Genomic DNA, 137426 nt, shown 5'->3' with positions numbered 1-137426 from the left:
ACTTTTAACGGCATATTATGATGCAGAATTTTTAGATCTTTACCAAAATAAACACGTAGGCAGTGCAGAATTTGGGCTAAATATTTTGCAGGGCATATTTTGCAAAACTGTTGTCCGGTGTGAAAGTGTTGGGCCTTGTTTGCAATACACACTACTATTACAGGTAAACAAATGTATTTTTCAATTTGTGTTTCAAAAAGAGGAGGAGCAGCTAAGGGCTTATTCACACTAGCGTCTGGATGTAAGCTTAAGGCAAGGACCTCCAAAGTTGTATTTTCTGAAATACTACCTGTACCATGTGCCACATCAGAAAGGCAGCGGGAGATTAGAGAGGTAAACAAGTGGCTCAAGAGTTGGTGTAGGAAGGAGGGTTTTGAGTTTCTGGGCTGACTTAGCTTTGGGCAACAGGTTCTACCATAGAGACGGGCTGCATCTCAATGGGGAGGGTGCAGCTGTACTGGGGGAGAAGATGGCTAGAAGGTTGGAGGAGTCTTTAAACTGGGGACTCCTCGAACCTTGCCCTTCCCCCTTAAAATGGGGGGAAGGGCAACCAGAGAGAGAGAGAGAGAGAGAGAGTGAGGATGATAGTGTAGGTAGTAACCTAGGACTGAGTAATAGAAATGGGGGAAGGGGGGGGGGGGGAGCGGTGGGAAGGTTTAGTACAGTCAGAACTGGCAGAACCATAAATATGGATATACTTAATATAAAACTTCTAAACTACATAGTAACAGTATGTTAGGCTGAATGATGACAATGTCAATCTTGTTCAGTCTATTTCTGCCCCCCCCCTCCTTGTTGATGTAGAGGAAGGCAAAAAAGAGCAACGAAGCAGATGTCAATTTAGCTCATTTGGAGGAAAAAATTCCTTCCTGACTCCATAATGGCAGTCAGAATAATCCCTGGATTAACATTTGAATTCTACCTAACTCCAAGACCCGGATCAACAACCCTGCTGGTCATCTAATGTCTATAACCTGTAATATCATAACGCTCTAAAAAGACGTCTAGTCCCCTCTTAAACTCCTCTATCGATTTTGCCATCGCCACGTCCTCAGGTAGAAAGTTCCACAGTCTCACTGCTGTCACAGCAAAAAAAAACCTTCTGTGTTGGTGATGAAACCTGCATTCTTCTAGACGTAGAGAATGTCCTCTTGTTACCGTCACAGTCCTGGGTATAAACAGATTGAGGGAGAGATCCTCTTTTAACCCCTTGAGTGGCACGCCCGGAAATTTTCCGGGACGAGCTCCACTGCCCATAGCGATATAGCCCGGAAGATTTCCGGGCTATGTATTACTATGGGAGCTGCAGAGCACAATGCCACAAGCTGTAACATTGTGCTCTGCCTGCACAGTCCCACAGAGAACAAAACAAGGGCTTTGAAAAACCAGCAGAAGATATTGTCGCTATGCCGGCAACCTCCTGCTTCTAAGTCTCCTGCTTTGTTTATAGGTTGCCATAGAGACCATCGACTTGTCAGAAGCAAGCCGATGGTCTCTGTGGCAGGGAGAGCTCGTGCTTGGCTGTCAGAGGACAGTTAGATACTAGCTCTTACAGCAGAGATCAGAGAAAACCTCCGATCTCTGCTGTGTTAACCCTTTACATGCTGCAGTCTATGTAAAGACCTTCTATCAGGTCATTGATCAAGCTGTTGAACAGAATGGGGCTTAATACTAAACTCTATGGCACCCCACTAGCAACGGTGGTCCAATCAGAGTTTGAACCATTTATTACCACCCTCTGCTTTCTATCTCTGAGCCAGTTCTTTACCCAGATACACACGTTTTCGCCCAGGCTCTCTCGTTTTATATATCAGCCTATTATGTGGCACGGTGTCAAATACTTTAGAAAAATCCAGATATACAAGATTAATAGACTCTTCCAGGTTCAGCCTAGAACTTAATTCATTGTAGAAGCTGATCAGATTGATCTAACATGAGCAACCCCTAATGAACCCATGCTGATGAGGGGCTATACTGTTGTTTTCCTTGAGGTATTTTAGGATGGCGACTCTCAGAAACCCCTCGAATATTTTTCCAATAATTGAAGTGAGACTTACCGGCCTGTAATTACCAAGTTCTCTTTTAGACCCATTTTTGTATATTGGGACCACACTTGCAATGCGCCGATCTAGAGGTACAACCCCAGTCACAATGGTGTCGCTAAATATAAGAAATAGCGGTTTAGCTATTACATCATTTATTTCCCTTAGAACCCTTGGGTATATTCCATCAGGGCCCCGCGATTTATCGCTTTTAAGCCTTCTTAACCAGCACTGCGCTTCCTCCTGTGTTAGGCATACAATACTTAACACAGGGTTTATCTTATTCCCCTGCATCTCGTGTAGCATTTCTTTTTCATTCGTGAATACACTTGAGGAAAAACTATTTAATAGATTCGCCTTACCCCATTATCTTCTATGGTTTTTCCTGCATTATTTGTTAGTGGGCCAGTGCTCTCAGTGCAAATCCTTTTACCATTTATATAATTGAAGAATAGTTTAGGGTTATTTTTGCTCTCTTTAGCAATCAGTGTTTCTGCCTCCTCCTTGGCAACTTTGATCTTGTCCTTACATAATTAGTTTTTTTCCCTGTATGTTTTTAGCACTTCTTGACTGACTTTTTGTTTTAGTAATTAAAACGCTTTCTTTTTATTGCCTATTGTCCACCTTACAGTCTTGTTGAGCCACATTGGTTTCCTTCTACTTGTAGTTCTTTTATTTTTAAAGGGTATGAACTGCTCATATGAGGTAAGTAGGATGTTTGTAAACTTCTCCCATTTGTCATCTGTGCTGTTATTTTTGAGGACGTTGTCCCAACTTATGTTCCCAAGAGTATTTTTGAGCTGATCAAATTTTGCTTTACTGAAGCTAACTTTTTTTTGTCACTCCCTGATAAGGCTTCCTATTGAATAACAGCTGGATTTTAATTATATTGTGGTCACTATTTCCTAAGTGTCCCTCAATCTGCACCCCTATTATTCTGTCTGGTTTGTTAGTTAATAATAGGTCCAGAGTGGCCTTCCTTCTAGTTGGCTCTCGCATAAGTTGGGAAAGGTAGTTATCTTTAATTATTCTCAAAACTTATGACCTCTAATTTGTTCATTGGTGCCAATATGCACCATGACAGCGGGATCCTCACCAGCCTCTCCTAGTAATCTGTCAATCCGATCCATGATGCATCAAACTCAAGCACCAGAAAGACAACACACCATTCGACGATCCCGGTCTTTGTGGCATATTGCCCTGTCTGTCCCCCTTATAATTGAGTCTCTCATCACTATGACTTGTCCAGCGTGCCCTTCACTCCCCGTCCTCTCCTTACTGGGGCAGTCATCTCCCTGGCATTCAGAGGGCATGTCGTGCTGCAGCCATGCTGGCTCTGTAATGGCACCCCCCTCATGTGCCAACTTTGCATACTTGTTGGGGTGTGTCATTTCAGGACTAGCCTCCCTGGTTCTCTTTGCTCTACCCCTTCTAACTGTCACACAGCTAGCTGCCTGCTCCCCCCTGCTCTTCCGAACTACTGTCCATCCCCACCTCTACCCCAGGGAGTGCCTGCTCAGTGAGCAGCAAACTCCTTGTCATGTTGTCAATGGCTCTCAGTCACAGTTGCTTTGAGAGCCAGGAGGAGAGCAGAGGTGAGCCTGCAAGGGGGCAGGGGGAAAGCAGATGGAGGGAGTTTAGCTGCCATGCTGCTAAACTTCCTCCCACCTCCGGACACTGCCATGGGCTCTCATAGGAGCCCATGCAGCAGCCAACATATTCAGGCCCAAAAGATAGTTCCAGGACTATCTTTTGGGCCTGACGTAAAAATGCCTGGCCAGGCCAATATAGCTTTAATGTCTCAGGAATACGGCCATGTGATCTGATGCATTGGAATCCATTGTATCAGATCACAGCGTATATCGGCCGGCCGTGAAAATGTCCGGCCAATATACGCTCTTGGGAATAAAGCCCAATACTGATAAATGTAAAGTTATGTGCATGGGCAGGGAAATACATGTCACCCTTACACACTCAGGCCTTAGTCACACGGGCGTTTTTTTGCGCGATTTGCGGATCGCATGACGGATGCGCATCCGCAAATCGCGTGACCGATGCCGAAAAATCGCCCGAAAATCTGCTCCTAGCCGCGTTTCATTAGAAACGGGCTGGAGCTGTCCAGCGCATTGCATTCAATGGAGCCGGCAATACATGAATTCATGAATGGGTGTGAGTGAGACCTGCCTCTGATTGGCTCAGCGCTGAGCCAATCAGGGGCAGCTTTGAGTCACACCCCCTTCACTGCCAGGACAAGGTAAGTATATATATTTTTTTTATTTTAACACATTTCTGGATGAATTGCAGGGAAGGGCTTATATATTTAAGCCCTTCCCGACAATTCATCCAGCGCTGTCCGGCAGCCCATTGCTTTCAATGGAGCCGGCTGTATTGCCGGCTCCATTGAATTCAATGGGCAAACATCGTTCTTCTCTGCCACAGCTGTTACAGCTGTGGCAGAGAAGAATGATTGGTCTTCTATATGATCTCAATGGGGTCGGCGCTGCTGCCGCCGGCCCCATTGAGCGCATATAGAGAAGAGAACAGGAATAACAGATCGCAGATAGGTGCGATCTGCGATTTCTGTTCTATAATTTATCGGACGAGCGCATAAAAAGCGGTCATGTGTCCGATACCATTGCAAAGCAATGGTTTTAAAAAATCGCCGGACGCATGCGCATGCGCAAATCGCGCAAAATCGCCCGTCTGACTGAGGCCTCAGGGCCTGTGGTGTTCTCCTGCCAGGCAATGACTACCAGTCTGTTTGTAGATAAATATCCTCCCTCTGCAAGAGGAAGCTAGTATCCCTTCACTCTAGGGTTTGTTGGTCTTGCATACCTGTACATGGGTTAAGTGTTTGAACAGGTGCTTGTCCAGGATTTGTGTATGTGGCCAGACATTAGGTGTGGATAGCCCTGTTATGTGTATATCGTGTGAACAGCATCATGTTCTGTTTGTCTGTGCTGATGGCTAGACATGAGGAGTGAAATGTCCTGTTCTATGTAGTTGTTCTGTCTTGCATGCTAGCCATAGTGTGTTGGTGTGTGACTTGTGTTCTGTGTGCCAGTCTGTTCTGGTTCCATGTATTATCCATTCAAGGATAGTCAGGACTGAGGTTTCAGCGCGGGGCCGCCTTTATCGAGGCGATTGCTCCACTTATAGGTAGGGTCCTGCCATTCTCCCTGCAGCTTGGGGTCAGTTGTCTTGCTAGTGAAGGGACCATGAGATATGAGGACCGTTGATCACTAGGCTTGTGGCTTAAGTGATTTAGCCAATTCACGAACTAATCTCTCATATTAATTATAGCTATTCGATCTGTTATGTGTGCTGGTATGCAAGGTGAGTGTTTGTTTCCTGTTGGCAGTCCCCATCTCCGGTAATGTTCATGTAGTTCTGGTGTTCACTTGCGCACACGAACATAACAGTAGACTCAGGTTTGGATGGAGTCTATAAGAACATACTGACTCTAACTACAGCTTTAAAGTATTAAATATTTTATAACAGATGTAGCAAAAATTAACTGGACACTTAACATGTTGAACTGTGGCACAAAACTTTTCCATTCCCTTAAAATAGCTTTTCAATGGCTTTCATACTGTTACGATAAAAACTTGTTGCAATAAGATGCCAGTGTTGGGTTAAATTTTGCTATGTTGGTAATAAACCTGACATTTCCATTTTACTATAGCAGCTTTGTTACTAAATTATTATACATCAGCCATTTACGAGGAAGTTAAAGTTGGAATAGGAGTATGGAAAAATAGAGGAGTCGGAAGTGCTAATAGCTAGTTACATGTAGTTTTCATTTCTTCCCCTGTATTAGAAACTGGAATCTGTGATTGTTCTCAGCAAGAGAAACCAAGCAATCTTGTAGATATGATACTGTTTAATGGCTAACAAAATACATGATGTCATTGCAAGCTTTCGAACATCCTCAGAGTTCTGCTTCAGGCTTAAATGAAATAGATCCAAAGAGGCATTTATACATATACACACATACTTAAGACAAGGCACAGACATGGATGTGATTAATTTGCACTTAAAAGAATACTACAACAGAAATACAAACATCTTTAAATAGTCACCGATCAAGATGTGAAGGTTTTATGGTCCCTGAATAACTCTGTTAGGGGGTCAGCAGTGTTATCTGTGCTATAAATGTCTCATACTTCCCACTCACGCATGAACCATTTTGAGCAATTTAACCCTCTGTTGAAAGTGTCAAAAGTGTTCAAAAATATATATTCCCAAATTCTTCTGTGCCACTGTGATTTTAAATTGCCTTTCAGTATAATAACTTTTATATATTTTATGTCGTGTCCGTGACTGGAGAAGTGCCCCGCCACAGGTAATTCTGTCTTTAATTGTGTGGTGATCAGACCTCATCCTCGCTTTAAGTTTTTGTCCTGTTTCTCCATCTGCCATGAGCATGACCTCAAGTTCGTTACTTTATTAATCTTGTACTGAAGTCCAGAGCTGCATTTATAGTTCTGCTGGTTGCCATTGGTAACACTCAATACACATGTCAACTGACACTACAGCTACTGTAACAGCACATAATAACAGTCTGACAATCCCAAGAAAGCAATGTATCGCTACATTAATCACAGTGTCATGTAGCTCCTGTTCAGGCGTATCACTGCTGATACTTGTGGATTAGCCAAGATGCATACTTTGGATACTATGAAAGGTGTTGCGGTATGGGTAGAAAGTGGCTGCAGTGATTATGTCATATGCTTCCTGCTTCTATTTATACTCTTTCTTGGCACCGTACTGGATGCTTGATGGATTGATACAAGGAGTGTCTCACTGTGTAAGAATGACAGATTTCCTTTGAGGGAACAATAGGGCAGGTTTATCAATAGAGATGAGTCCTACCAATAAAACATTATTTTGAGTGATACCTGTGACATACATGTGTAAAATGTGTCAGGAACTAATGATGATTCGTTTGTTATCAACCTCCTCACATTCCATCAGCCATAACTTCTTATTGCTGCGGCATGCCGGTCTCAATGAAGAAGTGGTGCTGAGGTGACGTCACGACGGCAGCCTCAGCCCACATAACCATGCCTTCGACACATGCAATCTGTCATTTGGCGCTGGGTACCAATGAGTGTCTTCATCCAGACATTTGTGCTGCCTCCTTCTTGTCACTGCAGAAGGTCCTTGAGGTGTCGTCTGTTGGAATCCTCCCAGTGGGCTTGGTGTGTGATGCTCTCTTCTTTACAGCTCTGCTACAACATCTCCTGTGCTGTATGGACTGATTGGCTGACAGGAAGGTGTTTCCTCTTGCCAGCCAATCAGCCATAATGGAAGTGTATTAATTCCAGCCCCGCCTCTTTATAGGCGATGGTTATTTTTTTCTGAAATGTTTGGTAAGGCAGTAGATTCTTAAACACTAAGTACCTGCTGTGGTTATTTTATTCTGTGTGAGCTTATTTACATCTACCAAATACTCTGATATAAATATAAATATATATATATATATATATATATATCTTTCCATCTGCATTAAACATCTTCCTTATCCTCTATCTAGGCACAGGCTAGGCCCCCTATATTCCTAACGTGGGGCAATCACCCTGCTTCTAGGTCAGGTGGGCCCCCACCAGATTTGGTTATGAATAGCATTCCGATCCCCGTATTTCTGTTAATGTTATAAGCACTATCTTGTGTTCCCTGCATTTTTGTGATATGATATATGTCTATATTGATCCATTGTGGTTAGTAATTACGTCTTGGTCTGATGTGTTGGTGACCTTCATGAGCGACGTCATACTTGTACCCTGCACAAAGGAAACACTTTTAAGTCTATGTAGCTATTTTTTGTCCATCATTTCCGGGTAGCATTTCTTTTAATATATTGCATGTGAAATTTTTAGTATACAATTCAGTGTCACAACATACACAGAATATTGTATACAGTTTGGGGCACTTGTGTGTAAGGGTATCACTAAAGTAGAGTATGTGCAAAGGAGGGCAACCAAGGTAATTAAGGGAATGAGTGGATTGGAGCACCAAGACCGGTTACCAAACTTGAGGTTATTCAATTTGGGAAAAAAAAACTGTTTAGGGGAAAACTCTAATGTACAAATAGATGAATGAACAGTACCGACATTTGTGCAATGATCCTTTTTATACTGAGGTATATGATGACAGATGGATGTCCTCTATGTCTAGAAGGTTTCTCCATCGTTGTATATGAGGATTCTTTACTGTAAGAGCAATGAGACACTGGAACTCTCTGCCATATGATGTTGTGATCGTTGATTCATTCAACAAGTTCAAAAAGGGTCTTAATGTTTTTCTTGAAAGATACAAAATCATAGGTATGCCATAACAGGGATTATTACTAGATAGCCATGGAGGGCCTATACTAGTGTAAGGGGCAAAATACCACTGTGAGCATATATGTATATTCTGTTCTACTGTGGAAATATTCCTAACAAGACCTTCACCTGAATAACGCTGTTGATTGGCCAGAGCCTGAGCTTATAAAAACTGGACAGTTTCCCGCACTGATTTTTGATGCTGCAACCCCGGATCTAGCAAGAGGGACATGTGCTAAAGCAAGCGGGCAGGATGGAATGCCCAGCCAAACCCCGAATCTTTTCGCCCGATCAGCAGTTATTCGAAAAAAGCGATGCTCGATCGAGTAATTGCTCTAAACGAGCACGTTTGCTCATCTCTAGGCAGGACCTATCTTCCAACTTTTTTTTCGAACTCGCAGATAATTGCAAAGAGTTTGACTAGCCCCCAATAAAACAAACTGGTTAATACGCTAATATGCTCCATAGCAGTGAGCGTATTAGCGCATGTGCCGGTCTGTTTAAGCCCTTATTTTGTGTAAAGAGATTATGCCTTGAGCAACTTGCATATGCCTACTATAGGGCATGAAGTTGTTACTTATGAGATTTACCAGAGACTGTTTAAAATTGCCATAGGCGCATTAGAGGAGCCATCAAGTCAATTCTGAAATTAGTGTGTTACTATCATGGCCGGCATGAACTTTATATGACTGTGAGCACGTGAGGGTATGTACTTATTATCTCTGCTACTGTGCAATTTGTTTTCATAGTGATTAATTTCTCAGAGACTCCTGATCACTCCAGTATGATTTCTGAGAATCCTGATTGAATATCTCTTCTGGGTATTTAGACAACCTAGAAAAGTCAAACCACTGTTTAGGTAATGAAAAATCTGAGTAAATGAGCTTAGCAATAGGCATGTAATGGGTGTATATCATCTCTATGGTATGATCAATAGTGCCATCAACACCTAACAGAGCTGAGCAAATTTGTGCACTTGAGGAGTCCTGTTATGGCTGATGGTCATGGCCCATTGCATCCCCTACTTCATCCTGCCATCAGTCGTAGGCAGCACTGTGGTCTCATGTTCTCTGTGGCAGACACGGCATCTACTGGTAGGGTCCTGGTCATAGAGTAAGAATGGGCGGCTAGCCTGCCTCTTAAAGCTCTAGCGCATGCACACAACTTTTCTATCCCTGCTAGCAGGTGGCTGAGCAATTGGGCAGAGGTGTTATTTTGTCCTGTTTCTTGGTTTAGATCTGTTCTAACTCCTTCTGTTGCTTGCCCTGACCCTTGGCCTGATTCATTGTTATGCAAGGATTCCACATACCATGACCTCTGCTCTGTTCTACAACCACATCTGTGTCTGCTGTACCTACAGTAAGACAGTAAGGCAGAATAATGCTTAATCAGTGGGTATAAAACCCCTCCCGCCCTTGTTGATCCAGGGGGAGGTAAAGAAAAATCCAATGAGGCAGAAGCCAATTAGGACTTTTGGGAGAAAAAAATCCTTCCCAACTGCATAATGGCAGCTAGAATAAGTCCTGGATCAACGTGTGAAAATTCATACCTGACTCCAAGGCCCGGATCAACAACCCTGCTGGTTATTTAATGTCTATATCCTGTAATATCATAGCACTTTAGAAAGGCATCTAGTCCCCTCTTAAACTGCTCTATTGATTTTTCCATCACCACGTCCTCAGGCAGAGAGTTTCACAGTCTCACTGCTCTTACAGTAAAGAACACCCTTCTATGTTGGTGATAAAATCTTCTTTTCTCTAATCATAGAAGATGCCCTAAATTCATGAATGGGTGAGTGCTGACTCTGATTGATTGAGCGCAGGGACCAATCAGAGGCAGCTCTCAGCTGTCATTCAATAGCTGAGAGCTGCCTATGATTGGTCACAGTGCTCAGTCAATCAGAGGCAGCCCATTCAGCAGGCGGGGATTTTAAATCCACGCCTGCTGAATACTACTGAGAGCAGTACAGGGAGAAGAGTCGGCTGGACGCGGCTGAGCCCCGGCAGCTGCAGAGAGGTGAGTATAAATTTTTTTTTATGTTTACACATTTTTGGATTGTTTTCAGGGAAGGGCTTATATTTTAAGCCCTTCCCCGAAAATTACTACAGCGGTTGCCGGCAGCCCATTGCTTTTAATGGAGCTGGCAATTCAATGGGAGAACATTGCGCTCCTCTGTGACAGCTGTGACACAGCTGTGGCAGAGGATAGCGGGCAGCGCTCTTTTTGAGCAACAAAACACCTGTGTGACCGAGCCCTTTTGTGCGGATAAGCACTGCCAGCAGCGTTTCTTTCCACCGTACCGCCTGCTTAGGTCATGCAAATTTTTCAACACATCAGTTATGCGTTTAAAAATTCGCATGTACAAACGCCCGTGTGACTGAGCCCTCAAGTGAAACGTGAATTCTGGCAATGATTCAGAAAAAAGCCACCTCGTCACAATCAAATTTGTTGCCCATGTTAAATGCATGCCACCCCATGCACCTCAGAGGCCATAAAACTGTAAACGAGATATCCAACAATACACTGTAGCAGAAATTGAAACTTAGGCTGCCTGCAGATGGGCGGAAATTCTGCGGCGGGATTTCCCCTCAAGATTTTCACCGCTGGAAGCCTGCATAGGATTGCGTTAACAAACGCAATCCTATGCAGACGGCCGCGGTTTGGCCATGTGAAATCTCGCGCGGCAAACAAACTGCGGCATGTTCTCACCCATCACTCACCAGCCGCCGGCTCCGGTCTGCGCCAGCTGCCTAGCAGCCGGCACATGAAAGATCCGGAGCTGCGGGGTGTGGGTGAGTACGGGCTGCTCCCTGCAGGCGCTCGGGTCGGGTCCCGTGGCGAGAATTCTCGCTGCCGGATCCGACCCGGCTGTCTGCAGGCGGCCATACTGGTATTACATAAAAAAACATTAAACTTTCCTCTCTACAGTGATGTCTGGAATGTGTGCCTGTCTTTTATAGTTTGTTTGGAATTAAATCCCAAAGTCTGCTCCTCCTTTTTAAATAACCCTGTGTATCTAGAATATATATATATATATACATACACACACACATAAATATATATAAATATATATATATATATATATATATATATATACACCCCGTAGGTCTGGAAAATCTTCAGACCTTTTCACCTCTTTTTTTACAATTTGTTATGTTATGTCCTTGTGCAAATAAAGAACAAATGTACTTTCCCCTGTCATTCTGCATTTAATATCCCATAATGACCTTTAGCAGTGATTACAGCTTCCAGTCTTCTTGGGTATGATGCCTCAGGGTTTGCACACCTGGATTTGGGTTTTGTCATGTTGGATGGGGGCTGGCTGTGGACAGCCATTTTCAGGTCTCCAGAAATGCTTAGTTTCAAGTCAGGGCTCAAGAACATTCACAGATTTGTCCCTAAACCCCAACTGTGTTGTCTTGACTGTATACCTATGGTTATTGTCTTGTTGGAAGATAAACCTTTTGCCCAGTCTGAGGTCCTTTGTGCTCTGGATCATGTTTTCATTAAGAATATCTCTGAACTTCGCTCCCACCACCATGCTTCACTGTAGGGATGGTATTGGGCAGATGATGAGCGGCGCCTGGTTTACTCCAGACATAATGCTTAGAATTGAGGCCAAAATTCAATCTTGGTTTCATCAGACCAGATAATCTTGTTTCTCAAGTCTGAGAGTCCTTTAAGTGCTTTATGATAAACTCTTGGCAGGCTTTCATGTGTATTTTACTGAGAAGAGACTTCTTTCTGGCCACTCTAGATAGGTGGATTGGGTTCTTGGTCACCTCTCTTCCCAAAGCACTTCTCCCCCAATTACTTAGTTTGGTGGGTCTAAACGTCTTCTATTTAAGAATTATGGAGGTCACCGTGCTCTTGGGAGCTTTCAGTGCAGCAGAAATTGTACCCTTAAGGGCGCCCACCCACTGGCGTTTGCGATTTTCGTGCGTGAAAAACGCACGTTTTTCGCTGCGTTTTCGCGGCTTTTCCATTAATTTCCATTGACTTTCATGGGTGCATTAGGAGAAAAATAAGGACACATATGCAACTGACAGTTCCTATGTTAAAAAACGCAACGCAATGCAAAAAAAAAACGCCAGTGGACAGGAGTACATTCAATTCTAATTGCTCTTGAGAAAAAACGCAAAACGCAAAGAAAAAAAAATCGCCAGTGGGTGGGCGCCCTTATCCTGATCTGTGCCTCCACACAAGTTTGTTTCTGAGCTCAACAGGCAGTTCTTTCCTTATCATGGCTTGGTTTTGGTTCTGATATGCATTGTGAGCTGTAAGATCTTATTAAGACACTATTGTGTCTTTTAAAATTATGCCCAATTAACTAAATTTACCATAGGTAGACTCCAATCAAGATGTAGAAACATTTCAAACATGTTCAAGAGAAATGGGAAGCCCCAGAGGTTCATAGGTTCTTCATAGGTTCTTATTCAGTTATCATCTATAGGTTCTTTCCTCTGCTGTGCCACTCCCCTTCTTGCTAGGTGGTGCTTCCTGATGTAGGAAGCTCATCTTGCCTCAAAGATAAAGCTCCCCTGGAAAAATGGAAACCCTACTTATGGCATTGCTGCTGGTATGTTAAAAAAAGACGAGCCGGGAACCACAGAAGCATTGGCACTGAAACAGCATGAGATTTAATGTTAATCTGCAATACCCGAGCCAGACGCGCCAAATAAGGGAAGACCACGGGGGACTGTAAAATGGGTGTAACGGTTGGCTCTGTAATCTCTCCCAACAATGGCAGCAAGGTGCCTGCTCGGTCGCGCATACTTGACACGAGTCCTGGTAGCTTTTTGTAGTAAACGGGAAGTGCACGATTTACTGAAGCTTTTTAAGTAATTCACAGATTATAACAAAGGCAATCTTGAGCAGAGCAATTAATTCTACAGTATACAACACAGTGGCAAAACAGTTGTATTCTTGAATCTCTAGAGGTGGCACAGTAACAATTCCCACAGGCCTAGATATCTGTTGGGCTTACTGGAATGTTGGTGATGCAGTTTAAGATGAAGATTTTTCTGGTGGACCTTTTACCTATCCCTGGTTTTGATTTCATGGGTTTCGTGTATCTCACTGTTTAAGTGGACTGGGTCCCCGATTCTCTCCCCCTCACTGTTGTCAGGCTAGGGAGCCGATGGATCCTAGCTTCCCTGCTGGACAAAACGTGTGTTGAAGCTGCTCACTCTGCTGACCTCCTGCTACACGTCCTCCTCAGGTGACCTCCTAAGCAGACTCTCCTCCTAACTCCTCCTTCACTTGCTGTCTCCCTCCCACACTTTCTCTCCTCTCCTACCCTTCAGCATAGAAGCACACTGTGTAGTTTAACAATACATTACCAAAAATGTATTACCATTCCCAATTCCCTTCAAGTAAAGAACCTCGAGAAGTTTTAATTAACCACAGAAGTCATTTATATGTAACTATGTTACCATTCAGTCACCACTCTTACATAGGACCCCCCCCCCCCCAACTTTCACCCCTTTATTCTCTATTTACTTTTTGTTAAATAACTATATGGTTTAACACTCCCCCCCCCTTAACCCTTTTCTTACCCTCTGATATCTCCATCTCTGCAAGCTCATGGAGGCCTCCCTCTATGATGTCAGCCCCAGTATGGCCTTACTTTCTTAGTATTTTGCCCAGTGCCCTGGCTGTTTCACCACTGGTGACCACCATATGAACACCAGCCAACAGGGTAGCAACAGCCGGATAAAAATAACTGCAGAACACGGCACAGGAATCACTAATCTACTAGTCGGCCAGAGCTGTAAAATTAGTATTGTTTATTTCAATATTACCAGTTCAGACAGATAATATAATGTATGGGACATGGCAGGGTAGGGATTACATCTTCATTTCATGTACATTGTAGTGAAAATACACATTATACACACTTATTAGGACTATATTAGGTAACCATTAGCTTAATACGTGGTTTCCCAGACATAATTATCTAAATTGCTTTTATAGTTAAGCCTATGCTGAGTGATAAGTGTAAAGTATATAGTCAGTAATTCACGTAAACTGTAGCCAAACATATATTTAGACGGCATTAAAATTTGAGTTGAATGCAAAAAGGGAGTTCTCCACTCTCACGGGGATTATCTACGGTAATTCGTATCACTGTGTTGTTTGAAAAAAATTACAGATTAAAGTTCCTAAAGCCAACCAGCAGCTGGTGAAATGAAATGCATATGGCCAAGTACTACATGGGGTCAGTACCTTTCACTGAATCATGCAGCAGATCAGGTATGATTATGTAATGACCATGCTTGACAAAGCCCGTTTGGGGGCCAAAACGCGTTCCTGTATTCTTGGTACTTGATCTGCTCTGATCTGATTAAATACTTGAAAATCCTTTGGGGCCTAAAAGACACCATCCCAGTAGCGTGACCATTGGATTGCTGTGGCAAATCGTTGGTTTTAGCTTGGTTTTTAGACAAGCGATTGGCCAAAGCGATCATGCCACCCAGTTGTGAGCAGGGGACCAAATCTACATGGACCAAGCGGTGGGGAGAGTCAAAGGGGTCAGTATAGACTTTATCTTATTAACAATTTAGAAATACAATAAACTGATGGTGGTAAGTGCATGTACAGGCAGTAACATATTAATTAGTGTTACTGTCATAACTAACCCCTTAGATAGCTGCCATTTTTCAGGTTTTTGTTTTTTCATTCCCCCATTTCAAAAGCCATAGCTTTGTTTTTGAGTAGACACAGCCGTATGAGAGCTTGTTTTTTGTGGTCTGAGTTATATTTTTTAATTGCACTATTTAATTTACCATATAATGTATTGAACAATGTTTTTAAATTTTTAAGTGGAGTGAAGTAGAAAAAACAACAGTAATTACACCATTTTTTGGGGGGGTTTGTTTTTACAATGTTCATGGTGTGGCGTAAATGACGTGGTCCCTTTCTACCGTGCAGCAGTACAACTATGCCAATACCAAACTCATATGTTTGCTACTTTTAGAAGAAAAAAAAACTAAAAGAATTGCTTTTGGTCAACATATGCGGAGACCCACAACTTTTTCATTTTTCCACGGTTGGAGTTGTGTGAAGGCTTGTTGTTTTGCGGGGCAAGCTGTCATTTTTATTGCTACCATTTTCTAGTACATACAACTTTCTGATTACTTTTTATTCACTTTGTTTTGGAGGTGAAAAATACAGTTCTGGCATTGCAGATGATTTTTTATGGCATTCACTGCGCACAATAAATCTATATATGTAAAGACGAAAGCCTTCACTGACTGACTGACACCACTAATTCTAAAACTTCCCGATGTCGTAGAAACATGAAATTTGGCACAAACATAGATTATGTCCAAAATAGCAAAAGTTAATGGGTCCCAACTCGATTATTGAATTCTGAGCGCAAAAGAATTAGTGTCCAAATTTTACGTCCGTAATCTAATTCTCTCACTTCCCGGTGTCATAGAAACTTGAAATTTGGCACGAGCATAGATTATGTCATAAATAGGAAAAGCTAATGGGTCCCAACTCATTATTCAATTCTAAGCACAAAAGAATTAACAAAAAACTACCTTTTTAGTTTTAACGAGGAATTATTATTTCCTTTAAAAATTCAATTGTTTTTTAATTTGTTTTTCACAAATCTTTTTTATTTTATTTTTTATTTTATATAAAGGAAACGTCGCATGGTTACCTCTGCATGGTGTTTCCTGGGTAACGCAAAGAACCATGCAAAATGGTGAACATATTTTTTTCCTCAGTATCTCTAAAGTAACCCCGACTTCATAAGATTTTCCGTGTGAACACCAGATAAACGCCAGTACCAAAATAACTCTGGCGAAGCCGGGTATATCAGGTAATAGTGTATATTTTAATTAATATTTCCGACTTTTTCAGATGCGGAGATACCAATGACATTTTTCTTCATTGTTTATATTTTTACATAAAAATGTTTTGTTTTTTTAACTTTTACTTTCTTTTTAGAATTATTTTCCCTAAAAATGTTTAAATCCCCCCATGGTACGGATATTGAATTGTTTTTTGATGTGGAAATAATGCGGATTTTGGTGTGGATTTTCTGCAGTGGAATGTACTCTAACAGATCACATTTAAAAGGGAAAACATTTCTGTGGTTACTGTGCTTCAGTTTCCTGGTACCATATTAATTCTATATATTCACATCTTAAATCCACAGTTCTTATTCCCAAAGCAATTTGAGGATTTGAAGAATTCCAAACTTTTGAAAATAGGAAAACTAGACTTGGTTAAGTCTACTGTTGCATCAGGAGATCATCAATTTTTTTGGGGTGGGATTTCAACTGTAACCATTGGCAATTGTTAGAACAAAGTGGCAGTGGTGGTAGAACCCCACAGTGCTACTTTTGTCCCAAGTTGGCACTGTTCCACTTGCTTTGGTAGCCACATTATGGGTTAATTATTGTCAAAAAGTCAAGTCAAGCATAACTGAGAGAAGATGAAGTGGCATGGCATTGTTTAACCCCATTGTCACTTTATTCTAATTATCAGATCGGTAAACAGTGGTTGGGCTGCCACCAATCGATATTTTATGGAATATACTGGTCATCAATGTCTATGCTGAAACAACCTAGCATGGTGCGCCGCCCCAGCCATGCTCTGTTCATCTGTTCCCCAGTTATGACCTGTCAGTCCTTGCTTTATAGGCAGCCTCCCCTTAAGAAGGATGCCTAAGCAATTTGGTTCTTCCAGTTGTGTAAGTGTGTTGCAAGTGATTAGTGTGATTTCATTCTCCATTCCTGACCTTAACTTCGTTGTTGGACTTCTCCCTTTACTAGCTGCCTGCCCTGAGCTGGACTTTTTACCATACTGAAACTGTTCTGCCAGCCCTGACCTCTAGCCTGATCTATGTATTTTTGTGCGTATGCAATTCTCTTACGTTAAAAAAAGGGTGTCTTGGTATTTTTAACTTGTTTAGCAAGAAAATAAGAAAATCAAGATTAAAATTGAAAATTGAGAAGAAATTGAAAAAAATCGAGATGTTATTTTTCAGCCAAATCGCCCAGCCCTAGCTATAATAGAGTGAGCATTCAGCAGACAGACATTTTTCTGTTTCCATTGAAACAAAAGGATGCAAAATGTCTAGTAAATAGATTGTTCCCTCTTATTGGCTCTATTACACCTCTGGTCCAAGATGGCAACCTGTTTCTCTATGCTTTTGCACATTGGCTGTCTTGACTTCCATGTAGCTGTAGGGTGGGCCGTCAAAGTCAATTCCAATGGTGGACCCTAGTCTCCCCAGTCTGACCATGTGAATAGTTCTTTTCTTGACTTCACTACTGACAGTTTAATATATATGATTATGAATAAAAGCTGTAAAATGTTTGGTGTACTTATTTAAAGTTTGTAGGTTCTGCAATTTTGGGGTCTTTTTGCTGGAAGCCAGAGGATACCATCTATATTTAAACAACATGTTTAAAGCTTACAATTACCACTTCCACTTCTAAGGGGCCGTTCACACCAGCGTTTTCATTGCCACTTTACTGTTCCATTATGGGAACAGCAAAAATAAAAAGAAAATGTTTCCATGTTCAAGTCCACAGAAATGGATTGAAGTAGAAGGTCATCAGTTTAAATCTGCTTCTGAATTTTCCATCTCCATTCCGTTTTTTACACTTGATCAAAAGCGCTTTTTGTTTCCAGTTTTAGAAATGGAATACAGATGGATCCTTTTTAGAGATGAGCGAACGTACTCAGTAAGGCCGATTTCGCAATCGAGCACCGCGATTTTCGAGTACTTCACTACTCGGGTGAAAAGATTCGGGGGTCGCCGGGAGGCAGGGGGAGGCGTGGTGGAGCGGGGGGTAGCAGCGGGGAACAGGGGGGAGCCCTCTCTCTCTCCCTCTCTCCCCCACTCCCCCCCACAGCGCCCCCGAGTACTTTTCACACAAGTAGTGAAGTACTCGAAAATCGCAGTGCTCGATTGCGAAATCGGCCTTACCGAGTACGTTCGCTCATCTCTAATCCTTTTGTTTTGCATTGTACTCAATGGAAGGCGGATGGAACTTGAAGACAATCTCTTTTCATTTCCAGTTTTGTCTGTTTTTAGGGCGGTGGTGGTTTTTCAATGAATGTGGCTTGGTGGTTACCACTGTTGCTCTGTAGATTCAAATCTGCAGAGAAGGAAGAACAAGTATGGTGGCTCACTCATTCATGCTGTTGCCTTACAGTGCTAGAGTTGTAGGTTCAAATCTGACCAAGGGTGATGACTGTATGGAGTTTTTCAACATCATTACTCCCCTTGATGAGATTTGAACCAAAGGTGCCAGTATTACAAGGCAATAGTGGTAGCCACTGAGCCACATTCATTAAAGAGGCATCACCATGCTTAAAAAACGGATGAAAGCGGAAAGCTTAAAGATGTTTTTCACTTCTGTTTTTAATAAAATTGGATCACTAGAAAAAAACTTTATTGTGAACATAACCTGTTTATCAGAATGATACTTGATATCTTACTCTGACCCCTTTCGCTGGATGTTTTTCCTTGACCACACCATTTTTGGTATGCTCTCAATATCATTACATGCGAAAGCCCCACATGATTGGCAGCCTTTTAAATGCTGGCCTTGGCTAATCTAGCATTGATGAACAGGGGTCCATCTAAGCAATAGATGAAAATAGAGGACCACCAACTGGAGAGTGAGATCATGTCATCTATATCACTGACTTTAGACCCTCCGCAGAATATGGCCACATACTCTGCACACATACAGCACTATGCGATAACATAACAAAACACAATGCAGTATAGAATAGGGAAACAAACGACCCAAGCGAACTTCTTTCCTGCACTAAAATAAAAGGTTAACAGCAGGTAGATTAAAATGACCATCTGGACAAAATCTGTCCCAGGACAGGAGGTATAGAGAGTTTATTACCTGAAGTTGTTCTTCTCTGCCCATCCCTCTGATCCACTAATTTCGGGCCTTGTTTTTGGCCATCCAAGATGGCTGCAAAAAAATTCTAACTACCTAACGCACATTGAGCACTGCTCTCTGATTAGCCAGTGCTGATCACATGGGCACCTCTGGCCAATAAGAGAGCAGGGATAGTGTATACGTAGTCTTATGCTATCAATGCACTGTAGATCACATTATGGAAACTTCAAAATTCTAGAAGCATTACCAATAGAAGCTGCAGACGAGGAACATGATTTATAGATGAGCTGTTCCATTACTACATTTTTCACATTGTCACCTCTGACTGTTGTGTCTGTAAAGCAGCTTTGTAATTATTACTTGATAACCCAAGCAGTTTTTGTCATCACTGCATTCCTAACATATAGCATATGACGGACAAGCAGTTCATGGCTGTTTCTTAGGTAGGACATGAGTAGCCTCAGAGTTGTCATTGTTGCTCCCTGTGACTCCTCACCCACTTCTCCTCCCTGTCTCGTCTCATTTTAGACTTATATTTGGAAAGAGCCGCACCTATAATAAATCACCTGATAAAAGCCTGTAATCTGCAGTGTGATATGTTATCGCTACAAATTGAAAAATCCATATGTAAATTAGGCAGCAAAACAACATGATGGCATGCAAAAGGCGAGACTGAGACTTGCTCTATGTAAATGACACAGGAGGAAGTGCAATATTAAGTGTTTCTGTGGGAACAGTCATAGCCTGGTAGAGTTGCAAGGGACTTTCAGGATTATCGGTTCCAACCACCTGCTCAGTGCAGGATTCACTAAATCATCCCAGACAGATGTCTGTACAGGCTATGTTTGAAGACTTCCATTGAAGGAGAACTCACCACCTCCTGTGGTAACCTGTTCTGCTCATTGATCACCCTCACTGTCGGAACGTTTACTGTAATATCTAATCTGTATCTCTTCCCTTTCAGTTTCATCCCATTGCTTCTAGCCTTTCCTTGTGCAGATGAGAATACAGCTGATCCCTCTGCACTAGAGATGAGCGAACGTACTCGGTAAAGCACTACTCGTCCGAGTAATGTGCTTTATCCGAGTACCTCCCCGCTCGTCCTGAAAGATTCGGGGAGTGCCGCTGCTGACAGGTGAGTTGTGGGGGGAGCAGGGGAGAGCGGGCGGGAGAGAGGGAGAGAAAGATCTCCCCTCCGTTCCTCCCCGCTCTCCCCTGCAGCTCCCCGCTCCGCGGCGCTCCCCGAATCTTTCAGGACGAGCGGGGAGGTACTCGGATAAAGCACATTACTCGGACGAGTAGTGCTTTACCGAGTACGTTCGCTCATCTCTACTCTGCACTGTGACAGCCCTTCATATATTTGTAGACAGCTATTAAGGCCTCATGTCCACGGGGAAAAGAAGAATTAATATCCGCAGCGGATTTTAACTCTTCTCCCGTACGCGGATCCGCATCCCATAGGTATGCATTGACCACCCGCAGGTAGATAAATACCCGCAGATGGTCAATAAAAGTGAATTTAAAAAAATATGGAGCATGAAAAAAAATGGACATGCTCCATTTAGATGCGGGTCTCCCGCGGGGATGGCTCCCGCAGGTTTCTATTGAAGCCTATGGAAGCCGTCCGGATCCGCAGGAGACCTAAAATAAGAATAAACTTACCCGCAGCGGACCGTGCAGATCTTCTCTTCTTCGGCCCGGCGGATGTGCCTGGCGCATGCGAGCGGCACGCTGCCGACGTGCCGAGCACATCCGCCGGCCGAAGAAAGAAGATCCGGCCGCGAAGAAGAGAAGATCTGCACGGTCCGCTGCGGGTAAGTTTATTCTTATTTTCAGCGCTCATGTCCGCGCGGCAGGAGGGACCTGCTATGGATTCTCCATGGAGAATCTGTAGCGAGCCTGATTTTCCCCGTGGACATGAGGCCTAAGTCTCCTCTCAGCCTTCTATTTTGCAGGCTAAACATTCCCAGATCCTTTAACCGTTCCTCGTTTGCCGACCGCTCACCATCTTGGTAACTCCTCTCTGAACTTTGAGAAAACTTTCCGATAAATACAACACAATGATCACAGTAATAGGAACTCATATCACGCAGAAGGGTAACTTGTAGCTCCAAGGCTTCAGCCAGGGCCAGCCCTTGGGGCGTGCGACCTGTACGATAGCACAGAGCGCACGGCCCTACTGAGAAGCAGGGGGCACCAGAGCTGTGCCTAAATTGACAGTTGCACTGAACAGAAGTAATACACAGAGTAGGACTAACATCTGCAGCTTCAAGACCCCCCTTTATTTTGCTGCTGCCTGTGTTAAAAGAAAAATACTTTCTGCAGTCATTGCCACCAAATTCCTTTGCCACCTGTCCACCCCTTCCAGTCTGTTATTCCCTGCGGAGTCTTGAGCCACCTGCCCAACCTTGTTCACAAGCCCTGAAGCTGACTTTGGATGCTGTGTGTGGCAGCCTCACCTCGCAGCCAAGTACCCCTGTTCGGAGCAGAATGCGGGCTCCGCTAGTTGTGGCTCTACCTCCCTCATCCTCCTTGCCAGCACACTCCACTCTGCTCTCCTCACACCAAAGCAGCGAGGTGGTGAGTCCAGCAGTGGTTGATATAAGACCAGGCTGATATGGCAGATTATGTATATCAGCCCGTAGAGAAAGCACATAAACACCTACAGAGAGCTTGTTCTGCACCTCATTTTAAAAATGGGTTCCTGTGTCCACTGGTTATAAAAATATATATTGTATTACTGTCTGTTCACACGATGCAGAGTTTCTACAGAGGAAATTCCTCACCAAAATCTGCACAAAATTATGCGGCAAAACCACGCCAAAATCTGTACCATTGAATTTTGTAGTGGAATGTGTCAGAGATCCGCAGCAGACTTCAATGGAAAGGGTAAAATCTGCTGTGGATCTGCATTAAAAAAACACGTAAAACTCCTCATCAAATGGTGCACCAAAAATGTAAGGTGTGATCGTTCCCTCGTATGTTTCTTCTGCCCCCTCTAAAATGAGTAACTATAGAAGTATTCTCATCTGAGCTATGAAAAGCAGAAATGGGAAACTGTGGGGCTTTCCTGAACAACTTCCTTGGGTGTTACAAAAACAGTCAAGGCGGCAACCATGTGCTATTTCAGTAACTTCCATTGAAGTGAATTGGAGTATTGGTGCATTTACATGGCCGTATGTGTATTTTAGTACATGAATGCGCAGCATATTCATGGACCGAAGTACACTCATTCTCTTCATCTTTCTGCCTTTCGGTAGTCTTCTTACACAGATAAATACATAGAGTTTGTGATCTGAGCATGACTAGAAAGATATTCTGTGATTTGCAGCTTCTTGGTCACTACCATGTTTCCCCCAAAATAAGACCATGTCTTATATTCATTTTTGCCCCAAAAGAGGCACTAGGTTTTATTTTCGGGGATGTCTTATTATACTTACCTATCAGGCTCGGTCAGATTCCCTCCTGCTGCTCTCCAGAGCTCCGACATTCTAAGCTTCAGCATTGATTGGCCAATTCATAAATCCCGTCTCAACAACGTCATGGCTGTGATTGGTTTTTGAACTGCTGCTCAGCCAATCGATGCAGTGCTCAATGAACCAATCACAGCCATTACATTAGTTCATTGAATGCTGCATTGATTGGCTGAGCAGTGCTCCAAGAACCAATCATAGTCATCACTTCCTGGAGGTGGGATTTATGATTCCTGTAAACAGGAAGTCATCTTCTGTGGGCAGCCGAGGACTGCAAGAAGAGCTCTGGAGAGCAGCGGGAGGAACCTGGATCACACCTGCTGAAATGTATTCCTTTTTTTTATGTAATGCAGCTAGGGCTTATTTTCAGGGTGTGGCTTATATTTCAAGCCTCCTAGAAAATCAGGGTAGGGCTTATTTTCAGATCAAATCCTATTTTCGGGGAGGAAGGGTGTAAGAGAATTGTTTGCTGCAACACACGAAGAAGTAGCTGAGACTGCGAAGTGTGCTGAGACGTTGTGTGGCTTGGAAGGAGGCCAAGCAGGGCATGCAGAATCTGCCCCTGGGAGCAGCAGCATCCTTCTTGCTTTCGTTTTCACCTGTACTGTGGATGGTCCACACGGCAAGCCCTTGGACATGTGCAGAACAGATTTTTTCTTTAAACTCCTGCTTTTCCCTAGGCAATGACACAGAATCCGCGACCTTTCCACAATGTCAGTTGCGGAAGAGCCGTGGATCGGATGGTTTCCATTGACTTCAATGGAAGTTGTTCGCGCGCAATCCGTGGAAAAATGGAGCATGCTGTGATTTTTCCTCCGCTTGCGGAAACCACAATTGGTTTCCGTAAGTGTGCAGGAAGACTCAATTTCCCATAACATGCTATGGGCGGTATCTTGGTGCGGAAGCCAGCAGTGGATTCCGCAACAAATATCCACCTGTTAGAAGGAGGCTGAAGTCACAGGGGCCTGAGAGAGGAGTAGCAGGAGCTACTCAGCATTGAGTGAGGACTGGGAGACTACTTGAAGTTATAGTCGTGCCCCTATTTGCTTGAGGATCTACTGGTCTGGGTTCAAAGAGCTGCAGGAGTGAGAAACAAGAATTTTCAGAAGAACGTAGGGATTGTTGACTGGAGCTCCAGAATTCTTGGTAGCAGAACATTTTGTAAGTGAGGCTGGCCTCAGGAAACACCAGTGTGCACACCAGAGAATACAAGTTAGTTAACAAGCAGGTGTGATGCATACTACTAAAGACTTAAGTACTACATCCACGCATCTGAGGAATCAAAATTCTACTAGATAAGTCTGAACTGTGATTGGGGCTGGGTAGTATCAAGTCAAAACACAAAGGTGCATGTGAAGTTTAAGTAAACACTTTCAGACACCATGTTTATCAGTATCGAGGGCAGACACAAAGGTGCATGTGAAGTTTAAGTAAACACTTTCAGACACCGTGACTTGCATAGACCACAGTTTAATTATACAGACTAGTGTTCATATTCAAGTACGTTCTATCATATCATGAGGAACTGCTATAGTTTACATCCTAGACTTGACATTGAGAAGTTTTTTTATTTCTAACAAATGACTAAAAAAAACTATGTTATGCAATATAGCAGATAGTTCAAGAACCAAATGATTTGCATGGTACCCATGACAATTGCTAATTAGGAATAATGACCGACAATATTACATACCTGAAAAGTAGCAATGCGCATATTGTGAATTATACCATCCATGACCAGATAATGCAGCACCCATCCATTGTTTCAGGGAACTGGCAGTTTCTCCGTTCTAAAATTCTCCCTTCACTGCTTTGTTTAGTCGTATGTTTTCTTTGAGTTTGATATTCAGTTAGCCTTTGGGCTTTTCCTCTCTTGCTTGTTTATAAAGTGGTTTAGCTGAGTGGCTCCAGGAGGGGTATGGCTGATAGGAGGAGTCAATTCTTCCTTTGCTTAGTGTCTGCCCCCTAGTGGCAGGAGCTATACCGAAGGTCTTCACTGTGTCCCCCAAAGACTATCCGAGAAAAGGATTTTATAGTGAATAACAAAACATGCCGTTTCAATGAAAGTATATTACAAGAATGATGAGAAACGCACAGGCTATTAGAGGAGCAGACGTTGTCTGAAAAGTTAGTGTCACTTTAATTTCTCCTGTGGTGGACCTCATTGCCAAGGCCCATGCTTAGCACTGGGGGCTCCAGCAGTGGAACATTCTGTGATCAGCTTATTATTGGGTACCCTTCTAGCAAAAAAGGATTTCCAAAAAGATGAAGGTGTTCTGGGTGTTGTAGCACCGGTATGTAGGGGTATAATACATTTCTAAATGGGTGTATGCAGTCTCTAGGCCAAAGGTATTATTGACTATGAATACAGCCCTGTGTGAGAGAACATCGTGAATTACACTTCAAACTGTATATCTGTATGAACAATTTATTAAATTGTTCTCTCTTACTATTGCCTGGCCCTGTGGCTTACTGCCAAAAATATTAGGGTGGTTTCACACAGTGTTTTTTTTAGGAAAAACGCCATGCTATTTGTGACATTTTTCCCAGTGTTTTATTTTTTTTGCATTTTATTAGGCAAAATGCTTGCTCTTACTATTAATTAGTATTCTGTTACCATGGAAACATAGGTCTGCATAGGGGCTGTTTACATAAAACAGTAGAATTTTTCTGATTAAAACTATTTTCGAAGTAGTTTCATTTTTGCTTCTGCTGCATCCTAGCTGTCAAGATGTTCCTGTACTGATGATCATACGTTTTCTATACACATAATAGCCAATATAGTTGTGGTCAACAGCAGTTATTCTGTGTAGTATTATTATGGATTATATGAAGTATGTGTTAGAGTAGGAATTCACGAGACAACGAGGACCCTTGTCATGGGCTCGTGGGCTTAAGCATATTGGTCAAAATACAAACCAATACCTCGAACATATTGTAGCAATTCTATCTGTTTATGCATACAGGTATGCTAGGTAAGTGTTTTGGGTGTCTGTCAGTCGTTGTGTTATGTCTGCTCTCAAGTCTCGTTGGTAGTTCACTTTCCTTTATTGCATACCACTGTTTTGTGTGCAGTTGCGTGTGTATTTCAGGGTTACGGATCCAGGCGTCCTGCTTGGATATGACAGTATACACGCTGAAAAATTAAGTTTATGTTTTTAACTATGGGCACATAAAAGGTACTGTTGTACCTTGTTGACACTGGAAGCTAGGGGTGTGACAGCACTTAGCAGGAGGGAACACCCCTATCAGGCCCCCCAGCTTCTGATTGGGTAGTACTGTGGCAGGGAGGGCACTACTCCCGTGCAGCTTGCGGCCGCTGCTGAACCCGGGACCGCTGTCAGTCAGCTCCCCGCTGCCACCTTCACTCCCATCCCCCCTGTCGGCTGCTGTTGGCGGGAAGTGCTCTAAATGTGCTCTAGGCTCCGCTCCGCACCGCACTGCCAATCTGGGCTGTTGTTCCCACTGTACCTGGGAGCGCTGTCACTGAGGTCCCTGCTGCTCCCCCTGTCATACTCTCATCTACGCTACTGGTCCCCCTGCGGCCGGGACCGCTGTGAGTATGCCACACGCTCCTCTCCCCACCGCACAGGCATGTGTGCTGGGGTTACCCCTGGCGCCGCTGGAGTGGGCAGGACAAGAGCTGTCGCCCGAGATGATGGTAGGCTGCTGAGAACGGGTTGCCTGGTATGCAGGGTTAGGGCTAGGATTAGTTCAAGTGTTAGGCTTACATTACTAGGTGTAAACAGCCAATAATGTAAGCCTAACACTTAAACTAACCCTAACCCTCCATCGAAGGCAAACCTCAGTCCCCGCGCTGCTAGGACCTTGCACCAGGCAGCCAATCAGTAACTTCTGGATGTACAGTGGGCATATAGAGCCCATCACTTTGTCTCCACCCATACTTGTGGGGTAGACAAGATATACGAGTACCCACGTAAAAAACTGCAAAATTTGAGCTTCGGACCTGAGCTGTGCCTGCAGTACCAAACTGCAATACATACAGCATAGGTCATCAGTAGTATAAGTCCCATCTCTTGGGCAACCCCTTTAAGACCATTTTTACATCTGTACCAGAAGTTCTGTTCTATATTTCAATCTGGCTTGCTGCAGATGGTTTATGCAGGAAGCAAATAGCACTGGTCTTACTGCAGTGGTTAGGCTTTGTATTACGGGCAAAGTTCCCATTCACTTCAATGGGAACTTTGCCTGTAATACCAAACCTGTCCACTGCAGTAATAATGAAGCTACCTGCTTCCTGCAGAAATCAGCTCAGTTTACAAGCACACCACCTCAGCGAACAGATGATTTAGGGGTTCCCAGGCAGTAGACACCTACTGTTCTACTACTGATGAACTATCCTGCGGATAGGCCATTATTATTTTACAACTGGTTTACCCTTCAAGTGAATGGGATTGAGCTGCAATACAAAACATGGCCACTGGACAAGAGTGGCACTATTTCTGTGAAAAATGCAAATGCTTTTACCTAATCTCATAACCACCCCTTCAAATTCCTTTCATATCTTTCAACTTCATATGACGGAAAAGTTGAAAAATTGGGAAACCAAGAGTTTTATGATGCTATAAAATTCATATTGTGGTACAATGGGCACTTAGAAAAAAATGAAGGTTGAAAACAAGAATAGATCAGAAATAAGGGAGATGGAGAAGCCCTGGCTGTAGATTTTTATGACTAAAAATTAGATTTGGTATACCCTGCACCCCCTTTACATCACTTGTCATTGAATACCTATTGGTCCTTTTACAGATAATTGGGTGATATCAAGTGCCATTCAGATACATAGTGAGGTGTTAACATTTGAATGATATGTATTTATATGTAACAATAATTGCTACTTTTTCCGTAGTTTCGATTGCTTCACAGATTGCTTGTCTTTCCTTTTTTGTGCCTGTTCATGGTAGCCAAAGCCTGTTGACACATGAGGACTTCCCAACGACAGACAATAATTATTATGCCCATAAAACAATCAAACAATAATAAGAGAACAATTCTTGCTGGTAAAGCAATCCTTACACATGTTTACACAACAGTGATTACAATCTTTCAATCTACATTCCGAATTTTCGCATGATATTCGCACCAGGTAAAAGGCCTTTTTGGGTGGTACCAAGCGTCAATGGATAATATCGAGTGGTGCTCGTTAATAACGATGACATGAGCAAAAAGTCTGTGGTATGGGGGTGATCAATCGTTACTACCGTCTTTCATCCCCATACACAATGAAATTTGTGTGCAGCGCAGCTCCACGTTTAGATGAGGTCATGTGCTGTTGACCAGTAAGCATTTCTATGCTTGCACTTGATCAGCCAATGAATGAACATTTGCTAGTTCGTTAGCTAATCAGGAGCATATTCACATGGCCCGATGTTAGGCAAATGGATGTTCCTGTTCAAACACGAAGCCATGCAAAGAGGCCTTTAATCAAAGCCGGTGCCAATGGACTGGCATAATATCAGTGTGCCTGATAACAAGCTGGCATAACTTAAAGAATGTACTTAGGGCACTTGTGGGCTGCATTCCCACGAACATATATCGGCTCGGTTTTCACGCCGAACCGATATACGTCGTCCTCATCTGCAGGGGGGGGAGGATGGAAGAGCCAGGAGCAGGAACTGAGCTCCTGCCCCCTCTCTGCCTCCTCTCCGCCCCTCTGCACTATTTGCAATGAAAGGAGTCGGGACAGGGGCGGGGCTAAGTTCTGAGAATTAGCCCGCCCCCTTTCCGCCTCTCCCCATTGCAAATAGTGCAGAGGGGCGGAGAGGAGGCAGAGAGGGGGCGGGAGCTCAGTTCCTGCTCCTGACTCTTCCATCCTCCCCCCTGCAGATGAGGATGACGTATATCGGCTCGGCGTGAAAACTGAGCCGACATACGTTCGTGTGAATGCAGCCTTACACGGGCTGATCGTCGTTGTATTGCAAGAATCCGAACGGTAATCATTCAGTTTAAATATTGCCAGTGACTGAATGACAATATTGATCAAATAGATTGAGCTCACTTGTCTTTTTAGTCCATAGGAAGCTGAAACTAATACATGGAGGGCCAATCATGCAAACTGTAGTCTGTGCTAAAAAATTCCACCAAACCCAAGTGTTCTCATACTTTTTTTGTCTATCTGCCATCAGCTGTTGAGAAAAAATACCACCCCTGCATTTCCAGGGTAGTGCCAGATTGTCCATAAAAATAGGAACAGTCTTCTCTATACTGGACTGTGGGCAAATACCGTGTTTCCTCGAAAATAAGAGGCTGCCAGGGGTGCCACCGCTCCGCTGCTATTATTCTTGGATTCATTGTATTATGTCGCCATCGGAATATGCGGGTGGCGACATAATAAAATAAATACAAGAATACTAGCCGTAGAGCCGCGGCACCCCTGGCAGCCCCCCGATTGGGAAACACTGTAGCAAATTATAGGAAAATGTCCATTATTGAAGAATATTATATTACTAACAAGTGTGAGAGTGTAATGGCCAGGCATGCCTTTATATGTAAAGTGCAACATATAGACATGCCTCTTGAGATAAAGTATGATGGCCCATTATTCTCTAACAGGACTGTCAGTTGAAAGGCCAATTCTATAGTTGCTGGAATATTTACCTAGGCAGCTATGTTGTGCATAAGGGCGAGCACCCACTGGCGTTTGCGTTTTCCGCGGGAAAAAAACGCAGCGTTTTCGCCGCGTTCCCCGCGTTTTTTCCGCCCGTTTTCCGCGGCGTTTTTCGCGGCGTTTTCGCGGCGTTTTCGCGGCTTTTCCATTAATTTCCATGGAGAAAAATAAGGACACATATGCAACTGACAGCTCCTATGTTAAAAACGCAAACGCAACGCAAAAAAAACGCCAGTGGACAGGAACACATGTTATCTCTATGCCTGTGCAGGAAAAACGCAAAACGCAAAACGCAAAACGCAGGTAAAAAAACGCCAGTGGGTGCTCGCCCTAAGGCTGTAGTTGCTAGAATATGTATCCAGGCAACTACTGTAGAGGAAGCACTATTTACATATATGATAGACATGCATAGAATGTTGATGTAATCTTAATATATGGTGACTATGTTTAACAGTATTTGTCATGGCCATATGGATCAGTGTGTGAAGCCCAAAACCTAGTCACAGTGACGTGATGACACGATGAATGGGAGAGCACATGCACACAGCCATCTGAAAAGAGTCCCATTGTGTGCGCGAGGCAACTTTGCAGGGACACAGTGCAGGAATGGGGCACCCAGTGAGTATGAAACGCAGCTCCTTGGGCTCCCCATTCCCTTCCTTTTGAGTCCCGTGGGGTGGCTTGATAGACTGCCTGTCAGATTGCAGTATGATGTAATGCTGTAGCATTACATCATACTGCAGGAGCGATCGAAGCGAAGTAATAAAAGTGAAAAAAAAAATCTTTTTCCATATTTACAAAAAAAGAATTGAAATAATAAAACAAAAATACATATTTCATATCGCTGCGTACTAAGAAGTCAATAAAATGTAGGGATCCACCCAGCTAATTAGTAATAATAGCAATTAAAATACTACTGTAGGAGTGGCTGCATTCCTATAAATGGTAGCTGTACAATCCATGCTGGAGTCACAGAGGACAGTCACATAGTCTGAAATCCCAGTAGAGAGGCGACATGGCAGGTATGTGTTAGTCTGCTCTAATGGAAAAAAGTAAGCATTTTAGAAGACAGACAAAGGAATATAGAGATGAGAATTAGGTATCCTAGCGGAGCATGGCTTACTGTGGATAATAATGTATTGCTGGTAAAATGCTGGTTGTCCTGGTCAGAGAGGCTGTAAGTACTCTGTGGATAATGATGTGGCATGGGATCCAGTCATTTAGGTCTAATGGTCGAACCAGTGTCCATTGTAGTTTTAGTCTGCCAATGTACTGTATTTATGTTTCTTTGAAAGTGAGTTAGACTATCAATAGCTATTCGACTTTCCAAATGCCATATGTAGGTTATAAAGGATGGGTCCATTATTCAAGACCCCACTCTATGAGCCAGAATGAAGAGCTCCTTTGGTGGACCTGGGCAATTATTCTGAATAGCTACTTTTTCTCTGTCGCCGCCGAAATGTCTGGCCAAATGGGATGATATGTTTTTACCAGAAAGTTAGAGAAGGCCAACCCATGGTGATTAGCAGATCATTATATTGGCTTGGCTTCTAGCTAAGAAAGGCTGTTTATGAGACAACCCCTTTGACAAGAAGCACGCAATTTTTCAATGAAAAATAGTTCCTATTGTAAACACCATCACATAGTTGCCATTTATTAATTCTCTTATAAGAAAGACTACCAATAAGTAATCCAACTTATAGATCTGATCTGTTTAGTGTAACAAACTTAAAGGAGTTGTTTCAATATTTAAACTTATCCCCTATCTATAGGACAGAGCATAGCTGTTTGATTTGTCCGAATGATTCAATCTGAACACTGTGAGCCTCACTGATCGTGAGAACATGGGCTCATGTCCCCCATATGAATGGACCGATGGCCAAGCATACTGATCCATGCATTGCTATAAAACTGAGTGCAGTGCTTAGTAATATCCAGCAGTCCTGTAGATATGAATGGAGTGCAAGCGCACATGCTTGACCACTGCTTCATTCATGCAGAAGGACATGGAACCACTATTGTCATGATCGGTGGGGGTCCCAAGGCTTGGACTCCCATCAATCACTTATCTTCATTCGGTGGATAGGGGATAGGTTTAAATATTGGGAGAACGCCTTTAATTACTTTTTATTGTTGGCCATTTTGTTAAAAGGCTCTCTTAACAATTAATATTCCCAATAAATTGTAATCTATGGGGAAATCTAGCACTAAGTGTACAATATCCCTATAGCACCCCCACAGGGGGTATGAAGAATTACAAAGTTCCCATGAAAATAAATGAGATGACTGTGTTAGGCTCTGTTCATATTTCCGATGCAGCGTCTGATGTAACCAATTGAGTATAATGGGTTCCATTACATTCCTTCCAGGGGTTCCAATGTCCAGGATTTGTCACTTCTCCTGATGTCCGCTCATCAGTACTTGTATTTTGCATAACACAACAATTCTCAAGTATCTTTTCTTATAACTCAGCACCTTGCTGTACCTTGCTGATACTGTGTATCTCCTAGAAATGTATGACTTAATTGACACCTGGGTTTTACCAGTTGGGGTTGTCCATATACAATCTGACACTGTCCAATCAGTGTTTTGAAAACAGGGATGGTAACACCCTGCTGTCAGTTTATTCATAAGTTTTTTAAGCAAAATAATAGAGGAACAGGACAATATAGAAGTCTAAGAAAAGATTCTCCAGAGGAATTATTTTATGGGGATGTGGCAGAAGAACCATTGTAGGGGCATGCTTAAGCACAAGGGGTGCTAGATGTAAGGGAAATGGTCAGTAGAGAAGAGGTTTTCTCTGTTTTGGAGCTGGCTGATTATGCTTCACCTGAGAATGTGTGATACCCGTAGCTGTGGCTCCCATTCTGGTACAGAGACGGACTCCTGGCTGGAGAGAGACACAGACTGTGCAAAAAGGGCTGTGGAAGCCATACGGCAGTGTATGTAGTGTGTGACCAGGTAAGACCTCCAGGACACTAGCGTATTATGATCTGTGTGCTGTCTGTGTTAATCCATAGCCCTAATAGTCCCAATTTGGCTTGTGGGGCTATGCAGGTTGACAGTTTTCACACGAAAAAACTAATCGCATGCCCTTTCCCTGTTCATATCATGGACAAGAAATAGAACATGCTAATACATGACTATGCGTTCTGTCCATATAAATTGGAAAGCACACAGGGAGGTGTCCATGTGCTGTCCGATTTGAGTTGCAACTTGCACATACAGTAAATTTGCACCCAAATTAAGGGACAGATCCTGTGCAGATCTGTGGCTTGGAAGTTTTGGACTCTAGGCCTGACTGTTAGAAAGGGATGTTATATGTGTAGTAAGAGGGCAGATGGCCAGGTTTACATTTGCTATTTATGCACTGTGTTGATGTAAAGTGCTGTAGTAAAGTGTTTGCCGAATCCAGACTGGAAAAAAAACATTAGTGTTGAAGTTGTTGTGTGCCAACCGTCAGGCAAACTTAGCAAATTGACAAACCCCCAAGTGTCACCGAAGCACAAGTATTTACTAAAAGACATGTCAGGAGTGGTAAAAGATCATCTTTAAACCATATTTTATGAAAATTTCAAAATGACAAAGCAAGTATTGTCTTACTAATTTGTGGGAGTCCATCTTCCTCATTCTGAATTTATACATTTTGATGATTTTGCAAAACTTCTGCATTCAAATGTGTAATTTTTTTATGCAAATAATAACCATTATTATACTGTAAATATTATTACACTTGTATTCATTTTGTAAGACAAATAAGGTCTATTTTCTTCTCTGTAATTAACTTTACAGAAGCTGCAACTTAATGTTCACCACGCTATTGTCTGATTTTATTAGTATTTCTTAGTACTTGAGAGATCTAAAATATCCTAAAAAGAAATTAAATTGATAAATAGCATTTAATTTTTAAATTTATGAACTGGTTCAGCATAAAATCCATAATTCGACAGAAGAGCTGATAGCAGGAACTTCATGCTGTGTTCTCTGTGGGGAGTGCTGATAACAGTGTCTCAGCTCTCAGCCCTGTGGCAGAACAAAGGGAATGTATTCAGAGAACAGACCACCTGCTGTTATCTGAATATAGCTCCCCGCGGCTCAGACGCATTAATAAGCTACCAATTGGCATTAGTACCAATTAGTAGTTTATGCAAAATGATTGCTCAAATGCCATCTTTTGAGTGATCATCTTTGTGTGTAAAAGGGCCTTTAGTCAGATCTTAAAGGCTATGCACAGCTTAAATGCATGCATTTTGGGTTGACAATAATTTTTGCAATAAGGTGTAATTAAAAATCTTGCCGTGTTTGTCTTCTGCAGTTTCTACATATCCTGTACATAGATACTGCAATCGGAGGCTCGATAGGAGATCCACCAGTGTGCTGGACTGAAACTTGTTTTTCAGCTCATAGCTCTTTTGCTGAAGACAAACTGTGCAAAGGTTCTAATTAAACTCTCTTGCAAAAACGATTCTCAGTCCAAAATACATGCATTTAAGTGAAAATTGACCTAAAGGATGTCCATTGCCTTTGAAACCATGAAGGAATAATATGAGTAAATGTCTAATAAAGGCTGAAAGTAGGAAGTGCTTGGCATTACTGAGTGATGGTTTAATAAATGTACTACAAGTTTCAGGATTGATTCAACCCCTTCCTCAGTTTAAGAAAAAACTTTCTTCCTACACTGACAGCCCTTGACCAAGTTTCATGGTTTCATTGAAGTCTGTTTGGGTCACTATGATAGGTTTTCTATTGAATTGGTTCACCTTGTGTGTTGTGCTTCAGAATGAAAATCAGTTTGCAAGCCCCAATGGTGACAGGGTTCAATGAGAATAATTGTTACTGTGTATATCGGTGCTACATAACTAATTCATAGGTATCTGTGTTATATACAATATAACAGCATAGAACCATGTCTGTGCCAATATCAGCCATTCTAAAATTGTCTTAGGAGTTTGGAGTTATTTCCTTATTTCGAGGTTTTGTGATATATATATATATCACATAATATCCATAATATTACTCAAAGTATATAATACAAAAACATCAGTCATGTGAAGAAAAGTATATCTGAAATTACATTAACGTAGTAAAACGTTCTTAATGAACTTTAGATGCGCCTATGTTTTCAGCCCTGTGTTTACTACACAAATTTTCCATTTAGCTTTTATTACTTTGTAATTAATGATAATGATGAGACGCAGCTATATCAATTTAGACGTACTGATGTTTCATAGATATGTAGCAAGACTTTCTTGATTAAGATAAGAAAGAGTTGAGTATTGCTAAGGTGGACTGACCTAGATAGATTGACTAAACTGAAATTCTAGACATAGAAAAAGTCAATTAGTTTCTGGAGTAAATCCTGACAAAAGTAATCCTCCTGGACTGATAGTAGGCACCGTCAAAGAAGAGAGACAAGTCTATTTGACAATGACGTTTGTCTGGTATTTGAAAATGTAAAGCATTACCTTCATGCAGGGTGTGTGAACAGCGACCTACATGATTGTAATTAGAGATGAGCGAACGTACTTGGATAAGCACTACTCGTCCGAGTAATGTGCCTTATCCGAGTACCGCTGTACTCGTGCTGAAAGATTCGGGACGCGCTGCGGAGCGGGGAGCTGCAGGGGAGAGCGGGGAGGAACGGAGGGGAGATCTTTCTCTCCTTCTCTCCCGCCCGCTCTGCCCCGCTCCCCGCTGCGACTCACCTGTCAGCAGCGGAGCGCCCCGGATCTTTGAGCACGAGTACAGCGGTACTCGGATAAGGCACATTACTCGGACGAGTAGTGCTTATCCGAGTACGTTCGCTCATCTCTAATTGTAATATATTTATAGCTAGAGGGATGAATACAAACTCAAAACCAGACAGAGATCACCAAACAGACCAAACAAGAAACAAAGGAAAGGTAGAATAAGGGAAAATGGGAAATTTGATCCTAAACCACAGAAGTAGGGAAACCTTGCCTTAAAGCGGGGTAATAGTCCCGATAAGGACGGCCCCACACAGGAACCTAAGATAACCCTGATTCACCCATGGTGGAAATAGGGAAAGAGGCAAGGAACACTAGACAGAGTCAGAGCAGCTTCAGACACAGCAAACAACAAACAGGACATAGTTCAGACACGGGCATCTGCACACGTAAAGATGGAGAGGAAATTTAGACATAAACCAAACAGATCATAGTTCACACTGAACAGGCATCTGTACAAATACAGATGGAGGGGAAATACAGACATAAACTAAACAGGACATAGTTCAGACATGGGCATCCGCACACCCACGAATGTAAGGGTATTCCAACATCCTCACACCTAAGGAAGAAGGGATTCCAGCATAAACCCAACGCATGCATGCAGGTCACAGACCAGATGGATAGAGCAAGACACAAATGAAGAAAGATTTGCACAGCATGTATCCTGAGGGCTCCTTCAGAAGGAAATATGTGCAATTGCGAATGCCCCAGCTTCAACGCAATACATTTGCGCAATGAACACGGTATAGTTGCTCGTGTATCGGTGCATAGTACTGTACTTTTTAGGCGTGCAGAGCCTGTTTACATGTACGTGCGTCAGACCCCTGCCGTAATTTAAAAAGCTATTTCGCCTAATGAGGTCGAAATGTGTTCCTTTTTTGATAGAATTGTGCATTATATTTAGTGCGCATTTGTGCACCTTCCATAGACTTCTATTAGGCCCTTGGTGCGCAAATGTGCACAAAAATAGAGCATGTCCTACTTTTTTCCTTGCGCACTTAATGCGCATGCTAAAAAGAAGGATGAGGACTAATCCATTGAAAGCAATGGGTTCTATTCTCTGCGTATTGTGTGAATATATTTTGCACATGCAAATACGTCTGTCTAAGGGCTTCTTCAGATGACCGTGCTTTAGCCTGTTTTTGCGCGCAAGAATATCCCACGTGAAAACCGTGGAGAATACAAACTATTGATTTCAATGCGTTCATTCTCATCTCTCTTTTTGTACACGTGGTTCTCATGGGTAGAAGAAAATAGAACCTGATCTATTTTGTGTGCATTTGCACATCAAAGAACACCATAGAGGTCTATAGGAGATGTGAAAATGCACACATATGTACGAATGGGTATGTTAAAATTGCTGTGCATGCCCGCAAACACTGGCACCTCGTTTGGCTTAATGGGCATTTAAATCAGGGCGGTATACTTCCCCTGCCCATATGAATGAGCAGTGCTTGTACAAATACGCACAGTATTTGCGCAGGCAGGCATGCAAATACACTTGTTCTATGTAAAAAAACAAGCATATTTTGAAATACACCCAACTGAAGCCACCCTAAAGGATCCCTGACACCCGAGTTTAGTTAGGAGAAGAAAATGGGAATATAATGACCAGCTGTCAGGTTTGTGCGTCTGGGACCTGTGGTTCTACAGGTTTTCATGAGCACAGCTTCACAGGTAGGGGTTAATTGAGCTGGCTGGGTATGGTATTCTCTGCCAGCCAATCTCCTCTTGTCTGCTGCAGATAAATACCAGCAAACTCTTGTGAGAGTTTGCTGGTCATTTTAGTGCTTTACTCCATGTTGAGCCCACTCAGAGCTGGTGTGGTGCATTCTTGTCTGTAGTGTCCCTCTCTCCTCCCCTGAAGACAGTCTGGACACCCGCTGTCCCTCCCCTCCTTGCATTCTGCGGTGGATGCATTGTGCAGTGTGTGTTATGGTGACCACACAGGTGCAGGTGGCCTGCAGGTTGCTCCCTATCCCTGGGAAGGTGCGGACCCTAGAGGTCCGATGTCCTATGTGTGTGTCAGGTGGGTGATGCCTGACACTTTCCCTATATCAGCACTGTGGCTGACTTTCTATTCCCCTGTAGTAGCTATGATTTACCATCTTTATGCATGTAAGCTCTGCGTGGGGTGGGATTTCTGTTGTATGCCGTATGCAGTACCTGTTGTATGTTGGTGTGAACAGTGATGTGTGTGGTATATCTGTACTGGTGGCTAGACATGAGGTGTTAACTGTCCTGTTATGGGTTCAGTGTGTGTGAACAGAGTCATGTCCTGTGTGTTTTAGGTGCACTCTCCAGATCCATAATCAGGAATAGCCAGGTCCTAGAAGAAGAGAGTGGGGCTGACCTTATCAGGATGATTACCCTGCTTTTAGGCAGGGGTGTCCCACTTTCCCTGATTAGAAAGGGACAGGAGTCCTTCCATCATTGCCTAGAGAGGTGCAATTTGTGAGTGCAAATGTTCTGTGAGTATTTGCGGTTTTGAAAGGACACAATCCTACATCCGTTCTGAGGAGTGGCTCTTTAGTGCACCCAGCGGACGTAACACCAGCACTCTCTATAAAGAGGGGCTGGTATTTATGTGCACAGACCCCAGGTGATTGGCTGGCTGGTGCAATACACACACCCAGCCAGCCAAACCAACCACACCTACAGCCATGTGCTCCTGGAAGTTAATAGTGCTACCAGCTCCAGTAGCATGACGTGACATATACACTGTAGCATGCTCTAATACTGCATGTAACTACTACCGGTAACAGAGTGAACATCAGTTTATGGTAACAAACTGAATAGCTTTAGAAAATCAAAATCTAGTTTATTTGGAGAGGAAATCAGCGATATATTGAGAAAAAAAGATTGATACTGTACTCCAAGGTATAATGTATTATTTTTTCTCATCCCTATGGGTTGTATGTGTTTTCCTCAACCTCCAGTCCTTTACCAGAGGTCTGGGAGTATGAAGGTTCTGCAAAGAATCTTGGCTGTTCCTACTACTACACTCTTCTGGATAGTGTGCTCAGATGTTGTTTCTGGGATTTGTTGCCACCATTCCCCCAGCTTAGGAGTTACAGCCTCAAGTGCTCCAGCCATCACTGGAACCACTTTTGGCATTCACTTTCCAAATCCTGTCTAGTTCTTCTTTCTGGCCCTGGTAGTACTCCAGCTTCTCATATTCCTTCCTTATGATGTTGCTGTCATTTCTACCACGACATGTATCACCACCACTGTCTTCTAGTCCTTGTCAATTAACAAATTACCACGATGTCTGGTTGGTTGGCCAATGGCCAGTATTAATTTTTGCTCCAAAAGATTTTATTTTATTAAACGTATAGCTGCCTGGACACTATTTACATTGACTTTTTTATTAACTGTAACTAGGGCTTCATTTTTAAATAGGGCTTATAGTTCAAGCATCCTCAAAAGTCTTGAAAAATCATTCTGCATCCTCAGAAATCCCCCAAAAATAATGCTAGGGCTTATTTTCATGGTAGATCTTATTTTCAGGAAAAATGGGCATCTGGAAGTCCCACAGAATATTAGTCCTGTTATTCTCCACAACTTTGTGTGGAGTTTCCCATTTATATTTGGGAGGGTTCAGCTCATATGTTGTGCAGATGTTCCTGTACACAATACTCGTTACTTGGTTGTGCCATTCAGTGTGTGCTGTTCCGGTTTGAATTTTGCATCTTGCAACTATTTGTTGGACTGCTCTGAGGCCTCTCTGCACATTCTGCACCTTGGATCTTGTAGATCCCTGCTTCTATGTATCTTCTGCTTAGTGCCTGTTCTTGTACTGCCATGATCAGTGCCTTAGTGCTGTCTTTAAGTCCAACCTTCTCCAGCCACTGGTAGAATTTCCCAATGTCAACCACTTCAACTATCTGTCGATGGTGCATCCCATGCAGGAGCTTATCTTTCAATGGTCCTTCTTCCATTTGTTCTTCCTTCCATGTCTGCTACTGCAGCCTCAGTCATTCTCTCAGCAGTTGAACTTTGGGTGCCATCTTACTGATATACTCCTGGATGCTCAGAGTTTCATTTAGGGTGGTAGCTTTGACACCCATTAGACCTCGTCCACAATATTTCCATTTGGTGAACAGTCCTGACTTAGGGTGGAAACCTCCGTAATTGTGAGGAGCTTTCAGGTCTTCACATCGGCAGCCTCCATGTCTTCTTTTGGCCAACTCACTATAGCAGCAGGGTATCTGATGACTGGCAAGGCATACATGTTGATGGCATAGATCTTGTTCTTCCCATTCAGCTTGCATTTAGCCATAGAGTGACCAAACAATATTACTATGTTAGGATTTAACAATTTGGCAGAAACTGAATAATACCACCATGCTATGACCAAATGCTACCAGAAGAAGACTCAAATTGCACCAATCTGAAAAAGATCACATGATCTCCCTCTGACTGTTCTATACTCATAATAATAGAATTGGTACTGACCCACATTGATGACTTTACAGCACACAGTACCTGTTTATAACATATAGTGTTTAGTCAAAGATTTTGTGGGTCTGAATAAAATTCTGTACACGTTCATATAAAACAGACTGAGGCCTCATTCACATGAGCGTCTATGCCTCTACGCTGGCTGCATCGTGGGCAAACATTGTATTAATAAAGAATAGCCGCGATTGAGTCCCAAGCTTAATTAGCGTTTTCTCGTCCATTCACACGGGCGTATTATGGGACGAATACGTAGCAGCACAGAAATTCTTCAGTCGGCAGAAATCCTCGGAATTACTTCTAATAGCTTCAGTAGCGTAAAAAGCGTCAGCCGTCTTCTTTTCCGAGCATTGGACTCAGGTAAACCCCCCTCCCTAAGGCCTCATTCACACAAGCGTTTTTATGTGGCTATGTAGCGGCATAAATACGTCGGCCAAAAATCGCGGCCATGTGAAGCATTAGATTCCAATGCATTCATTCACATGAGCAATTTTTACGCACCATCAAAACAAGAAATCGGCAACCTCTTGAGGTCGCCGTTTTTTGCGCAGCCGTAAAAGATAGGTCTTGACCTATCTTTTGCTGAAAAATGCTGGAAGCTCCCATAGAACCTTATGGGAGGTTAAAAAAGAAGGGACAGGGAGGGAGTTTACCTGTGTCCAATGTTCAGAAAAGAAGACAGCTGCCACTATTTAAGCAATAGAAACTATTGGAAGTAATTCCGAGGATTTCTGCCGACCGCAGAATTTCCACGCTACTGCGTATTTTTCCCATGATACGCCCAAGTGAATGGATGAGAAAATGCTAATTAAGCTCGGAACTTGATTGTGGCTATTCTTCGCCGATGCGATTTGCAGCCGCAATGCGGCCAGCATAAAAATGGATTGCCCATGTGAATGAGGCCTAAACCTTTGGGCAAGAGACTTAGTAGCAACTAATTGTATCATGGGGTCTTTCTCTGAATATTAGTTTACAATAATGATAATTCCAACACGGAACTCTGCTGGAACATATTGTACATATAACATTGTATATTATCTTGCAGCTCTCCAACTGACCAACTATGACTTTCATGTGCGTGAGAATAAATCAGCTCACAACTGCGGTGCGTACATTGGTAATGACTTGGTTGTACGCAGAGCTCAAGAATTCCGCATATCAATGAGCTTCAATGCACCTGTAAGAGATGGAGATAGACTACAATTCACGGCTGCTCTTGCTACTTCATCAGGAGGTAAACTGTTACTTTATAAACATTGCTGATGCCACCATCCTAATGAGTAAATGTCATTTTTTTTAAAGAATAAACATCTTATTTGTTTGGTCATCATTCAAATATTATAACAAATGAGCAAATTACTTATATGACTTTGCATTATACTCTAGCTTAGGGCCCTAAGATGCCCGCAGATGCCCGACAGGTCGTCCCAGTGATGATAGTTCCTATGCTTTTACACAGGAATGATTATTACTAATGAATGAATGGGGTTCTTTACTGTAAGAGCAGTGAGACTATGGAACTCTCTGCCCGAGAACGTGATGATGATGAATTCTATAAAAGAGTTTAAGAGGGGCCTGGACACCTTTCTTGAGTATAACAATATTACATGTTATAGTCACTGATTACTTCAGAAGAGTCAGTGATCTGGGGATTATTCTGATTGCCAGATTGGAGTCAGGAAGAATTTTTTTTACTTAAATGAGGAAAATTAGCTTCTACTTCATTGGGTTTTTTTTTACCTCCTTCTGGATAAACATTTTGCCTTTTCCTGGATAGAAGGAGGATGCCTTATATAGCCACATGTAGGACTGTGGAAAGATTAGCCGGATGTGTGCTGGCCATTTAAGTATGAGACAGGCATATGCTTGCACCCCATGATGGGCACAGCCTAGAGACTGGGAGTTGACACGTATGCAGTATCTGCCACATAAAGGAATGTAATGTGACTGGCCAACAACTCTGGCAGCAGCAACAGGAGCAGGTAAGTCAAAATGGCGACCACGATGGTGCACCATGCCATGCTTCCTTTAATACAGCCAAAGAGTTAAAGGGAATTGGTCATCATGTGTAGCTACTACTAATAAGATGCAAGTTTCTTCAAACTATTGGACATATATGTACAGCCGATCTATTGCTGGAATCAATGTGACTGTCACTATCTTATGTTGCCCTCAAAGAGGAGAGCATAAAGATGGTGACAGTTTCCTTTCAAACTATGAAAATATGGTTGTCAACAATCACATATAAGAGGAGCTATGGAAGATGGATTAATTATTGAGCTCAGTGGGAGCTTTAAACATAGTATACAAAGAATAAGGGGGCCTGATAGAAGAGATTTTACCACTCAAAATCAAGAAATATAAAAGTAACCATCCATGTTTATTATGGCAGGTAATTCCCTTCTTGAGTACACTTTCTCCGATTCTTCAGTGGCTTGGGGTAACAGCTGGGCAGCCCAAAGAAGAGGAACTGGGTCATCCGATATTACTATGATTTTTAACACTCCAAGTGATGCTGTAATTGGACGCTATGTTTTGATTATGCTGACTAATGGAGGAATGAGACGCATTGGAGAGTTTTGGCTGATCTTCAACCCTTGGGCGGCAGGTAGGATGGGAATTATTTTGCACGTATACTACTGACAATTAAGCCTATTACTATTTAGCCTGTTACATCAGTGGAATTTAGGCCAACCTAATGTTTAGAAAGTCAACAAAGAACTGTCAAAAGCCTACAATATAAATGTTTGGCTAAGGTCCCTCCCCAATTCCTCTTCATACCTGCCGTTTGTGGTATATCTGTAACTGTCTGCTGCATCGTTGGTTTTTTTTAAGTGGCCCATCAATGCAGCACTAGCAGTCAGGGACATTGCTACAATCTAAAAAAATTAGGGGCAGAAATTCCAACACACATGCATTACCCACTCCTTCTAAAATAAAATATCCTATATATAAGAGACAGCACATCTATAGGGCAACGTTTATAAGAAAGCAAGCTCAGATACAGTGGCTCAGCTATAATGTACTTTAAAGTAATGTGGTCACCACATAATAGTCAGATACTGGTTCTACACAATGAGAGCATTTTCTCCAGTGATCACAGTGATTGGCATAATGTGTTTTCCTTTTATTCTCCCTATTGGCCCAGACCACCAAGAAGACTTTTTCACAACTTTTCTCTGTACACTCTTCTCATCTTGTTGCTACCTCTAACCCCCCTCTCAGTAACCCCTACATACTAATAGTGCTTCCCTTTGTGCCCCACTATAAGGTAGTAGTGACCATTTTCTGCCCCAACAAATTAATAATGTTCACTCTGTGTCTCTACAAGGTTATACTTCACCCTCTGTGCCCCCACAAAATAATGGTGCCCCTCTGAGCCCCCATAAAGTTCTAGTTCTCCCCTGTGTCCTTACAAAGCTATGGTGCCCTGTAGTGCCCTCACTTATTGTGTCCCCACAAATTAAGTAAGCCCACTTTTGTTCTGCCACAATTCTATGTGTCTGCACACCAGAGCTCAACTCCGGCCAGCAAGTAGCATGATTTTATTCATTAACGCTGCTCCCTGGGCTGCTTGACCCCAATCCCCAGGTTTCTGCTCTCCATCCAGAGAAGTCAGACTGCAAGACCCAGAAGTATTGTGAAACATCCAAGTCATCTTAGGCAAACTGGAGAGTGTTGCATTTTTTTGGACAGCAGCAGCTTCCTTTATAGTGCCCTTCTATGAACACCAGACATCTTCAGCGTCTTTCTAACAGTGGATACATAAACAGACGTTTTTGCAATTTGTAGAGTCTTCTGTAGGTCTTTTGCTGTTACCATTGGGTTCTTTCTCGCCTCTTTCAAGATTGCCTGTTATGCTCTTAGAGCTATTTTAGAAGGGCTCCAACTCCTAGCGAGAGTAGCAACTGGCCTGAATTTTTTCCATTTGTGGATAATTTATTTAACAATTTGTCTACAAAACTATTGATTAAGACCGGGATGTACATCAGTCCATGGAATGGTGTACTTATCTGTTTATTCTTGCTTTAAGTTTTCCTTCTCATGCCTTCACAAATCTTCATACTTGCTTGCAGGCTCTCCTACATTCAAGTATCTGGCTGTGGGTTGTGCCCGGCACTGATCAGCTGGTCTCTGTTAGGAACTTGCACAAGTTAAAGCTCTCACGTTCTTCTATTCTTTCGGAGGCTGTGTAGCATAACCACACCAATTCAATACTATGCAGTTACCTTTCTGTCCATCTGATCCTCTCTCATTAGCTGCTGGTTTATTCTCTCTCACTGCTGATAGAAGCAGAGAATTCACCTGGAGTGAATTATAGCCCTCTGTAATAGTAGCTTTCTCTGCTCTCTATCCTCCTGACCTGTCATACAGCCCTTCATAATGGTTCAGTGGAAAGGCAATGAATATGCATTCACAATGGGAGCAGGCTAGGGGATGAGCTGAGGAACAACCCTTCAATTTACTCTGACTGACAGAATTTGCTAACGATTTTAGTCCTCCAGTCTGCAGTGCCTTGGTAAACAGTACTGGCATAGAAACGAATCAATCAGAAGTATTTAAAGGGGTTTTCCATGGAGAATACTATTGATTACCTATTCTTAGGATAAGTTATCAATACTTGATCGGCTGGGGTCTGTCGCTCAGGAGCCCAACCGATTAGCTAAGTTGACACATGCTGTCAGCGTTGCAAATACACAGAGGTCAGAGCTGAAGCAACGGAAGTGCAGTGGCCGGTGCTTGTAACTGCAAACATGGCTCTCATTGAAATCAAGGCAAGCAGTGCCTGCAGTTACAAGCACCGGTCAATACACAGAGGTTGGCATGGAGACTTCCGCTGCGTCAGCTCTGACCTCTGTGTATTTGCGGCGCTAACAGCATGTACCCCCAACCGATCAACTATTGATGACCTATCCTGAGGATAGGTCATCAATAGTATTCTCCCTTGAAAATCCCTTTAATGAAAACCAATTACAAAAAGTCTTAATTTCCAAAAGCACTTTGTTTGAAACGAGTGCCACGGTATGCATGGCCTTTCAATTAAACTTGTTCCGATTTTTGTTGGTGTGCCATATCTTCTGTCTATTGCCATATCCATAGCCTGTCAACACAGTGTAGTAATCTGAGATATAAACACAGCACATTAGCCAATAAGGGTTTAGTTTCAATCCCCCTAACAATTTATATATGTGACATATTATGCCAGTACTCGTCATGGCTTTCACACTTTTAGAAACTGCATGGCAATTTAATGCCGGGTGAATATAAGAGCAGGTTCGGCTTGTTGTTCTAATGCACAATCTTAATTCCCTTTCAGGTGACAGTGTGTATCTAGCAGATCAAGCAGAAAGAGAGGAATATGTTCTTCAAGAATTTGGTATTATTGCTGGTGGTGAATATTCAAATCGAAGTGAAATCCCTTGGAACTACGGACAGGTAAATAACAGAGGGGCAGCAAGGGAAATGACCAAATTACTACTATGCTTTAGAGGACACTCTTTTGGCATATGTCTAGTGATGAGTCTATGGGCCTCTCAGACTAAAAGTTGCAAAGTACCACCTATGTATATTACACATGGGTGCACTTAGTTCATCTGCTGCATGCGGCAAACAATAAAATGTTGCCCTCCTCACCCTGTGGTCCCACAGCATTTTAGTGCTTCCTCTCTGTGTGTTACATCTGTACTGGACAGCTAACAGAAACCTGAGATCACCCAGTACTATGGCAGCCAGGACAGACGAAGTCAGCCTGCTTTATGGGTGGTTAGACACAGGAACAGAGATAAAACAGGCCCTAACGTCCACCTACCAATGGACAAAGGGGACAGGAAAGGCTTAGGTGTCTGCCCACCAACAGATGGGTAGAAAAAACAAGTAGAACCGGGCATCCAACAACTAACAGACGGGTGAATCAGACAAAGGACGGAAAACAGGCATAGACCAGACTGAAAAACTCCCAAAACATGTACCAAACATACCCACACGCATGAACAGATGGAATAGCTATCACATGTACGAGGTATTGATTCTTGAGTTGGCCAAGTCACTTAAGCCCGCGAGCCCACTTCAAGGGTCCTCGTTGTCTCGCGGGTCTCTACTCTAACGAGACAAGTTCCACAAGAAACCTGCCTGCAAGCAGAGCGATCGTCCTGATAAGGAGGGCCCCGCGCTGAAACCTATGGATCTAACTCACCCATGATGGTAAATTATCCACGCAGCACAGGAGCCAGTTTACACCACATGCCCGATACCAGCACAGACACACAGACCACATCATAGCTCACACCCACCGAACAAGCATGAATGCAAACACAAGAAAGAATGAGGAAACCAGCTCCCTCCAGCCAGAGGATGAGGGTGGTATATATGTGTAGCAGACCTGTGGTGTTTGGCTGGCTGGAAAACACCACGCCCAGCCAGCTCAATCATGCCATATCTGTGGAAATGTGCTCCTGCAGAGCCATAGTACTATAGGTCCCAGAAGAACAACCTAACACTGTGGTCCCACAACATTACAGTGCTACCCCTATGTGGCCTATCAACATTATACTGCTCCTCCTCTGTATCCACATAGCAATATAGTGTTCACATGAGTCTCAACTCTCCTGATGACAGATATTCCCTTGTATGTATAGAATGCACAACACAGACAAGCAGAGGAATAACTTGAAGTTCTTCATATGAGTATACACAATCACTTCCGTATGCTCTCACTTCCATCCTCTTTAAATTCACAGACGTACCTCTGTCTTTCTGGATTAGTACAAGAAAGGTAGGAACATCAACTTGGCAGTTAACATGCATACTAAGTGCTAGATATGCAAACATTCTGTCTTACCAACTGTAACCTTTCCAAACCATTCAATTGATAGTATTAAGGTAAAGTTATCCCCATCCATAACTAGCTGATTGTTGGGGGTCTGACCGCTGGGATCCCCACTGATCATTAGAATGCGGCACCCATTTTTCCCTGAGAGATTGGCAAACTGAATGGAGCAGGAGCCACTACTCCCATTCATTTCAATGGGGGCAGCCAAGTTCAAGTGTTCTGCAATCTATGGTACTCTCAATGAAATGAATTGGAGCACTGGAGATAGCCAAGCACTTGAACTTAGCCATTTTCAATACTTTTACCCAGTCTAACTGGTGATTGGTGGGGGTCACAACATCCGGACCCTTACCGATCAGCTAGTTTTCCCCTATCATGTAGCTTTACTTTACCAGAATACCTTTTTAAGGGCTTTTAGTTATTTTATTTAGTGAAGGTCAGAGATTCCAGTGTAATTTCTTAAGATTTGTACACGACAATCTAGCGCTTCTCTTAGGCAATAGCTGGATATATGAGTTAGACAGCTATTTTTGGAAAGACTAAACCCCCATTTGTAAGAAATGTATCACCATATATTGTCTGTATGTTCATAGACATTGATTAGCTATATGACTAAAGATGAATCATGCGGTCAGGACGTGTTGAGTATGAAGCTTGAGGCTTACGGTTTTGGTGAGAGGCCAGGACCCATTATGTTTATGAGATGCAGATAGTCACATGTAACAAAACAGGCTTTTAGTGCATAGCAGTCATTGTCCATGTGGTATGAATATTCATATAAGGTTGCTACATAAACATAGCCGCACGCACATACATTATAGCAAATTTTTAGGGTGCATGTAACCCCACCCCATGAATTACACAATTCCATCACTCTAATGTGAGCAGAACTCTGTAAGGCAATGTAATTGATTGCCTGTAAGTGACTGCGAATCACACTGGTGTCATTCGTGATTCGAATACAGTCATGGGAGCCTGGCCTATAAGCTAACTCAAACAAGACAAGATTGTGTACCTAAAATGTAACTGAAATGTTAATGAAAGTACGAAAAGATGTATTACATTGTATTACAAAGTTAAGTTTCATATCTGCTATGTGAAGATCCATCATTTAATTTTACTGCAAGGCATGGTATTACTTCTACTGCAATAACCACTCTTTAAATATACTTCTATTTAGTTTCAGCAAGACGTTCTGTATACCACCTTTGTCCTTTTGGATTCGACTGTCAGCTTCAGAAGAAACCCCCAAGAGGATGTAAGGCAGCGTAATAACCCTACACATATCTGCAGGGTCCTGAGTGCAATCGTAAGTGACTAAATCCAATAAAAAAAATGTGTTGTGTCTACATTCTGCACTGATATTAGTAATAATGATGATTGCCTTGTAATATTTGTATTATTTACTGTTTCATTTATGTATTTTAAAACCAGTTTAGTCTACCTGTATACTATTACCAAGTGATGTGTCATTCAAAGAGCTAATAGTGTAATATCGAGGTGATCGTGACTGTTTATGCTTTTGAAAGCTGCCGTCAATTCTAACAATGGCATTAAGACCCAATGTCCACAAGTCGATTTGAATTGCGGGCGATCCGCAGTTCAAGCCGCCTATAGGGAAATATCCACAGTGAAGAAAAAAGAAGAATTTAAATGACCCCTTGCAATAAGATCATGGGTTGACATGCAGTTGCCATGGCAGCCGGGGGCCTTCTGAAAGCCCCCAGGGTTGCCATTGCAGATTCCCTACCAAGCCATGCCTTTGGCGTGGCTTGATAGATTGCCTGTCAGATCACAGTATAATGTAATACTATGGTATTACATCATACTACAGGGGATAAAAAAAAGAAGGAAAAAGCAGTTTAAAAAAAAGGTTTATTATTAAGAAAAATTAAAGGTAATAAAAGGTTAAAACCCTTTTCTTATATTTTAAATGAAAAAAAAATCGCTGTGTCCTTAAAAGTCTGATCTATAAAAGTATCGCATTATTTACCCCTCATGATGAAAGTCGCCAAGAAAAAAATGTAATAACAAGCAACGAAAAATCATATTTACTCCAAAATGGTAACAATAGAAACTACAGGATATCCTACAAAAACGAGCCCATACACAACTATGTCGACCAAAAATTAAAAAAATGGCAGCAGAAAATAATTTTTTCCCCCAAAGGTATTATATATTTTTTTAAGTATTACAGCAAAAAAAAATATATACATTTGATATTGTAGTAATCGTACTGACCCACAAAATGAGGGCTCAGTCAAACGGGCGCATACAGGCGCCGATGCGCCAGTCTTCCTGCATGAAGAAGACAGCCGCACTGCAGGTGCAGACGACTCCCTGCAGCGCCGGAAGAAAGAATACATGACCGGCAATGGAGCCGGTCATGTGTTCTTTCTCCGCAACTGCAGTGCGGCCGTCTTATCCTGCATAGGCACCCGGATGCGCCTGTGTGACTGAGCCCTCTGGTTATCATATTATTTTTGCTGCAGTGTGTATGCTGTAGAAACAAGACCCTCAACAAGATGATGGAATTGTGTGTTTTTTTCCATTTTACTCTACTTACAATTTTTTTCAGTACATTATAGGGTACATTACATAGTACCATTGAAAAATACAACTCTTTCCACAAAAAATATATACTTTAGACGGACGGCTACGTTGATGAATAAAGAAATAAGAGTTATGCTTTACTAAAAGTGAGGAGAAAAAAAAATGAAAAAAAAAAAGGTCTGCGTCCTTAAGGGGTTAAAAAGTTTGTGTCCCTTGAAAAGTGTGGGACTCCCTGGTTAGAATAGACCCCCCCCCCACACAATTATATGCTAGCCCCAAAAAGTATGTGCACAAAAAAGATTCTTTGATGATCTGAAAATTAAAATTTTCCATGGACCAGAGCAGGACAAATTACCGTACTTCCCAATTGTGACAAAATCTTTACAAAAACATTCTATACAAATACATTTTTCAACATTGATTTATAAATAATTGTATATAACTGGTGCATGCTAAGAAGCAATGAACACACCCAAAATTTAGAAAATCAAAAGAAACAAAAAATACTAAAATGAAAAAAAAGTATGACACCATAAAAATAAACAGAAAAACTATTAAAAAACCATGACGCAACATGCAGAAGAGGCTCCGGGTCTCTTGCCCTGGGAAAATTACAATAATCGGTTTGTGTAAAAGCACCTTAAGGAAGAGCCAGGGTTTGCTTTGCGTGGTGATGTGTGAAGAAGGTTGAAGGAGGGTTGTTGAGTGGAGAGTGAGTCATGGTGAGCACGAGGATGATCCAAACTTACGGAGAAGAGGAAGTGATTGTGAGCAAGCGGAGAAGAATAAGAGATCAGTATATGTAAACTGACGCATACTCTAGGATGAGAGTTATTACAGCCAGTGTTGGTGTTTGCATGCTGATGTAGACACCGGGGAAAGACTGTCACCGCTAGGGAAAAGTGAGAATTGGTGAGACTGAGATTAAAAGGGAACCGGCAGGCCAGAATTGGAATTCAGTTTGAATGCTGACAGGCCCATTCAAACTTTGTATTGATGTTGCTGAAAGGGGACATTATCTTGTAAGCACAAGTGAGACACTGTAGAGACTTACTGTTATTTTTGAGCAAAGTTCAGCATAAAGTAAAGTTTATGTTGCAACTGAAAATGTGGCATCAGTGACAATCAATGCCTGCATCGAGAATGGTTCAAAATACCCTTTTGACGGAAGCTATTACACCAAGTATGTGGCTGTGATGATAAGCATGGTGCAATTGGGGCTACATGAGTACAAAGGCCAGTTCAGAGTGATACCGAGTCCACCATGGGGGTCAGTCAATGTTGTGAGCACCAAAATCCAGGGGTATAGAGTCAGAGTCTCCAAATAGAAAATAGGATCATTGTGTGTGAAAGCACCTCATCCTGGCAATAGTTAATTTGAACTTGCTGTGGGCAGAACGGGGAGAGGTACTATTCAACATTATTATGAGTTGTTCTTGGCTCTACTCCTACATCCATTACATATATTTAATATTAAGCCCCAGGAGAAAATGTTCAAATGATTTTCCAAGATTGCTCAATTGGCTGTTAAATTTGTTTACTGTGATTACATGGCGAACACACGGAGGCTTAGATATTAGCATGATATCGAGTCAAGATAAATTAGCATAAATTAAAACAGGAGTTGCTGTTACATGACATTTGTCTCTAGTTTAGTTTGCTTTTTAAAAAAGCAGAAGGTACCTAGAAACTGCTCTCTATTACTATATTTCCAATTCTAACCAGTTCAGCCCATATTCCGACTGCCTCGCCTTTGTTTAATTTTGTATCCTATTTGTAATTGCACCTTTTATTGGAGGTGGGGGGTGTTGTAGATGTTATAAGTTATGGCATGATACCACTATACAGTGACCATATAGTGATTCATTAATCTCCATGGATCTGTTGGAGAAAAGATGAATTTTGGCTATCCTTGGTAGTGGAGTTAAACAGAGCAGAAGCACGCATGGTTGGTTGCCGTTGCATTTGTACAGAACACAGGGATCCTGTCGTCATAGTTAGTGGGGGTTCGTGTGGTCGGACCCCCACGAATCAGACACTTACTGTTATCCTGTACATAGGAGATATGATAAGTAGAGATGAGCAAACATACTCGCTAAGGACAATTACTCGATCGAGCATTGTCCTTAGCGAGTACCTGCCCGCTCGGAAGAAAAGGTTCGGCTGCCGGCGCGGGTGAGAGGTGAGCTGCGGCAGTGAGCAGGGGGGAGCGGGGGGGGGGGGAGAAAGAGAGAGAGAGATCTCCCCTCTGTTCCTCCCCGCTCTTCCCCGCCGCTCCCCGCCCGCCGCCGGCAGCCGAACCTTTTCTTCCGAGCGGGCAGGTACTCGCTAAGGGCAATGCTCGATCGAGTAATTGCCCTTAGCGAGTATGCTCGCTCATGTCTAATGGTAAGTTTAAATATTGGGACAACCTGCTTAGAGCTTTCTCTTTAATTAGGCAAATTGTTTAGAAACTGCCACTATTTTTTTTACATAGTCCCTTGTTTGTCGGGAGCTGCAAAAAAAATTAGTAGTTTTGCAAAGCTATGTGTGAGTATAAAATGTAATTTTTCATCACTTAACACATCCTGCTCAGTATTTTCTTGGAGATATTAGGCAAATTATTAGCAGAACATAGCTAGAAAGTTAAAAAACTATTTCACAGTCAAAGAAAAAATAATGATATATGCAAACTTTGAAGAAAACGCTTGTGCTATGATCTTCTCACTAGAATGTAGACATAAGAGAATGGCTCAAATAATCACTAGTCTCTCCCACCGGCTGTGCCCCATGTCAAGGAAAAGCCAACCTCAACCTGGGGTCTTTCAAGCCAAATCACACTGCCGTTGGCTGAAGAGGTTGCCGTGCATATAGCACTCTGTGTTCTGAAAAAAATCAATAGGGTCATGAATTATATGGTCAAAAAGTAGGAGAAAAGACGCCATTTAATACCATTTCCCACCTATGGCCTTTCCTGGAGAAATCAGCTGACCATTGTTGGGATTAAGTTTAGAAAAAGGTTCCTGGATTGGTTCTCTACTTTGGTTCTCAGCTTGATTTCACTATCTGTATAATTGCACTACCCCATGTGTGTGTGATTGCTGTATCTAATTAGATGATAACTACACAATAACCCAAGCTGGTTTGGGCAGAGCTTTCCTCCTGTTGTATCTTGCCTACTAAATGTTACATGGATGTATTTGTTATTCTCACCTTATTTCCTATTCTAAGGTTAGTGCTATCTGCTAATATGAATGCCATTGAGGTGCAGTGTTGTCACATACAGAGGATGGCGCTAGTCTTCACCTGCTCAACAAATCTAATGTTCATTCCTTCTAGGCAAACAGTAAGGATGATAACGGTGTTGTGCAGGGAAGCTGGAGCGGAGATTATTCTGATGGCACCAACCCTACCGCTTGGTTGGGAAGCTATAATATACTGAAGGCTTGGAATCAGCAAAGGGCACCGGTTAAATATGGTCAATGCTGGGTATTTGCTGGTGTGCTCTGCACAGGTAATTACAATAAGGGAAAAATCAATGCTTGTTTAAATAATGAAAATTACACTTTGTAATCTATCACAGTTTTGAGTATTCTAAAGGCCATATATAGGAAGATGTCTCGCAGACCCAGACATATGCTTTATGTCCAACTAGAAAAGCTATATCTCTCCATACATTGTCCAATTCTTGATGCAACCACTGCATTGGAAAACAAGTATACTGTATATCTGTACATATCTGTCATTCTCAGCCTTAGTATCTTTATAGTCATCCAGTCGCCTACAGAGTTTTACTCCATGCCTCTGTCAATTAATCATGCTTACACTGGCTCTAGGGGTTGGTATAGGTAGTGGTTGACTAAAGGAGCTGAGAGTTGACAGCCATTATATATATATATATATATATATATATATATATATATATATATATATATATATATATATATATATATATATCTTAGATGTCTATCAACTGAGAGTTGACAGCCATTATATATATATATATACAGTATATATATATATTAATTAGATGTCTATCAACTAAGAGCTCCTTTGGCTAACCGCTACCTAAACCAACCCTTTCATGCACATGCATGCTAGCTTGGCTAAGCATGCATGTGTTCTGAATTGGCAGAGGGGAGTAAGACACTTCTGGCAGTAGCTTATCTCCCAGATAACAAAAAAATTGCGTAAGTTGAAATCCAAGTGCCTGATCCTTATCTCCCTTAGCATCTGCCATTGGAGAAGGGTCAGGAGGCCTCCATGCACATTAGATGGTCAGCCGGACATGCCAAAATTGTTGCCTCTGGCTGATATTAACCTGATGTGTCTGACCAGCTTTAGGGATTTCTTGAATATCTTTTTGATTAAAGAGACTTTTTGTAGAGTGATGAGGTGTAGTTGAATGTTGGCATGAGTTAGGAAGGAATTCGCCAGCTTCTTCTGATATATGGGTTTCACTCAAAATCAGTAGAGAATGTAGCCTGGGACATAAGAGAATAAAAAGCCAGTATTTGTATCAATAACAGGTCCTTGTTATTATTATTGTATCCCCTGAGATACCCACCCTAAGTAGTTATAATCTAGCTCTCTTTTCATATATTCTCTTCTCTTCAGTCAACAGAACACTTGGAATACCCTGTCGAGTGATTACAAACTACAACTCTGCCCATGACACAAATGGCAACATGACTATTGAGGAATACTATGATATACAGGGGAATGCAGTGGCAGAAAGTGATGACAGTATATGGTAAGTACCGTATTACTATGTGGAAAACCATTTCTTTACAGAGTGACAGACGATACCTTTACTTGCCAAGCTCCTTCCCAACTTTAGCAACAACATTTTGGGACTTTTGCAAATTTGTCAAACACTTGTTTGAAGGAAGAAACTCCTGTATACGTTAACTGCGGGACACACTGACCTCTAGTGGGACTGTAGTGATATAACTACATATTGTATGTTCCATATTTTATAAGGTGCAGTGTGATATTGTTGCCGGAAGTGGTGCGATGCAGGTTCTGGATGGCGTAGCTGCTAGAGGTGAGCGAGCACGCTCGTTTAAGGCTGATGCTCGATCAAGCATCGGCCTTGTGGACTAACTGATTACTAGACTGAGCACCATGAGAGTGATCTCTAAAGTTGGTCATACACACCTTGCAATAAGCACTATGTAGTGAAGAGAAAAAGCAGAAGTGTTACTTTTGCTATTTGACTAGGTGATCACGTGACTGCCGGGTGCCCTCTGCCACAGCAAAGCTGCAGGGTCCTAGCAGATCCTGATCAGCTCTGTTACCACAGAGAGATGCTTTCCCCTGTAATTAGGGAGAAGTTTGAAATTAAAAAAAAACAATGTGAATCACCCCATCGGTCTTATATGACGTCATGGGGGATCCACTGCTAATGCCAACCGAAACCGTCGCCATATGTGAAAAAAAAAGTTAAAAAATATCCCTATATGTCATGGGAAAACTTTGGATGCTAAAGAAAAAGAAATGGGGCCGTAAAACCACCGCATGGGTAAAATCCCTAAAAAAATGTCTTAGGGGTTAAGTCATATTCCACCACCATCAAGTTCTCTGCCTAGTAGCATCTGTGGTTATGCTAATGACTAGGTGAAATATTTTTTTATCTGCAGTATCCATACGGTATTCAGTCATTGCTATACTAACATTAATCATATTCAAAGGGGAGTAGCTAGCAAAATGTCTATTCCGAGATAATAAAACAAATGCTTCTTTTCTAGGAATTTCCATTGCTGGAATGAGGCCTGGTTTGTCCGGACTGATCTTGATCCCAAATATAATGGATGGCAAATCATTGATACAACTCCACAAGAGATGAGTGATGGTAAAACACTGAAACACTTACTGACCTAAGACCGTTTTCACACGGCTGAGAAAATCGCGCGAGATTTGTGTACGGCGAGATGCACAAATACGAACCCCATTCTTTTGAATGGGGTCATACACATGAGGGATTTTTTTCCCACTACACATAGCGATACGGGAAACAAATCGTGGCACCTCCTATCTTTGGGCATGCCCTTGCATCGCATCTCCCCCGAAGTGATGCAAGATGTTTTTTGATACAAAACTGTCCTCACATCCGTGGCAAAATCGAATGTTGGCGAGTGCGCTATTAGTCCGTGATTCACGGCCTGATGTCGCACTTAGGGAATATTCACACATAGTGGAAATGCTGCAGATTTTCCATAGCGGCAAAAATACCGGCAACATCTGCAACGTTGGTACGGATTTTGACCTCCCAATACTTCACACTGCTCTATGCAGACCTTAGAACGCACTAGCAACTGCTATTGAGCGCCTTCGAAGAAGATCTTGTGATGCGTTGGCCACTTCTGCATCACACGACTGGCGGCGCTGCTCAGTAGCAGTTGCTGGTTTGCACTGCGCTCTGGATACAGTAGCGTGAAGTATAGGGAGGTGGGAGGAGTGAAGCTCAGGCTGTAATTAGCTGCAGATCTGGGTTTTGATGTGGAAATGTGGATTGTGCAGCATTTCCGCTATGTGTGAACATGCTCATAAGGGATTTTGTCCAAGTAAAGTTCATTTTTATAAAACTCTAATTCATGTAGTTGTAAGAGATCGAAAACCACATGTACAGAGAACTACCAAATGGGGTGTATCTAGATCAGGGCTCCCTGGGCATGTGCCCAGATACCGGGTGTCAAGGGGTGTGCCAACAAGCCACTTTACGCATATTGGCCATGTATTTAAATACAGATATGAGGCAACTGATTGTACCTTTGCCCCAGGCCTCTTTTAGCCCTGGTAGATACAGTCCATCTGCAGACTTCACCACTCTCCCGACTTCTCCACAAGACTTTGGAGGCCTTCGCCGATAAGGTAAGTTTAGTGGTTGCACAAGGTACAGTTCCACCCAAGCCCTGGAGACTAGTACTCTAAATGGAGCACTACACCTGGGAGGCCTTGTTAGAGTTTTTTCATTGGGGCTCAGCAGCTACAAATTATAAATCTGGCCCCATTACATAGTATAGTGACATCACAAACTGCTTGCTTTCTGTTAACTTATAATTTAAAGTGCACATTAGTATCTATATATATAAGATCTACTTTTCCATTCATAGGCATGTACCAACTGGGCCCTGCATCTCAAATTGCAGTAAAAGAAGGGGATGTAGATAAGCCATATGACACTCGCTTTGTCTTTTCGGAAGTAAATGCAGATATAATTGAAATGATCATACAACCGAATAGAAGAACAACAAGAGGACAAACAAATAGTACAAAAGTTGGAATATACATCTGCACGAAGGCTGTGGGGCAAAACTTTTGCACAAACATCACAAGTGAATACAAGGATCCTGAAGGTACTCTTCTATAACTTTGCCGTATTAAGCAGTTTAAACAAGTCCATTGATGTAACAGAGTGCATGGTGGGAGTTGCAGCTTCCCAACAACCGGAGGGCCACAGGCTGAAGACCACTGATGTAGAGTGAGGTAGTACTATTAATAATGCTTCCTATATCTTCAGGTTCATCAGAAGAGAGGCAAACCTATAATAAAGCTCTGCGGCTGAGTGGTATGGGTACAGGATTTGTAGCATTCTCTGCAGACGGAAACCGTACATCAGCCCCAAGCCGTGCAGCTGAGGTTTCCGGTGACATATCAGTTTCTGGATCACCCATGATAGGAGATGACATCGAGGCAATCCTGACTCTCAAGAATTTAACACCGAAAAGCAAAAATGTCACAGTCAATATCACTGCAGCTGCCGTTGTATACAACAAGGCTGTGAGACGAAAGATCTTCACTGAATCTGTGAAAGTGAACCTCGGCTCAAATGAAGGTACTATCTTCCACTTTTTGATATTTTGAAGTTGTCTAAGTTAGAGGAGTTGTCTGCTCCATACAAGCCTTTGGAATATCTTAACTGTCCCTGGCAAATAAGATGATACAGGTGAAAAGTTTTGTTTATTATTACCGATCCCCCTAATGGAGGGAACCAGTAGCAAACAAAAATTTCTGTTGACTTAGAATGTCCGAGGTTTTCTAAACCAGACAACTTCTTTAATTTCGTATTTTCAAGTTTTGCTAATGTAATCAGTTATACCTACTAGGGGGTATGATCAAAGTTGGAATTTGTGGTAATGGTAACCTTGCCCCTGTGAGTCTTTTCAGAACACTCTCGCGCTCTTGTATATTAAAAACTAATGTACATGATTCCTTCAAATCACACTGCAAATTTACAAGTAATTAAAGCATCGAATTCCTGTAGACCCCATTTCACATGTATTTCTAACCAATCGGGGAATTCAAATTTGGCAAAATAACCAACTTTGGTTGGTGGCTGACATACCAGCATAGATAATTGTTGGAAAGCAAATACATAATTTTATCTTCCATCCCTCATATAGTACCAACACATTTTCCAGCATTATATACAAATTATAATTACTTATGTGAAATAAAGTTTATGCAAGCATTAGGGGAGAACATGCGTATTCGACTTGTGCCTAGGATCGTAGTACTGCAATGCAACAGTGCTGTTAGCCATAGAGCGACTAGGCTGCAAATAATACATTTCATTATATGGCGCAATGCATTAGATTGTGGTGCTCCTAGATGACGTCACATAATGTGTACCTTCATATTATGGCTCCAACGTGCATAGAAAACTTGAACAGACCAATTATCTCGATGCTTGTGCAGAATTAAATCATGTGTCCCTAAAATGAAACGTGGGACATTTCATTAAGCCAACCTTACTACGGTATTATACAACCCTTGGCATTGCTAGAAAATACTATTGTTCATTGTTTGAAATTTGTAATACTTATATAATACTTAATATGACTTTAAACAGTAGTATTATATGTAAAGCCCAAACGAGGTGTTTCATATACAAAATGCAATTACATAAAGATGCAGTAGATTTATTGTGCCTTTTTATGAATTCTGCTTTTAAAGTATATGTGCGGTATTGTACAGTATGCTTCTTATGCTATGTACAGATGAAGGCTCACATTTCAGATTTAAAAAAAACACTTAAGAAGACAAGACAATATGCCAATATGTCCATCTTGCATCCACAGAAGTCAAATGCAAAAAAAAAACAAAACAAAACAAAAAAACTAAACATGGATCTGTTGACTTCGGATAGGCTACTCTCATTCATAAATTGGATATGCTACAATTTTTTCACACACAGACCATCGGTCCATGTGGAAAAAAGGATGTGTGAATAGCCCTCTTGACTATTATGGGTCCGTGTGCTCTGCATGTAAGGTCCGTTGGACACACAGGAAGCATGGAGATGTGAATGAATTACACTCGTGTGAAGAAGCTCTTAGAGTCTTTATAACAGTAGTTGGCTCTTTGATAATGCCAAGAACTGAACCATAGTGGAATAACTCTTAACAGCCTCTATAGCAGTCTAGATCAATGTTATGGGAACCACACAGTCTTTCCCGCTTGTTGAGGATCAGGGTTGTGGTACACCAGGTGCCCTTTTCAGGATGTGTGACCCTTCTAGGCTGTTGAGTTTCTCTTTTATCCAAGTCAGCTCTACTTATGCTTGGTGACTCCGGAAACTGGCTGGGTATGGAAATTGCACAAGCTTTGGTGGCAAGTTCCTACAGACACTCTGCTGGGACCACTAGGCTCTCTTGGGTACCATTTTCCGGCTGCCTTGATGGCTACCCTTTCACAGACACCTCTTGCCTTGCATTACTCACCTGCACCCTCCTGCAACACACAACTGCATAAACCAGCACCATAAATGCAGTGTAACTCTTCTGGTTTAGCTTGGATATCTTTTGCAGCAGTTTGACTTCTTCTGGAGGAGTAGGGGACTCTTCTCTCTTCTCTAACCATTTGCTTACCTCTAAGAGTGGCATGAAACAGTCTTTATTTCTGCAGTCCAGGAACTATGCATTGATTGCTTTGGTGTCATGCCCTCAGGTTTTACTTAAGGCACTGGCAGATGATCTCATAAGGGATGCCCTACCATCTCCATTGCAGCTTTACAGCCCCTCCTGCAAATCTGTTATGCACAATGACCTGGTATCCTACTAGTAGTGGTAATCCCTTCAATTTACAGTTGGCCGTGAGATTGTAGAGAACTAACTGTTGTGCAACTCAAATATAGATCTATTACACACTTCTGACATGTTCCTCTGTGATGACCAGGGACAATGTCCTGCCCCATAATGGTCGATTCTAGTGTGTCACTCCCCAAACTAGTCTGGCAAACTAGTCTGAGGTGATGATGAAGATGATGTGCACTGTGCTACACTGTTTCCTAGTAAGTTTTTTTGCATTGCAAACCCCAATAAAAATCATAGAGACATAAGAGGCAAATATATGTTTTACTGGAGCACAAATTTGGTGGTAACATTAATCTATAACATAGAGGCACAAATGGTCTCTTTGCTGGTGGTGGCACTTTCTAAATGGTCTCCTTGCTGGTGGTGGCATTTTTCAAATGGTCTCTTTCCTAGTGGTGGCCGTTGTTGTTACTCCTGGTGTTGACTATTTCCCCCTTAGCTGTTATGCTGCTGCACTTGCCCGATGGATGAAATTACCTTTTGCTGACTCTCATTGTGGATACTAAATTCCTGCTTTCCACCCATCTTGGAAATCTCTTTCTGTCCTCGTGGTCACATTCCCAAGCAGTCTCCTGGGTATTTGGCCTTTAGGCCTGCTGCCCTGTCAGCTTCACTCTGGCCACTGTCCTTGCACTAGTGGATCTTTCTGCCATTTGTACTCCTAGGCATGGGTCATACAAGTTCTTAACTACTCTATTTAATGGCCCTCAAAGAATCCTGTACCCTTCGGCACTAAAAGACGCAGGTGCTGTTACTTAGCCCTTCAACTACGAGCCATTTTGGGGATTTTTATTTTTTCATCCTTGCCTTTCAAGAACTATAACTTTATTTTTTTCGTCCAAATAGCTGCATGAGGGATTGTTTCTTCTTTCTTGCAGGACACATTTTAATGGTATAATTTAATGTACCATATAATGTATTGGAAAACTTAAAAAAAAATGTAAGTGGGTTGAAATGGAAAAAAATGCAATTGCGCCATTTTCAGGGGGTTCTACTTTTGCAGCATTCTTGGTAAAATAACATGTTAACTTTATTGTATGCATCAGTAGCATTATGGTGATACTTTGTTTATAGATTTTTTTTTATTAAAGAGGGGTAATAAGGTGTACTTTTCAACTTTTTAATTTGATAATGCCGATACAACTCTTTAATCACATTGCTCTCCAGTCCCCTTTGCTGGAGTGTGATTATATTGGGGAAACATAGAAAAAGATAAAATTCTTTCATAAGCTTTGTGCTGCAAACTTTGATCCCAGGTGGGAACTACCACGACGAAGTTGGTGAAGTCGTCCATGATGAATAATAATTGCCTGTAACTCTGTAGGGGTTCTTCCACCATGAAATAGTCCATTCACACTAATTATAAGAAGTGGAAGGTCTAAATGTTGCCCATAAAGGCCTGTTAATCCCCACTTGTTGCTAGATCATAGTTGCTACCATATATATTCTACAGAGATCACAGGTAACTTTCTGTAATTCAAGATGATAATAGAATTTCTGTAGTGAGCTAAACGTCTTTGTTTGTCCTGTCACTCCTTGGTGGTTCGGCCAAACTGTGAGCCTGCTGCTTCTCCTTGCTTTGGGCAGCACCTTTTCCTAAACCATAGTAGGCCTCCAACACTTTGCAATCTCTTTCAATTCTTTATCAGTACCCACTGGATTGTGGGACAAGGCATCCATTACTATACTGTACTATGTACTTGAACTTGCTCAGCCTCATAAACCCTCCCCTCCCAGTCCCTCAATCTTCAGCTGGCATATGGTAGGTGAACACTTGTTTTTGCTGTCCTAAACTTGGGTCAGGACTGCTTCCAGTCCCTTCATGCTTACAAGTGTTTAACAGAAAGGACTTGTTGTAGTTAGCATAAACCAAAATGGGAACAGACATCAGCAACCTCTTCAATTCTTGGTAGGCTCAGTCTTTATTGGGACCTCAATTTATAACATTCTTCTTGGTTACTTCTGGCTTTCCCCCATTCAAGAGGGCATACAAAAAATGCAACTCCATAGCAAAGTCCTTGATAAGCCACTGGTAGTAATGAACTAGTTCCAAGACGGCCCGAATGTCTGCAGTAGTGCTCTGGATGGACCACTGTTGTACTGCTCTGACCTTTGTAACATGGGCTGGACTCCTTCTTTGGTCACCACATGCTCCAGGTACTTAATGTTTTCTCTAAACAAATGAAATTTGTTGGGCTTCAGCTACAACCCATGTACTTCCAGATGGGGCAACACTTAGGTTTTACTCTCTAAGTAGAGGGATGAGAAGACGATGATGTTATCCAGGTGATAACAAACATCCAAAATCAGCACCCTCAAATACAGCTCCATCGATTTCTGGAGGGACACAAGGACATTGGTGTGCCAAAAAGCTTGCATAGGAGCTCTAATAATCAATGTGAAGAATGTGGCAGTCTTCTCCTGATTTTTTTTATGAAAATGGGCACCAGCAAGTATTTGCTGGCCAGATCCAGTTTAGAGAAATATCTGATGCGGCTTAGCACCCTCAAAGAGTCTTGTATCTGGAGCAATGACTATGCATCCCACACAGTAAAAGTGCGAAGCCATCTGTAGTTCATGTAAAATAACAAGCTTCTATCTTGGGTGCATCTGGCCTTTCTACTGCCTGAGGCGAATAGTGAAACGGCGCCCCTTCTCCAAAGAAAAATTATTATAATCAAAGTACACACATGGACAAACTTACTGAGGTGGAGACCCTTGCATTTTGGCCAACCCTAGAGCAATTGTCTTCATCTCCCTTAAGCTCCTTGCTGAAGGCTTTGTACACAACGATGTAAGGATGGCGCTCTGCTCCTAGAACAATGCCCAACGAGCGCTTGGTTACCTATATTCTATTCTATACAACTATACAGTGCAGATTGGCATCTGAGACACTGACTCTGGAGCTTTGGTGCTGCCTGGTCAAGTTGTTGTCCAGTAGTTCAAAAGAGCAACAACTAATTGTCGTAAAGAAAAAAACCCTTCTCTCTGCTGCCGGTGATGACAGAAAGTACGTCTGGTTGCAGCACATGATTGCTGGAAGTCTGTAAGCAAAGACCAGTGGGGGCCACCAGAGCATCTGCGCTGGATCAGGGGGAGATTAAGAAGGCGAGTATTGTTTTTTTTTAATTATTTTTTTTAACTATCAAAGAACTTCTTTGAGTCTAAATTCACAGATGGCAGATTTCTCTTAATGGATTTTGGTGCGGATCGGCATCAAAATCTGCACCAATATTTGTGTCAAAATTCACATGCAATAAGCAAATTTCATCATTTTAAGGAGGTGAAATCTGCAATGAAAATCCAAAGCAAAAAAGGAGGATTTATATCTACACAACAGCTCGATTTATACTGGAGATTTATTTAAGCAACATGTGAATGGGATTTCTAAAAAATGTGACATCACCCGTAAATTGGTCTAGCATCGTGTTCTAGGCTTTAAGTCAAGCCAAAGTCAGGCTTGTTCTGGTAAAAGTGCCGGCTTTTGGTCCCAGCAACTTGACCACTTCTTTTAATTCACCGCAGTACGACTTAGTTCCTTCTAGCTAGACTTCTTTCAAGAGCTGCTCCACTGTGGTCTCTTGTGTTAACTTGATGTACTGGGATAGCAGCAATGCTCACATCTGTAGGCTCAGTCTGCCAGCGTGTTTCCTGCGCATCCTGGTCTTTTCTTCTAGAAAATACTTCTGCCATTAGTTCCCAGGCCGCTAACACCACTGTGACATTCACATCCTCCGTGGGTCAGAAGGGGTGTCTCCTGACCCCCGTCGCAGGCCTCTCACCAGCTAAGCCAGAAACTTGCTGCACACTTATGAGGGGCAAGCAACCCGAAACAGCTGTCTGTGTATGGAATCTGGCTTAGTTTCCTATTCCCAATCATTATTAAGACTTGTTAAAAAGTCTCATTGATTTGAAGGAATGCTGCCTTCCAATAGGTGGCGCTACAGTGGTATTAATTCCATCTTCCTTATTTGCATACACATCCTCCATAACACTTGTGCATTTCAAGCCACAGCAATCCTCTTATCAACCCCAAGATGTGAGCAATCAGTAAAGATCTGTGTGTCTGAAGGTCTTTTTGGACTAGTTGATTTCTCAGCCCATTCCATTTTCTTTTACATGGGCTTAGAATCAGCTTATGGGAACAAAAAATTGCTACTATGATCATTTGTCTCTTCCACTCAGCGAACACTTTCATGCAGAAACTGAACAAGTGGCCGACGAATGAGCCTTTCGTCATTGATTGGCTAAATTTTGGTTCTTTTACACAGTCCAACTGTTGGGCCAACAAGCATTAGAAGAACGTTCGGGCCTGATAATAGGTCCCCAGAAAAGTGCATGGAACAAGGTGAAAAGCAACAAGATCTGACCGGCTGAACACAACCAGTCACCTATAATATCTATGGAGGAAAGTGCCACAAGATTCACGGACCAAGATGCAATATTTGAACCTCCACCTTTTGGATTTTACTCCATTTACAGCTGCTGCCAGTCGACATTAAGGAATCAGAAAATACAACCTTTTTTGAAATTTTCACTTCCTTTGGCCACATGGCAGCTCAGATATTGTCTTATTAACATATGTGGAGTAACTTTATGTCATTGTATTGTTTTTGTAATTTAAACACATTGCAAGAATATTGGGTAGAATAAGCATTTCCAGTCTCTAGGCACCAATTAATCTTCTTGTTCTGTAATAGGCAGCAATGGGTGGGCAGTACCTGCTTGTATGTCCTGCATTCCGAGCAAACGGAAAAAAAAGTTTGGTAAGTGTTACTTTTTTTGCATCTGTTTGCATTATCAAATGTAATAAATTACATAGAAACAAAAATTTATATCACAACCCAAAAATCAAAAATGGAGGGAAATTTGCTGGATGCTGAAAATCAATCAATCAAATACTATTAATTCCTTCTCTACTTTGATGCATGTTCTGATCAATCTTTTCTCATGAGACCCTAAAAGGAAAATATCAAATAAATTATTATGCTGTTCAAAAGCATTTTATCACAGATTTTTTGTGATCAGCATTCAATTTATGCGTGTACGTATAGGGTGTACAGAGGGTGCGGTCGCACCTGGGCCCAGGAGCCCTAGTGGGCCCATAAAGTCTCTCTTCCCCATATTGCAAACCAGTACTATCAATGACGCTGTATAGGCGAGTACCCAGTTCCAGATTTTGCCTAGGGCCCAGCAGCTTCAAGTTACGCCTCTGGTTCAACCCGTGTAGATCAGATGACCTCTTTGGAGTACTTCATGGACTCTCATCCATGTCATTTTTTGACATTTCTATATGACTTCTATGAAGTTGACTATGGAAGGATTTTCCCTTTAATTACCTTTGATAGAATGTTTTTCTTGTGGAATTAACTTTTTTCTACAGTATGAAACTATAGTTACAAATAAGAACAATAGACACAATTACATAATAGGCAAAGGCTCCAATATACATTAGATAGCTGTCAAACCCTTGTTTGGCCCACTGATATCTTGTCTGATACCTCCATACATAAGCATTAGAGATGAGCGAGCATACTTGCTAAGGGCAAATGCTCGATTGAGCATTGCCCTTAGCGAGTACCTGCCCGCTCGGGAGCAAAGATTCGGCTGGCGGCGGCGGGCGGGGAGCGGCGGGGGAGAGCGGGGAGGAACGGAGGGGAGATCTCTCTCTCCCCCCCCCCCCGCTCCTCCCTGCTCATGGCAGCAACTCATCTGTCACCCGCGCCAGCAGCCGAACCTTTTCTTCCGAGCGGGGAGATACTCGCTAAGGACATGGCTCGCTCGAGCAATTGTCCTTAGCGAGTATAATCGCTCATCTCTAATAAGCATGCTTCGCCAAAAACACCATACACAGAGCATGCCTAGAACATTTTCTCATAGAAGTCTATGGCTCAACTCCTGTCCATTGTGTCTATGAACTACAGATGTAGTAGCTCCATCCTTGAAGGATAGCACACTACTCCTGCAGCACAGACCGCCTGTCACCTATAAGCTGCAATGCGCTAATTGCATAGCGAGGCCACTGCTATTCACTTTGAACGGTGGCTGCACTATGCAATTAAGGCCTCATGCACACAGGCGGATTTGAATTGTGGAATCCGTGGCGGGCGTCTGCCTCTGGTTTTTACAGCAAGTACCACCAATAGCATGCTATGGAAAAGGGATTCTTCATGCACACGAGTGGAAACCTATTGTGGTTTCCGCTCGCAGATGAAAAATCCCAGCGTGCTCCATTTTTGCGTGGATTCCACGCAGGCGGCTTCCATTGAACTGACATTGTGGAAAGGTAGCAGATTCAGCGTCATCGCTAAGTGATGATGCGGGAAAAGCAGGAGTTAAACAAAAAAAAAATCTGTATCGCGCATGTTCGGCGGTGAGCTGAGAGGGCCATTTACAGTACAGGGAAGCTGGAAAATGATAGGTACGCAGGGTCGCCATCCGTGGTCAGGGCCAGGTTCCGCATGCGGAATCCCACCCACCCGTATGCATGCAGCCTAACATAGTTGCGCCAAATTTTGGAGCGACTCATTAACTCAGTAGCTAACTTAGTTTAGTCAGTGCTGCTACATCGGTCTGAGACTGCTAGAAAGCATATCTCAAAATGCTGTTAACAACAGCTTAGGAAAATGGCTGCTTCCATAATCATGTACAGAAAATAGAAAAAAAAACTATAATCAGAAAATGAAAACATTAGAACAATCTGATATGTGTCCCTATCTGGGTTTAATTAGAATATATATATATATAATATTATATTAATATACTCTTTAATACAGATTTGCTTTATAGGAATTATCTGGTTAGAATTTTTTTTGACAGGTACAAAGGGATAAAAATAACAGAACCAGCAGTACTTACCCTACGTAAGTCCTGGGAACCCAGCACTGCCAGCCCCGTGGTCCTCTGAGCCTTTGTTTAGGAACGGCTACCACCTGACCACTGCAACCAATCAGAGGCCACAGGGGTCAGGCGCTGTTCTTCTGACATATCCGTTCAGATGCTGTGAGTCATGAGGTCAGGAGAACAGCACCCGACCTCTGCGATCTCTGATTGGCTTCATTCCAAAACAAAGAGTGGGATGATTGCGGGGCTGTAGTGCTGGGGCAGGATGGGATAGTAACATTGCTTTTATTATTTTAAGCCCCTTGTACCTGTCATTAAAACTTATGTTGTACCCAGAAAACCCATTTAACTCTTGGAGGATGCAATTACGTTTGGCCTTTGAATGCACGGTGATTTTTTCAGTTTTTGCATCACTTTTTAATAAAGGCTAGGTTTTTCAGAACAAGCTGTATTTTTTAATGACACCACTTTTGATTACATATAAGGTGTTTCAAAATTTGTATTATTTTTTTGTGTGGGGGAGTGGGAATGCACAAAAAACAGCAATTCTGCAACAGTTTTTTAAGTTTCCTTTTTACACCATTCTCATCATGCAGTATAAATGACAAGTAAACTTTATTCCGTGGCTCAGTGAAATTACGAAAAAAAACGAAGTAATGTATTTTTTATGTGGGATTTACTACTTTTGCACAATAAAAGCACTTAAAAAAAACATTTGTCTTTCTGTTGCTACAATCTGGGAACCATAACAGTTTTACTTTTTCATTGACTGAGCTGAGGACAAGTTGTGGGATGAGCTATAATTTTCATTGGTACCATTTTGGGGTACATACGACTTTTTGGTCACTTTTTATTATGTTTTTTTGGGAGAGGGATGAAAAAAAAGCAATTCTGGGATTGTACCTTATTTGCTTTTTTTATGGATTCCTCCATGTTGGATAAATAAGAAATTGGTTTATGTATTACGATAATAGCGATACTAATATTGTGAATTTCCTTTATTTTTTTCCCTATTTTTTATGTAATAAAGTATTTTGTAATTGGAAAAAGTTTTTTTTTGTTTTTTCAGTTTATTTTTTAAATCTTTTTAACATTTTATTTAACTTTCTGTTACACATTTTGGTTCCACTAGGGGACATAGCCATACAATTGCTTGATAGATTATATAATATACCGCAATACATCTGTATTGCAGTGTATTATGCCAGTCAGTGTAAAACTGACAGGCATGTAAGGCACTGCCCTTGGCAGGGCCTGCTAGTGGTATAAATAGGGCAGATCTGGGGGGAAGGTGGTCCTTCACTATAAACCCATCAGCACCCAATGATCGTTTCATGAGGGCACTGATGAGGTGACAGAGGGGGCCTCCAACATCTGTAAAACTGTTTGAATGATGTGGTTGCTAAGGGGTTAAACAGCCAGGAACAGACTTATCTCAGATCTCAACTATTGCACCAGAGTGTTAGCTGTAATATCTACCACCGTCATTCACTCTAAGCGATCATGTATTACCGCCACAGGAAGCTCCATCTAGTCTTAAAATACCCTACCCTAGCAGTGGCCATTGCAGGAGAAATAAAGCGCTACATGCCTGTCATTCAAATTAATGCCCATCTATATAATGCAAGAGTATTCCGGATCAGCCAGAACAGCTCACTGTTCTGGCACATAGATAGAGGGTTTGAGTGGGGGGCCCTTTCTGTGAAGTCTATATGCCATCACTGGGAATGTAGACTAGGACTAATGAAGTGATACCAGCCCTTAGAGGATCGATAAAGGGAACCTATCATTACCTTTGAGCCCCATAAACTTTGTTATGGGGCTCAAAGCTAAGGGAACAAGGGGGTCCAGGGAGATGTGTTTTATACTCACTGGGTAGCCCGGTTCCAGCTCTGTGTCCTCTCGAAGTTGCCGGCTGTTTGCCCATGCTCTCTCATTTATCTCTACGAGAGAGTGCATGCACACAGATTGCTGAAAAGAGTCACGCTTGGTGGACGTGGCAACTTCAAATGAGCACAGAGCTGGAATGGGGCGCCCGGTGACTATCAAGCACAGCTACCCGGACTCCCTGTTCCCTCATCTTTGAGCCCCATAATGTAGTTTATGTGGCTTAACGGTAATAACAAGTTACCTTTAATTATAAATACAAAGGTGTGACTTTAGGGACACAATATACTGTATTCCCTGGGACACCCACACATTTTGTTCATAGGGCTAGAAGTGAATGTGATATGTACACATAGCTCTCCATGGAAATATTTTATGTTTAAAGAAAACTGTATGGATGAGTTACAGCTATGGTACTTAAACTGACTTATTGATAATGACCTCCGAGCATACAGAGTGCAATGAGCATGGCGTATGATTTTTTTTCTCTGTTGGATCCATACGGAAAAAACCTGTATGTCTCCATATAAAGGCATAATCTGATAGGCTCGAGGCCTCATCCACCTCTATGGCTGTCCTACTATGGCTCTGTACAAAGCAGACCCGTAATACAGCCGTATGCACATGGTCTAAGGTTTTCCAAAGGGGAATTTAAATGCTAAGTCAACTTGCCGCCATATATAGGGAATGTAACATGATGTTAAAAATAATGAACTGTTAACAAACCTTGGTCTATGGAGACCATTCCATATGCATGCGGTACAGAAAAATATTAGTAAAACACTGCTTATTTTTATTTATATCTTTTACAGAAAATGAAATCCCTATAAAGATTACGTATTCCCAATATGAAAAGGTGTTAACTACAGATAATGCAATTAATGTGACGGCCGTATGTCAGATTCAGGACTCGGGTGATCTAGTTGTACAAAGTAATTTTGTCTTGAAGAAACCACCACTTAAAACTAAGGTAATGGCACCTGCTTTTAGAACTTAAAGGGGTTGTCCAGTTGTAAACTATTGAGGACTATCCCTAGGATAGACTGTCAACAGTAAATTGGTGGGGGTCCATTGTGAGGGACCCCCGCTGATCACCGAGCCAGTGTGTTTATGCACTGAGCTAATTTCTGCAGGAAGTAGACAACTCTATTCCCACTGCAGTGATCCAGCTCGGTATTGTAGGCTAAGTTCCCTAGAGTTGGAATGGAGCTGTCTGGTTCTTCCCATGAAGCAAGATGACCGGGTATGTTGAAATGCAATAGTCCGATTCCCCCCCTTCCCTGGTATCTGCCATCAGGGAAGAGTTGGAACAGCCCCATACATAGCAGATGGTTGGTTGCTCCAACCAAAATTGGTATGTTCAGCCAACATTAATCTAATGTGTATGGCCATCCTAAAGGGGTTCTCCAGAATTAGACAAATCTACTTTGTTTTCCAACAACAGAAACACTCTTGTCCATTGTCTGTATCTGGTATTGTAACTTCTTCCCAGGCAAATGAATGGGACTCAACTGCAATACTGGGGGAAAAGGCAGATCCTCTTTTAAATCTTGGAACCCCACCTCCTCAAAATTAAGAGATATTTGAGCTCCTTCATGCAATTTTGATGCAAAATCAGAAGTTGTGACAACATAGGGTCGAGGTACAGCAGTATATAGAAAAGAGAAAGTAAGCAAATAGAGGAAATGATGAAATGAAAGTTGCTGTCCAAGATTAGAAAAACATGGCTGATTTCTTCTGAACATAGCGCCACCCTTGTCTATAGGGTTGTGTGTAGAGATGAGCGAGCATACTCGGTTCGGGTGTTTTTGCACTCGAGCACCGCTTTTTCCAAGTAACTGACTACTCGGACGAAAGGATTCGGGGGGCACCGGGGGTGAGCGGGGGGTTGCAGAGGGGAGTGGGGGGGGGGGGGAGAGAGAGAACTCCTCCATCTTCCCCACTGCTACCCCCCACTCCACCACACCATCCCCCGCCCCCTGAATCTTTTCGTCTGAGTAGTCAGTTACTCGGAAAAAGCGGTGCTTAAGTGCAAAAACCCCTGAACCGAGTACGCTCGCTCATCTCTAGTTGTGTGTGGTATTGCAGCTCGGCTCCATTGAAGTGAATAGGAGCTGAGCTGCAATACCAGACACAACCCATAGACAACGGTGGCACTGTGTTTGGAAGAAAGCAGCTGTGCTTTCTAACCCTGGACAACTCATTTAATACTATAGGCAGGATTGGTCTAGTGTGAGACTAATCATGTTGAACCTAAGTTCTGATAGGGTCTAGATACAACAGGACTCATCAGGTTCAATAGAGCACACCGACACTTGCAGATCACTTGCAACTTGGGCCTAATTTCTTCTGATGGGCCCAGTATTCTGTAGTCCAACACTGCCTGTAAAAATAAAATGTTATTGATATATATTAAGAATGTGGCATAGACAAGACTTATAAACAGTTTCAGTAACATTCCTCGCTCTCCTCTTTCAGGCTCTAGGGCCATCTGTAGTGGGCAAACCAGTGACTGTACAGGTCGAATTTACTAATCCCCTACCTACTCCTATAAGAGACTGCGTGCTGACGGCAGAGGGTTGTGGCTTAACGCAAAATGAAGTAAAGAAAAGGTGGGTACTGTGCTAAGAGCGGTACTGCATTACCATGAAACCATGCTGACTAAATGTTTCAGGCTTTATAGGTTTAGTGATTATCTTTGGTGGTGCTTTATGTTACTATTTCTAATAGATCTATGAATTAAATAGGATGGATGAGATTAGAAAAAGGTCTGTTTTTTTTAACCCAGAACAGCACCACTTTCGTGCATGGGTTTTATCTGGTACTGCAGCTAAGGCACAGTCACTTTAATGCAATTTCAGACACAACCACGATCAAGAGTGGCACTGTTTGTGGAGAAAAAAAGCACATTTTTTTTCTACTCTCTTAAATCCCTTTTAAGACCAATTTTACACAAGTGTACTACGACCACATTTCTGCGTCCGTAATACAGATGTGGGTTCTCACCAGACTGTGGGGTTTACTGACCTAAACTGTCACCACCATAGGAATCTACGATGATGAGAGTTCTGATAAGTAAATCCCGCGGATGCGCATCTGTATTATAGACACGGAAATTTGGCTATAATATGCTTTTGTGAAACTCACCTAATACTAATAGATATTAATGTATTCACATATCACAATGACGCATACATTTTCATACTCATTGATGAATTGCTTGTTGGTAATATTCAGCATGACAAAGGGACTGTGGAGAAAGCTACCCCGATCTCATCCCTGATGGCGCATAGTAAAGCACATACACTGTGTGACATTGGGTTGATTGGCCCTAGAAGCCTATTTATTGAACTATAACTAAACATGACGTAACAGGCCTATTGAAAAAAAATTGTGATGAACATCAATTCCAGGGCCTCAGCCCATAATCAGCAGACTGTCTCCCCATTGCTTGACCCCAGAACCCATAAAATCCACAGAATCACCAACGTTTCACTTCAACCTTCAAATGATGACATACCCCCACCCTGCTGTGACAGCTCTTTGGAGATCGATCCCTGAACCTTCCAACAGAAAAAGAATGGGGTAGGAAGTGAGGGAAGAAAAACCACTAACCGCTAGCTCAATAATGAAGACCCCACCCTCACAACCTGCCTGAAATACCACCCGTAGGACCCTTTCGGATAACTCCTATTACCCCAACCAATGAAGGTGCTCTCCTGGCAAGGTTGGCCCAAGGATGAGCACAACTTCATATGCCCACTTCAAAGTGAGACGTAGCAAACCCAGGTTGGGAATTCTTAGAGAGCTTCAAGCCTTTTTGGTTTCCTGGTGGAGTTTTCCATAGAGCTCAGAACCAGACAGGCTCCACAAGTAGCATAAGCCAAATCAACTGGTGGATGCTGCTCTAAAAGGGGTGACACAACAGTAATGCCAAGCCAACTTTTAAATTAAATGCACTTTTATTTGTACACATTAAAAGATGGCCAACACTCTTCAACTCTGGAATGGAGTCTTCATCAGTTTGGTTTATGCTAATTGTGTAATTCTTAATTATACACACACGACGTGTTGCACTGCAGTCTTTTGCGGTATCATAGCACAAACTCACTTGCCATTTGCTGCCTGAAAGAAGACGGTGGATATTGAGTTGTCTTTATGTGATGATCATACAAATTGCAGCACTCGTTCTTTGCCATCATGATATCGTAGGCCCATGACTTTGCATGCACACATTGTGCTGTGGGATAGAGGTATTAGAGATCCCATCAAATACATCACCACTAATGTATGGAAATAACAGGCATGTGTAGCCAAAATGATTAATGTGCTGTGCTTATAAAATAATAAGAACAATTATTTTGTGTTCTTCCAGTATTGGTGTCCTGGAACCTGCCGAGACAATGAATGTCACTTTGGATATTGAACCTTCTGTGCCTGGAGACAAGAAGCTGGTGGTGAACTTCTCATCTGATAAGTTTATTGATGTCAAGGACTTCTTATCCATGCATGTGATTGAGGACTCTTAATAGTAGCTGCCTCTAGATGCTGTGTTCTCATATGTTATCCAGGGTCACGGCTTGCATCTTACAGCACAGTCACAATATAATATACCCATCAAAAGAGGTCATGTGAAGATCTGAAGTTCTACTTATCTACTATTTATATAGAGGCTATGGTTTTTCTAAATATTAATTTGCTGCTATAAACATTAAAATGTATTTGTTTTTGGGGTCATTGACGTCATTAACAATTCATTCTCAAACTGGAACCCAAAGAACCCCAGGGTCCTTCACGGTGATAGGTAATAAATGTGTAATGGCAGAGAAAACGAAGAATGGAGAGGTCAACAGTGCCACCTTGGCAAAAAGATTTGTAGCTGTATATAGTCAATTCCTCATTCTCACGGCACAGTTGCATGCACGTACGTTATACTGTGACGTATAGGTCTGTATTACTGGTTCATAGGCACTTTGTGCCACTACATGATGCCTCCATGATGTATATGTTGGAATATGCCATGTTTTTCTTACAGATTCTATATGAACCCATACTTAACACATCCATGTGCAGGCTGTAGGTGCTGTATTATGCATCCATTTAGAATGGATATGGCCATGTGCATGAAGGTTATAAGATTAATGTTCTACAACCACAAGTAAGCACCACTGATTAATATACACCTTTACCTACTGCATTTCACCGGTGTGACATTGGATCTTACACCCTGAACCTGCAAGAGCATCTAACCACCAGAGCATACAGTATGCAGCCATATCTTCTTCTGTGCACCACCTATACCGGCTTTACTACTTGGCAATACAGACTCTTAAATCTTGGCTATACTGTCCTGGCTTGCCGGCCCTTAGGGAATCAATTACAGTCTCGTTATCTTCTTTGCATATGCACAGTCTCTTTACAAATGATACACTTTCTTTGTACATATTCACAAGTTCTTTGGCTAATCCCAGTTATTTGCATCAATTAAATAGACCCTCATAAAGGCTTAAACAGACGAGCGGGTTTTACTAGGATTTTCACGGGGAAAATCCTACCTGCAAAACGCAGAGAATAGAACCCAATGGGTTCATACATTTTTGTTTTTGTGCCCACTGCTTTTTGCGGGTGCAAAAAAATTGGACTTGCTCTATCGAGTGCGTGTCTGCGCACTAAAATTCCCCATAGAGGTCTGTGGGAAGTTCGCAAACACACACATCTGCCCGCATGGGTATACGCTAAATGCTGCGCATACTCGTGATCACCTGCACCACATTAGGCTAATTATCCATTTAAAACATGGTGGGGTGATTCTCGGGTGAACAGCCAGTGCCTGCGGAAATACGTCCAGTATGTGTGCAGACACACAGGCAAAATACACTCCTTCACTACATACAAAAATTGCGTAGAAGTGAGTGTATTGCGATATATACTCGTCTGTTTAAGCCATAACTCTGTAGATACTTAACATGTCTCTCGATGGCATGTACTTATAGTCCTCATGGTGTAAGGCTGTCTCTCAGACTCAGCAATTCAGTGGGTCAATGACCGAAACTACTACAGCTGGACAGTTCAGACGGACCAAATACTTTGGTTCCAATCAGGAGGCTCCCTGTATTCTTTAGCAGCTGGCACGTACAAGTTGCACCCACCCCCGCAGTAGGTGGAGGGATTCTTTCTGGTTCAAAACCTTGCAAAGACCTTACACTTGTTTGCACACTCTTTGGCCTAAACAAGCACCACCTTGGTATGATGTATCCTACCATTTGTCCATTAGACACGCGCTCCGACCAGCATGATGATCTGGTCATGTATACTTTCCCATGGCCCCCATGTATAGAACTGAGACTACATATGTAACATCCACACAGGCCACAACAGAGACCTTTACCTATATAACTTACATAATACACATTACCAATGCACTTGATTTCAGACTGGATATAACTTATTTCCTTGAGCTTTATTATCTTAAATATATTGAAAAAAGACTTATTATTGCGTATTCTTTATGTTAAAAAAGTGATATATTGATGGTTACACATTAAAACATACCTGAGTTTTCAAAAACATTTTCGAAAACAGCCCGAAAACAGGTCGTCATTGGCTGCTTCATTGCTGCTGATATCATAAGCAAATCATATATATCAGTGCAGACTTCAGAGCACTGCTTGGGTCATATTAAACTTCTTTACATCTCAGGAGTCTTACTACTAGGAATAATGCTCCTGGGATCCTTTGGGTTAAGATGCAGCTTTCCTTGGGCCTGATAATGGCTTTCAGTGACGTGAACTATGACAACTCTCCTCTGGGCCCGGACTCTGTGGGGTATTTATTGGCTCTGGTGCCTGCGATTAGGCCTCTGCTCTGAATTGAGCCTTTACGTTCCCGCTTAAATCAGCGCCTCTAAGCTTTACCTCTTTTGGCTCTTCTACCGGACAAGGGCTTACAGTTTGCAGACAGGCCTTGGCTGCTATCCCACATCCGCTTCTCCATTTTCTTGCGGGACTGCATCCCAAACACCGCCTCAATCTGCTCACCGCTCTCCTCCATCTCCAAACGACTCTGCCGACAGCTTACTGACTAACTCAGCCTGACTTCTCTCTCTAAAGAACCCGACTTCTTCTCTCACTGTAAAATCCTGACTGAACTGAACTCTCTAACAGCCCCGAAGATGACTGTCTACAAATCTCCTACGCTACTCTCTCACTATCCCCTCAGACTGTCTACTGAAAACTCACTACGCACTCGACTGCTTTGCTTTGACTGGACTCACATCTGCAATGGCTGTCTACTCTGACTGTACACTTGACTGAACTGACATCTCTCTCTCGTCTCGTCGTATGACTAAAGCCGCATGCACACGGCAGAGCCAGGTTCTGCATGTGGAATCCCGCAGCAGAATTTAGCCCTCACCGCGGCTGGCAACCCTGCGTACCTTTCGCTGTCTTCTTTTTCTGTCCTGAGGATGGTCCGGACGGCTCGCAATTGGATATGGGCAGATCAAATTCTCCTTACCATCACTAGGTGATGACACAGGTGCCCACAGCCAAATTTGGAATTGACAGTCTGGATAGGCTGCGGGTCAGACGGCTTCCATTGACTTTAATCGAAGCCGTCTGTGCAGGGCCCCCACAAAAATGGAGCATGCTGCAGTTTTTCCTTTGCGAGCAGTTTCTGCTTGTGTGTGCAGGAAGAATAACTTTGCCATAGCATGCTATGGGCAGTATTTGCTGCGGAATTCGGGGGGAAGATGCCCGTCGCGGATTCCGCAATTCAAATCTGCCTGTGTACATGAGGCCTAACTGACACAAACTCCCTACGCACTTGAAATTGTCTTCCCGCACGGGCTCTCGCGCTGCTAAGCAAGCAGCGTGTCAATCACAGAAGGCTTCGCTCCTGTCACTCCACGGCTCGGCAATCTATCAGGATGCTTGGCTCATCTGGGCTGCTCTACCATTTCAAAGCTGTGTTCTGTCCAGGCTGAGGAAGAGGCTATGTCCCCGAAACGCGTTGTAATGGTTGTTTTATTGAATAATGAGGAGTCAGGTGCATAAAATTTGTCTCGAAAATCATTTCTGAAAGGGGCAGCACCAGAAACCCAGTTGTTCTGATTTCCTCCTTGTCTCCATTTTCTTAGTATATTTTACAGGCACCATTTCAGGTTTGCGAGGCATTGAGATACTAAGACATAAGAAAGACCTCTCAAACTACCCCATTTTGGAAACTGCACCGTTAAGGAATTCTTTAAGGGTATATTGAGTGATTTGACCCCACAGGTTTTGTAGAATTGAACTTGAAAATCAATATTATAATGCTCTGTTTTCATGGGGATTCTGCGCGGATGGCTTTCATTTAAGTTAATGGAAACCATTCGACCCCCAGCCTGTCTCCAATGAACATTGTGGGCAGGTCGCGGACTCCAAGCCATTGCCTAGCGATGGCATGGGAAAAAAATTTTGAAAAAAAAAAATCTGTACTCTGCATGCGCGACGGTGAGCCACCGGATCCATCCGTAGTACAGAAAAGACGGCTGAATGACAGCTCCGCGCGGACACGACAGTTCACAATGCTCAGCACTAACAGTCTCTTAATGGTGGATTTCCTTGCTCTCCTTCTGTTTCCAACAAGCAGCAGGTCATAGATCATAGCTCTGTACTCAGCGATGACCAGGAGGCTCCATACAACACAGTACTTTCGGCTGCACAGAACCCTTTCAGCACACAGTCCAGGGATACTACGCGGTACACAGACTCAGGTTGCTCCCCAACTTTTGCTCAAACGTCATGTACTGCTTGCACACTCCACTGCTGCGACCAACACAATATCCCGTGTGCCACACTAAGCCATTTGTATGTAAGGCAGGCATCAACCTGCGGAGCGAGACGAGCGCTACCATTTGTTCATCATACACACAGTAAAGGGTTGCAGAAACCTTAGAATGGTCACCGTGACTGGGATGAGACCACACACAATATTCATGGAAGTTATGACTATTGCATTAATCACATTAACCAGTTGGACAACAACCACTAGCAGTCGTGCAATAAATGTTACTGGTTTTACAATAATCATCAGCAACTATAGCAATTCCCCTAATAAACAGCAGCATCCTATTTCATATATCTAAATGAACACTGGCAGTTACAGCTATTGCCTAACTACACTAAGTTAACTTTTTCATCCCCTAACAGCCATGTCACACCTACAATGCCGTTTGAGGTTCCAAAACCAGAAATCCCCTGAAATGACTCTATTTTAGAAACTACACCCGTAAAGAAATTCATCACAGTCTGATAATTGGCAAATATAGGGTTATTTTTCATGTACACACAGGGCAGCTTATTCTCAAATGTCATCTGAAAAGTTAGGTACGCTTTAACATCTCATGACTCCACTGTGACAGCATCAAAAATAGCCACTAGATGGCATACGAGCTCAGAAATAAATGTACATAGAATGGCCTGCATGGTGCTGTAGACAGGCATTCAGGTACTAGAAATGAGAGAAAACACCTGTGGGTGTCGCAGGAAGTAAGATAAAAGTACCAGTTCCTGCCGCACTCAAGGGGAAGTTGGCTGATAGCCAGCGGAAGGGGCTGCTACAGGAGCTGCAAAGCCTGAGGTCCAGACTGGGCCCATCATAAGTCTGACAGGAAATGATTGCCCCCAAGATGTCCTTGCTGGTTTACGTGACAGGGACCCTGTGGGCAGTGAACCCTGGAATCATATTGTGTGCCAGTGCCTATGCAGTGTTTTGATACTGTGTAAAAGTGAGCTGTGTGCAATAAAGCAGGCAGAAGCCAGAATCTGAAGCAAATCCAGTTGTCCAGAATGTATCTGAGTGTGGCACAATCTGTCTCTGCTGTAGTAGAAAATGATGATTAATTAGCGTAAAATGTCTATTGATTTGTATAAACTGTATGTATTACACAGCTATAGTGATTTGCCTCTGCAGAGACTGATAGCAGCATCGTTCATCGTGATAATTGCTAGACAATGACGTGATGGGGGGGATGTGTGCTACATGTGTTGAGGATGCAGTCTCTCTAGGGTTAAATTACATAGGTATGCAGTTAACTGGAAATTACATGTTGGGCTCTTCTCAACTTTTGGAACAAAGGAAGAAGTCTTTGCCTGACCACATGGCAAGAGGACAAAGACCAGTTTGCACACAGAGCCTGGATGGGGGGAAGGGGAGGAGATTTTATATAGCTTACCAAAAAACAATAAGTATATACTATATAAGTCATATGTCATACGCTCATAAAGGGCAGGTATTATGTGTTTTAATAAAAGAGGCTCTGCCATTGTAACGGGCCAGAGCTGGTTAAGATTCCTTACTGATATGTGTGTCAGAGTGGCTTCTTAAACACGTGTGTACACACCATGCTATACAATCAGAATACCTCAAATCCTGCTGGAGAAATTTGGATCCAGAACACTGTGATGTGCGACTTTTTATCTCTCATGTTTCTCTATGGAGCCTTCTTTTTATCACATCGCAGCACAACAAACGCGTTGCGATGCGATTTTATCATTAGGAATTTCTATTATCTTTTGCGCTGAAAAAATTACGTGATCCTCGGCACCCCTGCATCCCAGATAGCAGGCAATATTGCAGGCGTAGCAAAGGAGAAGAAGTAGTAATTTATTTAATCCATATGTTGCGATGCGTTTCAGCTTAATAATAAGCCTTTCTCAAGCATAAAAACATTTAAAACCATAGAGAAACGAAAATATCTATGTGATATATTTTTAAGAAATTTACTAATATTGGGTACTGGATGTGATAAAGATACACTTAAATATATTACGAAACATATGTCTAGAACAGAAAATGATATAATGTACCGGATCTGCATGATATTAAGAAGAAAAATAACAACCTCGATAGAGATGCCCGTCAGGAGGCTGTCGATCCGGCCATCATAAACCATCATGAAATTAGAATTCCTAATAAAGAAAACACAAGGGGTACTCATAAACCCCCAAATAGACAGAGGCAAAATAGACCACAACAATATTCAAGGCAATATAATCTCTCACGATCCACATTGCCAGCTCAATATGGTTCCCCTAGGTGGGAGTATGGATATCCAACTAATTACCCCACTAATTATAGAAACGACCATTCTTGGTTCCCCAGGAGGAACACACCACCCTGGGGACAATATAGGGATAATTCACCTTTTGGGACACCATTTAGATCTAGAAACAATTATTACAAACCCTATATGGATGGGGACACGCCATTTTCCGAAGCAATTTCATGAGAGAAACCGATGGCAATATTATCCATCCAAATCAAGGAATGGAGGGCCACCTAATAGAAGAACAGATAATCAAATAACTGTTCACCCCTTCGCCCCAACAAACCAGGACTGAACCCCAGCCCCTAGGGATAACTCTATTTCTTGTGACAAAGCAACGCTTGTCCCCAAGAACACAATGCCCCCCCATGACTATAGTACAGTATACAAGGGATACTACTTTAAACAACCTACCTACCTCTAATGAGTCTAATTTGCCCCTAAGCTTCCCTAGGAACAAATTCACCATCAGTGATGATGTACCAGGGAGCCCTGCTGATCTAATTAATTTTTTTGCAAACTAAGTAACATGTAGCAGTTTCACAAAATTTCGATATAAATACTAAGAAGAATCCCCCTGATATAAGTGCAGTCAATTGTTCGACCATTTTGGACCCTGTTCAATCAATTGCCACCATAGATCTGCCAATGAATTCTACGAGGCCTTTTTTAGGGGGGGACGAATGCTCGACCATTATTGACCGAAGAAAGAAGCAACAACATCAGAATGACTCGAAGCTCCACTGCCTTCCAACTCAACAGAACAAAAGGACAAACCAAAACCAACTCGAGCAACCAAGGAGTGCGTACAAAGATTACTCAATTCTACAAGTACCAGAGGGGGCCACAACATGCAATGCTTTGATCTCTCCTGCAGTATGATGTAATGCCATAGGGTTACGTCATACTGTTATTGGGCAGGCATTCTATCAAGCCACCCAACGGTGATGGCTTGATAGACATTCTGCCAAGACAGCCCTGAGGCCTTTTTAGAAGGAAACTGGCTGCCATAACACGCACATGGCTCCCTGCGATCTCCTCCAGCAGCATTTAAATGGTCAATAGTTCCTCTCTGTCGCGAGGCGGGGCCGTGCTGTTGCCGTCTGCATTGTATGAAGGGAGGTCGCCCCGCAATCTCACTTCATACTTAACCCCAACCCCACAGGACTGTACGTCCCATAGCAGGAAGGGGTTAAAATAGGATACAATCAATTCATATGCCTAAAAATGTATGCAATTGTACAATGTGATCTAGTACCTATATGTTAAAGGGAACCTGTCACGTCCTTACAGCCTCAAAAACTAAGGTCTGGTGCTGTTAGGGGATGTGATAGGGAGCCGGGTGATGGATTTTGTATACTTACCTAGTGCATTACAGTGCATGCTGGGAATTAGGCCTCTCACACAAGAACGCAGTAAAGCTCTGTGACTTTACTTTTGTTTTTGGTCGCAACTCCCTGCGGCATGTTTTAGCGCACCCCATCATTGTGATAGGTGATGAGGTGCGCTAAATGGCCAAAGATAGACCATACAGCATTCGAGATTGCAGTGCTGGAAAGCGCCGGACAGCACCGCGATCGAATGCATGTCTACAAGGCCTCACTGATTTCGATGGGAGTGTTATACCGCATTTACTGCGGTGTTCAAAACGTTGCATTAATAACGGTAACAAAACGCCTGTGTGAGGGAGGCTGTAAACAAATATATAAATGAAAAATATAAAAATGATGTCCAAAATACTACAAAATCTCTGGAAGCCGAGGAAGCCCCGACGCAGAGCGCAATTTGATAAAAATAACCAATAAGGAAATTATTGGGGGTAAATGACAATGATAATATGAAGAATGGCCACTAGATGTCACCAGAGCTCATAAATGAAGGTTTTATATACACATTAGGATACTTTCGAAGTTTGCATAAAATATTTCATGCTAACCTGATGAAACGCGTTGTGTACATATATCAATGAATGAAATACATATTTATATACTTACATATATATTTATTTTCTTCATCTGAAGGAGACTTTGCAGACAATGCTGTAATGACAATTTGACCCTATCTCACCCATTTTGCATTGTCATTACCTGGCAGGTTAACCCATCAGTCAGGACCAACAGGTACTGTCGCATTATGTCGCCACCGGAAGCAAGAGGTGGAGACATAATTGAGCTGTGTTGACATGGAGGTGACGCCTCTAGCTTGTGATTGGCTTTTCCCGCTGCCCTTCATTGCCTGTTCCCTGCTGCTCTGGCAGTATCGGCGGCCTCCATCCAATTTGTTTCTCTTTCTGCGCTCCCTACCACCCATTACCCCTGACTCATGGATGTGTCCGCCAGAGTGGGCCAGCCACTGCACTCACACATGTCCCTGCCAGCAGAGTGCCACGTGTGCTCCTGTTTGCCCGATCAAGTGGTCCCACTTTTAGTGCCTTCCCCCGCTGCTGAGCTCTCACACACTTCCCTGCCACCCCACTGACATGTTGCCTCCCATCGCCGCGATCAGCCGGCCCCGCTGTCATTCTGTACCGCCAGAGTGCCCCCACCGCTGCGCTCACAAATGTCCCTGCCATGTGCTCTCTTGTTGGCTCAATCATGTGGTCCCGCTGTCAGTGGCTCCCCCCGCCGCTGCCATCTCACACACCTCCCACTGCACCAACAGCCTGCCTCGCTGTCACTCTGTGCTGTGTGTGTTAGTGCTGTGAGGATGTGTGTGTGTGTGCTCATGTCCCCCACTTTGCCAGAATCCTCCCTGCCGCTGCGCTGTAAACCCAAAGTGCCACACTGAGGGGCGTTGCATAGGCTACACTGTCACTATGCAGCCCTACTCATGTCTCCACCCCTAGCTTCCGGTGGCAACATAATACAACAGTACTGCGCTAACACTGGCTACCATCTAATACAACATGTTGGCAGCAGATTAATGAGTACAAAAATAGACTTGGAACAATCTTACTCTGTCTATCGGTCTGACAAGAGCTGTGTTAGACTTTGCTGGGTGGGATGTAACTACTGCCCCTGAATCAAACCCTTTGGTCCAATTCATAAGGAGCATATTTTCAGTCCATGTGCATCCTGAATCTACAACAGACTAGACGTAGACAGCGCACAGACCTATCATAGTTAATGTGTCAATGCACATATCAGTTTTTTCTCACGGAGACACAAAAAAGTTTGCACAAAAAACAAAAACGCACCATGCACTATTGTGGTCCGATCTGAGACTTGCTCATTCGAGTGAGAGGGCATTCTAAAAAATGGACAGCACACAGATACCATTCTTGCTGTCCTCCATTTCTTGTGGGTGCAATACTTAAACGCTTGTCTGAATGAGCCCTAAAATTGCTAGCAATCCATGACCCTATTACCTTTGAGGGTTTCCACCCTAAAAAGAGTAACCCCATCCAAGGCTGCCCCTACAGATTAGTCCTCCTAAAATACCTCTCACAAAATGGACCAATGGCCATAGTGCAGACAACTTTCAGAAGACCTCAGAAGATTTGTTATGGAGATGTGTTAAGGCTACAAATCCATTGCTGAAAACCTGGTTGTACAACAATCCACGGTAGACAAATGACCTATAATTGAAGTGGGAGGGGTAGCGTTTTTCCTTGTGACTCTGCAGCACCACCTATTAACTTTTAGGCAAGTTCCCTTCCAATAGGTGGCACTGCAGAGGCATTACACCATCTCTAATTTGCACTTGTTGCTAGTGTCCATAGGAGGGGGCATCCTGTCAAGATCTCTCCAAGAGCCCAGGAGACAATGCTGAAAAAGGTGAGAAAGAAACCAAGGGCACCAGTGTTACAAGGCTTTGCTTGGGCATGTGTGTATTGTATAAGTTTGTACCACTCAAAGAGAAAAAGAGTTTAGAGAACCTGAGAGGAACACAGACCTAAAGTTCTGCACCTGCAGCCTGACCTTTACAGGTCACCAGTGCCATTTTCCTGATGGGCACAATCTGTCTGCATTGATAACGGAGTGAGCGCCACAAACACCATCCTCGCTTTCCTTCTTGAACTGCCGTACCCGGCACCTGTGATTCTCCTCCACTCCTGCATAAGACTGTGTGGCTGTGCATGTATGTAGAAGGTATCTATCTCTCAGGAAAAGACTCTGCAAGTTTATTGGGTAGCAATCAGTTGACCAAATTTAATTGTGGTTGTGTCACTGAACTGTAAATATTTACTGAAGATTTACAGCCCAGTACAGACTAAGAATAGCGGGGCTCACCTAGCGCTATCGTGCTTGATCTTCGTCTGTTTCTCAATCAGTTGTGGGCCTTGTTTTGTAATAAGCTGCCATACCGGCCTTGTTGTTTCATTAAGGTTTGTCCAGCCACAATCATGAGGAACAGCGTAGTTTCAGTAGTCATACCCCTGCTCCGACAGCCACAGCTTCTACGGCTCCAGCCATGGCCTCACCAGCTGCACCCCTGGCAGTAGTTTCCCTGGTGGATAGGAATATATTGCATCTTCCACCTCGGTCAACCCCTTCATCAGCACAAGACCTACAGAAAACTCTGTAAAGTGCAAAACCCTCTGTTCATGTATCTACCATCACTGAACAAGAATAGTGTTCATGGAAGGACGCCATGAATGAAGCCGATGTGGTCCAAAAAAACATTGCGACTTAAATTTTGGGCACCATGATGCCAGGAGATCGGGATGGTGAAGCTGCAGCCTATGATTGCCCTTAGCGGTCACGTGACTTTTGTTGGATGTCTTTGCTGGGAATGCCGTCACAGGAGCCGCTTAGTTGTGTAGCTATGGGCCAAAAACAGGTGAGTATAGTCTCTATTGTTGTTTTATCCCATGTACAACCCTAAAAAAAATTTTCAGAATGACACAAGACCTTCAGTCCTTTCTTCTGGGGTATTTTCCACACAAAAATTTGTGACGGAAAATACACAGAATATACGCCAATGTGAACAGACCCATATAGCTACTCTTATCCAAAATATGACAATCAGCGTTGGATTTTATAGCATGGAGCTATTTATTCAACCACATATACATGCACTGTAGTAATAAGCCCTTTGAATCTACAGTACTAAAGAGGTAGAAATAAAAAAAACACAATGAGAATAAATCAGCCAAACTGCACAATCCAGTAAAAGTGGCCAGCTATGATATCTTCATGGTATACGGTGCAGATGACGGCAGCCATTGAGAACCTCAAGATGTTCTCATCGGATCTTCTTCATAATGGTCAGGATGCAGACAGTGACAATTCCTTGGGTTCCAGGCTGACGCCATGGAGTCAGGGAGCCACAGTAATGTTGTGATAACTTTTAATGTTCTTTATCTTGTCACAGGAGAAGGTGACGATCAGAGCTCTACTGCCGCTTTTGATGGGAGCGATTGAAAAGACGACCTCCGTTTTTTCTTCAGGCTTCAAAGGTGGCAGGCTGATAACAGAAAAAGGGAAAATAGCATTTAAGGTCCGTATTGCCACGATTTGCTATGTTTTGTAGCCCATGTTTCCCTATGGAGCCTTCCTTTCTGCTGCATCGCATCGCATCGCACAAAAACGCATTTTTTCATGTGGTGCAATGTAACTTTTACAGGAGGAAATTCTACTGTAAAATCCCTAAAATAAGCCCTAGCTTTATTACAAAAAAACCCCAACACAATACGTTTCCCCAACAGCTGCTGCGTCTCCACCTCGCTTCTCCTCTGCAGCTTCAGCAGACTAGCCTGTAGTTTTCAGTCAGTGATTTCTGGTTTGGAGGTTCAAAATTCCTGCCTCCAGGTGGCGCTGGCTCTGATTGGTTCTCGAGCACCGCGGCTCAGCCAATCACTGCAGCACTCGATGAACCAATCGCAGCCTTTTAATGCAATGACTGAAAACTGCAAGCAAGTCTGCCTGAGCTGCAGAGGAGACACGTGGCAGAGCTGACAGCGCCTGTTAGTTAATGTGCTGTGTTGTTCTTTTTTGTTGCAGATAGGCCTTATTTTGGGGGGTAGGGCTTATATTTCAAGCCCCCCAAAAACTAGACAAAGGAGCGCTAAAAGCCATGCGTCTTTGTAGCGCCACATGTGACTTTGTAGTGCCAGAAAATCACAATATCACTATGAGAAAATGCAGCAATATCGTACAGAACACAGATGCGATATCGCTGAGATTTTTTTTTCACGGCAATATTACTGTCACCTGTGTGGAAGAGGCCTAAGTGATATGTAACTTCCACAGCAATATCCACTGTGGAAATTCCACAGCATTTACAGTGTATGTGAGGCCACCCTAATAGGGTTTTTGTGAAAGTGCCAGGCCCCATGACAAGTCAATGGAGCAAGGCTGCCATAGCCAATACAGCCATTACCAAAGTGTATCGCATGCAGGTGTATAGAACGATACAAACAAAGAGAAGGCAGCACACACCCAAAGGCCGCGGCCCCTTCAAATAGTTGATCAGCAGGGGTGCCAAGCCAAAAGCCAGACACCCACAAATCATATATTTATGGCCTGTGATGACTCTATCTGACCCCCTCTACACATGCATGTGGGGCTCCATGCTGGCTTATCTCCCTAAGATTTGGAGACTCTTCTTGCACCCAACATCTGTTGTCAGGGAAGAGCTCGGATGTGCACACATTAAATGGTCGGCTGGTCTTGTGAAAATTAGCAGGTTCAGCCAATATACATCTAATGATTTCACCTTTAGGCCTTAGTCAGACGGGCGTTTTTAGCCGCGATTTGCGCATGCGTCCGGCGATTTTATAAAACCATTGCTTTGCAATGGTATCGGACACATGAGCGCTTTTTATGTGCTCGTCCGATAAATTATAGAACAAAAAAATCACAGATCGCACCTATCTGTGATCTGCGATTCCTGTTCTCTTCTGTATATGCGCTCAATGGGGCCGGCAGCAGCGCCGACCCCATTGAGAACATATAGAAGACAAATCATTCTTCTCTGCCACAGCTGTAACAGCTGTGGCAGAGAAGAACGATGTTCGCCCATTGAATTCAATGGAGCGGCAATACAGCCGCTCCATTGAAAGCAATGGGCTGCCGGCGTGCGCGGGGTGAATTGTCGGGAAGGGGTTAAATATATAAGCCCTTCCCTGCAATTCATCCTAAAATGTGTTAAAATAAAAAAAAATTGTATACTCACCTTTCCGCTGCAGCCGGAGTCCAGCCGCGGCCGCTGTCAGTTCTCCTGAACTGCTTCTTGGCACTATTCAGCCGGCGGGGCTTTAAAATCCCCGCCTGCTGAATGATCTGCCTCTGATTGGTCACAGCCCTGACCAATCAGAGGCTGAAAACACTCACACACCCAATCATGAATTCATGAATGGGTGAGTGACTGCTGCCTCTCAGCGCTGAGCCAATCAGGGGCAGGTCTGACTCACATCCATTCATGAATTCATGAATGGGTGTGAGTGAGGCATGCCTCTGATTGGCTCAGCGCTGAGCCAATCAGGGGGCAGGTCTGACTCACACCCCCTTCACACCCACTGCAGGACGGCCGCTCAGAGCTCCGGCTGCCTGGAGAAGGTGAGTATACAATTTTTTTTTTATTTTAACGCATTTTAGGATGAATTGCAGGGAAGGGCTTATATATTTAAGCCCTTACCGACAATTCATCCCGGGCTCGCCCGCAGCGCATTGCTTTCAATGGAGACGGCTGTATTGCCGTCTCCATTGAATGCAATGCGCTGGACAGCTCCGGCCCGTTTCTAATGAAACGCGGCTAGGAGCAGATTTTCGGGCGATTTGCGGGCGACTTGCGCGCACCGGTCACGCGATTTGCGGATGCGCATCCGTCATGCGATCCGCAAATCGCGCAAAAAAACGCCCGTCTGACTAAGGCCTTAGAGGTTATTTGGACGTGCGTATATTGCTGGATTTTCATGCCCAGCTCATATACGCTGCCCCTCCCACTCACCGACTCTCTGCTTCTCCCCCCCGAGCTGTTTGTAATGAGAGTGTCTGGGACTGGGGCGGAGGTAAGCTCCCATCCCCTCCACGCCCATTGTCTATAGCCAGCAATGGGAGTGGGCGGGACAGAGCGGAACTTAGCTTCGCCCCGCCCCCCGCCCCCTCCCATTGCAAACGCAGGAGTGGAGGAGAGAGGCAGAGAGCCGGTGAGTGGGAGGGAAGGGGGGACTGCTTAGATGGAAGCATATATTGTTCCGCTGTGAAAACGCCAGCCGATATACACTCGTGGGACTATTCCCTTAGGTTGTTTATTTTGTCTATTTTTATGAAGGAAAATCTGGAGATTTGTATAAGAAAATAGAAGCTCTGACCACTATAAATATATATTAAAAAAACTCAGCAGCGCATGATAACATGGTGTTAGTGAATGGAGGGTGGGCATTCAATTAAAGGTCCGTGTGAGGGTCAGGTGTTGTCTCCTCTACCCAAACAAGAGTCATCTTGGATGTTCTAGTCTTCTGGTAGACCCGTTTGCCCTGGATAGCGAGGATAGATTGGACTATTTTTACTTACACTTTTTTGATAACTCCATCAATAAGACCGCTTCCTTCAACCAGCAAGACACAAGAGTCCATTGTTTCAGATAAAGTATTGGTGATAATAACCTCAGCTTTGAATTCTTCCTTCATTTTACCTTCATCTGGACACTGCCACAAAGGAAAATACACAAAATCATAGGATAAAGAATGAGTGCACCAACAAAAAGCTCTGATACAGAACCAATTATTAATATTTAGCAAATTAAGGTTAGAAATTAAAGAAATTCCAATTAATGCCACAGTCTGAGACTGCGAATTACATTACTCAACCGGTCATGTGGATACCCAATTGGTTCCTGTGATGTTGGCAATTAGAGAAGGAGTTAGTATCTCAAGAGACAGCAGGGACACATGCATGCGCATGACTTATTCTACAGCATTGTAAAAAAAATGTAGAATAAACCCCTTAATGATCACTGTAAATAAGCATTTTAGTAAGCATTAAAGGTGGTTTCCAATAATGGATATGTATCACCAATCTACAGGATAGGTAATAAATAACTGATTAGTGAAGAATTATCACTAGGACCCCATGAATCCCTAGAATGGGCATCCCAAGTATTTCCCTCCTTCTAAATGCACAATGACGGAGAAGAAGAGTTTAAATGGAGTGACGGTCAAGCATGTGTGGTCTGGCTTCATACAATGTCTATGCAGCTGATGGAAACAGCCAAACACTGTACTTTCCGACACACATTACTTGGAGTACATCTGCATGCTTGAACATTCAACAGTTCTGACTGCAGTCATGTAAAGATGAGGAGCAGGGAGCTTGGTATCTCTGTTCTAGTTATTTATCGAGACCCTTCTAGAAAAGTGATAAATGTCCATTGTGGGAGACCCCTTTAAGAAGTTAAAATCCACAAGTTGGACAATACATACAGGTCGACTATTGACCAAAAACTGAGCGATTTTGACCAATAGTTGCCTTATGTAAAAGTCGGACCTGACAGGGTACTGAGTAAGAAATCGCTCACTAGTCAATTTGAAACAGAGCGACTAATGAGCGACTTCTTGCTCAATGTAAACAGGCAGTCATTCATCTATGAATGATCGCCTGTTCACTGTAAAGGGAAGCGGGCATCTAGAAGAGGTCTCTAGCATGCTCTGCCTCTATTCACTGAACAACTATCACTCCTGTGTGAAAAAACATGAGCGATAGCTATTGGGATAATTGTTGGGCCCTTAAGTGCCCGACAGTCGTCACGTGTAAAAAAAAGCCCTAAGCCTCCCTGAAAACACCATATCTTAAAGAAAACAAGACAATGGGTATATTTACTAAGCCTTGTATGACAAATTTCTAACATACAAAAGTGGTACAATATAGAGAAGGCATAATGATTTGCGACTTTTGGCCTCTTTTGGCAGCTTCGGATATTTTTCTACAAGTGGATAGGACTACACAACAGGGGGTGTGGTCTTGTGGGCCAATCAGTTGTACTATAAATTACGCCAAAAACGGTCATAAATCATAACAGAAACCTATGCAAGATCACAGCTGGATGTAGATTTTAGTATTATTTTCTGATTTATGTTTTTACTCCATTCTCTGTACATCATTATGGGATGGCCATCTTACTTGAGATTTGACTTCTATGAGAGACTGTTCTAGACATGCTATGTGACCTTTGCAAAGATCATTGTGCAAGGAGGGGGAGGAAGTGAGCTGTGATTATCTCCTATTGTAACAGGTTGACCTTGTGATAATAAGATGACTGCTGAAAAGTTCTCTCTATAGAACGGGAAGTGGCAAACTATTATTATGCTCAGTGTTCTGTGTGAAAACTGCAAGACTTCAGGATTTTTCAAAAATATAGATTGTAACATTGAAAGTTTGCAAAAATCACCAAAAGTTCTTCAGAAATATTTTACATAAAAATCTGATTTATACAATATGTCATTTTCTAATTGCATATTCTCTTCAAAAAGTATATTTCTATTGTTCGTTGTCCAAGAATCCTAATCAAACCCAATGTCATACTGTAGATCTGTAGTCAGATTGATTACCTTGATGGTTATATGAGGGTTTACCAACATGACATCCTTTTCAACCAAAAGGTGTTTCTCTTCTCCTATAACCTCGCATAAAGCTGTCAGGCGGATTAGATTGTCTTCATCCATATATTTTTTGTATTGAGCGTATGTTAAAGGGATTGAGATGTGTTTAACTTGGAAAAAATAAATAATAACATCAGTTATTGTCTGCTTATAGATATTCTATGCAACAGATTACATATATTACATTATATGACTTAAGCCCCATTTACATGCAACGATTATCGCTCAAAATTTGCTCAAATGATGGCATATGAATGATAATCATTGCGTCTAAACGCTACCATCATTTACTCTTTGGCTGAATGATGATTTTAAGGTGAGTTTAAAATCCATCGTTCATCCGGAGAGAGATAACAGGGACCGCACGCTGTGTTCTGCATGGGAGTCGGAGATTACATTGTATTCTGCAGACAGCCCGTGCCAGAACAATGGAGCTGTGTGCAGAGCTCAGACCATATCCTTGGCTCTGCAAACAGCTCCCTGAGGCTCTTTTACATGCGCATGAAGCTGATAAATTTTGAAAGTGTAATTGATAATTAAGAAGGTGTCTCTTAAAAGACAATCTATTTAATATGAGACTTCTGAGAACCCTCAAACAGCTGATTTTGCCTGTGTGGTCACTGATGTAGTGTTGCATAATTGTCCTTCAGATAAATTACCTTCTATACATAGATGGCCCAGGTATGTCGCAGCAAGTCCCATGGCTTGTTATCAGCTCTCAATTCTGACTTTTAGGGAGGGTTCCAACCAGTTGGTACCTTTTATGATCTCCTTACATTCAGAGTCAGTTTATGTCCTAAGGCCTCCACCACTATTCAAGGTGAAATTAGGGAGAGGGGCAACCATACATGTATGTGGCACTCTCTTTTGGCAGTAAATCCCTCAAGTATCTCCATATCTCCCATACACTTCAGTAGAAAGGGCCATATACAGGCACCTCCCCCATACAGTAAGTTGCTACCATAGGGGTTCAGTTTCGGTCCTTATCTCAGAAGTGGTGGTACAAACAAATTTTTGACCCATTGCTTTTCATCAATCTTAATACTGCCCTGGTCATTAGAAGACTTATGGTCAAAGGTTGTCTTGCTGGGACAACCCCTTTAGATTTATGTGCATGAACAGTGTTAGATTCTCTATGGCGAATATTTACTTCAACATTAGCGCTAAGCTGGTGAACTTCTTCATTACAAATTTTCAATCATACCTTCATTGGGATTCAGGGGCATTATCCTTGCATCAGCCCAGATCTCATGCTTGTGTTTCCCGGTGTACAAAATGCTGGAAGCCGTCATGTTCACAGTCACTTTAATGTTGTCAGATGTCATGTTCTGCAAGCTCAGTATCACATGTATATCTTGACCAAGACTGGGGACTTCGGGGAAACTAAACTCTCCAGACAAAATTGTGGCCGCTTCTGGTTTTTGTTCCCCTCTTTTACTAAAATAAAATAATTTTTCGTCAAGCTCCAGAAAAGGACTTTCTAGTATTATGTCCACTGCTTTCTCAAAGACTTGTCGTTCTTCCATTGAACCTGAAAGGCAAAAATGGCAATTGGTAATCTCTATCACTATAAAAAGAAACAAAATCCTATTAAAAAAAATGCAGCTGCATAACTTGAAGCTCCTAAGTCCTACGTACCATGTGCCATTACTTAGTGTTGAGTGAACAAAAACAGTCAAACCCTGTTTTAGGTTGAACTGTACTAAAAATTCGATTTAGAGCAAAACCGAACCTGGGGCAGTACATTTTGGCCAAACCCACTAAAATTTCCTCCTCCTCCTTACTGGTTAGCAAAGTTGCCTTGCAATGCCGGTGTCCTAGCCTCCTAGGTTCAAATACAATCAAGAACAACATTTCCTTACTTCGAACATGCTAACCACTGAGTCATTCTCCTCTTCTTCCTCTTCTTTTTCTCCTCCCTCCGCCAAAAAAAAGATATGGCTCATATGACAGTTTTAGGGGTTTGGGCGAAAGTTCGGTTCAAACGAACTTGAACCAAACTGAAATTCAGCAAACTTTTGCTCAACATTACCATTTATATTACTGTCTAAGTATCTCTTCCTTAAGGCCCCCTTTGGCAACAGAATCTGGCTGCAACAGCTACCTCTGAATTTCCTATAGCTATGTCCCAACTAATATGATTACAAACCAATAAAGATCTATTCCTTTTTCCTCTTTAGACTACTATATAGACTTCTCTTTAGGCCACACACAGTCTATAGTCTTTGTGCCATGATAAGCAAAGGTCAGTGGTGTGCATAGGAAAGAAGGGACCCTAGATTTTAGCAGCCAGAGGTCCACTCCCTTAAAGGGGTTGTCCCGCGAAAGCAAGTGGGGGTATACACTTCTGTATGGCCATATTAATGCACTTTGTAATATACATCGTGCATTAAATATGAGCCAAACAGAAGTTATTCACTTACCTGTTCCGTTGCTGGCGTCCTCGTCTCCATGGTGCCGTCTAATTTCAGCGTCTAATCTCCCGATTAGACGCGCTTGCGCAGTCCGGTCTTCTCCCTTCTGAATGGGGCCGCTCATGCCGGAGAGCTGCTCCTCGTAGCTCCGCCCCGTCACGTGTGCCGATTCCAGCCAATCAGGAGGATGGAATCGGCAATGGAACGCACAGAGCCCACGGTGCACCATGGGAGAAGACCTGCGGTCCACCGTGGTTGAAGATCCCGGCGGCCATCTTCGCAAGGTAAGTAAGAAGTCACCGGAGCGCGGGGATTCGGGTAAGTACTATCCGGTTTTTTTTTTAAACCCCTGCATCGGGTTTGTCTCGCGCCGAATGGGGGGGCTATTGAAAAAAAAAAAAACGTTTCGGCGCGGGACAACCCCTTTAAGATATTTCTCAACACCCTTGCAATACGCTTCACCTGGAGCGGAGTCCTGCTTAGGTACCAGCTATCCAGTGAAAAAGGGTCTGGGACCAAACAATGCTGGGCCTCCTCTTTCCATGGGCCAGATAGCAGCTGCATGATCTGCCTCTATGCTATATATGCCCTTGCAAGGGGCTCATAAATGTATTTAAAAACAAAGTTCTTGCATGGGGATCTCATCTTTCTCTGTTGAATCCTGGGTGAAATATTCTAAGATTAAATAGGAAATAGCTAGGTAAAAGTAAAGGTAAAGTTTCCTGGAGTAACCACCGAGTCATGACTAAATGCTAGGGTGATGTCACATTGTGAAGTTTTCTTGCAGACTGTTTTTGCGGGGTAGTTTGCCATTGTCTACCTCAGTCATCTTTCACTTCCCAGTAAGCTGGGTACTCATTTGACCGGCCTTAGAAGGAGGGAAGGCTGACTCAACCTTGAGCCGGCTACCTGAACCATGCAGGGATTGAACTCACAACCTTCAGGTCGTGAGTGAGAGCTTAGAACTGCATTCTGCTGTCTTAACAATCTGCACAACATAAGACACATAAATATGAAATAGCAGAATGCTAAAGGCTGTAAATTATAAATGTTCATGGTAACAAACTATATATTTTCATGGGCCAGTTTGACCAATTCATAATTTTACACTGTAGAAAAATAATTTTATTTAAACTTAATAATAGTTTTTAAATGTATATGGATAATCGGACCATATTAAACATAATTAAAAGGGTATTTCGGAAATCGGGCAAAATGTTTCAAATTTCCCTAATTCTTTCATTTATTGCTATTCTTCCATATGGCCATACAAATCATCAAACTGAACTCCAGTACCTTTTATTACCGACATTTGTTACAGCCAACTTCATATTCCCACATTGTTATTTAAAGTGACTGCAAAGAGTGCAAAAACTACATCTCCCACAATGCCCCAGTGCCAGTTACTGAGGAGTATGCATTCACAGCTGTACAAACTGTGCCATCAGTACAGAATTTGAAGGCACTGAGCATGTCTGACCAGTAATACAGCTGAGCATACAGGACGTAACCATTGGATACCAATGGAGAACTAACCAGTGGGAGACCACAGGTAAAGCAATATCTCTGCAACTTTATAAAAGATTATACAGTTACATATTGCAAAATTACATGCAATCGCCTTATGAATCACCGGACTATCCCTTTAAGCTCTAGCCAGCATAGAATTTTATAACATGAGGCTCCAGTAAAGTTTCCCACAAAGGACACTTACTTTACTACACAATGTAATCACAGTTCACAATCAACACAGATGACACTTCAGTAACTGCGCCCCAATAAGTTTTAAAACAATAGATCTCAGTGTCTTGCATGATGCAGCCACCAGGTGATAGTAAGGTAACATTAGATGGCGCCATCAAAAGCTTACTTTAATATTAGATGCCCAAGAAAAGATGAAAACCCAGCTTATAATTTAAAGTAACAGTGTATTTAAAATTTCTCTAAAGTGGTTGTCTACAATTTCTATAAATGAGCACGCTATGTTAATAATTGTATCAATTTACAAGTGTCTGATTGGCGGTGGTGGGGGAACGACTGTTGACATGAGGTCTTATGGCCATGTACAAAGATCTTTCTTACTATCTCTCCATTCTGGCTCATAGAGAAGATCCTAAATGTGGGATCCTCTATTTATGATGTCCATATGCTCTAATAGACCTAATGGACAGGGGTTACCTGTTTCTTACCTTCTGGGTATTTGTATAAATTGGTGACATCTACTCGGCGATCACTCCCGACAGCTTTTGTGCTGATACGTTTGCCAATGAAATTGGTATCATTAGAAATTTTTATCTTTTTGCCATTTCGGCTGGTCCAGCGTGTGAGATCGGCATTCACAGATGCAAACATGAAGGCTACATCATAATTGAAGTCAACATCACCTTCTTTTATAGCCACAAGAGGTGCAGGACCACAGCGATATATTCCTGAAGTCAACAGAAATTGCAAAAGAAATTAAAATCTCGATCATCATTGAATAATGGCCATACTATATATAAATGTAATTTCTGTATGCGGTCAAAATAGAATGTGGCTTAGTTCAAGCCAGGTTGTATGCTTTACCATTACTCTTCTCCAGTGGTGTTGCATCCATCACCTGCCATCCATTGTAAGCTGGATCCAAATCCTTACGTTTAAACCAAGCCTCATTCCACACATGGAAATTCCTGTGAATGCAAACATATTACATATAATATAAATATTTTAGGGCATACCTATACCTAGGTAATGGCATCCAGTTATTAAGCAATGATAAAAGAAAACCTTTTTCTACTCTCAAACTACATTTTTTACATAATCTCCAGCTGGACGAGAAAGTCTTGGCCAACAGTGCAAAAATGAAGTAATTACCAAAATTGTGTCACTGCTTCTCATACATTAGGGTGCATTCACACGAATGTATATCGGCTCGGTTTTGAATGAATAGCTAAGAGCTATCTGTCATTGGCTGAGCGCTCAGCCAATAGCTAAGCAGTAGCTGCTATTGGCTGAGTCCTCAGCCAATCCGCACAGCCCTTTAGGGAGGCGGGGATTTTTAAATCCCCGTCTGCTGAAAGAGCTCAGTAGCAGTGCTGGGGAGCCAGCCGGAGGACGCGGCTGACAGCAGGAGAGGTGAGTAACTTTTTTATTATTTTTTTAACCACTTTTTTATGATTATCGGGGAAGGGCTTATATTCCAAGCCCTTCTCCGATAATCATTCTGCAGGGCTTGTCAGAAACCACTGCTTTCAATGGGATCGGCAGCAGTGCCGATCCCATTGAAAGCAATGGGATAGCATGCCGCTGACTTCTGGCACAGCTGTGACAGAGGATTCCTTTATTCCCGCGGTCCCCGCGGGGATGAAGGAAACTCCTGCCACAGCTGTGGCAGAAGTCCGCGGCATTCTCCATATCTTTTCAATGGGGCTAGCGCTGCTGCCGCTGGCCCCATTGAAAAGACTGTCGCAGCGATATCGCAGCGATTTTCTCGCACTGCTCTGCGAGTGTTTTCACTTACTCTGGCAGCGCAGTGGAGAAAAAAACGCTAGTGGGTGGGAGCCCTAAGATTAATATACAACTATTATTCCTTTACAATCTGCTTCTATAAAGATAATCAAACATACCAGTTGTTAACTTCAATGAGCCATGTGAGTACTCATTCAGGAAATATAATATCTTCCTCTGAGACTTTTGGAAATGATGCCATAGTCCACCATTATGGTACATGAGAGTTAATTGGCTGGTTTAGGACTTGGAAGGAAATTGGTTGTCAAGTTGTTTGAGGTCAAGGTGGTCATAAAGTCTAAAAGTTAAAGTTGATATCCTATAAAAATCAATTATGTGTACTTACCATACCATATCTTGCATGGATTCATTCCTTAATCCACGGTGATCATAAAAAACATCGATATAAAGATTGCTATTTTTGTCTTGGGCTGAGTTGAAGTTGGTGATTACTCGGGTTGGAATTCCCAAGCATCGTAGCACTGGAATAAAAGGCATCATTGTAGAACATAGAGATAAAACAGAGCTAAATACTGATGTAGCAAATACTAATTTTATATGTAACACATTATGACTTAACAACCATGTACTGCAATGGCGTAAATCAAGATATCTTGACTAGTGTTGCTTGTTTTGAGCCTGGGGTTCTGCTTACCTCCTTAGGAGACGGAATTGAACAGCCCCACACGGACCCCATTGACCATAATGGGGTCTGATGCTCAGTTTCTGCTCAGCTGTTTGGCTTTTGAATGGAAGAAAAAGTGCTACAAGCAGCACTTTTTTTCTGGTATTTTGACCTAGATCTGCGATGGAACCGGTCTAAGTATTGCTCAGTTTATTATTTTACTACAGTGAGCGCTATTGAAGGGATGTTGTATGGTACACAAGATATCCGCTTTAACACTAACTTCTGACACTTTGTAATAAACATTTACATTTGTACCAAACACCTTTGCATGTACTTTCTTGCAAGTCTGCAGGTTAGCGTTGGGTATGGAGTAGAAGAGGCTGTCTGCAATGCAATACAACTCAAGGGAAGTCTAGGTGGGTCCGGTTGTAGGTCAATGATCTGTTCCAATGTCTACTGGTTACATCGATGACGTTTCCTGACCTAGCATTGAATACTGTTGTATGTGGCTATATTTACTGTTCATTTGTGACTGTCTCCTACACGAATACATGCAGCATTATGCATTAATCCCTCATAGAAACCCCTTCATATGCTTATTGTTTCTATGTCTTAAATTCTATGATGGCAGAGCTTGGCCACACAAAAATCCCTTCCGTACAGCAGGGTGTAACTGTGAAGCAAGTTCACAGTTCTAATGTTCCTTACCTGTACAGAGCAATCCTCCATACACCCAGCACTGGCCATATTTCACAGACTTGCATCCCTTGAAGTACCAATTCTTTAAAATAAGAGAACTTCCATTCCAAATTGTTGGGCAAACACCTCCTTTATAGATTCCACTCCAGTTCTCCACAAGCACTCCATCTTCATCTTTACTATTTAGCTTGAGGATAGAGCATATAAAATGTGAGGATATGAAATAGGGAAATTAGATGTCTAGTCCCATTGTGGACAGGGCATGATGTCCATAATCTAATAATCCAGAACCATATGGCAGTACTAATATTGATGTAGCTTGGCTTGAGAAAGTGTAATTTGGCTTTCTTTCACCTGGAACAAAGACTTAGTTGGGCCGCTCCTCCAGCACCTAAAATTTAACTTCTAATCCTTATTAAACTCCGCCTCGCCCTGTATTTAATTACCCCGGACAAATGTAATAGAGCTATCATTGCATCATGTACATGAAGAGCTAATTTCAACATCAATAAAAAAATTAAATTAAAAAAAATATATTCTTCACAGTAAGGGCTCATTCACCCAGGCGTATTTGCATACCGTATTACACGCATATTTTTTATGTGTGTAATAAATACGAAGTGCTGAAACCTCACTGATTTGCACTGTGGTATTCAGACATGCAGCTTTCACGCACAGGAAAAATTGCAGCATGTCCTATTTTGGTCCATAATAAATACCAAAGTAGCCTGTTAGGCCTTAGTCAGACGGGCGTTTTTTCGCGCGATTTGCGGATCGCATGACGGATGCGCATCCGCAAATCGCGTGACCGGTGCGCGCAAGTCGCTCGCAAATCGCCCGAAAATCTGCTCCTAGCCGCGTTTCATTAGAAATGGGCCGGAGCTGTCCAGCGCATTGCATTCAATGGAGACGGCAATAGAGTCGGCTCCATTTAAAGCAATGCGCTGCGGGCGAGCCCAGGATGAATTGTCGGGAAGGGCTTAAATATATAAGCCCTTCCCTGCAATGCATCCTAAGATGTGTTAAAATAAAAAAACATTGTATACTCACCTTCTCCCGGCAGCCGGAGCTCCGCGCGGCCGTCCTGCAGTGGGTGTGAAGGGGGTGTGAGTCAGACCTGCCCCCTGATTGGCTCAGCGCTGAGAGGCAGCAGTCACTCACCCATTCATGAGTTCATGAATGGGTGTGTGAGTGAAACCTGCCTCTGATTGGTCAGGGCTGTGACCAATCAGAGGCAGATCATTCAGCAGGCGGGGATTTTAAAGCCCCGCCGGCTGATTAGTGCCGAGAAGCAGTTCAGGAGAACTGACAGCGGCCACGGCTGGACTCCGGTTGCAGCGGAAAGGTGAGTATACAATTTTTTTTTTATTTTAACACATTTTAGGATGAATTGCAGGGAAGGGGTTATATATTTAACCCCTTCCCGACAATTCACCCCGCGCACGCCGGCAGCCCATTGCTTTCAATGGAGCAGCTGTATTGCCGGCTCCATTGAATTCAATGGGCAAACATCGTTCTTCTCTGCCACAGCTGTTACAGCTGTGGCAGAGAAGAATGATTTGTCTTCTATATGTTCTCAATGGGGTCGGCGCTGCTGCCGCCGGCCCCATTGAGCGCATATAGAGAAGAGAACAGGAATCGCAGATCGCAGATAGGTGCGACCTGCGATTTTTTGTTCTATAATTTATCGGACGAGCGCATAAAAAGCGCTCATGTGTCCAATACCATTGCAAAGCAATGGTTTTATAAAATCGCCGGACGCATGCGCATGCGCAAATCGTGGCTAAAAACGCCCGTCTGACTAAGGCCTTAAAGTCAATGAAATTGCGTAAATATGCAGTGAATATGCATGATACAAAACTATTCACTGTGCATTTTTGCATGAAATCAATGGGAACCTCTTGCGTTTCTGTGCATGTGAAATGTGCAATGAATGTACACTGAAAAAAAGCAAAGCACAGGAGATATGCACAGTTTCCATCTGTGAATGTGTAGCATATTTCATATACCGAACCTAGATACACCCGTGTGAGTGAGTCCTAAAGGTAAGTCCACATAGGACGGGTCCACAGCAAATGTTCTGCAGCGTATCAGCTAGAAAATCTGCAGCAGCAACACACCTGAGGGCTCCTTCAGATGAGTGTATCTTAGCACAATTTTGTGTGCATACGCAAAATGTAGAGAGTAGAACCCATTGAGCGGTTGGGCGGAGTGGGTTCCTTCTCATTTCTTTCTTTGTGTGTGTGGTTCTCACAGGTAAAAAAATAGGACCTGCTCTATTTTGTGCACAAAGAGGCCCATAGAGGTCTATGGGTGGTGCGCAAATGCGTACATATGAACGAGTGGGTATGTGGGAAAACTCGGCCAATACCGCACCCACCAGAACCTTATGTGACTTTATAGCTATTTAAATCAGGGCAGGGTGATACCCCCACCTATGGGAACTAGTGGAGCCTGTACAAATACACATAGCATTATGCGCAGGCACATGTGCAAAGTACACTCGTTCTCCGCGCAAAAAAGTTGCACAGAAGCAAGCGTATTTTGCAATACACTCATGTGACACTGGTAAGAGGCAATGCAAATGAAGTGAAGATTGAAGTGAAGGTGATACAGTAACACAGTTGGGTTTCAACTCACCGTTGCATTTAGCACTCTACACACATAGAGGGGGTCATTCCTCCGGGCAACATCTGAGGCTGGATCTTTTAGGTAGTTGATACTTCGATCCAAAATAGCAAAACAGATTTCCAGTATGCTCTTCTCAAACTACAAACATGAACATATAAAAACTGTAAAGAGGATTCCAGAACATTTCACATGGGGTCTATTGATATGTCTTTCCTGCCCAGGGAGTAGTTTTTACTTTCGGTTTTACAATAGGTTCGGTTTGGTTCTTATTTAGCATTTATCCATCTATTCCCCTACTGGACTGGCTTTGATTTTTTTCAATCAGATCATTTTAAGTGAAATTACAATGTTAATACAGTTAGCTCTTAATTCTTATATATTTATACATAACTTTATTCTATGGATTAATATGATTACTGTGATGCCAAATTTAATTATTTAAATGCCGCTATCAGAATTTATGGTGACATTAAACCAATTTAGTGACACGCCTGGAAAATCTCAAGGGCTTGCTGCACTAACCATGCAGTTAAACCCCAGAAGATTTTCGGGGACAGCTCTAGTGCTGAAATGCTGGCCAGGACACACAGTCATTGTGCCACTGTACATGTTTTCCACTTCAAATTACCTCAGGAAAATCTCCAGGGCTTGATACGCTGATATGGTAATAATAAACCTGCCACTAAATTGATTAAAGAGTTAACAGCTGTGATCCGCAGTGGCGCTGATCAGAGCTGTTGTTGGCTGTAAGAAACAACCAGTGCCCGCATTGTATGGAATGGGATCGACCCCTGATCCTCCTCTATAGAAAGCCCAAACCCCCAGAATGGGAATGTATGATCTGGAGAGTTAAGGGGCTAAAGACTAACTCTTCACCACCTTCGCACCATTTCCCTTGCAACTGCTGTGCATCCCAACAACATTTCTTCACTAGTTTACTGCTACCAACATTCAATATTGACCATCAGACCATCAGACCTAAATTGCCTCAAACTTAAACAATTTCGTTTTTGATATATCCATTTTCAAAAATGCAATCTCCCTTATCCTTGTGACAAAAATCTCCAACTGTCATGGGTGGCAGGCTGCATCGAACAGGTGGTAATCAATTTCCTTGCTTACAGAGCGAACATACTCTGCCGAACTTGATGCTCATTCGAGTATTAGCGTACTCGATGGTGCTCGTTACTCGAACGAGCATCAAGTCCTGTTCGACCCTGCCCCAGTTTTTGGCTCCTTCCCGCTGTGACGTGTCTGTTTTGGCCCCTCCCCGCCACGATGCAGCGCGTGTCATTGGCAAATTTTTTGTCTGGCAGGAGAGAGAGAGAGAGAGAAACGAACCTGGAAAAAAAGAAAATGCTCGGCACCTGGCGTCCCACATACAAAAATGCTTGAGTCTCCCATTGTAGTCAATGGGGTTCGTTACTCAAGTAGAGCTCTCGAATTTTACGAAAAGCTCGACTCGAAAAACGTGGACTCGAGCATTTGGGTGCTCGCTCATCTTTTCCTATTCTACCATATGGAATCTATATATTTAATGCACATACAGTATCCCCGAAGCAATGGAAGTACCTGATTGTAGTTCCAAGGTGTGGGAAGTATGTCAGTGTGAGATCCTGTAAATATTACTCCTTTTTCATTTAGGACATATTCTTGTAGCTTCTTATCATCTGCTAGAAAGACGTCGTCTTCTGAAATAAACAAGTCAAAAATGTGTTTAATAGAGTTAGACTTTGTCCAACATGCCCATGTTTGGCCAGTGTATGTATGTAAACTTCTATTTCAACCGTATTAAAAATGTGCAGGTCACAATTTACCTTGTGACCAGGGGTTGAAGAGCAAGTAGAATCCACCAATACCAGTAGGTTGTGGAGACGCTTCTTCCGTGCTGTCGGTTTTTTTAGAGACTCTAAGGATATAATATCCAATCACTGCATCGGGAGGACTATTTATGGTCACAGTCAACGCATTAGATTTACTCGATGTAAGAACTGAACTCCATGACGTCTGATTTGCATTCTCAAATAGTGTAAATATAGTTCTTGTTTTCTTTTCTTCTGATGGGGATGGACCTTGTATGGGAAGAACACAAGATATTTAGTGTTTTTCATTTACATGTAATGTCCACATTTTAATGAAGTTGTCAAGTTTAAAGTAGATGGAAATGAAACACCGACGCGAAGCTCAAAAACTCTTCCTTTGGGATGACAGCGGTTGCTGGTCTTACAGTTCAAGAGAAAACAAGTATATACAATATGTAGATTCTTGCAGTACAAAGCATTATTGCTATCCACACTTTTCTTCTTAAGCCTATGGTGGATATCATAACAGTTCACGTTATTACTTTAGACACTTTGGGCTTTTGGACTTTCCCTTTTTGTTCAAAGTGTCCATGATAATAGTACGATCACAGGGTGTCCTGCTATTGAGATTCACATTAATCATCTATAAACTGGGTGGGAGGCCACCAGCAAGTCTTCAGTTGTCCTGCAGTGCCACCACAAAAAAAGGAAGCATTACAAGCATTACAAAATCAATGGACTGCATATGTAAAATATGAACTTATCGGGTCCTCCTGAGCAAGAAATGTTCTTTCAAACTCATAGACGATGATCCCAAATGAGGAACTCCTCTCTATTAAAGGGGTAGTGTAAGAAATCAACAAAATGGCCATAGTAAGGAGCAGGTGAAAAACCTATCTTAGAGTGCAACTAGGACAGGTTGTTGAGACCAGAGAAGAGGTGGTAGGGGGCAGAACTGCAAAGGATATAGGGTTGTGGCTGGGGTTGAGTCTAAAACCCCATTGTTTGTTCCTACCAGTCTGACTGTAAGTGTTAGGCTCTGCCCCCTGACTTCAGCTTCACCCCCCTTATGGCAAAATTTACATGCAAAGATAATCTTTCAAATGATTGAAAGATTTTGCGATCTATTTGCATAAAGTGTTAATGTCCAGTAATTTCCATTAACACTTTATCATCTTCATTTGCATGTAAAAGGGTCTCAAGGAGGTGTTTGCAGAGCCGAGCATGTAATCAGACACACGCACAGGTGTGCGCCCAGCTGCACTGTTCCTTTGGGGCTTCCAGTAGAACACAATGTAATCTGACGACTCCCCATGGAGAACATAGCATACTGTCTACTGGAGATAAATGCAAACTGCTTTATCTCCAGTAGCTGAACAATGGATTTTAAGTTCATCTTATAAGTGAACAATGCCCGTGTTTACATGTAACGATTATTGTTCGAATTCGGTTGTTTAAACAAATTTTGAGGGATAATCGTTACATGTAAATGGGCCTTTACACTTAGGCCTTATCAACCCATCTTAATTACACTCTAGAGTAGGTTTCTCACAGGCTACAGATGGTGGCCATTTTGTTGATTTCTTAGACTAGCCCTTTGACTTATGATTACCTAACTCACAGAATATTTGACGTAGTACGTTCATGTAGGACGTATTTATGGCGCCCTATACAAATGCCTCTGGTACATTCAACCCGGACATTACTATTGTCCTCCAAGGGCAAGTTTAGACATACCGTGTTTTTTCACAATAAACTTGATAAACACAAACAAGTCAAAAAATGGTAACAGAAATATGGAAAGGGGAATGCTAATCCTAACTAAACTGGCATGATCGAAGATAGGGAACAAATGTAAAGCTGATGGAACAAACAACAAAAAGACAGAATTAGGAGAAGATAAATAAACCCGAAATATAAATAGGAAAAATCACAGGTATATTACTGACAGGTGACCGCTGACACATCAGACTCCTCAGGCAGGTGAATAACTGGCACCCATGAAGAGGAGGTGCTGGAATAACTACTCATTCAAATTGATAGTTGGTTAGGGGAGCCTGTAGACCAATCAGTTCATAAACAACAGGGAGATGTGTTTATATCGGCATCCAGCACTGAATGACAAGGTGCCTGCACCAATTTCACAGACACATAAGCCAGGAATGATGATATAAAGTCACCCTTGACCCATGTACTGGATGCGGCCAGCATGCCACAACAGTACCCACTCTCTGAGGAGGGGTCCCAGGACCCAGCTTAGAAGAATTTTTTTGGTAAAACCTCTTAACAAGATGGCCACATCCTCTCCTCCGGACTAAAACTCCACCAATGTACCAAATACTGTAACGAGTTCCTGTAGTGATATAAATCAATAATTCGACTGACTTCAAATAATAGACTACCTTCTACCATAATCGGAGGAGGTGGATATTTCCCATTAACCCATTGAGCAGGCAGTTGAACCAGATGACCTGGTGGTCCCTTCCAACTCTACAATTCTATGAGTCCCAGAGACCAGCCTATTTTGTGCCTTAAGGACCAAGGGATTTTCATCATCACATTGCAAAAGCCATAACTTGTTGACATAGCCATAGGAGGGCTTGTTTTCTTGAGATAAGCTATATTTTTTAATGGTACCATTCATGGTACATATGATGTGCTATATAACTTTTTCATTTTTTGGTGGAAGGTAGGGGGTGGGGGTTTGAAAAAAACGTGCAGAAATTACGCCAGTGTTCACCATTCAGAAAAAAAAAAACAGATCATTTTCTTAGGTGGATCAGTACGATTACTGTGATAACAATTTTATTAGATTTTTAATTTTTTTTTACTACTTTTTAACAATAAAAACATTTTAAAAGAAAAACAATTGAATCTGCATCACCACATTCTAAGACCCATGTTTTTTGGCAGCAGAGCTCTGTGAGGTCTTGTTTTTGGTGGGAAACGTTGTAGTTTTTTTTGGTACCCATTTGAGGTACAGGTGACTTTTGAGCTGCTTTTTATTGTATTTTTTGGGGGAGGCAAACAAAAGAAAAATAACAATTTGAGCATTGCTTTTTAAAACTATTTTTACAACATTCTCCATGTGAGATAAATAACAAGATATTTTCATTGTCTGGGTCATTATAAACATGGTAATACATATAATGTGTTGCTTTTTAAAAAAAAATATTTTATCCATTTAAAACTTTTTTTTTTTTTTTGGAGGAGGGATTCATATTTTTAAAACTGGATTTTTTTCTACCAAATTAAACTTTATAGAATTTTTATGCTATTTTTAGGTCCTGAAGGGCTCTTCAAGATGTGATTGTTGAATCACTAGAATAATACACTGCATTACTCATGTTTTGCATTCTACTAAGCCTATAACAGCAGCCTATTAGACTCTGCAGGAGGCGGGGTGTAATAGGCTGAGTGACAGGACAGACACGAAGGCCTTTGTCAGGTTTCTGTCTGCCATTGGGACCCATCGGTACTTTGCAATGAAATTATAGGTTGCTGATGCATGACAGAAGGAGCCCTCACCCCTTTTCATCTGCTTACGTGCTGCAATTGCTATTGGTTGTGTCATGTAAGGGGTTAAACTGTCAGAATCTGAGGTTTCTCTGATACTGTCTGTTAGAGCAGGAGCCTGGCTGTCAAGAGTCAGCCAAGCTATTGCCTTAGAAAGATGCATGTGCAGGTTTAAGGCCAATTAGTAAGGTAAGTAAAAAGGTGTATTGCAGTTTCTAACAAGTTAACAGGACTCTCATATTATGAGGGGGTCCCCAAAAGAAACAGGAATCTTCTTCTGGTGGGTGGAAAATCTAACTGTTAGATGTTGCTGATTTGGGCGTGGAATTTGACTGCATCTGGTGGCGTAATTCCATCCCATGTGAAAGGTACCTAAAGGATTTAATATCAGCCAGCATGCTTTATGAAGGTACGCCTGAGAAACATGTGAATGATGTGGCACTTCAAGTTGGAGAAGTCAATAGATGACTGACATTTGCCGAAGGAGAAGTTGGAGATGTGTTACACCCTATTTCTAATGTAATGAATGCAAAATGAGGAAGTCATTTAGGAACTGGATGAAGCTTTTGATTTAATGACTGTTGTTTAATAAGATAGATCATGGTCTAATATATTTTATAAGGAAACAGAGTTATTAAACGGGTTGTAAAGTTTAATAAATCCTTCCTTTTCATGTACATTATGAGAAGTTCAATTTACAGAGGGAGTATTATTAACCCATGTGAGGACTGCAGCCAAATGAGAGCAACATACAACCCCTGAAATGGATCGCCACCAGTAACGTCCTGTATACACCACATTACTTATAAGCTCCTGGCCCATCTGATCTGTATATGGCACGTTGACTGGGAATCAGTGATGCCTTAAATCATGTAATGCACTGTAGGGCAAGAGTACCATCCATCATGGGAATTGGAAGTGAATTACAATGTTACTGTGGACCACATGGGGCATAATTAGAATATTAACTCCTTAGTGACTGCCCATATGTCTTTTTATGGTGATTAGTAATAGGCTTTATTCTGATACTTGTGCCTTTTTACAGCACTGTATCAGAATACAAACCTGGGTCTCCCATGCTGGTAATAGCAGGGACTCGGCTGTTGGATGACAGCCCGGCACCTGCTCTAACAGCGACCAGAGAAACCACTAATTCCCGTTGTTTAACCCTTTACATGCCGTGATCATTGCAACCATGGCATTTAAAAGACTGATAGAGGGAGGATGTCCCTTTGTCATTCATCAGACCCAATTATGTATCTCTTAACCCTTTCCAATCCACTGTCTGCCATCTAAAGACATTCTGATTGAAGGCTGTACAGCTCCGATGTTGGAAGACGTCCGGCAGGGTATTCTTACTGTATATTACTGGCCACTCTGTTGTCGGAGGCCTCTCCAGCATGTCATGTATAATGGCAGAAAGAGAAAGCTCCCTAGGAAACCCTGAATCCCAAATTGGATTGCAAAGGGTTAATATAAAAAGTCTTCCATGACCATTGTCTCTTGGTCTTATGACTTATATAGTTGATAAGCTCCTTAAAGGGTTTTTCCAATTTGGATAAGCCTTGCTTATTAGAAGGGTCCCTTGACAATCATCTTGTGGGGTCCCGATGCGTTGCTACGGCACTCGGAGACTTGAAGATGGCCTCGGGGTCTGCCATCTACGATGGCCTAAGAAGCTTAAGTATAGTGGTGTATTATATCAAACGGTTGTGACATTCAAGTATAAAAAGTTTTTTATGAACTGTAAAAAAATAGACTAAAATGTATAAAAATAAAGAAACATGGTGAAAATAGCTAATTTTGTATATTTTCCCTAAAAAAAGTATTTTAGTGTACTAAAATAGCAAAACATAAAAAACCGTATAAACCTGATATCACTGGAATCATGCTTACCCAGAGAATAATGTTATACAGTACATTAAATGTATCCAGAAATTATACTATTAAAAAATACAATTTATCTTGAAAAACTTAAGTCTTCATATGGCTAGGTCAACAGAAAAATTAAAAAGTTATGGCTCTAGGAATGCGACAATGAAAAACAAATTAAAACTTGATCAGTAAGGGCATAAAATGGGCCCATCACTAAGAGGTTAACAAATAATCAAGCCAACCCCTTTAATTTTCCTTGTGTTTTTTGAAGGAAATTGAAATAGCAGGGGTTCTTCACAGATTACAGTTGATCACTGGGGGGCACAACAGGGGGACACTTGGATAAGCTTATTGTCAAAGGACCCTTCTAATAAGTAAGCTTCATAGGCTATGGTAGATGGCAGACCCAGAGGCCATCTTCAAGTCTCTGAGTGCCAAAGCAACTCATTGGGACCCCACAAGCTCATTGTCAAGGGACCCTTCTAATAAGTAGAGCTTATCCAAATTGGAAAACATCTTTAAGGAGCTTATTAACTTCATAAGTCATAAGACCAAGGGACAATGGTCATGGAAGACTTTTTACATCAAGAGATACATAATTAGACCGCTATACGGTACATATGGCTGCTTCCCAACTACCCATTGGGATGATGGCAATCAGGTATTATGCATGGCAAATATATGTATTCCACTAAAAGAAAACCTTTTGATAATGATGATAAACGTGTGTAATCCAATGTAACTTGTATCGTATTAATGCCTGCATTGAAGTAAGAATCCTGAGGCACAAAATCTAGAGCTCCCAACAGAGGTCCATTAATGATATTCATATATTACCAACCTGAAGAATGTGTACAGGGCAGACCTATATGCTTTAAAGCGCTGTAAAAATGTAAAGTGCCGTAAAAATGTAAAGTGCCCACTTGTTTATTGATGCATGCCATACAAATGACCTGTGTCAAGTGGCATGATGGCAGCTCTTAAGTGCCAGGTTACTAACACACACAACTCTTATAAAACTGGCAGTAATTCATTCTGTACGGTATATATTCCAAAACTATCATCATCAGTTTAAGGTAAGCTTGTTTTGAGAAGATGCAAGACAATGCAGAACCAGTTTTTTACCAGTTTCGGTAATGAATGTAAGATTCTCTCCAGATTGTAGAGGTCGGTTGCAATTCAAAGTGATGGTGAAAGGTTGAGCTCTCCTGAGGATGAGTGCGCTGTTGTCAAAGACATCTGTACGATGGTTAGTCTTGTTCGTAGAGAGATACCAATCACAACTGTTGACTTGTAAATCTGTAATAAATGAAAAATAACAAAAATAAATCAATAAACTAAAAGGAACCTAATAAATATTTTCTTATATACATATATATTAGATATCTAATTTATCTGTGTTTTTTACCTCTTAGGAAGCATTTAGATATCTTAGACTGCTTGCACACCTCTATTAGGGAATTCTGAATCACTAGAGAGGATGTCCTATGTTCAGGATACTGGCCAAAGGAGAGACTGGTTACAAAAAAAAAATCTCTCACTCTGGAGGACCTGTCCTATATTACACAGACAACTCATTGACATGAATGGGCAGTAATGTGTAATGCTTAGTTTCCCCTGCGGGAGTGCTGCAAAAATACTGAACACTTGCTGCCAGGTGTCCTCACAAATTATAGCTGCTTGATGGTGGTCACAGCATGGAGTCAATTCATAGGCTGTTTATTTTCAAGGGATCCTTTTAACAAAAACTGATGGTGCAAAGCGGAGAACCTCTTTAATCAGCAGCAACACTGATGGGAGGGTCCATTAGCTAAATAATGGTATTGGATATTTTTACCGATGAAAGCAAACAGCAACCTTTGAAGTGGTGGCAAATAGGCGGGTATTTGACACTGCAGCCTGGTATGAAAAACAACCTATTATTGTATATTTCATATATAAACACTGATTAGCAAGTCAACTATTCTATGTAAAAAGTAATTGCCCCTTAAATCCCTAAACTGGTTCAACCACCCTTAGACAACATTGCAACCAAATACTTCCTTTCATATTGCTCTGTAGAAGAGTGCAACCCATTCTCTTAATGTTAGCACTGTAGGTTATTACTGTTACACAACCTGCCATGGCGTCCCTATTGGGATCGAGCCAGAACTTTGACTAAACCAATCCAAAGCTTTAGCTTACACAAAGAACTAGACATTCTGCATAGAAATGTTCTACTATATTGCAGAAGTCATAGATCTTTCAGTTGTTCCTCCCTACACCATCACTTTGCCGGCATCACATAGAATGATATGATCTTCTTACTTTGGAATGCCGGGTGTTTTACACCATATATAATAGGACTTGTGTTGTCCACTTTATGACTCATCCATCTATAGACCATAATTAATGGCTTTGAGATCTTTCTAATGTCATTTTAATACTATGTAATTTTTGGACAACATGAGACTTTGCTTAACTACCTTCTACGAATCCAAATCCTGCTCAATGTCATGACCTGGATGGGTCTTTGAATGTTTTTCTGGCATATTTTATGACTTTATAGATGAGTCGTTGCTGAATGCTTTGAGTTGTTTTGGTAAGATCATCACTCCTGGGCACATGCTTCACTTTTCCAAGCTCCAGGGGTGGACATACTATATGTTAAACCTCTGCAGTTGTCCAGGGCCCAGTAGGTGGATGGACCAATTTTCCCCATTACTGCTTGGCGACATTTGATGTATCTGTATGTTAGATGTCTGTGGCGTTTGTATGCAGCAGGCGTCGGAGAGGAGCCTGCTCCATACGCGCCACTTGGTAGGTATATTTGATAGCTGAATCCGAGCTGCCACAGCCATGGTCAGAAATAACTCTGATCACAGCTATTATTCATTAAAATGCCACTGTTAATTTGGGCAGCAACATTTAAATACCCCGATGATCATTTAGATATCCCAAATGACCACCCTGCGATGAAAGTTGCTGTTCAGGTGCCATGGCAGCCCAGGGCATTGTGAAGGCCCCCAGGGCTGTCATACATTCCTGTATGTTAAGACGTGCCTGTAGCACGTCTTAATAGAATGTCTGCAGTGATACAGTATACTGCAATTCTTAAGTGTTGCAGAATATTGCAGAAGTGATTAAAAGTTCAAATTCTCTTAGAGGACTGAAATAAAAAAAGTGAAAATGGTTTTCTTAATAATTACAATAAAATAATAAATATTAAAAGTTCAATATTTCCCATATTTGTAATAAAAAATTAAACTAACTATTTTAAACAACATATTCATGAGTCAGTAACAGTCAAATCTATTAAAATAATGCATTATTTAGATGTCCCACTGAATGTTGCCAGAATTGTGCTCTTTTTTGGTCCTTTGAAAAATACAACTCGTCCTGCAAAAACGAGCTTTCAGATATCTACGTCGACAATAAAATTAAAAAGTTATAATTTTTTTTAAAAACGACTGTGTCCTCGGGGGGTTTAAAAGCTGCTTCATATTGCCAATTGTATTGCAAGGGACTGAGCTACCAGACTTACTAGTGGATTGTTGGAGAGATCTAAAGGGGTTGTAGAGGATTAGAAAAAAATGGCTGCTTTTTAAAAAAAAAAAAAATGTTGACACCCAGGATGTTTGTGGTATTGCAGCTTGATTCCATTGAAGTAAAAGGGACAGAACTGCAGTACCACACACAACCCATGGAACTGTGTGGTGCTGTTTTTGGAAGAAAGCAGCCGTATTCTTCTAGTTCTGGACACCCCCTTTAAGTGAGTGCTCTATGCTGAGCTGTTTGAGAGCAACTGGTCGATATAATGTTCTTGCACGGGCATATTGGAAAAGAGGAATGAGGGAATTTCTTTATATGACTGGAAGTGTGATGGCTGGTTTGTTTTATAGGTCCACTCTATATTTCAGCATTTTTCTATAATTGGTCTATAATTTGGACAGGTATATCATTCACACACTCATGTTGTCATCTGCAGATGACCGATGATTCGGTGTTAGGAAAGACTGTATTTCATCTATAATTTGGAGTCTTATTCATCACTAAATTAATGCACTAATTCGAGCCAGAGCAATTTGTGAAATGCTCCAATGTGCTTTAATGAGATGGCACGTTTCAGGCTGAGCTGTAGGAGCAGTCATGATAATAATACTGTAGCTGAAGTTTAATATCACAGGGTACCAAAAGTTCACAAGGGATAACAGACTCAATCCTTTTTTAATACTTTTGGTTGGAACTAGAGATGAGCAAGCACGCTCGGTAAGGTCAGTTACTCGAGCGAGCCTCGCTCCTCTCGAGTAACTGCCTTCTCTTCCGAGCGTGCTCGGGGGGCAGCGGGTCTCTCTTTCTCTCCCCCCTGCTACCCTCACCCGCGCCGCGTCCCTGAACACGCTCGGAGGGGAGGAGAAGGCAGTTACTGTGTGATTGCATGTTATGGGCAAAATACTATGCATGTAAGGGCGCAACAAGCCGTATGATGTTTCATTGGTAGCAAGTGTCTCCAAGCCAGGGAGAGAGCTTAGGTAAATTGATGTCTACGACGTTGTGCGTCTTGTAGAAAAAAACATGACAAGTTCTAAGCTGTAGTTAGGACAGTAACAGCAGTATGTAGTGATCAGGTTTCTACATGCAGAAGCCCACAGCAGAATCCGACCGTGTGCCCGCCCGGCATCCGCGCTTACCTGTATTTTTCTGTATTGCGGATGGTCTGAACAGCTTGATGTCGGACATGCCAGTACAGATTTTTTTTAAAAATCCCTGCTTTTCCCTCACCATCACTAGGCGATGATCCGGATTCTGCGGCCTTTCCGCAATATCAATTGCAGAAGGACCGTGGGTCGGACAGCTTTCATTGACTTCAATGGAAGCCATCCACATGGAGTCCGCTCAAAAATAGAACATGCTGCGATTTGTTTGCTGTGAGCAGAAATTGTAACCGCTGTCCGCTCGTGTGAGCGGACATGCGAATGTTCTATTCTTGCTAATGGATGCGGAATGCAGCAGATCATCTGTGCGAGTGATGATCGCGGATTTCGCATTCCAAATCCAACCCTGTGCAGCCGGCCGAACAGATTTGCATTGCGGAATCTGCAGTCGGCGTGCAAATTGCGGATCCGCAGCAAATACCATTCAGAACATGCTATTGAAAAGCACTTCTTCCTGCACACTCGCAGAATCAAATTGCAATTTCTGCGAGAAGAGGAAAAATCGCAGCGTGATCTATTTTAGTGCGGATCCCGCATAGACCGCTTCCATTGAAGTCAATGGAAGCTGTCCGACCCACGGCCCTTCCGGAATTGACATTAAGGAAAAGTTGCAGATTCCGCATAAACACCTAGCGACAGCGCGGGGAAAACAAACATTTAAAAAACATCCTGTACTGTGAATCTGCACAGCCATCCGCAGTCCAGATAAATAAGAAAAATGTGGAATCCGACCCGTTCGTGTGCCGGCGGCCTTACCTCTCCTGCAGAGTTGTCACACTCTAGCCCTAGAGAGGAGCATATGCAAGCAGGGCAGAACCTGATTTCTGCCTGAGCTGCTTTCCGCACTCCCTCCCTCTGTTCTTCGCCCCTGCCTTGCACAAGTTATTACAGACCTAATTAATCGAAATGTTTTAATAATGTTTAATTGACTGAGAAGACATTGGAAGATAATGAACAGCATTCCAGAGGGAGAGGACAATAAATTATGAAAACTTTGCACTGGGCACACGAATGTGTTAAAATTGTTCCAATGAAGTTGCTTTTAGGGGAGAGTACCAACACTGCCCCGTGCGAGGCTCAGCGCCGATATGTAGGGATCAGAGCCAGCTTTTATTAGAGACAACTATACAGGTCTCTGATAAACTTTTCCCCATATTCTGGCAATTATGTTGCTCTTCTGCTTCTCTCGATGGAGTTGCAGAATGGGGGTGGGATTCATAACTTCTTAAAAAACATTCTCTGGAAAACATTAATGCTATGTTATGCCTAATGCAGAGCCTGAAGGAACGGCACACAAGGATTATCTTTGTTTGTTTTTTGGATGCCTGAGTCCCACATCACTCCTCCAAGCCCTGCACTAGTTATAAGTCAGTGCTTCAGTTTTTCTTGGTGTGTCCATTTATCACAGTTGAGATCAGTTAATATCTGATGAATATGGCTGTCTATCTCTGGGATGTATGTTGTGTCCTTCTAGTGCACTCAACATAAAAAAAATACTCCCCTAGAAGGAGTTGTTGGAATGGAATGAACATTTCTAAGTGTGATTGTAACGGTGAGAGAAGTGATTACAATATCAGAGCAAAAGGTTAAGTTTTTGCGGAAAACTGAACACTTGTAGGGAGGTTCTAATACCCTGTTGTACCACCTCTAGCTTGGATACAAGATGTTACACAGGTGGGCATTGAAGCTCTAGTACCCTGTAGTACCACCTCATGCTTGGATACAAGATGTGATACGGGTGGCCATGGAGGCTCTAGTACCCTGTTGTACCGCCTCTAGCTTGGATGCAAGATGTGACACAGGTGGGCATTGAGGCTCTAGTACCCTGTTGTACCACCTCTAGCTTGGATAAAGGATGTGATACAGGCGGGCATGGAGACTCTAGTACTCTGTTGGGCCATCTCTAGCTTGAATAAAAGATGTGACATGGGCGGGCATGGAGGCTCTAGTACCCTGTTGTACCACATATAGCTTGGATACAAGATGTGACACAGGTGGGCATGGAGGCTCTAGTACCCTGTTGTACCACCTCTAGCGTGGATACAAGATGTGACACAGGTGGGCATTGAGGCTCTAGTACCCTGTAGTACCACCTCTTGCTTGGATACAAGATGTGATACGGGTGGTCATGGAGGCTCTAGTACCCTGTTGTACCGCCTCTAGCTTGGATACAAGATGTGACATGGGCGGACATAGAGGCTCTAGTACCCTGTTGTACCACCTCTAGCTTGGATACAAGATGTGATATGGGTGGGCATGGAGGCTCTAGTACCCTGTTGTACCACCTTAGCTTGAATACAAGATGTGACACAGGTGGGCATGGAGGCTCTAGTACCCTATTGTACCACCTCTAGCTTGGATACAAGATGTGATACGGGTGGGCATTGGGGCTCTAGTACCCTGTCAGGCCATCTCTAGCTTGGAAACAAGATGTGACATGGGCTGGCATAGAGGCTCTAGTACCCTGTTGTACCGCCTTTAGCTTGAATACAAGATGTGATATGGGCAGGTGATCACTTCATAAATCCCACCTCCTGGAAGCAATAGCTGTGAGTAGTTCTCGAGCGCTGCTCAGCCAATCAATGCAGCACTCGATGAATCAGTGCACTGGCTGTTATTGGTTGACCGAGAGCTGCAATGATTGGCTGAGCAGCGCTTAAGAACCAGTTACAGTCATCGCGTTGTGGAGATGGGATTTAAAAATTAGCCAATCAATGACGCAGCCCAGCCAATTCATAAATCCTGCCTCCACATCGCGATGTCTGTGATTGGCTCTCGAGCGCTGCTCAGCCAATCAATGCAGCACTCAGTCAACCAATCACAGCCATGGCATTTGTTTATCAAGTGCTGCATTGATTGGCTAAGCAGCACTCGAGAACTAATCACAGCCTTCACTTCTTGTAGGTGGGATATATGAATCCTGTTATCAAGAAGTGATCTTCTGTGGGTGGCCGAGGACTGCAGCAAGCACGCCAGAGTTCCAGAGATCAGAGGGAGAAATATGGACAGAGCCTGCTAGGTAAGTATAATAATACATCCCCTGAAAGTAAGACCTAGTGCCTCTTTGCGGGCAAAAATTAATATAAGACAGGTCTTATTTTCATGGAAACATGGTATTAATGAAAGGGCGACTTAAGGGGGTTGTGATAAGATGACACCCCCTGTTCAAATGCCCTATTAATGCATATAAACATCATAGAACGGGGTTCTTTGTTCTGGACTACCCTCTATGTCCCACAATGGAAAGCCACTCAGTAAGAGTGGCTCCTGTCCTGGCGGACCGTCTGCCCTCCCGGTATTATAGGATGGCCATTCATGTAAACGGCTGTCCTGCAATACTATATGTCCCCTGCAGGGAAAATGGCAAGCTGGCTGTGGCTTTCCCTAGTACAATCAGCTGCTGCTTGGGCGTGCTAAGCGTGGAAATTGTGGCAATCAGCTGATCACACCAAACCCTGTATTATCAAAGGGGTAAAAAAGTCCTATCTAGCCACCTACAGCCAATACTATAGAATAGTATAGTCAGCAACTGTAAAGGAGGTAGAACAAAAGATGTAAAGCTTTTCAGGTACTTACAGGGAATAACAGCATGTTGATATATTGCACGCAGACCAGATCTGACCTTAATGACATGTGTTTTTATCTTTTATGATCTGATCTATTTTTGCTTCCCGGGTACACTGTGTGTAATTCCTATAATATGTGATTGTTCTCTATTCCACCCACTGTGCACATCCTCATGCCAAATGATTGGTACACTTGGCAAACTTATTGAATTCTGTATTGTGCAACCTATTCATTTGTTGTGTAACAGGTTTATATAGTGTAGATGAAGTGTCAATTTGCTGCTCACTGCTTAGTGCACTTAATTGTTGCACTTCTTCATTTATAGCAGTGAGAAATCAGGGTCATATGTGACCTGTAAGCGGCGCCCCACTGTTGAATGACGTGGTTGAACAAATATAGTAGTTTTTATACATCTTAAAAAGAATCTGCCGGCTCTATGAGTCCAATAAACTAAGTGTATCAGTTCATCGGAGCGGAAATGTTGAGTCCCAGGATGTAACTCTTAGGCTGCCTATCCACAGGCAATGATAAGCTTGCGATACATCGCCCGTGGATCACCCTATGTAAAGCTTTCCATAGGATTACAGAGGATCATAGCGATTCTCCGCTCGTGGGATTTAAATCGCGGCATGCTGCGATTGCCGTGATTCTCCACGGTGACCCTATCTATTAGATAGGCTCTTCTTGGAGACCTGTCAGTGCTCCCCTTTCCTCCCCCACGGTGGAATATCAATAGTGATATCCCGCCTTGGCCGTGGACAGGGGGCGTTAGGGCTTAAACAGATGGACGTGGTTTTGTTCCTTAATGCGGTCGTGAAAATCATGGTCACATAACAGGATGAAACAAAATCATTGACTTTAATGGTTTTCTTTCCACTTTCGGGATTCTTGTGCGTTAATATTATGTCTGAGAAAAGATAGGACTTGCCCTATCTTTCTCGAACATAATATTAACTACATGCGAGAAAGATAGGACAGGACCTATCTTTCTGCTTTTTTTTTTTCAAACTTGCATGCACTAGTGGGGAGCTTGAATAGTCCAAAAATAAATGCCCCGTGTGTTTTTGCCCTTATACTTGCTCTGCTTGGAGTTTCCCTGTTGTCCTCTTGCAAAGCTGTGGCTTTATACAGACTGTGCACTACACAGGTGCGCTCATAGAGTGAGAGGACTAGTCCTGTCATACGATGTGCACGCCTACGTAGTCCACTATCTGTATGTAAGTTGTGGCTTTCAGAATGGACAGAGGAAGAATGCTCAAGAGGGTCCAGTTCCTACAGTATGAGCCCATATATCCATTGAAAGTAAATAATGAAGGTTCCAACAGACTTAGGCCAGTTTCACATCTGTGTTGGAACCTCCGGTCGGAGGTTCCATCACAGAGCCAGCTCACAATACCAAAGAAACGGTGCATGCACTGCTTTTTCTTCCGTCCAAAAGCCAAGCAGCTGGATAGAGAGTGGAAAGACCCTATTATAGTCAATCGGGTCCATCCGGCATTGTTTGGTTCCATTCAGAGATAGAACCGTTTGGCCACCGGGATTTCCTATTCCTGCTTCTTGGATGGAGCAGGAAGCGGAATTCCCAATGCAAGTGTGAAACCACTGTTAGAGCAAACAAAGGTCTTACAAGCTGTCTAGGAAAGTACGCTGAAAATTGTAACTCTTAATTATACTCCAAATAACTATTATTTTCTTGAACAGAATAGTGCGAGAGATAATAGATGAGTACATTTTCTACAAATCTAAAGAAACCATTTAGATTCAGCTCTTATTTCTTCATAGGACCTTTTGAAAATGAAATCAGCAACCTAAATGGTCAACGTGGATATCTGCTCTGCTTTTCCTCTACAGTAGGAGCAGTTGATGTGATCATCTGACTGGGTCTTCCACTGACATGGATGTGACCACATGCTGCTATTGGTGTTTGACCGACCTATTACACGACACAGCCAAATCCACAGCTTTGGAATTTCACACCAAAATCTGCAGGTCCAACTGAATTTTGGTGCAGATTTAACCGCAGCTTGAGGTGCGTCATGTGGCCTATTCTGTCCCATATGAAAGGTCTCTTACTGTGTTTGGACAGTGGTGAGTGAAGGCAGGACATATTTTTACAATTATTCAAAAATGCAGAAACATTGTTAATATATTGACTGTTTGAAAAACTGCTTTGATCCCCAACAATGCCGTAGACCGTCAAAATTCCAAAAGTATCCTTTTGGCATACTTTGGACCCTTATATAGAAGGTGTAAAAAATGTAAATACCCTTCAACATGAAAAATATCTGCATAAAAGCTTTATTACTAGATTTATATACACACAAAGGATGGCTAGAAGTCATGTTTGACTTCTACAATCACATCTCAAAGTGATCACCCATAACATCTAGACATTCTCAAATTTCCAATATCTCTTCAAAATAGTCTTGGTTGCTCGAAAGTCAAGCAAACCTCCATCATTACCTTTGAGCCTCCTGATGGCCACATGGTAGCTTTAGAAATTATGCAACTACTGACATCTTTAAAGACTACATAATACTAGATATTGCCATCATAATTCAATTCAGATTTTTAAAAAGGGCGTAGATAATCACTATTGAAGTGTGTACACATTTTTTGGAATACCCTATATATCCATTTATCTCCCATTTCTTAACTGTATCGAAAAAGTGTACTTGACTATGCTTTTTTAATACAACTAGATACAGCTAGAAACATTAGTTTGGTGGCACCCTTTCAACCTAATTGGTGGTGCTGTTGGCTACCTCTTGTACAACCAGGTCCTCCTCTGGGACCAGCATGGATAAAATTCAGAACATCATAGAGATTGTGATCCATAGGTGATAGATTATATGTTTTCATTATTGCCAACCTGAACAGCACAGCATCTATAGATCCTCTTTTTTTCTTTAAACATTTCCAATCCACTGTCTGACGTCTAAAGACATTCTGATTGAAGGCTGTATAGCTCTGATGTCAGAAGACGTCCGGCAGGGTATTCTTACTGTTGATTACTGGCCGCTCTGTTGTCGGGGGCCTCTCCAGCATGTCCCATACCGCAGTACTGGCTCTAGCCAGCAGACGGCGAAATTGTATAAAGGCAGAAAGAGAGAGCCCCCTAGGAAACCCTGAATCCAAAATTGGATTGCAAAGGGTTAATGCCCTCATTTGTACATCATTGACTCTCTAAGTCAATGACAATAATCAGAAAACACCAGAATATTCTTCTTTCATTAGTCACATAAGGACAGCACATCCAAAATAAGTCACCACCAGCACAGGAACAATGTTGGATATTTCAATGCTAGGGAAGCTAAATCAAATCTTTAGCAAATACAACCAAAAAAGCATTGAAGAAACGAAGAGAACATCCTGGTTTTAAAACATCATATACAACACCATATATAGTAAACTACATTGTGTGCTTGAAGGTTAAGCAGAATAGTTAACATATTAATATACATCTCCTTAACTCACTAGTGGTATCAATATCCTTCAGAAGTCTTAGTTAGTGCTTAGATTTTGGGTGTACAAAGTCATATATGAGTTGACTGCACTCGCAATACAAGGAGAACATAAATGAATCTCAGTCTACTCCTAATGCAATCCATGGTAGCGCACTCACCTGTCATGACTGCTGTGTGTTGCCTTCAGTGATTCAGACTATGTCCTCGGACTATGCAGTCATGAAATGACAACAACTACTATCCATGCTGTATTTATAACTGAAGCTCGCTGATCTCCTCCTACTATATTTAACTTAATTACAATTTAAATGAGCTGGGTGAGGTTCAATATACTTTCATTCAGCTTGTTCTTCCAAACTCTTAGTTACCTTTGCATTAAAAGATGTGAAAAGTGTAATTTGTATGGTAATGTTGTATTACATACCCCCCTATTCAATAACTAGAAGGCGTGGGTGGACATTTATTAATACTAGCGCACACTATGAGCAGATCTTCAATCTCTACTTCAGAGCAGCAACCCACTGTGGGAGATAAGCAATGTTATGTAAATGAGTCTTATTTGTCTTGACTCCCTAGCCCCACCAATTTTGTAGGGGACATTGGTATGTATAAAAAAGTGGCTTATAGAATTTTTGAAGCTGGAATTGAAAAATCGATCCCAATTAATATATTATCAATGTACAATGGGAAGCCATATCCTATTATTAACACTGTATTGAAAAAGCTGTGACGTTTAGATATGGGATGAACTTTCACTTCTTAGCAAACTGAGCCAAAGCACTAGGAAAGTCATGTCAAAAACTTGGCAAGTGTCCACTGGAAGCTCCTGGTTCCCAATGTAACATTGGTTGCAAATTCCGCTCTGCTATGTGTCTTTTATAATACTGGTAGCACAATGGCACAATGGCCTTTTGGACCACCTAATGGAAGACTGCCACCTGGGAACCCTATGTAGTTATGCTCTACCACTATATCATCCAACTGTCTAGCATATGAGATTTGGCCAAACAGTAGTCTAGGGACAGAACACTATGGCTTCCCATTCTAGCATAGCCTGTACACTTTAAGGTGTATTAATGACTCTACTGAGTTTAAAGGGGAAATCCACCCAAAAGTGATCTTCTACTATGTTACATGAGGCTTATTAGAATATTACAATGGTGGAGTCCATGTATTACCTCCTCCACCAATTTCCCATATTATGGAGCTATTTAATTTACAAGTAATGGATGTTAGTGTTGCTCATCTTGATTAGCCAGGCAAAAAAATTGTCCTGATTTTTGCAAAATTGAATTGAGTAGGTCCGAACCAATTTTTGCCTAACATCACATGGAAAAAGTTGAATTTTTCTATAATGCCTGTTGCAGAGTTCAACATGCAGCCAATCAGCAGCCAAGGTGCTTTGCTGATGTCACCAAATGGGTCCTCCATCTTGCATACGGCCAAGAGTTTCATCTAATGCCTGCATCACATGACCTAGCCATATATAAATTGGTACAGTGCAGCCAGAGGCCATTTTACGGTTGAGCACAGGACAGAGAAGCTGCATCACGGTTATATGCCTATATAACACGTGGTCTGTTGTTAGGGCCAGGTATTCTACCGAGGATATATTGCTACTGGCGTGAAAGCTTGTATAGTGGGGTTATATTGGAGGGATCGGAGAAAGAAACTGCAACATGTTTATATGCCTATATAACATGTGATCTGTTAATAGCGACAGATAATCTACAGAGGATATATTCCTGCTGGTGTGAAGGCTTGTGTACCAGCAGAGAACTGAAATTGAGTTCTGTTGGAGGGAGCAGATAAAGAAGCTGCATCACATTGATATGCCTATATGAAACGTGGTCTGTACATTGGGAGAGGGTATATTTCTGCTGCTGTCAACTTATATAGCAGCAAAGCAGACCATCAAACTCTACTTTGGTATGGGGACTATTGCAGTTCTCTGTTTGTGGCCTCACACGTCATTCAAAGTCGCCAGGCGGATTTTTTGTAGGCTTTGTGTAGCTAGCACTGGTTCTCTGCAAACTACAAAGTTAGCTGATAAGTTAAATAAAACTACGCTAAAAAGTAACCAAAAAATCTCTAAATAAAATAAATAATTACAAAAGAAACATGAAGAAAGCAAGGGTCGAGAGACGCGTTGGTTGGGGTAAAGGACAGGCCAAGTTGGCACTTCAAGCATCTCTCACTGAAGCGCAGCTCCATATTTAACAGGAGGCAAGCCAAGCCATTCTTTAGAAGTCGCTCTGCCCGTGTGTTAAATCCACAGCACAAAGAAGAGGTCGTATAGTGGATGACACAGCTGGGCCATGAGCATCACCCCTCTACTTCACCTTGTGTAAAATTCAGCACACACTCCAAAGCAGTCCCCGTGGATCAGTCTGAGGATCTGTTTGATCATTCAGTGTCATGGATGTCAACTGGGCAATCCAAACAACCAGAGGGAGAAGGCAAAAACACTGAACGCACTAATATCCAACCATTTTTTTCCTCTGAAGAGGAAGATAAAGGTGGGTCAGCGGGCATGGTCAGCCTTCCACCAGCAATGTGAACTCATAGGGATGTGGAAACAAAAACTGTTATTTCCTTACTGCTGCTTGTTCCTCAATTTGTAGGGAACCCTCTGTCCTCTCTCTAAAAAGTTGGTGATAATACTGTAGATGGATTTGGGTTGGTTACTGGTATAGCACTTCTTACTTTATTTCAATAATTTATACTTACCTATTGTACACGTGGACCTTGTATACCCTCTTCTATTTCATATGTTGGCGTGATCTACTTCTACTGTGTCATTGTTGGACGAAGACATGTCAGTATCCAGCATTTTTTAGTTTTTCTATCAACAGCAGTTATGCAAATAAGTGATGGAATAATCATCCACAGCACCACCTAATAGAAGGTAGCTACCATATGAGGCAATATCTACTCTTTCAACAAACTTTGTAACATCACTTCAGATGTACGCCAAACCAAAGTAGCCATGTACGTACAGCTGTTTTGGGGCTCTTACCCCATATCAGCACAGTAGGGTTTTGGAGGCAGTCAATATTACTCTAGAGGGGTAATATTTCTCCTTGGATGTAGGGAGATTAATAGGCCATGAAATACTACCCAAGGTAAAAGCTATAGAAATGAGCGATGGGCAGCCTTCCACCCTTACTGGAAGGTAGCTACTCTATGGTCCATATCTGACCTTATAACACACTTTGTGACATATTGAGCCATCTAGATGTAGCACTTTGGAGGATTATTTTTCCATCTCCCATTTGCATAGTTCTTTTTCCAGGCAGCATTACATGGCCTATAAGACTCCTACACCCTTGCACTTCTTTTCACAAGTACAAACAATATCGATAGAAGAATGAACTTTATTCTCATGGAAATCTTCAAGATTCCATACAAATTGGTGAAGTTTCCTTTCTTTAAAATGATATTTAAATCTATGGTGTTTTGTAGATGTGTTTCTTTAAATGAGCGTTCGAGATCTGATTTAACCGTGAGACAATCCCCTATTGTTCTTTTAATTTTTAACATCCTGTTACAAAAGTTGTTTTCCTTCCGTTGAGCCCTGCATCATGTGTAATGCCCTACTAGTTCTTTCATCCTCCCATCTGTGCATTAACTCAGGATTACGCAACAGGACTCAAGAGTAATTCTCAGCCCTCTGGGGAACATGCCTTGTTTAATAACATTTTCGGAGGACTGGACCTGCCACCAAGATATTACATGTAGCAATTAGTCAGATGTATATAAAAGTGGATTTCAAGAATGGTGTCAGTTTTTTTTGTACTAATTCTGTGTCCGAAAATACTTTCTTGGCCTAATCTGGCCACTTATCAGTGTTCAGTGTACTTGAGACACAGCTAATTGAGACCCTAATTTAAGAAAGACCAAATACATAGTACACAATCTGGGTTCATTTCCTCCATGCATAGCTAAAAAAATAGGACTTTGCTGGTTCTGCCACAATGACATAAGCCGATGTTCACATGGGGGAATCCACAGTGAATTTTTTTTGTGCAGATTCTCCCTCAAAATCTTCAGCACAAATCTATGGCTAAGGTTGGACTCCCATGGCCGTATGCACAAAAATGCACTCATTAGTCCAATGTATTTGCGCGTGAATGTCGCGTTTTTGCACATTTTACTGTCAGGGACCTTTTACATGGGGGCAGGACACACCAGTTCCAAGGCTGTGTATGAAAAATTTGGAAGCGCAATGCACAGTGAATACGACCCAGATGCGCAGCATGCCCTATTTTCCTGCACAGGGAAAGAGCACATATTGAACTAATAACACTAATTGACCATTTTAATTAATGGAAGCTGGGTTGTATGTTTTTTTGCTCAACCCGCCCGTGCACATGCAATGCCCATTGCGCAAATATACGGCACAAATTAATTATATTTAATTGTCCCTCTACTCCTGCAGCGCCAGTTTGCTCTTTCGGTCATTTGCTCTTCATCTTTCATGTGATCACTGCATCCAATCACTGGATGCAACAGTCACTTGCCATTTATGCCTATACGACTATTGAGGCCAGTGATTGGACGTAGTCATGTGAGCGGTGAAGAGAATGTGACCACTGCAGCAGCTTCCAGGAGGGGATCGCAGGAGCGCTTGGATGTTTAAAAGTTGAGTATAGTTATACTTGTTTTATGCCATTAGCTACCTCCTCGCTTTTTAAAAAATCTTGGAAAAACCATTTAAGGCCTTAGTCAGACGGGCGTTTTTTCGCGCGATTTGCGCATCGCATGTCGCATGCGCATGCGCAAATCGCGTGACCGGAGGCGAAAAATCGCGGGAAAAATCTGCACCTAGCCGCGTTAATCGTCGCAGCAAAACGCCCGTCTGACCGGAGAAAAATCGCCGTGCGCATCAAAATGCGCATGAAACTTCGTCTGACCGGCGAAAAAAATGATTTTGGTGCGCACATAAAACGCAGAACGCAGATAGGCGCGATCTGCGAATCGTCGTGTCCTATAATTTTTCGCATATGCGCATAAAAAGCGGACATGTGACTGATACCATAGCGAACCATTGGTTCTATATATGCGCAAATCGCGCGAAAAAACGCCCGTCTGACTAAGGCCTAAGGATGTATTTACACAAGTGAGTGCGACATCAATATCGCACTCTTAAGCAACTGCGATTTTAACTGCGAGTGTGATGCATTTTGTGAAAAAAATGCATTGCATCTCTGCGCATTCGATTCGCACATGCGTTTTTCACGACTGTTGTTTCAATACTAAAAATCCAAAAACGTACCGCACTAATATGCAAATCGCATTTACATGTAATTTTGTTCACGCAGACATAGGAATGAATGAGCGATACTGCCCAAGAAAATGCGACATGCTGCGATTTTTATATCTTAGAGTCTCTCGGTCTGACAGAAAAATTGCCCATGTGTATAAATATACAGAAAATAATAGATTATTTTCTTGCGCAACTTCCGTCCATATCGCAATCGGACGGAACTGGAGTGAGGAAATTACCTATGTAAATACGACCTCATGCAATAAACCATTGGCACAGAGGCGTGATGGTTGCTGGAACTTGGTCTTTGTACACCTACTTATATAGTTCACTTAGGCCTAGTGCCCACGGCCGTGACGCGCTCCGCAAGAGGAATTTCACAGCGGAGTCCATCACGGCGCCCCGAGAGAGACCCCATACTTACCTCCGGATCCACCGCCCAATGTCCCGCATGACGCTCCGGCGCACATGCGCAGTAGAGCGTATGATGTGCCAGCCGCATCATATGGCACGCCGGCCGCGTCATATGACACGCCCACAGCTTTACATGACGCACCGTCCGGAAGTGTTTTCACGTTATCATCCGCTGTGCTACACTGGAAGATAGCGTGACGGATGGATTCCATTGACTGCATTGGAAGCCATCCGCACGTACGCCCGCGGCAAATAGAACATGCCGCGGGTGATTGCGGGCGCTTTCATGGGGCGGAATTCCACGGTGGAATTCCGCACCGTGAGCATTGCGCTATTAGGTTCAATAGAACCTAAGAGCTGCAGGCCAATGTCGCCCGTGTGAATTAGGCCTACATTATCTTGTTTCTACTTATAAGGACGTGTTTTTCTTCTGTTATGCAGCTGTGATAAACGGGACAAAACAAAGTAATTGATTTCAGTGGTTTTGCTTTCACTATTGGCATTCTCGCCCGTCGATTGTACGGGTAAGAATAGATAGGACTTGCCTACGTGGAGGAAAAATAGGGCAGAACCTATCTTCCCGCCATTTTTTCCATACTCCTGTGCTATGACACAGAGTTTGAACAGCCAGCAAAGAGCCTTGTTCAGGCACAACTTCGCTCCATGCCAGTAAGTATAGTTGCGCATACGGTCGTCTAAAAATGCATCTGTAATATGGATCTGTATGATGTTCTATTGAGTAAATACTGATCCATATTTGCCCAATAGAAAGAATACAAATGCTGAGGCAAATACGCAAAGAATTGATCACCCTGCTTGTTTCAATAATGTACGTAAAAAATACGGCCATGTGCTTAGCCCTATCGATTCACATTAGCTCTGTATATGGTCTCCTCAACACGGACCTAATACGGAGCAAAGCGGTCCAATAATTACTTACAATGTCTGCATTCTTCTGGTCAATTTCACTTTTTTCTTAATGTCCAAACTTTGGAACAATAGTGTAGAAATGAAGATATCCCTTTCATTCACTTTGGTTGTTCCACTTTACGTGATGTTCTCCGTATTACACTATGTACCTGTTTATTCACACTTCCTGTTTTTTACTAGAAGATTTCCAAGCATAAAATCATCGTGAAGAGGCTCATACCAGCCACACTGGTACTTTACAAATAATAACTGCCTCTGAAATGTGCCTGATAGCAGTAGTAGTCATTAATGTGTGTGTTATTATCTTTATGCTTGCCGTGCCAACAGTAATACCAACGTGACAAAGCACCAATCTGATCAACTGTCTTGTGGATTTCCATGCACAACGATGAAAATGAAGTAGAGCAACCCAAAACAAAGAAAGGAGACCATGTGAACTGTAGGTTATATAGGGATATGTAGGTTTTGCTTTTAAAAGCAGAAAGTTTTTTTATTTTTCAGCCAACCTGAATGACCGTCACAACTTTAGGGTTGAACATGTGGAAAATAGATACCAGGCTGGATAGAAAGGTTGAGTATTAGGCACAACATATAAAAGTACACAATAATGTATTCGCTTAACTTCTGTGTTTATTGTATAACCAGCATATATATGCGCTTCGAGGCTGCCAAGCCTCTTCCTCAGTATCTGCTAGGGAATTGCGTGGTGGCAGTGGGCTCCACGTGGGGCTCCTGTCAGTGGTGCTTCCTGTGGATTTCCGTGGCTCCATGTGCTTGGCCTTGCCCCAATATTTCAAGTTGAATGAAGTACAGCATATCTATTTCATGGTGACCAGGACTTTTAAAAGGAAAAGGAAGACTCTACAATAATTGGACAACTATATTTCTTTGTGCTTGCAGAATTTGCAAAAGAATAGGTTTTAAATTTATTTGAAATGCCAGAGAATATACAAGTCCATCTAGCGGTAATATGAATATAAAAACATTTTTGACATAAAGACAAGGTGCCATTTCTCCTTTTCGCTGTCAACACATTAAGCAAAGTTAAACGTCCAACACATAGGCGAAGAAATATTGTTTATGCCAATTCCACCACTAATTTACATTAAAGCATCATCATCATTTACAACAGGTCAAAAAGTTACTTTTTCATAATGACTAGTTGACTCTTTGTGTACAGTAAGGATGTCTATCTGCTGAAAGATCTAACAAAAACTGCTCAGAATTTTGTCAGTTTATCTCATTTAAAACATTGCAGTCAATTAATGGCCAACAATCAGGGAAAATGGTCAAAATTGATGATTTCGGATTATTCCAAGTTGATGGACCGATTTAGTGTCATAAACCAATGAAAAGTGTCTGACGTGGAGCATGGCACTGATTACATGCAGATGTAGGAAGTTTTAACCCAGGGGTATCCAATCGTTTGGTGTCTCTGGGCCACATTGCAGGAAGAAACGTTTTCTTGGGCCACATATTAAATACACAAACACTAACCAAGTGCGTTGCAATTCTGCACGTGGAATTGGCCCATAGATAGGGATAAATTAGGATGCGTATCCATGGCAAAAACTATGGCAGAAATCCACAGATTTTGCCACAGTTTTATAGGCAGAATTCGCACATATGAAAATTCTGTCATGTGAATGTACTCTGAGAGCCCACACAAGCATATTTAGATATAATGCAGTAAAATATGCTCACATACATGCAAAAATGCTATGCACATTGCACAAATGTGTGCCTTAATACACTTACGCCCATGTGAAGTCGGCCTTACACATGTGAAAAAAAGCAGCATGTCCTATTTTTGTGCACACCATTATAGTCTATGGATGCGTACAATACACAGTGAATACACCTTACAATAATGGTTCAAATCAATTATTACCCAACTGAGACACAGAAACAGGCAGCACTGAACTGATTATTTCTAAATTAATGCAATAGGGGTGGCTGATCCGGCTAGTCTGCTAACTACTATCTGCACTGGACTGCCCGGTAATTAACTCACACAGACTCAAGGCCCGTGTTTACATGCAACGATTATAGCTCAAAATTCATTCAAACGGCCAAAAGTGAGCAATAATCGTTACATGTAAACATGGGCAGACGTACACTATTTGTTCGCTTGCCGTTTAATGCTTATTTCTAGACGGCTTAAAAATAGTCGTCAGGCAGTTCAAAATTTGGTTCATTTATATGGAAATTGTTCAGTCTTTTGAGTGGCTTGAGGACTTGAGGGGAGCAAACAAAGTACTCATTGTGCATACACAATGAGTACATTGATTACTCATGCCAGAAGAAGACCGTGAAATCCTGATGGCCAGATAATCCCTCGCATAAAAACAAGCCCATCTAAGCAAACAAGTAGTTCTACTTCTTCTAAAGTTTACTTAGCTAATGAGGGGAATAGAGATGATTTGAAGCCATTATCTGTTCGTCTAATTATATGCAAAAAAAGTCATCAATTCATTCAGTCTTTCAGCCGTTTAAGCAATAATTGTTGAGTGTAAATGGGGCTTCACTCACAGTACTGCTGCTGGGTACTGGGCACTGGCCTAGCTGTAGCCCAAGAGAGAATTAGAGAGGGGGCAGGAAGAGACGGCGCTAATAACAGTGTTGGTTGGCTCACAGCTTCCCTACTAAGAATGTCTAGACGCCTCCAGGCTGGTAGCGTGTCACATGATTAGCATGGACTACTGGGTGCTGAACCAATAAGGTGGTTTGCTGGATTAGACTTGGCCAGGTGCAGCTACACAGGGGTCAGAGCAGCAGCTTATGCTGCGACCTCGCGGTAGCACGGCAATGACAGTGGTCTCTGTCAGGAAAACCTCAGTGAAACCATGGTACATTCTCAAATATGTAATAGCAAAGATCAACGGCAAGCTAAGCAAGCAGAGAGAATGAGACGACAAAGAGACCTCCACGTTGGTCCGCCATGAGTAATTTGTATATTTGAAGTAGTTTACTCCTTTATATTATAACTATTATTTCTCATTCCACTGAATAACATTCCAGAGTATGCAAATTGATATGGATTGCAGATTCCATCCTGGGAACGACTTTCTACTAGTGTGAGCTGAACTACAGGACATGATTTAGGCCTGATGGGAGTGGGATTCTGCTCTCTCGTATAGTCAAATATACAATATGTTGCTATAATAAATCAAATGCTTACAATGCAATAAAACTACCTATTTTCTTGTTCTACCAACTAAAACCTTAGACTTTTATGACTTTTGTCTTGTAAATTAAAGCTTTCATTTGGAAGTTCTTCAGTCTTCATGTTCTCATATGTGTACAACAAGAGTATAATTAATGTCATGATGACAACTTTACTGTATATGTTACCAGCCGCCAACACAATGAGTTGCGGTTAATAAAATCATATAAAATAGGCCTATAAATGTTAAAGCGTTGGATCACCTCAGTTTGTACTATATATTCGGAAATTGCATACTATATATAACAATTTCCTATATTATTTCTAGCCGAGTCAGAAGTAGCCACGCGCTAACAAAACAATGAAGTTGTAAGCTTCACCATAGACAAGATCCGAATGACCTTACTATGGAATAGATTTACATGGCTTATCATGGAATCAATGACCACTTAAGAATGTAACCAAAGAATATCCAAACTAATGCAGAACTAAGCAGTTGTGTTCAGTACAGACATAGACTTATTGCTTGATGCCATAGAGACATGCAATACTATGTGTATGGTCATGAAGCACGAGGTTCATGAGGCAGTCATTTAGGTAATTAAATATTGTGAATCGTTGAATGTAAGTCTTTGGGTGTCATTATATGAATGCTAGCCTTTTGCTGACAATTGCTGGGCTGACGGGGCAATGAGCGCTATAATCTAAGGGGTTAATCCTACTGATATGCCTGGTTTTATAGTGTTAAAATCATATATCTTTTAAGGAATTTTATAGAGAAGTCACATGACTCTGGGAATATTCCCACTCTGGGAATATTCATAATTTCATTCTGGGCATGCTCAGATCATGGGAAGCATAGAAATCAGGACTAGGGGGAGACAGAATACAGACAGCTAGGAATCGGAGGAAAAGAACTGACAGCAGTCACTTTCCAGTACTGCAGTCTTGGTTTCTATGTTTTCCACACTCTGAGCATGCTTGGAATGCAATGATGAATATGTCCTCTGATTTTGTTGCTATGAGCTGAAAGGACATTTGGCCTCACCTCCTTCACATAATTCTGCAGTAGTGGTCATCTTGAAAAAATGGCATATGTGCCTAAACAGTACAAAAAGAGAAACTCGCATGCAGTAGGTGCAGCAGAGCAGAGCCCAATGCAGCCAGCCTGCTTATTAAAGTGTCAGAGGCCACTTAAAGGAGGACAATGGCCGACATAACAAGTCACCCAGTAGGAGCTGCACAGCGATGCAAGCCACAAATGTAACCAGAGCTGAGTGAAGCTGAGGGGGCCTTGACAACCGGGCTGAAGATGATGACATGTGTGCGCATAGGATGAGAGGGAGTCCAACCTTTCCCTGACCAGAGACAAAGTGCAGACAAAGAAAAGAATGAGCCACAGTGTGCTGAAAGTATTCCTAAGGACTGATTTGAGTGCACTTTTTTCCCTGGGTCTGTTTTGTATAAAACCCCTGGCCGGGGTGGGGGTCTTGAACTTTGGGGAACAACGCTAGAGGATTAATATTACCACACAGTGCTAAATATGGAGCCATTATAGTGCAAGGTGCAGCGTTCCAGCTTGAGGCCTCTCCGTTGTGGAAGAGTCCACGGGCATGTTCTCCTGATGACTGTCATGGGTGGCTCTATGATCTTCCCTGGCAATGGTAGCAAGGGCCTAGCTTGGTCATGTGCAGAGGCAAAATAGAACAGGCAAAATGTAGATGGTGGCAATAAATCTACACAATATTTTCATGTGAAGCCAGTACCTCTATTCCCATAGATAGTTAATCTATGGCAAATAATAGAGTCCACACACAAAGTTAACTTTCAAAACTGAAGGTACACAGTTTCTTTTACTTATGGAATCCAACCTTGATTTTCCCAGAATACAGCAAGATGACAGTTCAGACACAACACTTCTAGCAGGCTTCTTTCTGATTTATCTCCATTACACACACTCTCACACGTCCTTCTAGGAGGCACTTTTCCTTCCAGTTACTAGGTGTCTTTAGTCCAAGTTATCTGATTTGATGATCCCTGGGGATACTCTCCTGACAGCATTCTCCTCACCAATTCTTTCTCTTTCCCTTGGTGTTCAGCTACACTTCTCAGCAGGCACTATTTAAAGCTATTGCTTTCAGTTTCAGTTCGGTCTTTAGTATGTTTCATGGAGTACAAGACAAACCCACAGCTATGCGGTGGCAGAAGCACAAGTCAGCTTCAGTCACCCGCTGACGCGTCCTCCTCCTCCGACTACATCTCGGCACTCTGTCTCTCTCTCTCTAACTTCACCACCTTCTCCCTCCTCACGAGACTAAACACAACTCACATGTTAAAGGGGAGGGCAAAAAGACAGTTGATTCAAACTCACATAGATGAATATACACAAAACAGTTCACGTGAGACAGACATACACCTACCCTTAAGACACCCCAACTCCAGACCAATACAAAGGCCTTGTAAAGCTATTTGATAGAATGAGGTATTGTGATATGTTTAATACAATTATTATGGAGCAGTATTCCATGTTTTGAGTGAAATGTTTTGTATATAAAGGGAGCAGCCCTAGGGTATACCTGACTAAATGAGCATAATTTCAAAAAAATTACGAAAGGCAAAAAAAGGCTGAGAAGAAGAAATGCCATCAATATTCAAATGAATACTTGAAATACGGATTCATCACTTTTCCTACAAACGGACAGTTTCCCTTGTACCTTGTTTGTGAAAAGGCATTTTTGAATGAAGCTATGAAGCCTTCCAGACTGAGTGATCACCTTGCAAATATGCATTCTGACAAAGTGGGTAAGCCAATTTCATTTTTCCAAGGTTTAAAGTGAAAGTTTGAGAACCACAGCACTGTAGGCAAGCTATTTGGAAAATCTGCTCTTAATGCTGACAAAGGCCTCCTTGCTTCCTATAACATATTTTTATTATTAGCGCAATGTGGCAAATCACATACTATTTGGGGTACACTTGTGTTATCCGCAATTAAAGAGATTGTCAGTACAATCTACTCCTACACACTGAAGTGAGGTGGCTGTCAAAAGTGAAAGTGCTTACGACGCTTCTATGAACTTTTTGACACAGCAGTCGAGTTTCTTCGAACATTTGACCCCAATTTGACCCCAGCCTTTGTGATGCAATCAAACTACGACGTCTTGACGTTGCCTATCTCGCAGACATATTTGACAAACTCAATGAGGTCAACACAAAGCTACAAGGAGACAAAATGAATTTCAATAAGGCTAAAGGTACGTATAATCTCTTCCTTCATTGATGAATTGGAGCTTCATAACAATAACCCGAGTCAATGCGAGCTCTGTCAGTTTACGAGTCTTCAAGAAATTGCAAGTGAAGACAAACTTGAAGATGCAGACTGTTTTTTGCTCACACCTCAAACAAGCCAAAGTAGACATGCAAACTAGGTTTCATGATCTATGTACCCTTGAAATACCAATGTGGGTACTCAATCAATTTTCAGCAGATGCAGGAAAATTTCATCTTAGATTACAAGAGTAGTTGATCAACTTGAAACATGATAGGGAAGCCCAAGCACGTTTCCAACAATGTGGCTATGAATGTTTTTGGGTAAAAGTGAAGAATTCCTATCCTATTTTGTGGCAGGAAGTTAAGTTGCTCGTGTTAACTTTTCCATCTATGTGCTAAGTGAAGAGGAGCTTCAGCGCGGTTCAGCAATTCCTGACAAAAGTGAGAAACAAACTTCAGATATGTTTAAGCTGCGACTTGAGACTGCGATTGATAAGGATAGAACTAGATATTGCGAAATTGGAGTCCGCGCATCAGGCCCAAGGTAGCCATTAATGACAGATTGATTGTATCAAACATTATTATTATTAGTCGAATTTCATTGTTTTTGCATTTTAATTAGTCTTCTGACCACTAAGGATTAATTTGTATCTTGCATTTTCTTTATACATTGTACGTTTCTATCGAATGATAATTAAAGATGGTATTATTGCTTGCTTCCCCCCAAAAAATACCTTCTACAATAAAACCTATTTAGTATGTATCCACAATTAACCTGTTTTTAAATATTTAGCACCTAGATTTCAGCAGCTAAAAATTTAGCTGACTAAAATACTTCTTTGGTAGACCAATTTCTTTCCCCACATTGCAAGAAAGATACAACTTACCACCTACTGAAATCTTCCGATATCTGCAAATAAAGCACTTTATATCCACTCTCCTCAAAAATACAAGCTCACCACCAACCCTAACACCATTTGAAAAACACTGCACCAAAAACCCACATGCAAAAGGACTTATATCACAGATCTATTCAGACCTAGTCCATTCTTCCTTCCGAACACAACTCCCATACGTAACCCGCTGGGAAAGAGACCTTGACAAAACCCTCTCAGAAGAAGAGTGGACCCAGATATGGAATGCCACTAATAGCAGCGCCAGAAATATATTAATGATGGAAACATCATTTAAAGTCTTGCTCCGCTGGTACCTAACCCCGGACCGCGTAGCCCACGCAGTCCCCGGACGATCCCCCAACTGCTTTCGCGGATGCTCAACCCCAGGAGATATGCTTCATACCTGGTGGACTTGCCCCCGAGTAAAAAGACTTTGGATTAGAGTCTATTCTCTAATACACTCAGTCACAAACCACAATATTCGTAAAGATCCTTGGGAGGCTCTCCTAAACAAACGCATAGACAACATCCCTTCTGACTCTAGAAAACTAATATCATTTTTCTTCCTAGCCACAAAGCAAGTAATTGCTCATTCATGGCAAAAAGCCTCACTAGACTTCACTGAAGTCAAACGTAGACTAGACTGGTACCTAACGAACGAAAATCTAACCTCTATCTTGGCTGACAAACACGAAAAATTTTTAAAAATATGGTCCCCATGGCTAGACTACTCATTCCCTTCACAAAACAACAGATTCTTGACCTCTCTATAAGGGACAGAAGAAAATATCAAATGAAATTTAAAATATAACAACCACACGAATCGAAGCTGTCTCTGGTAGCGTCCACCCCATGGGAAACCCCCAAGAAGTCTCAGACACGCACCCCTCCACCATTTCCCCTCGTTATCTACCTCCCATACCCACCCAACCCCTTCTATAAAACCAAGTTGGGCCCTGGCCAGGCCGATTATTTCAAATGCTATTTCTCTTAATTAACAGTTTAAAGTTAAGACTGAGCTGGAATACTACAGGAGAGCACCATCTAGAAGGCTCATTTGAATGTATCCCCTCAGTCAATTCTATTTCTCTGTAGACTATGATTATAAAAAATGAATATGACTGTTCAATTAACCTGTAAAATGTCTACCATTTTGTTGTAAAACCTGAAAATCTTAAATAAAACATAAGTAATAAAAAAAAAATACTTCTTTGGTAATTTTTAGAGACGTTTTCACAATTAATGCTAATCTGTTAAACACTATCAAACTTTCCAAAAAAGAGTATTTGGTATTTTAATTTGTACTTTTAACTTTGTAAACAAGGTAAACTTTGACTAGGTTTAAACTAGGGGCGCTGGCCACCAGCCCAATACCTAAAGGGGGCGCTGGACTGAAAAAGGTGGAGAACCACTGTCTGAGGCCTCGGTCACACGGGCGTTTTTCCCCGCGATTTGCGGATCACATGACGGATGCGCATCCGCAAATCGCGTGACCGGGGCCGAAAAATCGCCCGATAAATCTGCTTCTAGCCGCGCTTCATTAGAAATGGGCCGGAGCAGTGCAGCGCTGTCCAGCGCATTGAATTCAATGGAGCCGGCAATACAGCTGGCTCCATTGAAAGCAATGGGCTGCCGGCGATCGCACGATGAATTTTCGGGAAGGGCTTAAAAATATAAGCCCTTCCCTGAAATTCATCCAGAAATGTGTAAAAAGTAAAAAAAATATATATATATTTGAATGACAGCTGAGAGCTGCCCCTGATTGGTCCCTGCGCTGAGCCAATCAGAGGCAGCACTCACTCACCCATTCATGAATTCATGAATGGGTGAGTGAGAGCTGCCTCTGATTGGTGAGTCTGTGACCAATCGGAGGCAGCTCATTCAGCAGGCGGGGATTTTAAATCCCCAGCTGCTGAATACTACTCATAGCAGTTCAGGAGAACTGCCGGCCGGCCACGGCTGAACTCTGTCTGCCGGGACAAGGTGAGTATATTTTTTTTTTTACTTTTTACACATTTCTGGATGAATTTCAGGGAAGGGCTTATATTTGTAAGCCCTTCCCGAAAATTCATTGTGCGATCGCCGGCAGCCCATTGCTTTCAATGGAGCCGGCTGTATTGCCGGCTCCATTGAATTCAATGGGCAAACATCATTCACAGCTGTGGCAGAGGAGAATGATTTGTCTAGTATATGTTCTCAATGGGGTCGGCGCTGCTGCCGCCGGCCCCATTGAGCGCATATAGAGAAGAGAACAGGAATCGCAGATCGCAGATAGGTACGATCTGCGATTTCTGTTCTATAATTTATCGGACGAGCGCATAAAAAGCGCTCATGTATCCGATATTATTGCAAAGCAATGGTTTTATAAAATCGCACATCGCATGCGCAGATCGCACGGAAAATCGCCCGTGTGACTGAGGCCTGAGACTACTGATGTATACTATGCATGGTGTACATCAGGTAGTCAGAGAAGCAGTTCAGCCATCTTTCTTTGTCCAGAGCTGGGGGATCTCTAAGGCGTATGCATACAATTTATCACAGTGTGCAGTCTATGTTGCACATGAGAAGATGTACAGTACAAAAGCTATTTGCCATTCATTATTGCCACATTCTTTGTAGTTCAAAGCATAACAGTCAATAAATCTCAGAGCATAAAAAGTTTCAAACTTGTGTAGTCTAAGAGTGTAGCTATAGGCAGTGCTAGGGAAGCATACCGGGTCCTAGTATATAAATGGTACATGCTACAGATTTTGCATTGTTCCCAGGGTCATGGATTTAAGTTATGCCTCTACAAGTGTAAGCATGCACAGTATATCATAATTCAAACCACTGACACCCTTTAAACCTCACAACGCAGAGAGCTTGTTGATCTTGTGCTTCTCCACCTTGCAGTTTATAACCTGTTAACCCTCTTTATGTATTCATCTTGTACTTGCTTGTAATAACAGGTTGTGGTTTATTTTATTTCAGGTACAAAACAACAATGCAAAAAGTGAGCACAGCCGGATATAACCAATCGGTGATACACGAACACAGAATGCGCAACGTGCACCAAACAGGTTCCATGAAAGAAAGCAAAGCAAGATATGCATGTATAGCAAATGGGCACACAAATCCAAGAAAACCATGCAGTGATGCTCTTCCATTGAAAAGGCCAGTTAGTTTAATTTGTGCCAGATGTGTTCTTTCCTTGCGCAAATGTGCAGGAGGTGACATCTGACACGATGTTCCCTGCTGTCGTCAGATGGGCCATGCCTGATGCTCTTGTCCCTTTCTCGTTGTGTAGACACTTGAACTAGTTCCTGCGTATCCATACAAGCATGAGGTTCTGAGTGGGGTTTCCTTCTGTCTGTGAGGTGACAAGACATTAGGTGGGATCATGGTCCTGTTCAGTGTATGTCTGAAAGTATGGACTACACTTGGTGTGATCTATGACTTGTTCTGTGTATGTCTGAAAGTGTGGACTACACTTGGTGTGAACAAGAACTTGCTCTTGTTGCAGTTACTATGTGTGAACTGTCCTGTTCAGTATGTAAGTAGGTGTTTGGTGTGTATTATTTAGTATTTCCCTTGTTTGGTACTCCTGCTTATTACCATCTAGGGCGAGATAGTTGGAGTTTGGTTCCAGTGTGGGGCTGTCCCTATCGAGACAACCGCACCTCTTGTAAGCACGGTCTATCTTTCCTGTGTTGTAGTTGTCTTGTTAAAGTAGGGATCCACAAGACTACAAGGACACTTGACGTGGGCTTATAAGCTTACTTGTTTTGGCCAAAATACAAACCAGTACCTCGTACCAGCTTATAGATATTTCCATCATTCTGGTTGTTTAGTACATTAGTAAGTATGAGGCCTTCCGGTAGGTTGTTGGGTCTGATGTTTCCATTTTCCCTGTAGGTGTTTGTATGCACGTCTGGTCTATGCTTGTTTGATGTTTGGTGTCCAGTCATGTATCCACATCCCATCTCCCCCTTCTCCTCTCCAGCCCATATTGAGGTTGCATTTGTATAGGTTGTTGTTACCACAGCCTGCATGAATTTAACAGCATAATAATAGACACCCACTAGACACAGCACATGCATAGACTCAGAATGTTAGTTCCAGCAGGGAAATTCCTGTTATCAGAACGTTGCTGACAACACGCATGCGCATTGCAGGAAATGACAGTGAATCTTGGTAAAAAGCAAATCTTGGTATTTGTATAGCGCCAACTTATTCCGCAGCGCTTTCAGGTAATTATTACCCCCCACCAAGCTGGGTTCTCATTTTACTGACCTCGGAAGGATGAGTGAACCTTGAGTCGGCTACCTGATTCAGGCAGGGATCAAACTTGCAACCTTCAGGTCGTAGGTGAGAGCTTACACTCTGCACCACACAAGGCTCATTCTGTTGCTACAGTGCTTACATTCTGTTGATAAGTAGATAAGAATCCATAAATATATATAGGATACGGCACACCTGGTCTTAGTATACAGCTAGGGATAATAAACATATTAACACTGTGGACTTTTTGCTTTTATTATAATGGTTATCCTTAATATTCAAATGCAATATATTGGAAATGATATTCTGTGGTGACCATCATATGCTGTATGCCAAACTGAATACATTTGTATTTTTGTATAAATTTCCCATTCAGCAGGGGTTTGAAGCCACTTGTCCGCCTGTATTTTGCTGCGGGAATAGAAAGGAGAGAGTCCGCAGTGGAAACAGCGATACAATTGACATGCCACAGATTTGAATTCCGCACCGCATTTCAGTTTCCGCGCGGGTTGCCTACAGCGGACTGCCCACAGCGTGTGGACTAAATTTTTGCAAATCTCATTCACTTCACTGCTTAGGCTCGGGTTTAAGATTGCAGGTGGAATTTCTGTGTCGAAAGTCTGCATGGAACTTATGCCGCAATTCTGTCCCATGTGAACCCAGCCTTGTAAGTCAGAGGAACATAGACAAAAGAAGATGTTATATACAGTATTAAATCAAAATGTCAACGGAAAAATGAAAAAGTTATGGCGGTCAGAAAATAATTTTTTTTTCTCAGAGAATTTTTTATTTTTTAAAAGTAGTAGAAAAAATATATCTAAATTTGGTATTGTAGTAATCGTACTGACCCACAGAATAAAGTCATATCATTCTTGCTGCAGTTTTTACACTGTAAAAACAAGACACAACTCATCCCTCAAAAACAAGCCTGCAGACACCTACATTGATGGATAAATAAAAGAGTTATGATGATTTTTTGAAAGGGGGGTGGGGGGGGCGAATGCGCAAATGAAAAAAAGGTGCAGTCATTAAGGGGTTAAACATCACAGG

At 42.3% G+C, this 137426-nt stretch overlaps 2 protein-coding genes across 3 annotated transcripts; one reads left to right on the top strand and one right to left on the bottom strand.

The window, feature by feature from the left end:
* Positions 1-30311: 30311 nt before the first annotated feature.
* LOC136588205 (protein-glutamine gamma-glutamyltransferase E-like) lies at positions 30312-72500 on the top strand. Of its 2 annotated transcripts, XM_066587254.1 has the most exons (14): positions 30312-30386; positions 40621-40809; positions 41968-42183; positions 44893-45011; positions 47585-47713; positions 52276-52450; positions 53554-53689; positions 54687-54790; positions 56052-56294; positions 56459-56773; positions 63734-63799; positions 68576-68733; positions 70242-70375; positions 72139-72500. In XM_066587254.1, exons 1-14 carry the CDS (start codon positions 30380-30382, stop codon positions 72290-72292), a joined length of 2145 nt encoding a protein of 714 aa, XP_066443351.1. In that variant the 5' UTR covers positions 30312-30379; the 3' UTR covers positions 72293-72500. The 2 variants fall into 2 exon arrangements, with proteins under 2 accessions (XP_066443351.1, XP_066443352.1); XM_066587255.1 differs by lacking the exon at positions 63734-63799.
* An 11325-nt stretch (positions 72501-83825) lies between these two features.
* LOC136587302 (protein-glutamine gamma-glutamyltransferase E-like) lies at positions 83826-118417 on the bottom strand. The gene is made up of 13 exons (XM_066585857.1): positions 118333-118417; positions 107572-107745; positions 101071-101325; positions 100826-100944; positions 99263-99391; positions 96632-96809; positions 95642-95777; positions 94375-94478; positions 93999-94238; positions 90600-90926; positions 89345-89505; positions 87312-87445; positions 83826-84261 (listed from the first exon to the last, which is right to left on the bottom strand). Exons 1-13 carry the CDS (start codon positions 118337-118339, stop codon positions 84114-84116), a joined length of 2112 nt encoding a protein of 703 aa, XP_066441954.1. The 5' UTR covers positions 118340-118417; the 3' UTR covers positions 83826-84113.
* Positions 118418-137426: the final 19009 nt, after the last annotated feature.

Source organism: Eleutherodactylus coqui, chromosome 13, assembly GCF_035609145.1.
Source record: "Eleutherodactylus coqui strain aEleCoq1 chromosome 13, aEleCoq1.hap1, whole genome shotgun sequence".
Classification (NCBI taxonomy): domain Eukaryota; kingdom Metazoa; phylum Chordata; class Amphibia; order Anura; family Eleutherodactylidae; genus Eleutherodactylus; species Eleutherodactylus coqui.
Note: the sequence above shows the minus strand (reverse complement) of the source record. Positions and strands in the feature narration are given on the sequence as shown.

Excerpts from the sequence above, each read along its gene's own strand:
- LOC136588205 (XM_066587254.1), top strand. Across the intron at positions 68,734-70,241 it reads AACCACCACTTAAAACTAAG|GCTCTAGGGCCATCTGTAGT; the intron begins GTAATGGCACCT and ends CTCCTCTTTCAG. Across the intron at positions 70,376-72,138 it reads CAAAATGAAGTAAAGAAAAG|TATTGGTGTCCTGGAACCTG; the intron begins GTGGGTACTGTG and ends GTGTTCTTCCAG.
- LOC136587302 (XM_066585857.1), bottom strand. Across the intron at positions 96,810-99,262 it reads GTAGAGTGCTAAATGCAACG|CTAAATAGTAAAGATGAAGA; the intron begins GTGAGTTGAAAC and ends TCTATCCTCAAG. Across the intron at positions 87,446-89,344 it reads ACCCTCATATAACCATCAAG|TGTCCAGATGAAGGTAAAAT; the intron begins GTAATCAATCTG and ends CCTTTGTGGCAG.